The 112,097-nt window shown below is 39.9% G+C and overlaps 1 protein-coding gene across 7 annotated transcripts; it reads right to left on the bottom strand.

Annotated features, from left to right (window-relative positions):
• Positions 1-14,105: 14,105 nt before the first annotated feature.
• On the bottom strand, positions 14,106-91,883 carry LOC134226805 (mucin-5AC-like). Of its 7 annotated transcripts, XM_062707799.1 has the most exons (12): positions 91,852-91,883; positions 91,107-91,792; positions 36,576-37,140; positions 23,897-24,056; positions 23,604-23,808; positions 23,156-23,253; positions 22,734-23,097; positions 22,195-22,673; positions 22,012-22,132; positions 21,488-21,949; positions 17,154-17,350; positions 14,106-16,775 (listed from the first exon to the last, which is right to left on the bottom strand). In XM_062707799.1, exons 1-12 carry the CDS (start codon positions 91,866-91,868, stop codon positions 16,602-16,604), a joined length of 3,528 nt encoding a protein of 1,175 aa, XP_062563783.1. In that variant the 5' UTR covers positions 91,869-91,883; the 3' UTR covers positions 14,106-16,601. The 7 variants fall into 7 exon arrangements, with proteins under 7 accessions (XP_062563783.1, XP_062563780.1, XP_062563779.1 ...); XM_062707796.1 differs by lacking the exons at positions 91,107-91,792; positions 91,852-91,883 and adding an exon at positions 75,690-77,285 and having other exon boundaries at positions 23,897-24,053; XM_062707795.1 differs by lacking the exons at positions 91,107-91,792; positions 91,852-91,883 and adding an exon at positions 75,690-77,284.
• Between the last annotated feature and the right edge of the window lie 20,214 nt (positions 91,884-112,097).

Genomic DNA, 112,097 nt, shown 5'->3' with positions numbered 1-112,097 from the left:
ATATGGTATGCAAACGCAGTACTTTCCTTTCGAAAGCTCCCAATGCGTTGGTCCTTAACCAGCATCATCCAGGTCTCGTGTCCGTAGAGAACTACTGGTCTAATAAGCGTTTTTAGATAGTCAGTTTGGTACGGCGGTGAACTCTATTTTCGATCGAAGCGTTTTGCGGAGTCCAAAGTACGTACGATTTCCTGTCATGATGCGTCTTCGAATTCTTCAACCACCTCTCCAGCCTCCCCAGCCTCCTTGACTAGTCCAATCCGTTTAGCTTCGCTTTTCAGTCTGATGTAGGCTTCCTATATCCTCTTAAAGTTAGGTGTCATAATATCAATGTCGTAGGCGAAACCAAATACTGGACGAACTTCGTGAAAATCGTACCACTCTTGTCAATCCCTGCCCTGTACTACTCCCTCCAAAGCGATGTTGAATAGCAGGCACGAAAGACCATCACCTTGCCGTAACACTCTGCGCGTTTCGAAGGGACTCGAGAATGCCCCTGAAACTCGAACTACACACATCACCTGGTCCATCGTCGCCTTGATCAACCGTATCAGTTTTTCCGAAAATCCGTTTTCGTACATTAGCTACCATAGGTGGTTCCGATCATATGCGGCTTTGAAGTTGATGAATTAATAATGAGTGGGCATGTTGTATTCGCGGCATTTCTGTAATACCTGACGTACGGCGAACACCTGGTCTGTGATAGAGCGTTCACCCATTAATCCCGCCTGGTACTGCCCCACGAACTGTCTTGAGTTTGATGCTAGTCATCAGCATAAAATTTAGGAAAGTACCTTGTAGGCGGCGTTCAGCAATCTGATTGCGCGGTAGTTGCTACAATCTAACTTATCGCCCGTTTTGTAGATGGGCAAGGGACACACGACACGTTCCATCCACTCCTGCGGCAGGATCTCATCCTCCCAAACCTTGGTTATTACCCAGTTCAGCGCTCTAGGCAGTGCCTCATCACCGTATTTAAACAGCTCTCCTGGTAGTAGGTCAACTCCAGGGGCTTTGTTGTTTTTCAGCCGGCCGATCTCCTCCTGGATTTCCGGGAGATTCGGAGCCGGAAGTCTGACTCATGGGACGCATACCGTTGTCATCAAGCGTGCTAGTTTTAATCCGTGTTGCAGTTCGGGTGAGATCAAACCATATTTTAATTTTTTCCAATATATATATATTTATTATATTTATTACACATATTCATTATTTATGTCTGCCATTTTATCACCTCCTACGTCTGTGATCAAGAGTAGAATTAGAAATGTGTTTTATTTTTGTGTGAACTCATCTTCGGTGTTGCCTGCTAATCAAATAAACCGAAAGAATGAAGCAGCAGCACGGGAGTGACGGAATTGAAGTTTCTGTTGCTTGAAAAGTGAAACTCCGAAGATTTAAGTATTTAGTTATTATGTTTAAAGTACTTTAATATTAATATTAAATAAATGAAGCTTTATAGCATGACGCAATAAAATGTGTCTTAATTGCCGTGCTGGTTTTCCGGCGAAACTGATACGGCTGATTCGTATAACGTTGGACGGATCGAAATCAAGTGTGAGGATTGCGGATGAAATATCGACGTCATTTGTTACCTTAGATGGATTAAAGCAGGGTGATGCACTCTCGAACGTACTGTTCAATATAGCGCTCGAGGGAGCGATTAGGAGAGCTGGTGTGCAAGGAAGCGGTACCATTATCACAAAATCGCATATGCTCCTGGGATTTGCGGACGATATCGATATTATCGGAATTGATCGCCGTGCCGTGGAAGAGGCTTTTTAAGAGGGAGACAGCGAGGATTGGACTCACGATCAATACCAGCAAAAAGAAGTACATGGTCGCTGGCAATCAACGTGGGTTCATTAGTGGTGGTGGTAGCGAAATAGTGCTGGATGGTGAAAAATTTGAAGTGGTAGAAGAATTTGTGTATCTTGGAACATTAGTGACGTGCGATAATGATGTTACCCGCGAGGTGAAAAGGCGTATTGCAGCTACAAATAGGGCTTATTACGGACTTCGTAACCAGCTTAAGTCCCGTAGTCTGCAAACAAAAACAAACAAAAGCGCTGTATACTACTCTGATTCTTCCGGTGGCTTTATACGGCCATGAGACATGGACGTTAAAGGAGGCTGATCGGAGAGCTCTCGGAGTGTTTGAGCGTAAGGTGCTGCGGACAATACTCGGCGGTAAACAGGAGAACGGTATCTGGCGGCGTCGCATGAGTCACGAATTGTACCAGGTATATAAAGGGCTGGATATTATTAAGCTTATACAACACGGCAGACTACGGTGGGCTGGTCACGTTGTTCGTATGCCGGAAGAACGACAAGCGAAGATAATATTTAGTAGAGAACCCGGAAGAGGCCGCAGGCTTCGTGGAAGGCCGCGTACACGATGGCTTTTTGCAGTTGAAGAGGACCTGAGGGCGCTCAATGTTCAGGGCGACTGGAAGCGATTGGCCCAGGATCGAGTCCAGTGGAGAAGGATACTCCATTCGGCGTAGGTTCATCGAAGAGCTGTAGCCCATCAAGTATCAAGTAAGTAATTGCCGTGCTGAAAGATCGGTGACTTCCGTGCTGTCCGCAACACAGATTGCACTATGTCACTGAAGGCTGTGCGGGGCATTGCGACCTACCAGTCTATGGTGGTTCAAGGCTGTGCTGATAGGTTTCAGCACAAGTCCGATCCTGAACATCCAAAGGTAGACGTGTTGCCTTGTGTTAATACATCGCAGATTGGCCGAGGCCTGGAGATACGTTGATAATAACAGAATACCAGAATACAAAACAACTTTGATTTGAAAATACAGAGGGGAAAGGAATTTTAACGCTTTGTTGTTCTCGTCAACTGTAAAAAACATTTGACAAAAACATACTTCGCAGCGTAAATAGCATACTAATAGCATCAGAGGACAGCATGTGCAATGACTATTTATTTATTTATTATCAGACTAAGGCCGGAGTGGCCTGTGCTGCACATAAAAGTCTTCTCCATTCAGCTCGGTCCATGGCTGCACTTCGCCAACCACGCAGTCTGCGGAGGGTCCGCAAATCGTCCTCCACCTGATCGATCCACCTTGCCCGCTGTGCACCTCGCCTTCTTGTTCCCGTCGGATCGTTGTCGAGAATCATGGATGGTTCTCCCAACAGCTGATGCAACTCGTGGTTCATTCGCCTCCTCCATGTACCGTCCGCCATCTGCACCCCACCATAGATGGTACGCAACACTTTCCTTTCAAAAACTCCCAGTGCGCGTTGGTCCTCCACGAGCATCGTCCAGGTCTCGTGTCCGTAGAGAACTACCGGTCTTATAAGCGTTTTGTAGATAGTCAGTTTGGTACGGCGGCGAACTCTATTCGATCGTAGCGTCTTACGGAGTCCAAAGTACGTACGATTTCCAGCCACTATGCGCCTCCGAATTTCTCTGCTGGTGTCGTTATCGGCGGTCACCAGTGAGTCCAAGTACACAAATTCTTCTACCACCTCGATTTCGTCACCACCGATAGAAACTCGTGGTGGGTGGCTTACATTGACCTCTCTTGAGCCTCTTGGACCGCTCCTAGCTAACAACCACTTGGAACTGGTGGCGCTCCGCGCCTTCTATCGAGCGGAAGTGGAAAATACCGCCAGAAGTCTCTAATCTTCCTGAAATCAGCAGAAGAAGTCAATGTTTACGTTTGCGACTTTCGCCCTTTTGAAACAAAAATGTCGAGATTAGTTTTGCTTGTGTATTTCTTATTTCTCTCTGCAGCAGAAATGATTTCTGTTGCTTGGCTTGATGGTGCTTGAGGGGCAAATAATAAACGATCAGCACGTGCGCGGTACTGGACCGGAATGCTCATACAAGCTCGCTTGTGTTGTGTACCGCGAGCGTGGTATTTTCGTTTGTGCTGTACAAAATACAACAGCGCTCGTACTCGAGAACAGCTCCTGAGCGGAGCGCCCATCTCTAATGCAGACTATCCGGTCCGATGACCGGTCTATACATTTCCTCCCTTCCTACCTGAGCGTTCATGTCACCGATGACGATTTTGACGTCCCGCAGTGGGCATCCATCGTATGTCTGCTCCAGCTGCGCATAGAACGCTTCTTTCTCGTCGTCGGATCTCCCTTCGTGTGGGCAGTGCACGTTGATGATGCTATAGTTGAAGAAACGGCCTTTTATCCTCAGCTTGCACATCCTTGCGTTGATTGGCTGCCACCCAATCACGCTTTGGCGCATCTTTCCCAGCACTATGAAGCCGGTTCCCAGCTCGTTGGTGGTGCCACAGCTTTGGTAGAAGGTAGCCGCTCGATGCCCGCTTTTCCACACTTTCTGTCCTGTCCAGCAGATTTCCTGCAGCGCTACGACATCGAAGTTGCGGGGATGTAATTCATCGTAGATTATCCTGTCGCAACCTGTCGGGCAGCAGGGACTATGTCCAAGGGCTTGACGATCCCTCCCCAGGCCATCTGCGAGTTGTGGTGCTTGCCTAGGATGTGGTGGGGTTTGACAGTGGGCCCTGTTAAACCTCTATAAAAAGCTGCATGTATCCGCAAGTAGGCTCCACCAAAGCGACCGTGTGCCGCTCAAAGCGCACAAGCCCAAGTCCTGGTGTTAGGTGGGACGCTAAACAGCCCTGACACGACGGCCCTCCGACGAGACAGGAGGTTTGCGCAGGCCCAATAAGCCGCCTAGAAAACCAATCATTACAAACAATATAAGAAATAATGCGACTCGATATAACCGGCAAAGACCGGGGCGACGAATACAGGATCACGATTGGAAGCTTGGAACATGGAATTGCAAGTCGCTAGGTTTCGCAGGTTGCGACAGGATGATCTACGATGAATTACATCCCCGCAACTTCGACGTCGTGGCGCTGCAGGAGATTTGCTGGACAGGACAGAAAGTGTGGAAAAGCGGGCATCGAGCGGCTACCTTCTACCAAAGCTGTGGCACCACCAACGAGCTGGGAACCGGCTTCATAGTGCTGGGTAAGATGCGCCAACGCGTGATTGGGTGGCAGCCAATCAACGCAAGGATGTGCAAGCTGAGGATTAAAGGCCGTTTCTTCAACTATAGCATCATCAACGTGCACTGCCCACACGAAGGGAGACCCGACGACGAGAAAGAAGCGTTCTACGCACAGCTGGAGCAGACATACGATAGATGCCCACTGCGGGATGTTACATCGTCATCGGTGACATGAACGCACAGGTAGGAAGGGAGGAAATATATAGACCGGTCATCGGACCGGATAGTCTGCACACCGTATCGAATGACAACGGCCAACGATGCATAAACTTCGCAGCCTTCCGCGGAATGGTAGTCCGAAGCACCTTCTTTCCCGCCAAAATATCCACAAGGCCACATGGAGATCACCTAACCAAGAAACGGAAAACCAAATCGACCACGTTCTAATCGACGGTAAATTCTTCTCCGACATCACGAACGTCCGCACTTACCGCAGTGAGAATGTTGAATCCGACCACTACCTCGTTGCAGTATGCCTGCGCTCAAAACTCTCAACGGTGTACAACACGCGTCGAAGTCGGACGCCGCGGCTAAACATTGGGCGGCTACAAGATGGTAGACTAGCCCAAGAACACGCGCAGCAGCTGGAAGCGGTAGTCCCAACGGAAGAGCAGCTAGGCGCAGCGTCTCTTGAAGATGGCTGGAGAGATATTCGATCCGCCATTGGTAGCACCGCAACCGCTGCACTTGGCACCGGATCAGAGAAACGACTGGTATGACGGCGAATGTGAGCAGTTAGTGGAAGAGAAGAATGCAGCATGGGCGAGAATGCTGCAACACCGCACGAGGGCGAACGAGGCACGATATAAACAGGCGCGGAACAGACAAACTCGATTTTCCGGAGGAAAAAGCGCCAGCAGGAAGATCGAGACCGTGAAGAAACGGAGCAACTGTACCGCGCTAATAACACACGAAAGTTCTATGAGAAGTTAAACCGTTCACGTAAGGGCCACGTGCCACAGCCTGATATGTGTAAGGACATAAACGGGAACCTTCTTACGAACGAGCGTGAGGTGATCCAAAGGTGGCGGCAGCACTACGAAGAACACCTGAATGGCGATGTGGCAGACGAAGATGGCGGTATGGTGATGGACCTGGGAGAACGCGCGCAGGACATAATTCTACCGGCTCCGGATCTCCAGGAAATTCAGGAGGAGATTGGCCGGCTCAAGAACAACAAAGCCCCTGGGGTTGACCAACTACCAGGAGAGCTACTTAAACACGGTGGTGAGGCACTGGCTAGAGCGCTGCACTGGGTCATTACCAAGATTTGGGAGGAGGAAGTTTTGCCGCAGGAGTGGATAGAAGGTGTCGTGTGTCCCATTTACAAAAAGGGCGATAAGCTGGATTGTAGCAACTACCGCGCAATCACATTGCTGAACGCCGCCTACAAGGTACTCTCCCAAATTTTATGCCGTCGACTAGCACCAACTGCAAGGGAGTTCGTGGGGCAGTACCAGGCGGGTTTTATGGGTGAACGCTCCACCACGGACCAGGTGTTTGCCATTCGCCAAGTACTGCAGAAATGCCGCGAATACAACGTGCCCACACATCATCTATTCATCGACTTCAAAGCCGCATATGATACAATCGATCGGGACCAGCTATGGCAGCTAATGCACGAACACGGTTTTCCGGATAAACTGACACGGTTGATCAAAGCGACGATGGATCGGGTGATGTGCGTAGTTCGAGTTTCAGGGCATTCTCGAGTCCCTTCGAAACCCGCAGAGGGTTACGGCAAGGTGATGGTCTTTCGTGTTTGCTATTCAACATCGCTTTGGAAGGTGTAATACGAAGAGCAGGGATTAACACGAGTGGTACAATTTTCAATAAGTCCGTCCAGCTATTTGGTTTCGCCGACGACATAGATATTATGGCACGTAACTTTGAGAAGATGGAGGAAGCCTACATCAGACTGAAGAGGGAAGCTAAGCGGATCGGACTAGTCATCAACACGTCGAAGACGAAGTACATGATAGGAAAAGGTTCAAGAGAAGACAATGTGAGCCACCCACCGCGAGTTTGCATCGGTGGTGACGAAATCGAGGTGGTAGAAGAATTTGTGTACTTGGGCTCACTGGTGACTGCCGAAAATGACACCAGCAGAGAAATTCGGAGACGCATAGTGGCTGGAAACCGTACGTACTTTGGACTCCGCAAGACGCTCCGATCGAATAGAGTTCGCCGCCGTACCAAACTGACAATCTACAAAACGCTAATTAGACCGGTAGTCCTCTACGGACACGAGACCTGGACGATGCTCGTGGAGGACCAACGCGCACTTGGAGTTTTCGAAAGGAAAGTGCTGCGTACCATCTATGGTGGGGTGCAGATGGCGGACGGTACGTGGAGGAGGCGAATGAACCACGAATTGCATCAGCTGTTGGGAGAACCATCCATCGTTCACACCGCGAAAATCGGACGACTGCGATGGGCCGGGCACGTAGCCAGAATGTCGGACAGTAACCCGGTGAAAATGGTTCTCGACAACGATCCGACGGGCACAAGAAGGCGAGGTGCGCAGCGGGCAAGGTGGATCGATCAGGTGGAAGATGACTTGCGGACCCTCCGTAGACTGCGTGGTTGGCGACGTGTAGCCATGGACCGAGCCGAATGGAGAAGACTCTTATATACCGCACAGGCCACTTCGGCCTTAGTCTGAATAAATAATAATAATAACCTGCGAAGCCTAGCGACTTGCAGTTCCATGTTCCAAGCTTCCAATCGTGATCCTGTATTCGTCGCCTAGGTCGTTGCCGATTGTATCGAGTCGTATTATCTTCTATGTTGTTCGTAATAGTTGTTTTTAAAGGCGGCTTATTGGGCCTGCGCAAACCTCCTGTCTCGTCGGAGGGCCGTCGTGTCAGGGCTGTTTAGCGTCCCACCTAACACCAGGACTTGGGCTTGGTCGCTTTGGCGGAGCCTACTTGCGGATTCATGCAGCTTTTTATAGAGATTTAGCAGGGCCCACTGTCAAACCCCACCACATCCTAGGCAGGCGCCACAACTCGCAGATGTGCAATGACTAACATAACCAAAAAACGAGCAATGGGTAATGTTTTCAACATAACCGCGAGTAGACGCAAGACTTGTATAAACGTAACGTATTTACATTTAACTTCTGACTTTTGGATCTATGGAGTTTGATTATAGTATTGATATTGGAACTTCCATGCTGTGTAGAATTATTAGCAATTTGTCTATTCAAACCTTTTGGAAATAAAACTAATAATTAAATGCATAATTAGAATTGCTTTGTTTCTAACTTCTTCTTCTTCTTCATTGGCATTACATCCCCATACTGGGACAGAGCCGCCTCGCAGCATAGTGTTCATTAAGCAGTTCCACAGTCATTAACTGCGAGGTTTCTAAGCCAAGTTACCATTTCTGCATTCGTATATCATGAGGCTAACACGATGATACTTTTATGCCCAGAGAAGTCGAGACAACTTCCAATCCGAAAATTGCCTAGACCGGCACCGGGAATCGAACCCAGCCACCCTCAGCATGGTCTTGCTTTGTAGCCGCGCGTCTTACCGCACGGCTAAAGAGGGGTTTCTAACTATTAAGCTCTTATTTACTCAAGCAAATGTAGGGCTTTTATAGATTTCTTATTGATGATTGTATTTGAAGTTTAAAAATTCTATTTATAAAATTTCCAAACTTGGGCAAAATGTGCTATTCTAGGGGAACTATCCCGTTTTCCAAACATAGAAATACTGCACCGATTTCGTTGCTTCTTTTTGCTAACATGCGTGCTTACTGATGAAAAAAAATCATAACAATAAGAAGCAAGTCAAGGAGCAGTGACCCTACTAAAATAGAGAAGGTACTGCTAATACATCAACGATAAATTATTTAATGTTTTGATTCCAAACTCCGAGTCTACGTCAAGTTTAATAATACAATTTTTCAGAAAATGAAAAACAAAGAATAAGATAATTTATTTAAATATTGTTCTGGAAATTATTTTTTGTGGATTTTTTTAAAACATTTACATGTAATACAGCGAAATTTTCAAATCTAAAATGGAAATTAACACTATTGCTGATTGTGCATCTTTAATTGCTAATGCCTTCTGCAAATAAATGAAAGTAAATATTTTAATCAAATTTTTATTTTCATCAGTGTAGTTGATTTTTTTTTGCTGAGGAATCAGAACTGTTATAGTATAACCATGTTTTAATGTACGTGTCGACCACCGCTGCCCTCGCTGCCTCTAGCCGTGAACTCCGAGCGATGCGATGGGCGATTGCATCCATCGCAACAGACACCACTGCATCCGCCCATCATCAAGCACAGAACGACAAAAAACTGCGCCCACTTCTTTCATGCATATTCGCAGACCCACCGGCAGTTCTACCGCTGGTGACTGCATGCTGTCGCTGTGTAGGTAAACAGCGAACGGACGAACGAATCGAAAAATGCGCGAGCAAAAAGCACGTCAGTACGCGTTGCTGTCACAAATTGTAATGACTCGCACACGGCAGGCACTGCTTCGTTTAAATACAAAGAAAATCTTCCGGTAGACTCGAAGGCCCATGACATACCGCGTTCTGATGTCCGTGTTAGGAATACACGTGATTGGTTACATATGAAATGTTTACTGACTTTGACAAGAATTGAAATTTTCAATTCGCGAAGTCGAAGCAAATTCTGCTCTTCCCTCCTATGGGAAATCCCATTGCTATCTGTCAGAGTTTGAGTGAAACATGGCCGCCATCTCCTCCTCTCTGTTGCTCTACTGTAAAAACCCATAAAGAACTGTCAGTGTTTGTGAGAGGAATTTTGTTTCGACTTCGCGAATAGCTTATCGTCAATTAATCTTAAGTTTCAATGAAATAAGCAAAATGGTGGAGAGTGTCGAGTCGATTGATATATAAATCTTAAAAATTCATCGAAAGATAAAGGCGCGTTTAAAACGTTCAAAATCTTCCCTTCCAGCGTAACACTCTAGTTTTCCAAAAATCTAAATGTAACCCATAGTAAAGAAAGACGTAAGTCCTACGTCAAAACGACTAACATCTAAACTATGTTTGTCCCTTTTAGTTGCATTTCTTTATGTTTTTGTTTGGCTAGTTGCATTACATTTGTTTTATGTTTGAAGAAGATTTCCATAGTTTTTCCAGCATTAATGAAAAAACGGGACAAATTAGGGGTTTATTAGATAGCATAGCATAGCATATGTGATTGTACAAATCGTGGGTGGCTATACAATGCTCAATTGAGCAATTTACTGTATATTGTCGCAAATTGGTACTTGGGATTAGTACCTCTTCCTATACAGTAGCAGTTGTATACCTGGCCACGTCCTTACAATCACGGAAGGAATGAAAGGAATGTTAGTTCAACATCTACTAGTGAAGATGCAGGGAACCCATACTACCTTCATAGATGTCTCGGGAAGGAAAATTATTGTTAGTGGGAAGTGTTAGTGGGAAAGGTGAATAATAGGGAGCTCTATTCGACAATATAGAGCGTTTGTGAATAACAATATATGCTGAAAAATTATTAAAATATATTCATCAATTTACTTACGAACCGACCGAAAGAGGACAAGGTGACCTGGATCTTACAAATTTTTTGCATCATATACAAAAAACGTTCAAACGCACACTTATTCACCGAACATTAAAAACAGAACCAAAAACTCGAATTTTACGAATGTTCTAAATCCTTCTAAATTCTAAATATTTCGGCAAAACGCGCGATCGTTCTGCTGTCCGAAACAAGAGCCAACACGCACTGAACTGATTAACTTTATTACCGGCCGCGCAATGCAGAACACAAAATTTTGGCAAAACGCGCGATCGTTCTTCTGAAACAAGAGCCAACACGCACTCACAAATTAGGGGTTTATTAGATTACGACAAATTTTATTACTACCACATTGGCAATGCTTTAAGCAAGCGAACCTCTGCCATAGAAGCTAACCCCCAGATTCCAATAAAAATTTCGCACGAACTCGTGGCGACTGCAGGAGTGTTCTCGGCTTGCATTGGGCGAGTATAAGGCATTTTATGAGACAGATCGAAACAGCTGTTTTTCTCGTGTTTATCTACTTTGACAATTAGTGGGAGCCCGTTTGTTTGGTAATTTCGGGCATAACATTTCGATGGGTCCCATCATCAATTCTACCTATTTTACTTTTCGGCTACCAGGGCTTTAGAACAAAGTTTTTCATATGATTCTTGAAACGTGTCGTTAGTTTATTCATACCATTGCATTCTAAGCATGAAAAGCTGAAGAAAACACAAATAAAAAGTAAAACGTTTAAAACATTATTTTGTGTTCGGACCTAACGGAATGTTTACGCAGAATCATATCAAAACAAAACATCAAAAGTAAATAATCGGGCCACCGCGAAACGTCTCATAAAATACCTTATTGCATCATAAATTCCTTCTCATCCCCGATAGACTGTGAGGATGTACACGTAGACGTCATTTAAAATAATACTAGAGCTCTTGGACAGTGAACATTGAGGTTGGAGAGCAAATCCCATGCTTCCATCCATTGGTTCCTTGTGCAATTGTGATTGCTCTGGTCACGAAGTAGCAACTACGAAATGCACGGTCATCATGATAAAAAAATTGAGTGTGGTGATCACTTGAAAGTTCTTGTTGCCTTTTTTGTAGACGGGGCATACGACATCTTCCTTCCAGCTATCCCGAACAGAAGAAAATAACTCAATACACTCAGTTTTTTTTTTTACACGGTTGGAATTCATTAATTTCTCGGTTAACCTGAACTTTCATAGCTTTTCAAATACCCCTTGAATTTTCTTTGATTTTTTGTGAATTTTTTCGTGGGGATAACTCATTGCTTTATTGACGCTGAAGGTCTTAAACGACCAAAACCAAACCATGTAAAAAAAAACCTGGGTGTAATATGTACTTCATGCATAATGTACTCTGTTATTACAATATCAAACGCATAACAAATTATTATTCGTTTGGTATTAAAACACATGAACATGTTATGCCTAAAGTATTTTGTCTATTATTTTTTTCTTACTAATTATTGGAATTCCACCTCTTATGCACACCTAGTTGTGTGTGTGTGTGTACAAACTAACCCCCACTGTCTGGCAGTGATGTTATGGAAGAAAGCTGTCTGTTAAAACAGTCAGATTTAATCCGGGAGTTAGAAAGTGCTAGCTCTACTGCAGCTCCAGTGACCCATTTCAGAGTGCCTGGTATTTCATGTCCACTCCGAGGTCACTATCACTAACAGTAAGCCCCGCCTGATTATGCTACCGTTTATCAAATGGATAAAGATATCACAATCAAACTTCCGGATTCAAAAAATATATAAAATATATTTTGAATCCAGCGCGCATTTAGTTTAATTCATTATACATATATTTTTAAAATAGTTGTTGTATCTTACCATTTCTATGTTCCCACAGTGTGGCATTGAAAACGTGGGTTTTAAAATTAAATTCGGAACACTTGCTGCATATCATTGAAGAGGCAATCATCATCATAATTATTTATCCATTGCTAAAAAAAGAATAGTTCTATCTGGCTCTCAAATCTTTCTAGAATATGCGGAATGTTTCGTTTTAACAGTAATTTTAGTTCCTTTTAACGCGGCGAAACAGTGTTTCAACCCTATTGAATTTGAACACTACTGGTTTACCGAAATGGGAAAGGAAAGGAAAGGAGCTAATCCACCACATATCTCTCATACATTACATTGCAGTGTTCAACACAACAATTCGCAGACTGTATTCAAATGATTTTTATTGTAATGTTTCATGCTAAAATAGATTAAAATAATTGAACAACACCATATTATTGCGTTGTACAAACATATATGTTCTAAAATTTGGAAAGTTTACGTACCTTCCAAGGGGTTTCAGAAGAGTCTACGATAGTCTATTAGGGAGGGGTTGAAAATGTCAAAATTTGGATAACGTGGTTTATGGATTGCCTTTTCAATGGTGCTGGTTCTCGTGGATCCGCTATCAAATCCGTCAAATCGACGCACGAATCCCCGTCCAGAAAAGCAGACAAGTCGCTTCGAGGATTCGATACTGAAATAGTTGAGAAGTAGAGGAAATGGTTTGATCTCACCAATTTTCCGGAAGTTATTTTCTGGCAGCGTATTGAAAAGAAACCTCTAGCATGGAAGTCGGCCTTTTCTTGATTTTTTTCACGTCCTTGAGTCCATTCTTTGGCTGGTTTGATAGAATTCCAGCAGCTTCAATCCGGTACAGAAAAGGGAGCTAGCTTGCAAGGTAGCGACTGTATTCCAGCCAAAGATTTAAGAGGCAGCAACGCATTCCACGCTCCGGCGCTTATTTGCTAAGTATGAAACTGACACTGGCACATAATGGCGCACTTACATCATCACACTTTATCTTTCCACATCCATATCCGCCCAAACAGTAACTTGTAAAGTTCACAAAAATGTTAGTTTTCCTTCACTCTGTTCTTTTAAGGTTTTGAAAAAAAGGGTGACAGACGATTTTTTTTTTCGACCGTCTCCGAGCATAGTCAACTATCTCCACCTCTTATGCACACCTAGTTCATACCTAATTCTGTTATCGATGGCTCGAACCTCGGGTACGATGCCTAATTCACGGTCCTATGTATGTGTGTGCTCCCGATGAAGTTGAGAGATTTGCAGCTCCACGAACCGAGTTTCCAATCGCTGCTATTCGTTACTTGTTTTTTGAGCTGGCTTGGCTCGGACATGTCACCAACCCCCTTAATTTCCGGAGGACCATTCCGCCTAAAATTCTGGTGGACCATGGTGGGCAAATTTTGCTTAGAGTCCCTCGCTGGTACTCGGACGATGATCTGCCGCCCCTAACATGGTGAACAGACGCTCGATCAGATTTGCACGCAGTTCAGGAAGACTAGTGGACATCGCCCAAGACCGACGTTAGATCTTTACAAAATGTAGGAACCAGCAATTGCAGTTTGCATTAAAATTAATGATTTTCAGTTTTGTAGTTTACCAATTACCTATCTGAAATGTATGGGAGAGAGAGATCTGAATAATGGACATATTTCGAATGAAAACGGTATTTAGGTACTATGGAACTTTCTTTCAAAATTGAACAGAACTCAACTTTTTTTTTCTTTTCAAATACATTTTAATTTTGTTCTTTTTTTTCGATATTCCATTCATAGTTTTTTTTTCATCCTATTACTAATCATTCTCACTTGTTTTGTTTGTGTGTTTCGCTTTCGATCTCCAGCTATCCATTCCCTTATGCTGTCTGTTAGCTCTGCCCTGGACAGACAATCTAAAAAACTCCAAAGGAGTTTTGTGTGTTTCTTTCTTTCCTTGTTACCTTTATTTGTTTTTCTCATTCGCTCAGTGATCTAACACTCACTCTCTTTGATTAGTTTTTTTTTGTTTTGTTTGTTTGTACCTTGCACAAATGAGTTTCGCTTTATGCTTCCTAATGCTCTTTTTTACAGTTCACAGACACAATTAGTAAAGTGTAGTGTATTGTTTGTCTTATTCTTGTTTCGATTTTTAGTACTAAGTTCTTCACGTTCTCTCGATTAAATACTGTACATCACGTGTGAAAGTGTGTGTGTGTGCTTTTTTGTTTATTCTCCACCATGTCATATATGTATGTGTGTTTTTGTGTGAGGATGTGTTCATTGTTTTTGTCCAGTGCTTAGCTGTGGAAGAATCAAGATTGGTGGTCGGTCCTTCCATGACTATTGTCTGTATGTGTGTGTATGAGTATGATTTGATGTTTATTTTACAATTGCCTTTTGTAGCTTGAAATATTTACAATAAAATGAGTTTGTTGTTACTTCTACTCATCTTTTGAGTTTGATTTTTTTTTCTCATTTAGCTTAGTTTTATAAACTTTACCATTTTGTGGTCTACACATTTAGAAACATGTTATTTTTGTGGTTCCTTGTTTTGATTTGTATCGTTTTATTGTTAGAAAAACGTTTTTAATTAAAAACAAAAGATAAAATTGAGCTACAGTTTGTTCTAACGAAATTATGAATTAAATACAGAAGTGTTCGTGTATGGGTTTGTGTTTCTTGTAGTTTTAGGTTTATGATTTCTTTTATCGTTTACAATAATATAGAATAGCAATATTCCACGTTCTCTGCTTGCAATTTTGCCACTATTTATTTCCGATAGCTTAAAAAGGGCTCGGAACTATATTAGGGTCCACAAGATAGGAATTTCAATTGGTTTTTTGTTTAGAAAAATGTTCAGAAAAATCGGTTGTTGTAACTGTCTCGTACTTTTCTCTCTCGTTTTTTTTTCTGTTCCAGATAGTTGATGTTGTTCTAATTTTATAAACCAATAGAGCATAAAAGAGGTTAAAAATGAAATCTAAAATCGCCATTGGCCCTTTTACTTGCGGTTTTAACCATCCCATCCTAGTCCCTAAGTAAGGTAGAAGTAAGAGGGTCCTTTATAGTCATTCATTTGACAATAATGGAAAATTGACTCATATGAATAGAAATCTGGTTGGATGGATATAATCGGATCTTGTAATTATTCGTAAATCTCGATAAAAATTTTGAACAACATATTTTGAAATTTGAAACAGTTTTTGGACGAAACCATATCATTCAGCAGTTGTTACTCGCGTGTAGTCCAGAGGCAGTTGTGTTGCGACTGTATTCTTTTTGCTGTTTTTATCGGGAGATCAAAATGGTTTGATAACAGCGAGGGATCGCCGTTTTAAACTCAAGATCAAAATCATTATCAGCCTTTCAATTTAACCCATAGATTTTATGACTTAGAACACTGTATTCTAAACAAAATATAATCAAACTGAAATAAAAAAACGAACATGTTTTTTATTTCCGATTAAGCTTGTTTAGTGGAATGTCTGTCGACCTTACAATAAAAGTCGATGTTGTCTAGGTAAATATAAAGATGTAGAAATAAAAGGACTAGTACAAAATTGTTTTCAGGATCAGTAACAAACGTATAAGTATCATGGAAAAACAAGTTTGTATTATGTGCCACATTTATTTCCACCATTCTACGAACTAATCACTATCTCCCTGTGATGCAGATGCAAATGGTTAAAAAGGGATATGTATGTAAATAAACAAGCCTTTACTACACACAATTGACGTATTGATCGCAAGTTGAAACCGCATGTAATTTGAACCTAAAAGGGGCTAATGGCAATTCTTCTTCTAAAGGTGTATAGTATGGATTGTGTTTTGTATAATGTACATGAAATGGCAAATATTGCCAGATCACAAAGTTTTAAAACAAATTCTAAGTTTTCAATATTTGTTCCGAAATAAAAATTATAATCGTTTATTTTAGATATACCTAAAACTTTATACATTTTTGAATTATAAAAAATTTATATTGCTTTCCTCTGCTAATTTTCAAAATCTAATTTCACAGTACCATCCAAAACTACTCATAAGCACATTCATTAGTTTTTAACTCTTTTCCTCTAAACTGTTACTCAACTAGCCTTCTGTCTGCTGATATTCGAAACCGTTGATCACCCAGAGCCGTCCTGCTTTTCTAAAAACATTCTGAGACACCTGGATGGCGTTGGGTATGACGTCTTTACTCTCGTTGCAACTTCTACCGACGATGATGGCGCCATTCAATGGCTCTGGTTGCTGTCAAGCAGCACTAGACCGGGCGTCGGACCGGAACTGTGCCCACTATAATCACTGTTGCTGCTGCTGCTGCAGTTGGTGTTGAAATACCCAGCGTTCGGAGTGGTCGTAAGCAGCGGCAAACCACTCACAGCGGACTGTCCCGCCGCTTTGGCCATCTGCGTGAGCGCCGTGCAGCCAGGACGAGAAGTAACAAAAGAGAAACAACGAGACAAAGAACAACACGGTGACCGGGGTGTGGTCGTATTGGAAGAGAAAGGAGAGGGCAAGGTTAGTATCTTCTCAATCATGGTACCTAAAACATCTAGGTAGTCCCGGTTCTGTGTGACATCTGAACAAAATTGTAATCCCTGGTAAAATCACGTTCTGCATATGTAGCTCTTGTTCTGTAGTGTATGGTTTCTGGAGTTGGTGGTTGGTGAGGTGTAATTGGTTCTGTTTCAACGGTGAAGCCCGATGATTTATTGGTGGTTGTGGTGGGTGGTTGGTGTGGGCACTCATCGCTTGGTTCAGTTCCGTGAAACTAAGGCACCCACCTTTCCCAACTGGGTGGTTTGGGGAGGACCGGTGGCGGCCGCAGAGGTTGTAAATGGACCGATCATGTGGCTTGGAGCATCCTGGTCGTACCGAGAGACCACAACCGGCGTAAGGCCCGACAGCTGTGCTGAATTGGGGATGGGTGTCACTACATGGAGAGCGGTCGTGCGACCCGTTCCGGTGGAATTATCGGTACCTGGAATGAGAGGTAAGTCGCATTTTCAAAATTATTTGTTATTTAAAATTATTTTTAATTTTTTCGTTTGTCTTGTTGGTATTTGAATATTCCGACTAGGAAAGAAAAACTAGATTTTAATACAATTGCAACTGTTTTAGCTAGTTTTAACACAAGTAACAAGTACCTAACTGTTTTAACACAACCTGTGTTATAAATGATTGGATTTGAATTTGATCTAAATTGGATTTAGATTTGAATTGGCTTTGATTTGTATTGAATTTGGATTGGATTTGAATAAGATTTGGATTCGAATTTAATTTATATTTGATTGAAATTGGATTTTAATTTGATTTGGATTGGAATTGGATTTGAATTTAGTTTAGATTGAATTTTGATTCGATTTGGATTGGGTTTAGATTGAATTTGGATTGGATTTGAATTAGATTTGGATTGGATTTAGATTCGATTTGGATTAAATTTTAATCAGTTTTGGAGTGGGTTTAGATTGGATATAGATTGAATATGAATTGGATTTGAATTGTCTTTCATTTGGATCTGAATAAGATTCGAATTCGAATTGGATTTGAATTAGATTAGAATTTGTTTTGGATTGAATTTGATTTGGATTGAAATTGAATTCGAATTAGATTTTAATTTGATTTGGATTGGATTTAGATTGGATTTGAAAGAGATTTTGATAGGAATTGGATTTGAATTAGATTTTAATTTGATTTGGATTGAATTTGATTTGGATTGAATTTGTTTTGGATTGGATTTGGATTGGATTTGGATTGGATTTGGATTGGATTTGAAAGAGATTTGGATTGGAATTGAATTTGAATTAGATTTTAATTTGATTTGGATTGAATTTGAATTGGATTTGGATTCGAATTGGATTTGCTTAACATTTGGATTGGGTTTAGATTGGATTTGGATTAAATTTGAATCAGATTTGGATTGAGTGTAGATTGGATTTAGGTTGAATTTGGATTGGATTCGAATAGGATTTGAATTAGATTTTTTTTTATTGGAGTTGGATTTTAATTTGATATGGATTTAGTTTGGATTGCATTTGAATTGAATGTGTATTGGAATTGAATTTGAATAGATTTGATTTTGATTTGGATAGGATTTGGATTGGATTTGAATGAGATTTGGATTGTTTTTAGATTGTATTGGTATTGAATTTAAATCAGATTTGGATTAAGTTTAGATTGGATTTGGATTAGATTCGAATTGGATTAGGATTGGATTTGAAAGAGATTTGGTTTGGAATTGGAGGTGAATTTGATTTTTTTGGATTGGATTTGAATGAAATTTGGATTGGGTTTAGATTGGATTTGGGTTGAATTTGGATTTAAATTGGATTTGAATTAAATTTGAATTTGATTTGGATTGGTTTTGAAAGAGATTGGGATTCAAATTGGAATTTAATTAGATATGAATTTTATTTGGATTGGATTTGAATTGAATTTGAATTCAATTTGGATTGGATTTGAATGAGATTTGGATTGGGTTTAGATTGGATTTGGGTTGAATTTGAATGAGATTTGGATTGGGTTTAGATTGGATTTGGGGTGAATTTGGATTGGATTTGAATTTGAATTGTCTTTAATTTGGATATGAATAAGATTCGGATTCGAATTGGATTTGAATTAGACTCGAATTTGATTTGCATTGGATTGGAACTGGATTTGAATTAGATATGAATTTGGTTTGGCTTGGATTTAGATTGGATTTGAAAGAGATTTGGATTGAAATTTGATTTGAATTGAAATTGGATTTGAATTAGATTTGAATTTGATTTGGATCAAGATTGAATTTGGATCGGATTTGAAAGAGATTTGAATTGGAATTGAATTTGAATTAGATTTTAATTTGATTTGGATTGCATTTGAATTGGATTTGGATTGGAATTGGATTTGAATTTGGACTGAATTTGTTTGACATTTGGATTGGGTTTAGGTTGGATTTGGATTAAATTTGAATCAGATTAAGATTGGGTGTAGATTGGATGTGGGTTAATTGATTTGGTTTGAATTTGATTTGGATTGAATTTGAATTGGATTTGGATATGAATTTGATTGGATTTGATTAAGATTTGGATTTGATTTGGATTTGAATTTGATTTGTATGGGATTTGGAAGAGATTTGGATTGGAATTGGATTTAAATTAGATTTGAACTTGATTTGGATTGGATTTAAATTAATTTGAATTCAATTTGGATCGGATTTGAATGAGATTTGGATTGGATTTGGATTGAATTTTAATCAGATTTGGAGTGGGTTTAGATTGGATTTGGATTGAATTTGGATCGGATTTGAATTTAAATTGTCTTTGATTTGGATCTGAATAAGATTCAGATTCGAATTGGATTTGAATTAGATTCGAATTTGATTTGTATTGGATTGGAATTGGATTTGAATTTGATTTGGATTGGAATTGGATTTGAATTTGATTTGGATTGGATTTGAAAGAGATTTGGATTGGAATTGGTATTGAATTTTATTTGGATTGAAATTAGATTTGAATTTGATTTGGATTGGACTTAGATTGGATTTGAAAGAGATTTGGATTGGACATGGATTTGAATTAGATTTGAATTTGATTTGGATTGGATTTGAAAGAGATTTGGATTGGAATTGAATTTGATTTGGATTGGATTTAAATTTGATTTGAATTTGAATTTATTTTGGATTGGACTTGAATGAGATTTGGATTAGGTTTAGATTGGATTGGAATTGAATTTGATTTGGATTGGATTTAAATTTGAACTTATTTTGGATTGGATTTGAATGAGATTTGGATTAGGTTAAGATTGTATTTGGGTTGAATTTGAATTGGATTTGAATTGTCTTTGATTTGGATTTGAATAAGATTCGGATTCGAATTGGATTTGAATTAGATTCGAATTTGATTTGTATTGGATTGGAATTTGATTTGGATTTAAATTGGATTTGAATAAGATTCGAATTTGATTTGGATTGGATTTGAAAGACATTGGGATTGAAATTGGATTTGAATTAGATATGAATTTTATTTGGATTGGATTTGAATTTGATTTGGATTGGACTTAGATTGGATTTGAAAGAGATTTGGATTGGACATGGATTTGAATTAGATTTGGATTGAATTTGATTTGGATTGGATTTGAAAGAGATTTGGATTGGAATTGAATTTGATTTGGATTGGATTTAAATTTGAACTTATTTTGGATTGGATTTGAATGAGATTTGGATTAGGTTTAGATTGGATTGGATTTGAATTTGATTTGGATGGAATTTAAATTTGAATTTATTTTGGATTGGATTTGAATGAGATTTGGATTGGGTTTAGATTGGATTTGGGTTGAATTTGGATTGTCTTTAATTTGGATTTGAATAAGATTCGGATTAGAATTGGATTTGAATTAGATTCGAATTTAATTTGTATTGGATTGGAATTGGATTTGAATTTGATTTGGTTTGAAATTGGTTTTGAATTAGATTTGTTTTGGAATTGGATTTGAGTTTGATTTGGATTTAATTTAGATTTGGATTCAAATTGGTTGTGGATTGGAATTGGATTTGAATATTTGAATAATGAATTGTATTGAATTTGAATTGTATTTGAATGAGATTTGGATTAGATTTGGATTAAAATTTTGATTGGGTTTGTTTTGAATTTGGGTTTGATTTGAATCAGATTTGGATTGGGTTTAGATTGGTTTTGGATTAGCTTTAAATTAGATTTGGATTGAAATTGGATTTAAATTAGATTTGGATTGGATTGTAATTTGATTTGGATTGGATTTAGATAGAATTTGGATTAGATTTGAATTGAATTTGAATTGGATTTGATTTGGGTTGGATTTGGGTTTTGATTTGGATTGTATTGGACTTCATTCTATCTGCCCAACTATCGTATACTAAAAGAAGGCCATTGACCTCATAAAGTTCGTTTTTCTTTAATCCTCCAATTATTACTTAGCTTAGATCATAATCTAAGAGCTGGTTTGGGAACCTATGATCTAAATAATGCCCCTTGTTGGTTCGATTTAAGCACAATGTTTCAAACTGTCTTCTACTAGGTACCTCTGTCTCCCAAGGCGAACCTTTATTGAATTCGCGTCCAAAAAAAAGCCGAAAACGAAAAAAGTTTAAGCCATATCCTACCTTTTAGAGTCAGTCCGGTACCGCTGCCGGTGGAGATCGCATTCACGAACGTAAGCTTCCCTCCTTGCCCGGTGGTGGCCCTATACAGGGGCAGTGCCGTGGCACCGTTCGTACCGGCCGGCAATATGTTAAGCTCGGCGCCCCCGGGGAGCCGCGCCAGCTCGGAGGTGATGGTCGTCGTGGGCGAACTACCGTTGCTGTATCCCGCCAACGAGCCGGTGGACGATATCGTGGTGATGCCGTTATTGCTGGACCCGGTCGATGAACTCATGAGCAGTTTGTGCAGCTGCGCGTTGGTCATCGTGTGGATGTTGGTGGGTTGCGGGAGGTGGTTGTGATTACTGCTAATTGATTGATTCGATGGCTGACTGGTGGTGGAGGTTAAATGCGATAGGTTGTTGGTGGAACTGTGGAAACTACTACCACCGGTGGTACGTTGAACTTGGTTTGACTGCGGCTGCACTGCAAGAAGCATTGGAATTAGATTTGAATATTGAAGGTTCGTAGGACAGGTGGAGAACTACCATTAGCTGCAGTGCTGAGCTCGATGGTGGCCAATCCGTTGGGAGCTTGCTGAATTACACGAAGACCCGGGGAAGTTAACAACTGAATTGGACTAACCACGAGGCCACCTTGTGGGACGACCTGTGAAATGAGAGATGATTAGAAATGGGGCACTTCACGCACGTTTTCGTAATCCATTTTACTTGCGACAACATCATTTTGTCTTTATCAATTGAAGTCACTCCGACGAGCGTATTGCCGTTTACCAGCTTGATCACTTTCGTTGCTGGAGGTTCTAGTGCGGAACCAGCCGCTGATTGGGTAGCGATAATCTCAATCTTGTTGCTGTCGGTGCGGAAACCGTTTTTGGTCAGAGTGGTACCGTTAAGCAGTTCCTTGCCGGTGGTGGAACTGATCAAATTGGCCGGAATAGTCGTTCCATTAGCGGTGGTTCCAATGATTTGCAAACCAGAAGAGTTGGTCAATCCATTGGACGTGCTGATAATGGATGGCGAAGACGTTGACGATACCGACGCCGACAGGTGATGCCCGTTGGAAATGCTGGAAGCGACGTTCAGGTTCAGTGGCAGTGTCTGAATTGCAGTGCCATTACCGGTCGTCAGGATTGTCGCTGTAACCGGGGTAAACAGTTGGGATTGACTGAGACTGCTTAGGTTGTTGGCTAGAATTAGTGATGATAGAATTATTAAATGAACTTAAAAGGATGACGTATTCAACATACCATTAACAATCAACGGCAGTGATGCTGCATTGATACCGTTGGTAACGATTGCCCCACCGGTGGTACTGCTGGGAGTGCTGCAGTTGCTTCCACTGGAAGAGCTTCCTCCGTTGCTGAGTCCGTTGGTGGTGGTGCTGAGGTTCAGCCCATTTGGAAGGCTGGTGGTGCTGAACTTGAGCGACGAGGGGGTACTGTTGTGCGTTTCCGAGACTATCGCGGTAGTGCCCCTAGTCGTGAGAGACAGTGGCATTGGCATGCTTCCGCTGGCAGGTGAACTCGAATTCCGATTCGTCGACAAAGACGGAGGACTAGCACGGCTTGGCGATGAAGCCGCTATCAGCACCGGTGAGATGGTAGTCTGCAGCTGTAAGATTTTCAGAAGATTAGAAAACCGAAGCAGTACAATCCGACGGGATACTAACCGGTAGATTTCCGATGGAGGCAGTTGTGGCAACACTGGACAGAGAGCTGGACGAACTGTAGCGAATACCGTTCCGACCTGGGAGGTCGTTTAACAAATCTGCAAGAACATATGTCATTAAATTAGTGCAAAAGCTTCCTCGATACAGCTTATTAGACAAAATTTAATACCCAGAAGCACTCGTAATGTCGAAAATTGGAACCAAGCGTTGCTTCAATGCTAAGCATAAACACATGTGACAATTTTTTGAACGAACGACAATATTTTAGCAAATCTTCAAACAAGACATATTTGTTTAGTACGAATTATCAGAATATGTAAAATATCTCATGTCATACGTGATTTCTCAAATAAAGAATCAGTTGCACTTTCGACGGTTGTGGCAGAATTCATCTTCTCTGATTTACAAGTGGAGGTAAATTAGGTATTAGAAAAAACATTTCCCTTACCTCGATCTGATTGCACAATGCTGACGGTTCCCCCATTGCTGCTGTTGGGAATGGCATCGGTGTCAGGCGCGAGGGGGGAAGTATTAACGTCCCTCCATTGCGATAGTTCACGCTTGAGCACCAGTATCCTATTCTGGTAGGCGATTTTTTCCTTTGCCAGCCGTTCCATCTCATGCTCGGAATCGCGCTCTTTAACCTTCAACAGCTAAAGAAAAGCAACGAATATTACAAAAAAAAAACACAGATTAATTGATATTCGATCCGATTGAAACAATGATAAAATAAGGACATACCTTGATGTACCGTATGGCCGCATCCAGAATCGACAGGTTGGACGTTTTCTTCTCATCCGGCTGGAGCGTGAGCTGCTTCTTCAGCTGCTCGAAGCACTCCTTCAAATGAGCCCGTCGATTCTTTTCCAGCTTGTTGTGCACTTCTCTTGTACCAACGCTGCTGAAAAAGAGAATAAACACGAACGTCATTGTAATGATAAACCATAATACAGTCGACTATCTACATCTCGGTGTTCTATATCTCGATATCTCTCCCTATGTCGATGGTTTCCTCAGTCCCTTCAATCTACATACATTCGGGGTCTCTACTTCTCGATAATCTCCTTATCTCGTTATCTAGGATAGGATGTGCCAAGTAGTCATTAAAAATCGTACCGATTTTCTGTCATAATCGTACCGGTTGCTGATTGGTTGAAAATGACAATCGATTACTTCGATTGGCGGCGGCGCGTTTTTCGTAGGGGAGCATGTTGTTAGTTTGGCCGTGTTGCTGGCTTGTAAAGTTGATATTAAGCAATATACGTGAATGTTGGAATTAGAGTTTTATGGCACAACATTGATTTATATTTAACTGCAAACCCCATATAAATTATCCTCAAGGGTTGTAAAGGTTTAAAACTGTTGATTTGCAGCATTATCATTTACTTTTCTATCATTTTCGAACACAAAGTCATATTTTCATTAGCGAAAACTTCTCTCTATTGGGCTTTCACTTCTCTTACATCAATAATGGATGGAACGGAAGACAAAACATTAAGTTTCTATAAATGATATTTGGAAGATTTTGTACCAAATTAATTTGGTTGCACTGCCGACCACCTCGTCAGAGCAACCGACTAAAAAACAACAAGGCAGTCCCAATTGAATTGTCACATCCTATCCTAGCTCGTTATCTCTTTATCTCGATGTGTTCTGATCATATTTTTTCAGGATTCACTCTCCTCATGTCTATATGTTAAAATTTTTAGGCTACTAGACCATCTTTGGGCAATAACAAACACATCAACAACAGGAAACGACATTTGTTTTGTTGTCTTTTTGCCTTTCTCGTATACTAAGTATACGTAAAGGCTATAATTTCACTCCAAAACAAAACTTTTGATAGAAGACTCGGAGACCCATAGTGTTATATACCAATCGACTCAGCTCGACGAATTGAGGTGATGTCTGTTTGTGTGTATGTATGTATGTGTGTGTGTGTGTATGTGTGTATGTGTACAAAATTTGTAGACACACTTTTTGGAACTTAGCATTACCCGATTTACTCGCAACAAGTTGCATTCGACGGGGAATGCGGTCCCATTGTTTGCTATTGAAAATTGGCCTGATCGGACATTGCATTTCGGAATTATTGAAAATCATTGTTTTTTCCCAAGGAGGGCCCCTTGGAAAAAAAATTTCAAAATCGAAAATTTTTTTTCAAAAATGGTGGAAATGCATAGTAATTAATGCAAAAACATGCAAAATGATAGAAAATATGCGATCTATCCCCCTAAAGTGCTTTTTTGACCTTTCCTATGTGATTTTTTCAGTACATTTTACGATGCAAGAGAAAGGCATCATCGCCGCTAGGTGGATTAATCTGGGTTTTCATAGCAACTAGCTTTTTTGGATCTAGTACCCGTTGTAACATGAAATCACGTCCCATTAAAATTAATATTCTAAAAAAAATTTATACATGTATTTTGTTTTGCGTTAGGAGTTAGGAATTAGTTTTGTTAAAATTTGTTCATTTTTATCTGCCCACTTGAACGCCGTCTGCTACCAAAACTATCCAAGTTTCTGCTACCAAAGTCACACGATACGGTTGGTATGCGTGAGCGGACGGAAACAGAGAAAGAATGGGGAAAACGGTTGGGGTTCGGTGGAGACTCATCTCCATTGCACGTTCTCTTTTGGGCTTGAGCCAGCCATCGTTACGGTCGTGTGGGAAGAGTCCGGTCAAGTGAGTTTTTATTCGAGACGATCTGTACCGTGAATCCGAACCGAAAAGTTGTGCGACTGGCGAAAATAACGCCTCAGTACCGATAGTGACCCCAAGTGATAATCCGGAATCCGCCGGGAAACGAAAGTTATTTCGTGACGTTAGATTCCGCAATCAACCGGCCGTAGTGAATGAACAATAATTGTAAAGCCGACCGCGTGTGCCTAGAAAATATAGGGTAGTCGGTAAAGCGACAGTCCAGTGTGGTCCCAAACAGCCGGCCTTTAGAGCGGCCATCTCAGTGCCCCCGAAAAGTGAACTCCTAAACCAAACCCCGAAAAATCGTACCAGTCGTGGACACGAAAGTGAGCTTGTGGCTTGCAGTGTGTTAGCTAGTTTCGTAGCTATAAAGACGCGGGTACCCCGTCTCGGCGCGTGTGTTCAGTGAGTGCCGGACGTAATATCCCGGCGTCCGACCAACGACGCTCATACCTAGTCCCCAACCGCTGGCGTTGTTAAAGCAGTTAGCGACGGCGCGGGCCCAACCTAACCATCGACGACTCTCGAACGGCAGAGTAGGCAGCCCCTGAGGTTAAAGGTAAGTTGCATGCTTCCACCATATGTTATACCGTTTCACTTTTTTTTCCATTCCTCGATCTCTCCCTATCTCGATGGTCCCTTCAATATCGAGATGTGGAGAGGCGACTATATTTAAAATCCCGTCATTTTTAAGTATGTATCATTGTGAATCAAGAAGGTACGCCTGGCCGCTAATAATTGTAGCATATTCTGGTTCCCTAAACACTAATCACAGCAATATACTGATTTCTAAATATGCGTGGAAAGAGTAAAACTGTTTCTAGGCATTTTTACTTTTGTTGGATATTTCAATTACTGCGACCATTTATTAGATCTATACTGCCGTAAATCGCACGGCAATTGCTGGGTAAAGCGTACCATTGGTACTTCGCGTACCTGAAGGAATAAAATAGACCCCATCTCGCGGTCCTCAGCCTCTTACCCAGCAACTCCTATCCCTACCTCCCCGTGGTGCTGGCCGGGATACTAGCAACCTTAGGGAAGATCGGGTAACCAACCCCGGTGGGAACTATGGTCGTATGCTGACAGGGAAGGGGGGGTTTGCTCCTCTCCGGAGGTGCAAATCTTATTGAGCGTCTGTTCTCCATGTCAGGATCGGCTCACAACAGCGTCTGTTCCCCATGTTAGGGGCGGCTGATCATCGTCCGAGTGCCAGCGAGGGACTCTAAGTAAAACTGTGCACCATGGTCCACCGGAAATAAGGAGGAATGGTCCTCCGGAAATTTAGGGGGTTTGGTGTCAGGCCCTGCAAGCCAGCCTTTAAAAATCATAAGCAACGAACAATCAACAAGAGAGTACGGACCGGAACCATCGGCGAAGACCACTGCGACGAAAAGGGACTAGCGATTGGAAACTCGGTTCGTGGAACTGCAAATCTCTCAACTTCAGCGAGAGCACGCGCATACTCGCCGATGTGCTCAGGACCGTGGATTCGGCATCGTAGCGCTGCAGGAGGTTTGTTGGAAGGGATCAATGGTGCGAACGTTTAGAGGTAATCGCCTACCATCTACCAGAGCTGCGGCAACACACACGAGCTGGGAACAGCTTTCATAGTGATGGGCGACATGCAAAGGCGCGTGATCGGGTGGTGGCCGATCAACGAGAGAATGTGCAGGTTGAGGATCAAAGGCCGGTTCTTCAACTTCCAGCATAATCAACGTCCATAGCCCACACTCCGGAAGCACTGATGATGATAAGGACGCATTCTACGCGCAGCTGGAACGTGAGTACGACAGCTGCCCAAGCCACGACGTCAAAATCATCATAGGTGATTTGAACGCTCAGGTTGGCCAAGAGGAGGAGTTTAGACCGACTATTGGAAAGTTCAGCGCTCACCGGCTGACGAACGAAAACGGCCTACGACTAATTGATTTCGCCGCCTCCAAGAATATGGCCATTCGCAGCACCTACTTCCAACACAGCCTCCCGTATCGGTACACCTGGAGATCGCCACTGCAGACAGAATCACAAATCGACCACGTTCTGATTGATGGACGGCACTTCTCCGACATTATCGACGTCAGGACATATCGTGGCGCTAACATCGACTCTGACCACTATCTGGTGATGGTTAAACTGCGCCCAAAACTATCCGTCATCAACAATGTTCGGTACCGACGACCGCCGCGGTACGACCTAGAGCGACTGAAGCAACCTGATGTCGCCACTGCATACGCGCAGCATCTCGAGGCAGCGTTGCCGGAAGAGGGTGAGCTCGATGGGGCCCCTCTTGAGGACTGCTGGAATACAGTCAAAGCAGCCATTAACGACGCAGCGGAGAACAACGTCGGGTATATGGGTCGAAGTCGACGGAACGATTGGTTCGACGAAGAGTGCAGACAGATTCTGGAGGAGAAGGACGCAGCGCGGGCGGTCGCGCTGCAGCAAGGTACCCGGCAGAACGTGGAACGTTATAGACGGAAGCGGAGACAACAGACCCGCCTTTTTCAGGAGAAGAAACGCCGCCTGGAAGAAGCGGAGTGCGAGGAGATGGAACAGCTGTGCCGTTCTCAAGATACACGCAAGTTCTATCAGAAGCTCAACGCATCCCGCAAAGGCTTCGTGCCGCGAGCCGAAATGTGCCGGGATAAGGATGGGAGCATCTTGCCGGACGAACGTGTGGTGATCGAAAGGTGGAAGCAGCACTACGAGGAACATCTGAATGGCGCTGAGAGCATAGGCAATGAAAGTCAAGGCAGCGGAGGAGATGACTACGTCAGTTCAGCGGACGATGGAAGCCAACCAGCCCCCACCTTGAGGGAAGTTAAGGATGCCATTCAACAGCTAAAGACCAATAAAGCAGCTGGTAAGGATGGTATTGGAGCTGAGCTCATCAAGATGGGCCCGGAAAAGCTGGCCACTTGCCTGCACAAACTGATAGTCAGAATCTGGGAAACCGAACAGCTACCGGAGGAGTGGAAGGAAGGGGTTATATGCCCCATCTACAAGAAAGGCGACAAACTGGAGTGTGAGAACTTTCGAGCGATCACCATCCTTAATGCCGCCTACAAAGTGATATCCCAGATCATCTTCCGTCGTCTGTCACCATTAGTGAACGAGTTCGTGGGAAGTTATCAAGCCGGCTTCGTTGACGGCCGCTCGACAACGGACCAGATCTTTACTGTACGGCAAATCCTTCAAAAATGCCGTGAATACCAGGTCCCAACGCACCATCTGTTCGTTGATTTCAAGGCGGCATACGACAGTATAGACCGCGTAGAGCTATGGAAAATTATGGACGAGAACAGCTTCCCTGGGAAGCTTACCAGACTGATCAAAGCAACGGTGGATGGTGTGCAAAACTGTGTGAAGATCTCGGGCGAACACTCCAGTTCGTTCGAATCGCGCCGGGGACTAAGACAAGGTGATGGACTTTCGTGCCTGTTGTTCAACATTGCGCTAGAAGGTGTCATGCGGAGAGCCGGGTGTAACAGCCGGGGTACGATTTTCAACAGATCCTGTCAATTTTTTTGCTTCGCGGATGACATGGACATTGTCGGCCGAACATTTTGCAAAGGTGGCAGAACTGTACACCCGCCTGAAACGTGAAGCAACAAAAGTTGGACTGGTGGTGAATGCGTCAAAGAAAAGTACATGCTTGTGGGTGGAACCGAGCGCGACAGGGTCCGCCTGGGAAGCAGTGTTACGATAGACGGGGATACCTTCGAGGTGGTCGAGGAATTCGTCTACCTCGGATCCTTGCTAACGGCTGACAACAACGTTAGTCGTGAAATACGAAGGCGCATCATCTGTGGAAGTCGGGCCTATTACGGGCTCCAGAAGAAACTGCGGTCGAAAAGATTCGCCACCGCACCAAATGTGTCATGTACAAGACGTTAATAAGACCGGTAGTCCTCTACGGACATGAAACATGGACAATGCTCGAGGAGGACTTGCAAGCACTCGGAGTATTCGAGAGACGGGTGCTTAGGACCATCTTTGGCGGTGTACAAGAAGACGGTGTGTGGCGGCGAAGAATGAACCATGAGCTCGCCCAGCTCTACGGCGAACCCAGTATCCAGAAGGTAGCTAAAGCCGGAAGAGTACGATGGGCAGGGCATGTTGCAAGAATGCCGGACAGCAACCCTGCAAAGATGGTGTTCGCTTCCGATCCGGCAGGTACGAGACGACGTGGAGCGCAGCGAGCGAGATGGGCAGACCAGATGCAGAACGACTTGGCGAGCGTGGGGCGTATTCGAGGATGGAGAGATGCGGCCTCGAACCGTGTATTGTGGCGTCAAATTGTTGATTCAGTGTTATCTGTATAGATGTAGACTAAATAAATGAATGAATGCCGTAAATCGCAAGACATTTTCATATGTGTATGGATACCATGGGACTGACTTGCCATTCACGGCAGTATTTGTGATATATGCCCCGTTTGATGTAGCTCTGCTCTGTCTCTGGAAACACTTGTTGGAGAATTTCTGTGCGATCGTGGACGCCTGCGACTTGAACGAGTATCTCTACAATACGACTCTCCTTCACCAGCTTGTAAACAAGTTACCTCCAACAACTAAGCTAAACTGGGCGCTGTATAGAGTATCTTTGGCAGGAGTAAACAGGGATTTGGCTGGGTTCGATTGCCGGTGCCGGTCTAGGTAATTTTCGGATTGGAAATTGTCTCGACTTCCCTGGGCATAAAAGTATCATCGTGTTAGCCTCATGATATACGAAATGATAACCTGGCTTAGAAACCTCGCAGTTAATAACTGTGGAAGTGCTTAATGAACACTTAAGCTGCGAGGCGGCTCTGTCCCAGTATGGGGATGTAATGCCAATAGGAAGAAGAAGAAACAGGGACTATGTCCAAGGGCTTTATGACCCCTCCCCACCGCCTCGCGAGATAGGGGGCCTGCCTAGGACGTGGTGGGGTTTGGCAGTGGGTTATAAAACCTCTACAAAAAGCTGCATGGGTCCGCAAATAAGCCCTATGATCTTGGCATTCTGGACGCGTGTTAATGGACCTTGTCTTGGGTATCGTAATATTGTGAAATCGAGGGCTGGCAGTTTGACATTCTAGTCCCTTAGTAGAGGCAGGTGTCACTGACTCGAAACGATGAGTGGGCTACTGGCTAGACTCTCTACTGTCCCCTAAAGCCGTGGCGGGCCTTGTAGCACCCTGTCCAATCATGCCACCAAGTTTTGCCAGCTGAGTAGGAGTAGGCTCAGATGCCCTTTCTTGACTTGCTCTGAACTTACTCTTAACACATACGTGTCAACCAGGGCTTGCAACCCAACTGAAGATGAGCAAACCACGCATGCCTCCTTCTCTTGCTTGCTTCACAAGCAACCAGTGGTAGTAAGGAAACAAATTCGGCTAGCAACACGAAGCTTCGATGCTCTTGTCACACATAAGCTACTGAATCATACATGTTCGTTGTTTGATCGCCTACCGAGGGAAGCGATTGTAACGAACTCTTTTGTTGATGTCACTCCTGTGTTGTTTTACGGAAGAAGATGATACATACACGCTTAAAATCAATAACACAGAGATGTGTTTGCTTCACACAAAACGGACCTAATGCAGAACATCGTCTAGATGAGCGACAGTTACACAGGCACAAAAATGCCTCGTACGGTCGTGATAACGGTCGTTTTCAACATGTAAACGTTTGTACAGATTCCTTGTTTCATGAGGAACCAAATACTGTTGAAAATATTGAAATCCAAGCTTTATTAAAACAACACGAGCTATTTTTGTGGCTGTGTGACTGTCGCTCATCTAGGTGCTGTTCTGCATTAGGTCCGTTTTGTGTGAAGCAAACATATCTCTGTGTTATTGATTTTAAGCGCGTAACAAACCAAAACAATTATGAATTTTGCAGCTGTTCTCAGGCTGCAATATACGAGACAAATGTAGCGCTTCTCTCTGAATACATGTTTGTATGAAGCAGTTTGATCCACACGCGCATCAAAAAATGCGTTTATTTCTAAGGGTTAGAGCAAGATTTTTTCATGTACAGGTTATCCGACTTGTCAATATCCCCAACTCAGCCATCTTGGATTTTTGTTTGGAATTTATGCTCGTTTGTTTACGTTTTGCACTGAAAATGTATGTTTCCCCCGCGCTGGTTATTCCCATCTACTGACGAAGTCGGATAACCTGTACATAAAAAAAATCTTGGGTTAGAGACTAATTGGGTATAACATATCTAATATATCTTGGAAGCGGTCAGATTTAGAAAGTAGTCGTCTTTTACAAAGTTCTTCGGAAGGTCAAAACCATTTTGTTGAAGATTAATTTAGTTCGGAATTCATTGTTCATGAGACTTTCTGCAAGATAGGATATCTCAGAATCCATACAATTTAGCAAGCAGATGTACTCCTCAAATATTTTTGGAAGATGATGTAGGATATCTCGGAATCTATTCAATGGATGAATGAAAAAGCAAAAACTGCCGCTATGAAATGAATAGATAGCGCCACCGTGGACCAGTTCCTTCAAAACCTCTCGCATGTTAACCTACATATACAGTAGCGGCTTTGTTTTGATGCGGTGAGTGCAAAATGAGTTACCTAAAATAGTCCATTTAGAAAGGACCCGTCTTCTACAAAGTTGTTCAAAAGTTTAAAACCATTATGTTAAAGATAAGCTTAGTTCAGAATTCATCTACCCAACGGCGCTAGTGTACATGAGATCTTCGGCAAGGTAGGATATCTCGGAATCTATACAATTTAGCAAGCAGCTGTATTCCGCAAAATTGTTTGGATGATAAAAACCATTATGTTGAAGATTAGTTTAGTTCAAAATTGATCCACCGAGCGGCGCTAGTATATATGAGACCTTCGGCAAGATAGGATATCTCGGAATCTATTCAACTTAGAAAGTAGCCGTCTTCTACAAAGATGTTCGAAAAGTCAAAACAATTATTTTGGAGATTAGTTTAGTTCGAAATTCGCCCACCCAAAGGCACTAGTGTACATAAGACTTTCAGCAAAGTAGAATATCTTAGAATCCATACAATTTAGCAAGTAGCTGTATTCTACAAATTTGTTTGGATGGTAAAATTATGTTGAAGATTAGTTTATTTCAGAATTCATCCACCCAACGGCGCTAGTATCAAGAGACTTTCTGCAAGGTAGGATATTCGGAATCTATTCAATTTAGAAAGAAGCCGTCTTCTACAAAGTTGTTCAAAAGATCAAAACCATTATGTTGAAGATTAGATTAGTTCAGAATTGATCCACCGAACGGCGCTAGTGTACATGAGATCTTCGGCAAGGTAGGATATCTCGGAACCTATTCAACCTTGAAGGTAGCCGTCTTCTAAAAAGTTGTCCGGAAAGGCAAAACCATTCTTTTGAAGATTAGTTTAGTTCAGAATTCATCCACTCAATGGCGCTAGTGTACAAGAAACTTTCGGCAAGGTAGGATATCTCGGAATCTATACAATTTAGCAAGTAGCTGTATACTACATATTTATTTGGAAGGCAAAAACCATTATGTTGAAGATTAGTTTAGTTCAGAATTGATCCACCGAACGGCGCTAGAGTACATGATACCTTCGGCAACGTAGGATATCTCGGAATCTATTCAACTTAGAAGTAGCCGTCTTCTACAAAGTTGGCCGGAAGGTCAAAACCATTATGTTGAATATTAGATTAGTTCGGAATTCATCCACTCAATGGCGCTAGTGTACAAGAGACTTCGGCAAGGTAGGATATCTCAGAAGCTATTCAATTTAGAAAAAAGTTGTACAAAGTTGTTCGAAAGGTCAAAACCATCACGTGTGCGCTTCCGCCATCAAAAGGATCAATCCCGAGTTAAAGGGTTATTTCACCGTAAGGTTTTCTCTTGTTTCGGACAGCAGAACGATCGCGCGATCTGCCGAAATATTGTGTTCTGCTTTGCGCGGCCGGTAATAAAGTTAAGCAGTTCAGTGCGTGTTTTAATCGTCGCGAAGTAGTTAAGATATCGAATCCGTCTTCGGCAAAACAGGTAAGACACGCGTTGCTTTTCCGTTTATGTATCATAATGTATATGGCGTCGTTCAAAAGAAATAGTTAGTCGCTCACCAAGGCGATTTCCTATATATTTCCTTCCCAACTAACATACTATTCCTTTCCAGTGCGCTCATGGAGATGCAGAGGATTCCTCGGTCTCTTGTAACAATGAGTGTCAAACTAATTTCCCCCCTTATCCTAATTGACTGTGAGGACGTGGCCAGCATCGTTATTGGTCTTGAATTAAAGAAACTCCGAAGCATGTACAGTGAGAATAGCTTTCTAGTCCCACAACATCACAACTCTCAGAATTAAACAGATTCTGATATATCCAATTCTACTGGAAATTTCTTGCACCGTGGAGCGAATGAATTCCAGATAATGAGATTATTAAAAATATAATGTTTTTGATCTTACGAACAACTTGGTGTAATATCACAAATCTAAATTTTACAAATTCCGAGATATCTAATTCTCTAATATACGCTAGCTCCGCCAAGCAGATTAATTCCAAATTAATGAGACGTTCACCGTAATAGTTTTGATCTTTTTAACAACTTTGTAAAATATCGCAACTCTCTAAATTCGGATGAATTTAGAAAAAAATTATATGTTCATTGTAATGGTTTTGATCTTTCGAACAACTTTATGCAACATCATAACTCTCTAATTTTTTTAGATTCCAAGATATCTAATCCTGGTAGTCCCATATGCGCTAGTGTCGCCAAGGAGATGAATTCCTAATTAATTAGATGTTCTCCAAAGGGTTTGATCTTTCGAACAACATTGTAGAATATCACAATTCTTTTAATTTCACAGATTCTGAGATTGTCTCATAGACGCTAGTGCCACCATGCGGATGAAAAACGAATTATGAGATATTCTCCGGGTTTAATCTTTCGAACAACTTTGTTAGAATATCACAACTGCCTGAATTTCACAGATTCCGAGATATCTTATTCAACTGGCCAACTGGCGATGAAGCCAAGCGACAGAACAGGGTTATATATTACGGGTGAGAAGATGTGTATAGTGTGGGTATACCAATTGTTGCCATACATAAGAACAACTATTTCTTAAAAAATAAGTAAAGGCATGCGGGTGAACTTTAAATATCAAGGGAAAGTTTTTACTTCCTGATTCTTAGAACAGCTGTGAAAACCACAATGAAATTTGTTATTATCCTCAAAATTGATTAATCCATAACAGGAACGCATGCACCAGTTGTGGCACTATTCTTAATTTTGGTTCCTTATTTCGCAAATCCAATATAAATATCACATTTCGTACATTGCTTGATCTCGCAATATCGTTAAAATTTCTTCAAAATCAAATCAAACATAATATTCTCTCAACACAGAAACAATTTTCGAACAAATTAAGCAAACCGGTTTTCTTCTGGCCAAGGTGAATAAAATTGCTCTTGCCAATCTTCAATGAAAACGCGATGTTTACATCAACCTTTCGTTGCTTCGGAACTTTGTTATTTTTGCATTGTTAGTACGATGAAACTGTCCAGTCGAGACATAAAGTTTTCTCGACTGGAAAGTTTCATCGTGCTAACAATGCAAAAAACCAAACCGGGAATCGAACCCAGCCTTCTTTATCATGGTCTTGCATCAGAAGATAGTATAGCGATAGCTTCTATATCATTTGAAAGCAACTGCTCCTGGGTTCGCCGTGGTTGTGTCCAGTTGATAAGAGCATATCGTCATGCATGCACTGGGGCGATTTGACCAGTAAAACAAATATTCGAAAAACGTACAATTGAATTTGAAGCTGAAGATTATATCATAATAATTACTGAGGAAAGTTATTTTGTTGCCCAACTGAGTGTTCCAGTGCAAGTTTTGCGGACACGAAAAAACAGCTCGACTTGACAAGTTGAGTCGAGTATTAGATACTGAAGGCGATCTTACTTTTGAGGTCGAAATAGGGGAAATGTTCCGATCTCAATCTCACTGTACATATATCCATCTCATCGCTAAACAAAGAAATACGGCACCAAATTCGTCGCATCCTTTTGTCAACATGCGTGCTCACTGCTGAAAAAAATCACAAAAATAATAAACAAACCTAATTCCTTTCCATTGCTTTGTTTGTGGTGGGATGGAAATAGGAGCTATGAGATGAAGTGGCGAACCGTTCCCCTATGTGTCTGTAAAGTTACAATCGAATGGTGGAATTAATAAGATAGTACTAACTCGTCTTGTCTTATGACAAAGACATTCCACAAAAATGCTCTTAATAATGTTCTAATAAATGCGTTTAAAATCCTCACCATTTCACACGCAAAAAGTTCAAGATTTGATGTAACTTTCAATGTTGGGTTGCTCAACATGTTGTCAAGTCGAGCTGTTTTTTCGTGCATAGGAGTCAGCGCCTGGCTGCGTGCAGTAGTAAGTGGGAACTCATGGACTGCTTTCGATTAATTTGAATTTACATATTTCAAAAGAAAAATCAACACTATCTTTGCATAGCTGTCATTTACATGAACCTATTAGAACATATGCATTGATAATCCAACAGAGGCCCAACTAAAAAGTGATTCTAATTGAAGAACTGACCTTGTCAAAATTCACAGACGATTGGAAAAAAAAGTCCAATTTGTATTGAGATTAACGACTATCATCCCTGTTTGACAAGAACTAGACATAGCAAGTTTCAAACCCCTGTTGCACAAGCATTTTCAGATTTTTAACAACGTACCCATTGCTGTTCGAGCTGGTGGTCCTCCGCCGGCCGCCGGTCGGTATGTGATTCAGCAGGGTGCTCGTACTGGTCAGCCCGTGGTGCGTCTGGCCGGCAGCCGCCTGAACTAGATGGTTGATTTGCTGCTGTTGTACGATAACGAGATCATGCGGCAACGGCGATGAGTTGGACCCATGTGACGTCGCTATTACGCTACCGTTGACAGGCAACGGCGAGGACCCGCTCAGATTAAGCGAGCTGGAACTGTTGGCGCTGTGGCTGGTGATGTAACCGCTGGTGGAGCCACCGCTCAGGTTCAGCGAGGACTGCGAATCGTCCACCGGCGAGATGGTAAGCGTCGACGACGACGACGAACACCCGGACGAGGGGGGCGTACTGGACAACCGGTGCCCGATGATCCCGGTGCTACTGCTACTGCTGCTGCTGTTGCTGTTGCTTTTGGTCGAGAGATCAATCGTGAGGGAAGAGACGGCATGGTGCTTCTGAAGGGTGCTGCTGCTAGCATTGGTCGATATCACAACTAGCGGTGGGGCTGTGGAATGTCCGTTAACAAGGGGTTCGTCTGGAATGATCCGGGAAGAGATAGAGAAAAATGCACGTTAGTTTTGCTGATTGTGGGGATTGGTTGTATAAGCATCGGGATTGTGAAATTGTATTCGCCTACACAAGCCGCGGTACAGTGGCAGGATTATGAATAAAAGCCAAAAAAAACTTCAATATGCTCTAAAAACGCAGAAGCGATTTATAGTTATAAATGCACAATCTACCATGCGTTTCCATCGAACTTATTTGATGTGGTGATGCAAATCGGTACAGGGACGGATGCATCGCAACGCAATGTAATAGGATATCGCGAGTATTTTGCAAAAATCGAGTGACCACATGTTTGTTGCTTGCAATCGGAAGCGTCATCGTCGCAGAGAGAAGTGATTAAACCCCAGTTCCATTTTCACGAAAGCTATTTGCTAGGTATTTGAGATGTACCGTCAACTGGGGGGAAGATGATCATTTTTAAGACAAAACATGCAATAACAATGTGTGTTAACATTTTAAATCGAAACAAATATTTTCAAAACATGTACTGCTATACGTTGCAATAATCAACAACTTTAGTTTTCTGAAATGCATTCGCATTTATTAAAATAAATTAAATTATCACACATTTTTTGAATAATCTGGTTTGGGGCGAAGTTGATCAAGACAGCTCTACTAAAATCGTTATGACCTAGTAGTCAAAATACACTAGGTTATTTGAATAAATGTTGAATTTACTACGTAAAGAAGTCTACGAAGTCAATATTTGAAACGAAAAAAGCGTCATTTATGACTATCTCTCTCTTTCTTCCACAAAATACATTTTCATGATTATAATCGAAAAACTCGGATTTCTACCTAGCGGTAACATTACTTGAAAGGAGTATATTGTTGACTAGCGTTTCACAAAAAAATTTGGCACTTTTGACTGACACATCAAATGATCATCTTCACCTCAATGATCATCTTCCCCCCAGTTGACGGTAGTTGAGTTGCAACCCAACGCGAGCGGGATCTATCACACAACACAATCGTTTGTTTCGTACAGTGTGGTGTCGATGTTGCTTTTTATGTCGTATAGGAATAGATTTAATATGCAGCTGGTTATTGTGTTTTGTAATCTGAGATTGAATAACAGAAAATATTCCATCCTTCTGTGATCTAAGATTGTTGCGTGTTTACACAACTCGTGTAGCCCCGGTCAGTGAGAAAGATTATTATCGAAACAACGTGGTGGCTTCGCTCACCAGATGTTACTCAAATGTTGGAAAATTTGATGATATTTATGTTTCGTATAATTGCATTGCATATTTGAAATTTGATGTTCATATTTATCAATACACATATCATTCGCTGAAATATCATTGCAAAGACGTCAAGGATCAATCGAGGTGTAATTTTATATTTGACACTCGTCGTTTCCGGATTGGAAGTTTTGCTCTTGATTTAAAGATAATCACGGCAGAATCCAAAAATTACTGCACAATAATGGCTGCCCCAACTTCTCACATCCCAAAATTGTAGTTGATCAATAGATCTACATCTTGCACTTTGAGATTTGTGCCGCTTAATGCGTAAGGTACGTTTGAAATGGGATTCCAACTAATTGCCTTCAATATTATTTAGTTAGGTATTCTGAACAAATAAATAGTCTAATATTTATTGTATTGATGCTAGGCATCTGGCATATGAAATAGTATTTCAGATTTTAGATGTCAAGTTAATACTAATCACAAATTCATTTTATTACAGAGCTTTCTTATCTCTCGCGATGAATCAACTGTTCGGTTCGGTGGTCAGTATTGTAAACCCACAGATACAGCTTCCGATCTAATTCCCGTCCCCGTTAGCTAATCAAAGCATACTCTGGCCCCATGTTTACATAATGCCCATCAAAACTGTCTCTGTTTGTAACACATTCCCCTCCACTTATATGTGCCCCGATCTCCCGACCCCCACCGAAGCCGGTTTCAACAGGAACAAGTGGCGTGGTAAAATAGCCTCCCGCTTCATGTACATACACAGCCGTCGCCGTTTCCGTTGTCGTCGTCGTTGTTGTTTTTATTATTTTATTATATGATACGGTGTCGTGCGCCCAACGGAGGAAACGGTAGAAGGGCAACCGCAATCGCATTTGAGCCGGCCGCGTGCTCGGCAAAAACGTGTACTGCGACGCTCGATTCATCGGTACTTTGCATCCCATTTGGCTGCACAACCCACACCCCACCACGCGGTCGGTGGTACTGAACCCTTGCCGTGCTATGTAAAAGTGCGCGGTTAGTTACAATCAGATTATACTACCAGGGTAAGGGATAATGAGAGAGCTTTTTCGTGCAACTGCTTGGAAGAGCGTTCAGCCCCAGAATGAGCGAGAGTGCGAAAAGCTTGAGTAAGGCGGTGGGTGGCAACGTGCCGCTAGCAGCAGCAGTTTGTTCACATCTTCGCTCCGCTACCCGTTGGGATGGCCTTGGAGAGAATAGTCGAAGTAAGATACAAAGTAAATAGTAGCCACATGGAGCTTGTTTATTTACTTTTCTTTGCCGCACACGGTGGGGTTTGGGGTTTTATCCAAAAGGACAACACTCATGAGCGAGTCACGTGGAGTGGTTTCAACTGTTGATAGAGCAAAACGTAGACCGGGCGGCAGTAAGGCACCTTGCGCGAAGATTCCGGAGCGGTACCGGTGGGTGGATGTTTGCACTTCACTAACTTTGTCTTCGCATATCACGTCTGCCTAGTTGGTTAGGTATGTTTGACAACAGTTGCGCGCTGCCTTATACGGAGAAGTTCTTCGTGTTGCAGTGACGGGAGGGTCGATGTCTGCAGTGTAGGCGTTTAGTCTAATTGAGTGGATGACGCAGGAATGATTTCTTTCGAAATGGGATTAAAATATGATACCGAGGATATTGAGCATATTGCGACTTGACGAAGAAGTGAAAACGTCTTGAAAAGATCATTTCATATTGTAGTTGGATTAGATTACCTGTTTCTTGCATACGATGTATGTAATATGAAAAGTTTCTATATGATTACGAATTCGTATGGTGAACGCACTTTAGTTCTAGAATGATTTCATTTGTCCGATGAGCAGTTTTATAATATTATTCTTTGAGAATGATTTTGGTAACCATTATGTGTCCTGAAGACTAATATTTAACAATAATAGTTGAATCAAAAATGAGGGTTTAGGCGATCTTACAGTTGATACCAAGTTATTGGATATTGGAATATGCCAAAGTTCATTGTTAGGTAACGGTAGATTTATGCAGGCATAAGTCATAGCATAATCACTCTTTGTGAAGTAACATGTAGGGGAGCTCGGGGCTGGTTGGTCGAGTTTTGCTTTCGGAATGTCTGTACTAATTCTGGCTCGACTTTTCAAAAAACGGTTTTCACTGTCATAAATATACAAGTCTTGAGCACATTTGTGACATATTTTCATCGATGAACACAAATTGGAAAAAAAGTTATAACAAAACAAATGCGGCGGAAATATTTGGCAAACCAACCCCAGTGGTGGGGTAGGTTGGCCGAGTTTGTTAAAATAAGTGAAACACATCAAATCAATTAGTGGGCATTGTTTAAAGGTGGGGAAAATGTAGTGTTTATAGTTTTGTAATATTTGGGCAAGTAAAAAAATCTTAACTCTTTACTTTTTAGTCTTTTTAAAACATTTTTAGCAGGATTTGCAGGAATCGCTCTCGATAGATAACGAACAAGGTTTAGGGTCATTTGGCCGTATGACGAAAGAAAGAAGAAGAGATAAGGAAGAAGGAAAAATGAAGGAAGAAGAAGAAGAAGGGATAAGAAAGAAGGAAGAAGGAAGATGGAAGAAGGAAGAATGAAGAAGGAAGAAAAAAGGAAGAAGGAAGAAGAAAGAAGGACGAAGGAAGCAGGTAGAAGTAAGGAAGAAGAAGGAAGAAGGAAGAAGAAAAAGGGAGAAAAAATAAGGAAGAAAGAAGAAGGAAGAAGAAAGAAAAAAGAAGGACGAAGGAAGAGGGAAGAGGGAAGAAGAAGAAGGAAGATGAAAGAAAGAAGATGAATGAAGGAAGAAGGAAGGAGGAAGATGGAAGAAGGAAGAAGCAAGAAGGAAGAAGGAAGAAGGAGGAAGGAAAAAATAAAAAAGGAAGAAGGAAGAAGAAAGAAGGAAAAAAGAAGGAAGAAAGAAAAAGGAAGAAAAACGAAGGAAGAAGGAAGAGGGAAGAAGGAAGAAGAAAGAAGGAAGAAGAAAGAAGTAAGAGGTAAGAAGAATGAAGGAAGAAAGAAGAAGGAAGAAGAGAGTAAGTAAGAAGGAAGAAGGAAGGAGGAGAAAGGAAGAAAGAAGAAAGAAGAAAACAGGAATAGGGAGGAAGGAAGAAGGAAGAAAGAAGAAGGAAGTAGGATGAAGGACCACTCGTAAACTGAGGTCAATTTTTTTACTATTCGGCCAAACGGCATTCGGCCAAACGACCCGTTCGGCCAAACGGTATTCGGCCAAACGGCATTCGGCCAAATGGCGTTCGGCCAAACGACATTGTGCGCTGTATCCAAATTGAATTTTTGTCAGGAATTAGTTAAATTTAGAAAATCAAAACACTAATGAGGGAAACCAATTTTCATGTAAGCATTTGGTCAATTATACAAAATTGTATAAAATCAAAACTCCAGCTATGCTTGCTAGCTGATGATATTATGTTTGATTTCATGTTTTGAATTCGTCTTCGTATGATTGGGCGCCGTTTGTTTTACTACAGATGACCAATGAAACAATCGCATCGGCAGCTTATGGTTTGCATTTTTAATTTTAATTTTTGATACTGAAATTCGGCTGGTTGATTGATTTGTGAAATCCTGAACATAACTTTTGACAAAGTCAATTTTCCCAGGAAAAGATTTCATCGATTTTTTTCCTATTCTCTATTTCTCCGGAAAATTGATCCTAATGTCCCCGAAAATGTTTCTAAATTTCCCGGGATTTTCTTCTGAACTACAACAGAAAATTCTTTTGAATATCCCCGTGGTTTTATTTCACACGAAAAATCCTCTGAGTTTCCTCGGAAAATGCTTCTGAGTCCACGGGAAATTCTTTCGATGGATTCTTTACGAGGAAAGGTTCCCCCAAACCTAAGTGACGCCAAGCTGTGTGATTCCTATTCCACACTGATTTATACAAATTGGGAGAGAAAAGTGTATTAACCTTCTGTCTGTGCTAAAAAAAACTTACGTCGTCTGTGCTCTAGGGTCATATTGACTCCAAAATGAAATTGCTATAACTTTTTTATTGTTTGATAAATCTCGGATTTTTTGGGCAGTTTCGAAAGCCTTGTCCTGGTGTGGCAACCATCTAAGACCTTTTCGCCCTGTTGATTTATTGATGCAAAATGATGTTTTGATCATTGGAAAGGAACGCCGTCATTTGGTGCACTTTGTAGGATGCTGGGTCATTAGGCCGAAGGCCGTTAGGCCGAAGGTCATTAGGCCGAAGGCCATTAGGAAGAAATGAGAAGAAACAACAAGGAAGAAATGAGAACAAGGAACAAGGAAGAAATGAGAAGAAAGAAGGAACAAGGAACAAGGAAGAAAGAAGAAAGAAAAAAGAAGAAGGAAGAATGAAGAAGGAAGAAGGAAGAAAGAGGCAGGAAAAAAGTAGACAGGAAGAAGGAAGAAGGGAAAAGAAAAAAGAAAGAAGGAAGTAGGAAGCAGAAAAAAAGAAGAAGGAAGAAAGAAAAGGAAGCAGAAAGAAGAAAAAAAAGGGAAGAAGGAAGAAGAAAGAAGGAAGTAGGAAGAAGGAAAACATGAAGAGGGAAGAAGGAAGAAGGAAAAAGGAAGAAGGAAGAAGAAAAAAAGGAAAAGGGAAGAAGGAAGAAGGAAGAAGGGAGGAGGATGGAGGAAGAAGAAACAAAAAAGGAAGAAGTAAGAAATAAAGAAGGAAGAAGGAAGAATGAAGAAGTAAAAATAAAGAAGGATGAAGGAAGAAGGAAGAAATAAGAAGGATGAAGGAAAGGTAAGACGGAAGAAGGAAGTAGGAAAAATAAAGAAAGAGGAAGGAAGAAGTATGAAGAAAGAAAAAGTAAGAAGGATGAAAGAAGACAGAAGAAGAAAAAAGAGAAAGAGAATGAAGTGAGAAAAAAGAATAAAGGAGGAAGAAGGAAAAATTAAAAAAAGTAATAAGAAGGAAGAAAAAAAGTTGGGCGAAGAAGGAAGAAGAAATAAGTAAGATGAAAGAAGGAGGAAAGAAGAAGGAAAAACCTCATTTCTTTTTCTCATTCGGCCTAATGACCATTCGGCCTAATGGCCTTCGGCCTAATGACCTTCGGCCTAATGGCCTTTGTAGTTAGTGCAGAAACAGTTAGCGAAGAAAAAATCAAATATACCGGCGGATATCGAATGAAGTTTATCAGATTTCTTGAGAAATGATGTCAATGAGTATCGCTGCGAATTTGCATCCACTTTCTTGCTCGAAAATTGCTAATATTATTGCTGTTAATTAAACGAAAAGTAATTTTATACTAACGCTACCGGAAAACTGTAATTCTAGACGTCCATGCAACTTCCTCTGCTTTCACGCCATTTCTCAACGAATCTAATAAATTTCATCTTCGTTGACATTTTTTCCAATTAGGGAAGATACAGGCACGGAAAATCTCCGCCTACATGCATCTGAAATATGACTTACCTCCGCAAAGCCAAATTATGTTTAGGTTATGTGTCATTCATTCTTACGTGAATGCCAAGTCACTCTTACGTGAAAAGTATGGTGGATGAGAACTATATTAGTTTTCAGGTAAATCTGACATGAAGTTTGTTTTGATTTTTTAGAGTGTATAAAAATTTCCCGCATCTTCCATTAAATTACATAGAAAAAAACTATTTTTTGATTGGGCCTACGTGTTATTTTCAAAATATGTGTAGGTCCACCCTAAAAACGGCCAAGCCACTCGTTTTTTCTGTCAGGAATAAGCCTTCTCCAACTTCGGGGCCGAAAACGGGATTTTTTTTTCGAATCGTCGTCGGCCCGAACTCGGAGAGAAAAAATCTCTCTCACGAAAATCCTTATTCCATGTTTACGTTTGAAAAATGCCATAAACAAAGGGTCTATGAATGACAAGCAAACACAGTGACTTATCAAGAAGGTCTATTCTGGAGAAAAAATGAAAATAGACTTAAATTTTTCATTCATCGATTTCTTCACTTTTTTGGTTATTTTCGATGCAATTAAAGTTATGGATGAATAAACAGTGTTGATTATGTGCTTATAGAAGTTTTTGCTGCTCGAAATATCATAAACCTGCGAAAAGGGAATTGAAATTGTGATGCTGATTTTTTTTTTGGAACAGCATTTTCTCAATGTTTACGTTATGGATGTAGGCCCTTTTCACATGTTAGGTGAGAAATGCTGAATAATTTGTGATATTAATTTAACGCCACCGTATGGGCTACGGATCCGGCGACTGACGAGGGTTTGGTGTAGGGGCTGGGAATCGAACTCATGACCATTCTCTTACAAGGCGAACGTGTAGTCGAATCTATGACAAAAGGTCGAAGGGTCAAAAGGTCGAAAGGACAAAAGGTTGAAAAGACAAAACGTCGAAAGGGACAGAAGGTCGAAAGGGACAAAAGGTCGAAAGTGACAAAAGGTCGAAAGGGACAAAAGGTCTAAAAGGCAAAAGTTCGAAAAGTACAAAAGGTCGAAAGGAACAAAAGATCGATCAAGAACAAGTTGATAACAAGTTGAGTGTATTCCAAAGGAATTTGCGATGCATTTCAACTTCAAGCGGAAGTAATATACTTATCTTATCAATCAAAGTTGAAGAATGAGCAATTTTCAAAGAAGGAGTAATTACTATAAATATGAAGCAATATTATAAATATCTAGATGGTTTTGTTAGAGATAAAAAGATTATTGATTTAAGAAATAAATTAAAATTGTATTGTGATTGATTCTCTCTGTCTTAGTTTCTTGTCTATTTCGACCTTTTGTCCCTTTCGAACTTTTGTTCTTTTCGACCTTTTGTCTCTTTCGACCTTTTGTCACGTTCGACGTTTTGTCCTTTCGACCTTTTGTTCTTTTCGATCATTTGTCCCTTCGACCTTTTGTCCTTTGGGGCTGCACATAAACCACGTAGACTTTTGAGAGGGGAGAGGGGTTTCGAAAAAGTCTACGATAGTCTACGAAGGGGGACGGAGGGGTATACCAAAAGTCTACGTAGTCTTTTTTATGTTATTTATTTTTTTACTTTTTTGAAAACAATTCATACAGCAGCTCGTGCGAAGTTCACTAGTTTGATTTTTTTTAAGTTTCGGTATCATGGATTTCGTCGGGAAATTCTTCTGTGTTGAGCAGGAAAATTCTCCAAAGTATTCTATAAAAACCTTCGAAAAAATTTCACTTGGATTTTGCAGATTCTACTAGAATTTCTTTTGATTTTCGGCAGGAACTTCTTTGGAAACTATTGAAATTATGTAGTACTTCAATGGATTTTTTAAAATTTAATTGCAAAAGGAAATTTCCCCCGAAATTTCCGCGAGAAACGCTTCGAATATCCACTGGAGATTTTCTGGGAAGTCTCCGGGAAAATTTTCCTAATTTCGGAAATTCTTCGGAATTTTCGCGAGGATTTCTTTGGACATGAAATTCTTCGAAATGCACATGGAATTTTTTTTGAAAATTTTTTTTGGAACTTTTAAGGTTATCAATTGGGAAATTTTACGCAATTTCCACGCAAAACTTATTGGATTGTATACTTGACATTCTCGGAGTTTCAACTCGAAATTTTTCGAAATTCTGACAAATTTTCGGTTTTTACGAATTTCAACCGGTGTTGGGAATCATAGGTCAGATGCGTGACAGAATTTAAGCAGTGGCGCGCCGATGCAAAAATGTCGGCGGTTGTGACGCACACCTCTAGGAGCAATAGAATTAATCTATCTATCTATCTATCTATCTATATATATATAAAACTCAATGTTTGTATGTATGTTGGTATGTATTTTCCAGCATAACTTCTGAACCCATTGACCGATTTCAACCAAATTTGGAACACACATTCTTTATTTTAAGTAGACGACGATAGGAGGGTTAGGCATGCTCTTTGGAAAAGGGGGTTGGTGTGGGGGGAGGGGTATTGCTTAGTTATCGATCAACTCAGTGTAACTTCTGAACCCCTTGGCCGATTTCAACCAAATTTGGAACGCAAATACGTTATCTTAAGGAGACGACTATATGAAGATAAGGGATGCTCTTTGGTAAAGAGGAAGAGCGTGGGGGGAGGGGTATTGCTTAGTTATCTATCAACTCAGTGTAAGTCTTGAATCCCTTGCCCGATTTCAACCACATTTGGAGCAAACATTATTTATCTTAAGGAGACGACGATAGAGGTGTTAGGGATAATCTTCGGAAAAGGGGGAGGGGTATGGCTCAGTTATCAATCAACTCAGTGTAACTTCTGAACCCCTTGGCCGATTTCAACCAAATTTGGAACACAAATTCGTTATCTTAAGGAGACGACTATATGGGGGTTAGGGATGCTCTTTGGAGAAGGGGGAGGCGTATTGCTTAGTTATCGATCAATTCAGTGTAAGTCTTGAACCGTATGACCGATTTGAACCAAATTTGTATCAAATGTTTTCTGTCCTAAGAAAGCGGTTTTAGTGGATGTGGGTAGATCATTTTAAAAGAGGGAGGGTGTGAGAGAGGGGTATTGTTTAGTTATCGTCTAATTCAGCATAGCATCTGAACCCATATTTTTTGTCTAAAGAAGACTATATCAGACCGGGTAGGAGTGTCATAGCTGAATGAGAGAGAAGATATATTTATTAAACTAACAGTTTAGCATACCTTTTTATTGCATGGGTCAATTTAAACCAAATTTGTAAGCACGTAATCTCTACCCAAAGGAAGCTATTAAAGAGAGGCTAGGAGGAATGCAGGAGGTTATTGGGGTTTGGTATTGTTTAGAAAACGAATTTATTTTTAAATCCCTCTTATTTAGTTCATCCGATGTTCTTTGACATTGTACAATGCTCCGAAAACAAATTGCCCGAACTCCTTAAAATTGGAAAATCCTCGACAGTAACATTTCCCCAAAAATGACTTTAACGAAAATGATATTTCCCGAAAATAATACTTCCCGATATACATATCCCAGAATATGAGATTTCGCTGAAAATGACACATCCCTGAATGTAGCAGGTCATTAATATAACACTATTCGGCCAAAGGTCATTTTACATGAAGGGCATTTGGGATAATTATGATCATCATCAGAAAAATCATGCATAGAAAGCAAGCATTTGCTGGGTATAAAACAATGATTATTGTTACCCTTCATCGGAGTAATGGTTTGCCCAGTGAAAAGTAATGATTAATGTGTTTTCTTCTGGATAGTAGATGTGATTGCTTCTTCAAAAGTAGGAATTTGCCCGGGATAAGGCACTGGAGGGTGTGATCCCTTTTTTAAAAATATGCGTTCGCCCGGAATAAGGCATCGGTGGATGTTTTTCCTTCTTTAGAAATAGACGTTTGCCCGGAATAAGGCTATTCAAACTCACGATCCCTTCTTCAAAATCAGTCAATCAGCCTTCTTTTAATCAAATGATGAAGTATCAATAAGTAAACACAATTACCCTGTTGACCAATTGGTTTTATCATTTTCCGATTGTTAAAAAAAATCTGCGAACCAAACAGGCAATTCCGAGCAAGGCCGGGTACATAAAGCTAGTTAGAAATAAAACTAATTGGCCTAGAGATTTGATTTCAGGAGCTATGGATAGAGGATTAAATTTGATTTTTAAATCTTCCAATCACATTTGTAAAATTTGGAAAAGTCTGCGTAGTTTTCAAGGGGGTGGGGGAGGGGTTTCGGAAAAGTCTACGAAAGTCTACTAGGGGGGAGGGAGGGGTTTGGAAATGTGAAATTTTGGTCTACGCGATTTGTGGACAGCCCCTTTCGACATTTTGTCTTTCGGTCTGAATGGTCCTGCTCCCTATATGTATACTTTTAAAGAATTAGCCTCATTTTGCTTCCCTGTTCAGTGGTAAATTTATTATTCAAGATCGTACTCAACTAACTAAAACTTGATTCCAATGTTAACTACCAGAGCTTTGTACCATTTACTTGGAATATATCACATTTGGCCCAATGTCACCCCCATGTAATTCTATATTCGCTTCTTTTTCTCTGAAAAACAATACTACTACTATCAGAGTAAATATATCAAATACAAGCAGAACATGGGACAATTATGCGCAGAATATAAATACATAAAACCCCAAACGTGTACTGAAATGCAACTGCAAGGCGTAAAGCAGTACAAAGGCGCCCAATAAATGGTGTCCACTGAAAGGTCATTAAAAGCACACCGTACAAAGAAAACTGCTAACCGAGTCCCCAGCGATGGGGTGGGGGAAAATCTGCCAACATGTGTCCACTCGAGCACATGGCAAGCCCTAATGGAATTGAGTGTAAGTATGCAAATCCCCAACTCCCCGTTGCGTTTGCACGCAATCATGGAGAAACCATAGCAAGAACAAACGTAACTGGAAAACACGGCAGGCTTTCATCGAGGGGGACGGTGGCAGGCGAAGTTGCCTGCCAGTTTGCGGCATGCATTTCTGAACTGTCACGAACAGGATCAACGCCGCTGTCTTTCGCTCCTCATGCAAGACCAAGTGTGGGGTTGCGGAATATTGATGAATCCTATAGATTAAAATAAGTACCTATTGCCTCATACGTTCGCGGTGTCCTCGAAGAGAGAAAAATGCAAGGATGGGGACGCACGGTACGTTGTGATCGTATGTTTATTTATGAGGAACTTCGCCACATTGGCGATTGACTCAATAATCTGCTGGCATAGCAATTTGAGTGCACGGTGATTTGTGATTTTATGTGATGCAACACCGGCAAACGGATACACCTTTCATTGAGTTGCAATTGGAACAAGATGGAAACCCGATGTTCCCTTTGTTTGCCATCGCCTCGACTAAAAATAACCATCAGAACATATATCTTGTTGGGCTCCTTGCGTCATCAGCGGTAAGTATTCTATTACAAACGCAGCTGAAGCATGCGATGTTGACGTTTCTACGAGCAATTACCGACACAAATCCATAATCAAATTATCAGTGGCAAGGTGTAGACGAATGCCGACGGACGCTTCCCATGTGCTGTCCGCAGTGAAGTAAAGCGGACACCACACCGGAGGCCATACGAGCACATGCTCACACTAGGACCGCAACGTCGTTTGATGTGTCGCCTGTTGAAAGGGATTTATGATGAAGGTTGTGGTTTATATTTATTCTAAAGTGTTTTTGTGTTTTTTGTTGTTGTTTGATGCAACATGATAACACTACAAATGAATTCAATAAAGATAACGTATTTTTCTCCTTAAAAAACTGTAACTATAAACTATGAAGATAGTAAAAAACAATAAAATAAATAGATAATTTCTAGGATAACAAGACAAGTAATTCTTTTTTAAACGAACTTGACTGTGTTATCAAATTAACACAAGTCATTGCGCAATACTGTTTTAACAAAAGTATTTGCGTAAATCGCATCCGTTTTTTGTCGGAACAAAACAGTGCGACATTTCATTTCTGACGCTAAAACATCGTCAGCATTTGGTTTCATAGTTGGAAGTTGGACTGCGGTTGGAATAGAAGTTACTCTAAAGAGAAAATTCCTTTCACCAAAAGGTCAAGCTATTTCCCTTCTTATACGAAGAGCTGACCACCCACGCGGTATATTCGTGCGCAGTTCCAATCCCCGTACCTAATTCCCCACTTGTTGGTCTTCCTCTACCATTCCCACCACCATCGCCTGACAGTGTTTTAATGACGTCTCACTGACTACCTGTTTCAACAATTTCCTTTTTTTTGCTTCAAAAGTATAATCAGGATAAGAGGAGCGTGGGCGGCTGTGAAGGTGCGTACCATGATGGGAGGAAGGTGTTACTGGTAGGATTTTCCTCACCTCGCCAGCAGCCGCGGAAGCCATTCTATTCCGAGGCACACGACAATACGTGAAAGCCAGCGCACAGAGATCGGTTCCAGTCGAGGAAAACATTCAGAGAAGGAAGCCCCACAAAATGCGCTTTCGTAAGTGGTTATTGCGTAATTTGTTTGTTGCCCTGGCTATAAAAGCCACACGTGGCTCGCTCTTCATTCTAGTTACAGATTGCCAAAAGAATGAACTGGAATGTATAAGTTTAGCTTGTAAACAGTTATCCTTCCGCTATTGTTTGTTTTTCGTTTATGATGGAATAAGTAGATCTAAAATAGGGGTTCTGCCACGAGAAAGACATAATTTATCTGCCACTTCAAAGTATAAATTATATGAATGAATATTAGCAGACAGTGATGTTATAGCCGATTAAATAGTTTATAATTTAGTAAAAATACCTTAAATTGATGTCTGACACAGATTTTTTTTGTTTATCGTCATTCTTAGGAAAAAAAACCATGCAAGGCTCACTCTTGTCGGTTGCTGTATTTATCTTCACTTGCTCGTATTGAATGACTGAAAATATTATAGATTGGATCCTTTCCAATGCAATTTTTTTGTAATATTGGAAACAAAAATTTTAATGCCGATTTTTTCTAAGCAAACATTTGTTACTGAAAGAAGTCACTTGAATCAAAGATTAATTTTTAACGTACGACTTCAGAAAGCAACTTGCAGGGCTATAATAACCACGCGCAATACGAGGTCTGATGCGGATTAAGTTATATGTAGATATGAGTAGTGTCCTCCAAATTGCGAACGGTTCTGGAACTATTCCAGATTCCCTTTTCTGAAACATTACTTAAGGTGGTACTGTTCAGAATCCAAATAAATTTAGCTTCGCATTTTCAGGGGCACCAATCTTAACAAAGAATCAACGAATAACTGCCATCTTTTTTTTTTATTTATTTAAGCTTTGCTGCGTCGCAGGAAGCGTAGAATAAAAAGATGACACCTGCTCGTTGCTTTAATATTGAAAGTGGTGCCCTTGAAAACGCAAGATGATAATAATAATGATACAATAAACCTTGTTATATAAATAAAGCAAGTTATGTTTTTTTCTGCTCACAGTAAGCGTTTTCAATTACTATCGAATGAATGAGTTGATAGGGCAGTAGGCTGACATGTCATTCAAAATTTTAAATAATCATTTGTCAAAATCTGGCCGGATCTAGCTTAGTGCCACCAAATGTTGTCCAGGAGCAGTGTTGTAAAATGTCATTTGCATTTGTTTGTATAATTTTCCCAGAACTTTTTCCAGAAGGTAGATATCAATTCATGATGTATGACGAACTTATAGCGCTTAAATGTGCCCACAACTTTGTCTAACAAGACATTGCTGTAAATATGTAATCTGGGGCGTGGGAGGCAAAATGTCATTCAAATGACATTATGTCAAATGACACGTGACATTTTGGAGAGCTTTCACTCTCCAGCCTCAGATGTTATATTTAGAGCAATGTACCCTTGGACAAAAATATAGCCCTACTCAAGCGTTATGAGTACATCTAAAATTATGGAATAAATTTGGCTTCTGAAGAAAGTTATGAACAAATTAGTCAAATGACATGCAGATGACATTTTACAAGCCTGTCCAGGAGTGGTTCGAAGCTAATTAAGTAATTTTCGTACCAAGGAGATGACCCCCCCTTAAGCACCGGAACTAAAGCCCACCGAAACATACACAGCAAAAAATAATGAAAAGTAATCAGCGCGTAAATAATAAAGACGTGTAAAATTACACTATTCTGGGCGTACATGGATCTTTTCCATCAAGTTCGCCCTAAATGTATGCAATTCACAAAGCATTACGACACTTATTTGCATAAAAAGTGACATAATGCAATACAAATTGCATATATTCAGGTAATAATATCGTTTAAATCTACACTCTTTTTGGCATTCCCTTTATGTGCATTACTTTAGTGTAAATTTCAACAACTTTTTCTATCTGTGTACTGCGCCATTATTAAGCAAGCACAACGAAAGCATCCCAAGGAGGTTTAATCTGTTTGCCCCTGCCGGGATGTAGAGCAGCGCTTGTTCATAGATTTCACTCTTTCGTCAAGTGTGGCCGATCTACCTCCTGTTACTTTCCCGGATGTCAATTGATATCAATTTTTGATGGCAACGGCAACGGCGAGATTCAATTGTGAGGCCACCAGGCCCGAGTTATAAAACGTAAAAATCGGCTGATAAATACTTCTGAATGGTCTCTGCTGATTCACATTTTACGCAATGTTCGCAAGCTCTGAGGGACCAATGATTTATCTTTTCGTTAAAACATCATGCGAAAAGAGCATGATTCGTTTTTGGATGAAAACGAAAATGTCATTACCTGCAGTAGTTTGGGTTGAAATTGTTTTCTATTGAGTAGGGAAAGTGAGTATGAAGTATGAAGTGAAAAAATATATGTTTAAATTGAGTAGTGAGAAGTGGGAAGTGAGTACTGAGAAGTGAAAAGTGAGAAGGACTAAGGAAGAAGAAAGGAAGAACAAAAGAAGAATGAAGTTATAAGGATTAATTTGTCATTCATTTCACATTCCTCACTCATTCTCTTCTCCCGATTATTCACACCTCACTTCTTATTCTTCATTTCCCATTTTTCATTTATTAATTTTCAATTCTCATTGCTTAATTCTCTCTTTTTACTTCGCATTTTTTATTTCTTATTTTTCTCATTTTCTTATTTCTCCTTTTTGTTTCTAATTTTTCACTTATCATTTATTTCTCATTTCTTGATTCTCATTTCTCACTTCTAACTACTCACATCTCTCCTCATACTTTTCATTTCTCACTCCTAGCTTATTATTTCTTACCTTTCAATAGTCGCAATCTGAGGATTTTTTCAACCATTGTAAACGCTCGTTTTTTTTCTGCTAACTGATTAAAATTGTATTGTATTGTATCTTTTTTTCTCACGGAAATTTTACTTTTTTTTTACTTTTTCGTTTTTGAGTTCATTATGGAATGTGTCAAGAAAAGTTTATTAGGGAAGTCAAAACAGCACAAATACAAAGCAATTGAAGGCTTAGAGCTGAAAGTTTATATAGGGTACATTGTGTCGGGCACAAGTTTGTGAAATATAGACTTCCAAAACATTTGGAATGAATCTTCTACAGACTTCCAAAATTTGGACTTGTTAAAAATCTGGTCATCATTGTATCTTGTACATATTTGTTTATGGATGACAATGACATTGCAAAATCATTTTAAAAAAAATCAAGTATAAGTAAATTTTTGTAGCGTATTCTGCATACAAAAAGTTGTATTTTCCTCATAACTTCAGAGACCATAATTTGATCAGGCTCATTTTCGACAGTATACAATGAAAAATGATTCCCCATCCCCATCCATTGTAACTTTTTGATTAGTTCAGAATAAGTGCCCCACAAAATAGTGAGCTTTTAAAAAATTAAAAAAAAAAATTCGGCTGTATATTTTGAGTTTTAGTTTGAATCGCCGTTGAAGGCAACTTGAGGCGAGTAAATCGGATAAGTGCCGAAAAAAGTAAGTTTTTGAAATGAATTTTATGTATAATATTTTCTATTCTGGCCATAACTTCTAATCTGGCCAACTTTCAATAGGAAACAATGAGGCAGAATTCCCTGTCGAATGCAATCTGTTGCGAATAAATCGGTTGAGGATACGTGCCCAAAAAGTGAGCTAGACTTTTTTGCCCGTCTTTGGTTAAAAAAGGCCAAAATGTATTTTAGCCATAACTTCTTTATCCCATAGTCCGATCTGGCCAAATTTCAATAAGAAACAATGGGACAGGATTCTGCGCCAAATGCAACTTGTTGCGAGTAAACCGGTTAAGTGTAAGTGCCTGAAAAATGCGCGAAACTATTTTTACGCTTTTTGGCGTAAAAAAAAGTATTTTGGCCATAACTTCTGATCCCATAATCCGACCTGACTATTTTTCAATAGGAAACAATGGTACAGGATCCTGCGCCGAATACATTTTGCTGCAAGCAAATCGGTTGAGGGTAAGTGCCTGAAAAATTGGCAAGACTTTTTTACGCGTTTTTAACGAAAAAAAAATGTATTATGACCATAACTTCTGATCCCATAGTCCGACCTGGCTAATTTCCAATATGACAGGGACAGGATTCTGTGTCGAATGCAGCTTCTTGTGAGCAAATCGGTTAGATGTAAGTGCCTAAAAATGGGCGAGACTTTTTGCGCACATACATACATTCACACACACATACATACATACACACAAACATAAACATCTAAATTTTATTGGAGGAATTGTGCCTGCTATGGACTACGTGGAACGACGGGAGCACGCAAAATTGTGAGAGTCGAATCGATGCGAAAGTGGCAGCTGGATTGGGAGAACAGAAAACACGGAGAAGTCAACTTCTTCCTGACGCAGTTCCTGTCAGGCCATGGATGCTTCAGGAAGTATTTGCATAGATTCGGACACGCAGAGTCTCCACTTTATCCGGCCTGTCCGTAGCACGTAGTGCGTGATATTCGACTGCCCACGATTCAGGGCAGAACGGAGTTGGATCTCAACGGTCAGCACTCGTAGCATAAATCCCGACAACATCGTTCAGGTAATGTGCGAAGATGAGAATACGTGGAACGTGGTGAACAGAGCAGTAACGCAGATCATGCTGTAGCTAAAGCGAAAATGGCGTGCAGACCAGAGGGCACTGGACAGTGAGCGAAGGTGATGAGTAGGGCCGATCGTGGGAAAACAACCGGTGTGGAGTCATCGGAGCGCCAGTGAACCGTAAGCCATCCTTCAACCGGAATCACTGAACCGACATCGGCACTCAATCGGTACGCCTAATGATCGATGTAACTATATCGGAAGAGCCGTAATTAAGAAATGGGAGCAATTGTACGAGCGCCAAATGCAAAACGTGTAATCCCTTCATAAAATCCCTTCTATAAAAAAAGCGCGCGCACACACACACAGACATCACCTCAATTCGTCGAACTGAGTCTATTGGTATATAACACTACGGGTCTCCGGTCCTGCTTTAAAAGTCTGGTTTTGGAGCGAACATATAGCCTTTACGTATACTTTGTATACGAGAAAGGCAACATCTTTCAGGAAATGTGCGAAGATGAGAAAACGTGGAACGTGGTGAACAGAGCAGTAACGCAGATCATGCTGTAGCTAAAGCAAAAATGGCGAGCGAAGGTGATAAGTCGTAGCCGATCGTGGGAAAACAACCGGTGTGGAGTCATCGGGGCGCCAGTGAACCGGAAGCCATCCTTCAACCGGAATCACTGAACCGACATCGGCACTCAATCGGTACGCCTAATGATCGATGTAACTGTATCGGAAGAGCCGTGCCGTAATTAAGAAATGAGAGCAATTGTACAAGCGCCAAATGCAAAACGTGTCGTAGTGGAGATACGCAGTAATGATGAGGAGCATGCAGCGAACTAGCAATGCTTGTTAGAGGTTGGACAAGTGAAGTGCATGAGCACAGCCCCTCTCCGAAGTATTGACATCCAGTAAGTCCCGGAGGGATCAGGGCATTAGAAAAGAGGGTAACTCAAGTAACCTTCTGTTGTTTGGATGGGTTTAGTGGGTCCGGCGTTCCGTCAACCCCACTCCCTGAGTAATAATTTCATGTGTCTGTTTGCAAATTTGCCTTCATCCCTCTATAAAAAAAAAGAAGCGCACACACACACACAGACATCACCTCAATTCGTCAAACTGAGTCGATTGGTATATAACACTATGGATATCCGGTCCTCCTTTAAAAGTCTGGTTTTGGAGCGAACATATAGCCTTTACGTATACATTGTATACGAGAAAGGCAAAAATGAGTAAACTTCTCGTTATGAAAAATAAAAAACAGACGGCAATACAATATTACTCATTCACAGAGTAGAAAAACGGGCGTGTAATAAATAGTATAGCATACATAGTGAAAGCTGCGATTGATTTTCTTCAAGTCGAGTCAAGTACGAGACACTGAAGACGGTACTAAAGTCGTCTTATGACAACTGATTTATTATTAGGCATTATAATTCAAATAAATGGAGATTGTCATGATTGATATATTCATTTCTTAGTTAAATTTTTTTTGTTGATAATTGATTTTTTTGTCTTTATTATCGAGACTCTCAGCCCAAGGCTGGCTCGTCTAGAATATATAATTGAATTTCATTTCCAGAAGCTCAGATAATATATTCAATAAAAAAACAGGTTTCTGAAAAAAGTGATGGGTTAAAAAACATCGCCAATACAAAGTGTTCTCTTCATCAACTGAACAGTCCTTAGTCAACCTTAGAGATATTGGAAGACAAGCAAACATTTCAAATTGATATTAAAGCAGAAGAAATCGAAGAAAGTTAGGAAAGAGAGACCTAAGTACATATGTTGCGCTCATGAGTTTACGTTTTTCGTTACGCTCGTTTTTTTCATTGTGTCATATTTTCTAAGTTAGAAGTGCGCGGATTCGTGAGTAGAGTGTTCTGGTTATTATAACTCAAATCGCTGATGAGCGATGCAGAACTATGCAGTTCAAGTTTGCCGTGTTTCAGATGGGGCCTCTGACAGTTTGCAGCAGTCGGATCGGATCAAGATCAACTGGCGCGCTGCAACCAAATAGAGCAAGACACAGCTGTTGATGCCGCATGATGCATGATTTTGCATGATAATTGGTGAGGACGTTCCTTTTGCAATGTAGAGCCATTTTTATTTTTTTTTTCATATCTTTTTTTAATACGGACGAGTTTTTTAACGAATCCGATTCGTGTCTTGTTAGATTATGGCATTAACATTATCCACGTTTTAAAGACTTGTTTTCGAATGATGCATTAATGATATAGAGACCGGGTATAGAGACAGGGAAATCCGGGCTCAAATACGAGAGTTGATCCAAAGAAAGTATTTTTTCTTTTTTTTTTAATCTTTATTATCGAATAGACTTGTCAGTACACCGAGGACGGAAAATTGAATGAGTGTTTGGAACGACATTTTTCATCCAGTACTTTGTGCGAGGTGGGTGCTGAATACTCGAGTCGAGAAGATATGACCGTAAACAATTTTAAACCAGAGCAATGTAACTTCAAACAAGCACGTCGAAAAAGGTTCAATAACAGGGACTGTAGCAGCATAAAGGCTCCCCCAGACCTAAGCGATTCCATCGCCGCGACGGCGACAACCAGTCGCCGCGATTCTATCGTTGGGTCGCTGCAGGCAATATCCTATTTAGGCTTCCATACCTACGGCGACAGAATCGCTGTCGCCAAGCGATAGAATCGCGTCACGACTGTCGCGTCGCGTGTGTTTGGGGGAACCTTAATGGTTCCCCCCAATAAAAGCGACGCGATTCTATCGTTTGGCGACTGCGATTCCGTGACAGAAATCATACATTACTGCATCAGCAGGGGCAGCAAAACAGACACCAAACAAACTAATGGCGAAGTGTTTGAAGGGAAATTCGATCCTTTCGCGATTGACTGAAACACTCATATCCGAGAATCAGTGATTCTATAACGGTAATTGAAATAATTTAATAATTACTGACCGACTGAATGTCGCCGTAGCCACGCGACGACCATAGCTGGTATGTATGTTTATCATTCGACTGATGAGACAGATATTTGATCAACTGGAGTAGCCGCCCGCGCCAATGCGCATTGACGGTGCTCTTCTTGCTATTTTTAAAACATTTCGCCGCCGGCAGCACACTGCACTGCAAGCAAGCTGGAGCACCGGACAAACTCGCAAATGCATTCACCCAAGTCGATTGACGTCACGCAGGCACAATCATACAACAGCAACACTCCGATAAGAATCCGATCAGTCGGGCAATCATGGCATAGCATCTCGAAATGCACAGTATGTTTTTTTCTCGCGAAACGAGTATGAATGTATTATAGGGTGCAATCGTGATTCAATGAATGGAGTGTTTGTCACTTTCGTATGCACATTAGCATACAGTGGCAGGTTAACAAGCAAAACATTCAATTTGTTGGTAATACTTGTGTCTTCTTCCAACTACAAAAGTGTACATACTCTTCGTTTTTGTCATAATATAAAACAACAAAAACTGCAGTATCGATTAAATTTCATTATTATTGCTCGCCTTTTATCTTATATGAGAATATTAATAGCAAATGATCAAACAGTGTTTGTTCCTCCAATAGAAAATTATCCCTTTCGGAATCAAGCAAAAAAAACCTTATTTCAAATATCAGAAAAGATAACTTCGTCATACCGCGAATTTTAAATACACGTTACGTGTTATATTGTTGATGTTATGCATTAACTAAATAATATAATTTAGATAGCTATTTTGTTTGAATTTCGTCTACTGTGCGGCATTGTTCTATTAAACTAAATAAATACAATCCATATTGAAAACCGCTTACCATACGTCGTTCCTTGAAACAACCACGCGGTGAGAAGCAAACACACACAAATTCTCTCACACTTTACTCGCGCGCTGACTTTTTTCTACGATGAGTAAGATCGACGTCCACCCTCCTCACCTTAGTGCAGTTATGTACTAACCCTACTCAACTACCACCACCACTCCACAGCACGCCCTCCTCTGGTCCTGTCCTGTCATGAGCAAATTATTTGCCAGATTGCAACTGCCTGGGAGCTCATCATTATCATCATCGTTCCTTCCCGACTGCCACGTGTATCGCGAAAAGCCGAGCGTTGGAGCATTCTACAGTTTCTCGTGCGCCACCCACCAGCCAGATCCATTCATCGCGCCAACAACCACCCGCCGAGAGATTTGCTCCCACGCCGGATTTGAGATATTTACCTAGGGGAGAGTGGTACCGAACGTATCGTCCGCAAGATAGTTCAAATAAGGAAATCGAATGAAAGGTTGAAATCTATATCGGGTTTAGCGAGAAAGAAGTATCAGATTATAACAGTTTTTCCAGGTCGCCAACAAAAAAAGTCAACGATTTTTCATTTTTACTCGTAAATACGAAATCAAATAATTTCACAAATCAAAATTTAAATGGTCCGTATTTGACCCCACTCCTTTGGAAAGCGTACCCGCAGCTCGTGTAGATGAGCGATTGTCAAGTGCACTGGACTGGTAGGAAGAGAAATATTCAGACCGGGCGGCGATAAGGTGAGTATAATAGCGCGTTTGATTTGCGCCGTACGGTCTTGGTTGTCTTGTCGCTGCCGCACAGGACCGGGAACGGAGCGGTCCCCAGTCCCAGCGTACTGGGGCGGTAATCCCACAGGAACTGCATTAGGTGTTTGAAGTGTTAAAGCAGTTATGGGGCGTCCGGTTTATAGAGTGTTGTTGATATTATGCAACGTGCAGCTGAAGTGCACGCGTCGTAAAAAGACACTTTTTCTTCAGAATGATAGTGGAATGGAAATGGGATTTTGATTCAAGAAAATGGAGAATATAAGTTCAAGAGAATTGCCATCTTTTGAGTGTGCGAAGTGACGTAAGTCGTAGATAGAGGAAAATATATGCAAGGGGCTCAGGCCTGTGCAGTAAATAAAAATTTTCGCCATTCATCTCCGCCCATGCCTGAACGTTGCCAGCCCCCGTCTGCGGGGGGTCCGGAACTCGTCTTCCGCCTGCGTAGGCCCAATAAGCCGCCTTTAAAACCACAAATTCCGAGCAACATAAGAGAAAATACACAATATAACATAAGGGCTTGGGATAAGAGTACTGTCTTTTTTTTACGCTCTATAAAAAATCCAATATTTTGAAAACAAAAACATACTAGAGAAGAAATCAGAAGGAGTTGGGATTCACAGTCATCTTATTCTTCTTTTTTGATAGCTATACAGTTACTTAAACAAAGCCCGCTGTCTAACTCAGTGCTCTATTAACATTTTCTGAACCTATTTATCATTATTTTATGAAAGGTCTGAAGGCTCGATTCTCAGATGTTGTCATAAAAGAAACAACAAATTTTAGCACTGAATTAATTCGGAAGGCCTTGCCCGGAATTTCCAGTTTGATTCACAATTTTGGTTAGAATCGAAAAAATAATTTAAAAAAAAACAGTTGGTCAACAGAGTAATTTATCATTTCTCGCGCTAATAATATGAATTGTTAGGTTTCTAAACAATAATCAACCCCAATAACATTCCGCATTTCAAGTGACCTTTCCACTTCCTCTATATTCGTTTCCTTAGGATAGTGAAAACGTGTACCGAATTTGGTTGAAATCATTCAAGGGGTTTACTGCCTATGCTCGCATATTAGTCCCATATAAAAAAAAGTACAAGCAGAGAAAAAAGGCGATTAAGCTGAAATTTGATTTCGCGTCATATAATGTTTTTATGCTTTATAGTGGATTTGATCGACAAAATATTATTATTGTGATGCTATTTCACTAAATGGAAACAGTGAAAAAGTAACAGAAACTGATAAATATATAACAACAATGGGACTGATATGCGATCATTTTGCATGTTGATTATCAAAAGGACCAAAAATCAGTCCCACAACTAGTATTTTTTTATTTTCGCAAAAAAATCGTTTCATATTTGGTTTTAACTATAGAATACATTGGATCAGTTTTGCATATCCTTTATAATTTTGTGCATCACCGCATGAGTAACTAAAAAATAAACCGTTGGCTACGCCTCCAATCGCTTATTTTGTGCTTGTGAAATATTCTACGACAGTGTGTATGTGGAGAGCCATTTGCCGGACAAGCCTTTAACTATCCAGGCTATGTTTTGTTTATTGATACTAATATGGGTTGGACAAAAAGATTGAGAAGTTTGAAGTTTTTTAGTTTTTTATTTGTTCTTATCTTTTGGCTTTTTCAGTCTGAAAATTATTCAAACGGGTTTACATTTGCCAGGGTTTGCAGAAATCGCTCTCAATAGATAACGAACAACCGTAAAAGAGAGGCAAAAACTGTTCCGAATCATAACAAGCCATGATAACAAATTTATCAAACTTGTATTCAAGTGCGAAAAACAGAATCGGATAGACAGCCCCCACAGAAAAATTCTCGCTTTGTTTCTGCTCATTTTGTGTTGGTTCAGGTATCAGAACGTCGGCTCCAGGCTGTGTAGAACAAGTTGAAATGCATCATCAGAGCAAGTGCTCCCCGCATTTGGAGCTTTCTAAAAGAAATTTATCATGGGGTATAGCCTCCCGAATCGGTTCTCTATCATGACAGCTTGGGAAAAAAGTCTCTCGCGGTATACATAGATGATAAGTGAGAGACTTGTTCATTCTCTTTAGGATTCAATTCCTGACATTTGCATTGCCCGACGTTTCGACCCGTTTATTGGGTCTTTTTCAAGGGAAAAGCTGTCTGCCGTTTTTCGTACACTTAACATCTATGAACATATGGGCTGAAACGTCGGGCAATGCAAATGTAAACACGTTTGAATAATTTTCAGACTGAAAAAGCCAGAAGATAAGATTCAAAAGATCATAACTTTGCTTAACATAATCCAATTTTGAAATTCTCCTAGTTTTCTGTCTTTGTCTTATATTTCGGATCGGTCCTGTTCTGGTATTTCCAAGGATTAGATTGGGTATGATTGTGAAGTGAACTTTCATCATTTATTAAAACTAGAACAAATTTTTCGATCAATGCTGGCTGCAGAATGAGAGCCCACCAAAAATACGCAGATATATGTCCATTTCCGAGAAAATGGTCCCGGAAATTTGATTATACACGTTGAGCCGAATTCACAGGACACCAGGGAGCTGTTAATTATTGACCGAGAGTCTTACACTACAAAACTTTCAATGTTTCTGTAATCATGTAAAAAAATGATAATTGTTTCCCATATTTGCATAATACCGATCTGTTATCACTGATCATATTTCCGGAACTGTTTTAACGGAAATGGCCATATATCTGTTCTAACTGAAATGGTCATATCTCATACTTCTAATAGATTTTCGATCTTAAACCACTATCGGTCTTCAAATTAATTCCAGTTTCTGGGGAGAGCATAGAAATAATGAAAGTTTACACCGACAGGCAGAATGTTTTTCTAGACCAACATGTGAAAAGGGCGTAACAGCCAAAATTTATTCTTTCTGGTTCCTCGTCTACATACATAGCTTTATACATAGACATAGAATCAGGAAGAATAAATTTTGGATGTTACCCTCTTTTCAAATGTTGCCCCCTAAAATAAATTCTGCGTCCGATGCATCCAGTTTTATTTAAATCGGATTATCTTAAATGAAATTTATGCCAATTCTGATTTCGACCAAATTTTCCTGTCTCAACCTTTTTATCTATTAGCCAATAGTTAACCGTTTGCTGAAATGGATCAGATGCCAAAAATGTCTTTAGGTGGGACAATAGTGAATGAGAATAGTGTGAAGTGATTTGATAATTGAGAAGTGGGAAGTAAAAATTGAGAATTGAGAAATAAGCAACGAGAAGTGAGACGTCTAACCTCTAACGTCTCACATTATTTTTACTTATCATTTCTAATTTTCATTTCCCATTTGTCACTTATCACAGCTAGAAGCGAGAGAGATTTGTGAAGTCGGTGCACTTCTTGCTTCTTATTTTTCATATTTCACTGTGGAAGCGATAAGTGAGAAGTGAGAAATCATCAATGAGAAGTTAAAATGGAATGATATCACTTCTTAATTCGCACTTCCCACTTTCCACAATGAAAAAATAAGAAGTCAGAAATGGGACATCTCACTTCCCACTTCTCGCTGAGAAGCGAAAAATAAGCAGAGAGTGAAGAAACGTCTCACTTCTCATTTCTCAATTCTCCCTTCTCATTTGTTACTTATCATTGAGCACTCCACACTTTCACCTTCGCTTTTGTTCGGCCGAACGAGTTTTTGGCCCTATGATCTATTCAGCAAACTACATTCACGGTTGTATGATATTTTCGGCTAAATAACATTTTGACCAAATGGTCCTTCTAGACGACTTTTCGCACAATGACCTATTGACCAAAACGACCGATTCGGTCTTCTCCTATATGTATGTACGAGATAGACTATGATGATAGACGATAAACTATGATGATAGACAAACCAAACATTCCATTTCACGCAGATGGAACATATCTTCTTCTTAAATAGCTCTATGCATCTAATGAAACTTGGCCTATTTTTCAGCTTATTGTTCTGTTAACATTTCCACAGGTAAAAATTAAAGCTATATGTATTCAAGACAAAAATTTTAAAACGACCTTCACCTACCTATTAATTGTGTTGGTTTGCGTGGGAGAGCTATCAGATTCGTCAAATCGTCGTTTGAATCTTTGTTTACAAAAGCAGATAAGTCGTTTTGAAAATTTTGTCTTGTATCCATGTAAAGCAGCGGTTCTCAACCTGGGGTACATGTACCCCTAGGGGTACCTTCGCTGGCTCCAGGGGGTACCTCGAACAAAAATGGGTAATGGCGGACGTAGTACAATTCCAAGCAAAATATATTGATAATAAAAATAAAATAAAAATGTTGAAGAATATGTTAAAAATATGCTTCTGAACTAAAATCTAGAATTTAATGGTTCGGAAGCCTCCGTTTGAGAGGTATGAAAGTTTTTATTCCTAAAAGCTCAGTTGTTTCGTTGCAAGAAAATTAGAAGCATCCTTCTTTGTTTCCCGGAAGCCTACTTCCAAGCAGCTCGAAGGCCTTTTTTCACGAGGCTTGGTAGTCTCATTTCAAGAGGCTCGGACTTCTTTTCAAAAGCCTGAAAGTCTCGTTTTAAGAGGCCCTGAATCCTCCTTTTAAGAGGCTCGGAAGGCTCGTTTTAAGACGCTCGTTAGCCTATATCTAAGAGCCTTCTTTCAAGAGGCCCGGAAGCCTCCTTTCAAGAGGCCCGGAAGCCTTCTTTCAAGAGGCCCGGAAGCCTCCTTTCAATAGGCCCGGAAGCCTCCTTTCAAGAGGCCCGGAAGCCTCCTTTCAAGAGGCCCGGAAGCCTCCTTTCAAGAGGCCCGGAAGCCTCCTTTCAAGAGGCCCGGAGGCCTCCTTTCAAGAGGCCGGGAGGCCTCCTTTCAAGAGGCCGGGAGGCCGCCTTTCAAGAGGCCGGGAGGCCTCCTTTCAAGAGGCCGGGAGGCCTCCTTTCAAGAGGCCCGGAAGCCTCCTTTCAAGAGGCCCGGAGGCCTCCTTTCAAGAGGCCCGGAGGCCTCCTTTCAAGAGGCCCGGAGGCCTCCTTTCAAGAGGCCCGGAGGCCTCCTTTCAAGAGGCCCGGAGGCCTCCTTTCAAGAGGCCCGGAGGCCTCCTTTCAAGAGGCCCGGAGGCCTCCTTTCAAGAGGCCCGGAGGCCTCCTTTCAAGAGGCCTCCTTTCAAGAGGCCCGGAGGCCTCCTTTCAAGAGGCCCGGAGGCCTCCTCTCAAGAGGCCTGAGGCCTCCTTTCAAGAGGCCAGGCCTCCTCGCAAGAGGCCCGGAGGCCTCCTTTCAAGAGGACCGGAGGCCTCCTTTCAAGAGGCCCGGAGGCCTCCTTTCAAGAGGCCCAGGCCTCCTTTCAAGAGGCCCGAAGCCTCCTTTCAAGAGGCCCGAAGCCTCCTTTCAAGAGGCCCGGAAGCCTTCTTTCAAGAGGCCCGGAAGCCTTCTTTCAAGAGGCCCAGGAAGCCTCCTTTCAAGAGGCCCAAGCCTCCTTTCAAGAGGCCTGGAAGCCTCCTTTCAAGAGGCCCAAGCCTCCTTTCAAGAGGCCCGAAGCCTCCTTTCAAGAGGCTCGGAAGCCTCCTTTCAAGTGGCCCGGAAACTCCCTTTCAAGAGGCCCGGAAGCCTCCTTTCAAGAGGCCCGGAAGCCTCCTTTCAAGAGGCCCGGATGCCTCCTTTCAAGAGGCCCGGAGGCCTCCTTTCAAGAGGCCCGGAGGCCTCCTTTCAAGAGGCCCCGGAGGCCTCCTTTCAAGAGGCCCCGGAGGCCTCCTTTCAAGAGGCCCCGGAGGCCTCCTTTCAAGAGGCCCCGGAGGCCTCCTTTCAAGAGGCCCGGAAGCCTCCTTTCAAGAGGCCCGGAAGCCTCCTTTCAAGAGGCCCGAGGCCTCCTTTCAAGAGGCCCGAGGCCTCCTTTCAAGAGGCCCGGAGGCCTCCTTTCAAGAGGCCCGAGGCCTCCTTTCAAGAGGCCCAGGCCTCCTTTCAAGAGGCCCGGAGGCCTCCTTTCAAGAGGCCCAGGCCTCCTTTCAAGAGGCCCGGAGGCCTCCTTTCAAGAGGCCCAGGCCTCCTTTCAAGAGGCCCGGAGGCCTCCTTTCAAGAGGCCCGGAGGCCTCCTTTCAAGAGGCCCGGAGGCCTCCTTTCAAGAGGCCCAGGCCTTCTTTCAAGAGGCCCGGCAGCCTCCTTTCAAGAGGCTCGGAAGCCTCCTTTCAAGAGGCTCGGAAGCCTCCTTTCAAGAGGCTCGGAAGCCTCCTTTCAAGAGGCCTGGAATCCTCCTTTCAAGAGGACCGGAAGCCTCCTTTTAAGAAGCCCGGAAGCCACCTTTCAAGAGGCCCGGAAGCCTCCTTTCAAGAGGCCCGGAAGCCTCCTTTCAAGAGGCCCGGAAGCCTCCTTTCAAGAGGCCCGGAAGCCTCCTTTCAAGAGGCCCGGAAGCCTCCTTTCAAGAGGCCCGGAAGCCTCCTTTCAAGAGGCCCGGAGCCTCCTTTCAAGAGGCCCGGACGCCTCCTTACAAGAGGCCCGGAAGCCTCCTTTCAAGAGGCCCGGAAGCCTCCTTTCAAGAGGCCCGGAAGCCTCCTTTCAAGAGGTCCGGAAGCCTCCTTTCAAGTGAAAGTTCTGTAGGAAGCTTGAAATGTTTGAATAGTACGATTACTAAGGGTTTTGAGTTTTTATTACACCCAGGTTTTGTACGCGGTTGGATATCATCAATTTCTCGGTTAAGCCGAACTTTCACAGCTTTAATCTTAAACGACTAAAACAAACCGTGTAAAAAAAACCTGAGTGTATTAACAATTAAACGAATTGGGAAATACGTCCTGCAAAGTTAAAATCATATCTTGCATGTTATAGCACTCCCTTGGCCGAATATACAATATATTCTATTCAGTTTGATTGAATATTTACCTTTCCAGAATACATTAAACAATCCGTGTCATACCTGCAATGGGAAGAAAAAGAAAAATGATTAGTTAATTTGCAAATGTGTTCAAATCTAGCATATTCGCAACAATTATTGTAGCCCAGCCATGTCAACGCGGGGGATCACGCAAAACCACAATCATTCCAAACTCCATCGGGGAAGCTTCTAGCTATATGGCTTCATAAAAAACGGTCAAGCGCGTGTCCCGCTCTGGGTAGCGGTTTGCTATCGCCATCGTCTAGTTCGACATTATCATTAGTATCTATAGCATTGTTGTTGAGCATGCACTTCAAACTGTAACAGCCCGATGTTTGTTTGATCTGTCTCCCGCTCGATATCTACCACCTCATTCGTATATGCGAATTGCCGCCGTCTAGTCTGTCGGATGACACGATTGCCCTTACTTAACTATGGTCGCTAAATGTGTACTACAGAACCGGCATGGCTCCCCGAACAATACGATGCCAGTACTGCCGATAAGGTTATGTTATGATGATATAGTAAGAGACAAAAAACTTTAAAAGTTGATCAGTCGAATAAGACGTTTTTCCGGAGAAGCAATTTTGCTGAACGTTTGGACGAAATGGTCGTTTAGCAAATAGGGCCATTTGGCCGAAAATGTTATTTAACTAAACGGGTAATACGGCGAAAAATGTCGTCTGGACTTCGAAAAAGTGTGAAGCGATTAATGATAATTGGGAACTCATATGGAAAAGTAAGAAATGCGAAGTGGGAAGTAAAATGTCTTACTTCTCATACCTCATTTCTCACTTCTTACTTCTCGCTTGGTACTTCTTACTTTTCAAAAAGCACGCAGAACCCACCAAGCATACATTTTTAGGAGTTTGCATTGCATCGTTTTATCGCTCATCCAGCGATTGATTTGAAATATGATTTTCGTAATTGTGTCTTTGAAAATGCTTCAAAGCAAATGAAATATTTCGTTGCTTACCAAGGCGACCTCTCATAGATCACCTTCCCAACTAAAAACTTATTTCTTTCCCGTGATACACACGGAGATGCAGAGGATTTCTCGGTAACTTGTAGCAAACTAATTTTCTCGTTATCGGTTATGGAACTAATTTTCTCGTGGTCCGCATCGTTATTCGTTTTAAATTGAAGAAACTTCAGAGCATGTACCTTGAGAATGGTTTTCTAATCGCAAGACTACTATTGAATAAGTGTGCTTTTTGTTGTTTCTCGGCTAATAACAACTAGCAACTGCGAATTGTACAATCAATCATACCATGCTAAGCAGAGAATTAAAACAGAAATGATATCGTGAATAAGTCCCAGATAATTGCTTTCTTCTCATAAGACGGAAAGACCTTTAACGTATTCTTTGTCTGGTGCTTAAAGAGTATCAAAAGATTCAAACAAATTTTATACAAACATTTCAATCAAAAGTACTAACTAATTACTGAATGAGATAAAAACCAAATAAAATAGACGGCTGAATAAAAAATTCAGAATTGATATAAAAATATTATGATCATCGGCAACTATAGAATAAAAAATCTCCATAGTATAGCGTTACACTAGTTGCATCCCACTCCCCAATAGTTGCCGCCTGGAGAAGGGGATTTACGTCAATGCTGGCGTTGCTGCTGGGTGCACGTTGGGATTTCTCTTATGCAACGTTCCAGCTCTTATTCCTGCGGTCGATCCCACCCCACTTGCACAACAGTCGTGCTATTGCGAGACCGGTAATATGGCAGAGTGGCTAGTGAGCGAGGGAGCCACACGTCCGCGCGTGGTGTTACTGCGCGACGGGATAAAGCCGGGAAAATTGACTCTCGCATTAGGCCGGCGTCGCCGCCGCCACCACTATATTGTCGGCCACTTGGGTGGGTTATGTAAAGACCGGAGATATACGCTGGATAAATAGATAAACTTCCCGGAGGAGCAACACCTTGCGATGTTAGAGCAGAGTGGTTGGATAATTGTTTTGCCTTAGTTGGCACATTGTTGTTTGATAATGGGTAATTGCGACTGGCCGGGAACTCGTAACGGCGAGAAGCGTGAGGATGGAAAATTTTTGCACATGGATGAGCGATTAGTGGTCGATGTAAAATGTCAAACGGTGATTGCACCGGTTTTGGGATGCTGAATACCAACACCATAAGGATGAACGTAATGGAGGAAAGAATTACTTACTATTCATAATTAATTACGTATCAATCACTTATCAAATGGTCACACATTCTGTGTACTATAGGAAAAACAAGCTTTGCGAAAAACCAGATTAGATAAGCAATTAGTTACGTACGTGAGGAAAGCTTACCGTTGTTGATCACAAAGGGGTTAATCAGCGATGTGACACTGAGCAGCAATTATTGCTAAATTATTGGTTCATCAAAATAGGCAATTGAAAATATCCGATCTTATTATAAAAAAAGAAACGTATTGGTAGAGCGTATACTCCATAATTGAAATTAGGTACCCGACTAGAGTAAAGTAACAGATTTATAATAGATTGTGTTATTTAGGTAGGAATATGCTTTTTTTTGTAACGAATTCTGTTTTAAATTGTGTTACATTAGTTTGTAGTTTTCTCGTACCTGTTACTTCCATTTGCAATTTATATTACCTATGAAATTTATTAGGAGATACTACTGCCGTCCCAAGCATAATTGTCCCATGTCATTTTAAAGGAATGATTTTTTACTACGCTGACAGTCACCTGAAGTAACCATCAATGGATTCAAGAGCAAGAATGGATTATTGGCAAGTCTAGATATGATGTGTGTTGAAGAAATAACTTGTTTAGGCAAATACGCCACCGCCAGCACAATAGGAATGGCACCGTCAAAAATTAACATGGGACAACTATGCTTAGCACGGCAACACAGTTATTAACTTGCTGCCTTTAATTGTTAATTGTTAGTTCAGCTTCTTATTTGAACTAGAAGTGTACATGGTATGTAGTTCAATAATTGTATTCCTTGGAAGCAAATTGCTGTGCTGTCGCGCGAGCATTATATGTTACTAGTATTAATCAAAATTACTACAAAATGGAATCGCTTTCCAATCACCTTACCAATGGAAGCAGGAATAAACATATGCAAAGCTCATTTGTCCAGAATTCACTCTACCTGCCACTGTATGTTTAATTTGAAGTCAGGTTAACGTAATTGAAACACATTCTGTTTGAAGTATTTAATAATTAATCCAGTAGTTAGAAGGTTGGTGATCAATTTTTTGTTTCGATAACATTTTCCAATAATGGTGGGGAAACCACAACTTAGGGGCAAGCCAGAGTAAACGCGTTGAGCGATGCAACGCGACTCACGTAAAAGAATAACAATCATTATCAACAGGCTGTCAAATTGCATTGTCGCGTCGCGCCGAATCGCACGTCGCGTTTTCTCTGGCTTGCCCTTTACTCTTGAAGACCTGCTTCTTTTATGCATTACAAATCATGCCATTTCCAGAGATAAAAGTTGAACACTTTTCGTCCCTGCTTCATAATCCTCAATTGCGTTAAAAGCCTTTTCAGTAACCCTAGAAATATTAGATATTGTTAAATGTATTTATTTAGGTCTTGAAGTTATAAGAAAATCTATTCTAGAAATTTGAGGCCTAGAAGTAGCATAGAATATTTTTGACATCTCTTTATTTACGATTAAAATTTAATTTTGTCAAAGCTGACTAGATGAGTTCCAATTTTTTCTACTTCTCTAATGTCAAATCGAGAGGCACTCAAGCCGCCATTATCGAACGCAAAATACTGGAACGGATAACCATTACTTAATTATAACAACATTTGTTATCAAAATTATTACATATGCAGTTTCTTAAACAAACGGTGCAAATGTAAACAACAGTGTTAATTCTTTACCACCTTTTTGTTATGGCGAAGCAATCTTTATGAACAGTTTCCATTTCGATATTTTGTTTGATCGATTTTGATCGCCGTGCCGTGGAAGAGGCTTTTGTGCCTTTTAAGAGGGAGACAGCGAGGATTGGACTCATGATCAATTCCAGCTAAAGGAAGTATATGGAAGTATATGGAACGGTATCTGGCGGCGCCGCATGAATCACGAATTGTACCACGTGTATAAAGGGCTGGATATTATTAAGCTTATTCAACACGGCAGACTACGGTGGGCTGGTCACGTTGTTCGTATGCCGAAAGAACATCAAGCGAAGATAATATTTAGTAGAGAACCCGGAAGAGGCTTCGTGGAAGGCCGCGTACACGATGGCTTTTTGCAGTTGAAGAGGACCTGAGGGCGCTCAATGTTTCAGGGCGACTGGAAGCGATTGGCCCACGATCGAGTCCAGTGGAGAAGGATAGTCCATTCGGCGTAGGTTCATCGAAGAGCTGTAGCCCATCAAGTATCAAGTAAGTATTTTGTCAAAACAAAATACTCAATCATGCAACACAACAATGTAACGATGTGGTTCGCTTGAGACAGCCGTATGGAGCTCTTGGGACCTGCTTGGGTCCAGCTTGATCGTTTGTTTAGTTTTTTTTTCGATATAACTGTCAATTGAGTTGATTGAAGCGCCGCACTCTAGATGGATTCCAATGCAAGCTAGATGACACTTTAAAATGTGTGAACGCTGTATAGGATGTTTATTGATTTCGAGATTATTTTTGAATCCTAAAATATTTCAAAACCATGTGAATTAAAAAGAAATACCAGATTATACAAGTAATCTTATAGAAGTAGAAAGCTTCTTCCTCGAAATCCAATAAATGTTACTTTGTTTAGTTTGTTCTGAAGAAAATGTGTATAGGTTTTCCTGCTAAAGTTAATTCATATTATACAACAATGACCTACAGCATTTTCTGCGTTTTCCTTCTTGAATAAATTGCGTTTCATATAATAAAGATAAACTATTCTTTTACAAAAATGCAGTTGAACGAAAGCAGTGTCGTAGCCAAACGATTTGTCTTCCTTCTCCGTGGAAAACAGGCTTTGCACACCGATAAAGAATCAGCGTCCTTCCGCCTAAAGAAACAAACACTGAATGATCTTCATTTATATTCTGTCACCCTTCGAACAATCTTGAATTTCCTGTCAGCCTACTGCGATTGAATTTCAAATTTCTTTTCATTAGCTTCTTAGTAAGCTGGCATTTCAAATACCTACTACGATTGAATTTCAAATTTGTTATCTTTTTTTCATTACTGTCATTTGAAAATATTTTAGTGTATTTATTTATTTTTATTATGAAATAAGAAATACATTTTACTTTATCAAAAAATGCGAATGATTTATTCAGGCTCACTTTATTCCCCACAAGCAGTATCTGCGAGCTAGAATAAATACAATTCATATTATTCGAAATTACAATAAGTAGGAAGCCAATTTCGCTTTGATCACATAGTATGGACTGGTTTTGAGATTATAAAGACAATGTTTGTCGGATGGTTTGACTTACTGACTTCAAAGTCAGTCAGAACCAATTAGCTTTTGTTATTTTGTTAAAAGCAATTTAATGAGAAAAAACAGTTTAATCCACCTAGCGGCGATGATGCCTGTCTCGTACATCATATAAAAAATGCATTTAAAAAAATCATATTAGAATGGTCAAAAAAGCACTTTAAAAGAATAGATCGCATGTTTCTATAATTTTTTATGTTTTCGCATCAATTAATATGCATTGCCACCATTCCTAAAACTTTTTATTTTCGATTTTGAAATTTTTTTGGGTTGGTGGGCTCCCAATACAAATAGAACACTATTTTCTATTAAATATCTTGGCTGTGCATTAGGAAATTTTTGAGCTATATTCTTTTGAAAAAATCAGTAGAAAAAAGTTTAACTCTTTCCGAATAATTTAAATAATAATTTTAACTCTTCCAGAACAATTTTGAGAAAACTAAGTATGCAATGTGGGTTTTTGTTATAAAGTCTACATGTCCATAAAGTTTCATTTCTAATAAAATATGTGTGTTCTGAGGCTAATATATTTGTATATCTGGGATTCGTGAAAACAGTTTTTTGTTTATGATTGTAATTCTGGAAATACAGAAATTCCGAAATAAATCAAACGCTTTGAAAGAAATTTATAAATTTCTGAAAAAATAATTCTTGTCGAGGAATTTTTGAGGAGTTACTGTGTTTTTATGCTGAAAGTAAAGAAATCATTTCAACCTTTACGTCCCTGATGTCTGTTTTTAAGGGCTTCAAAAAATTCCTTCGAAAAAGCTCGGATGAATCCCTATTTTTGATTCATACTAGATTTGGGTCAATCCTCAGTGAGGTTCCAGAATTATTCCAGAATCCATTGGCCATTTACAAATTTAAGTCAAAACCGGTAGCGTGGCACCTCACACATCATGATTTCACAAAACAATGATGAGAATATAGTTTTAGGGTTCCTGGGCCACTCGAGCTCAGTCCGGCCACATCAATCATAATCCGGTGGACCTCCGGAATGGCCAATTCATAAATTGAGCCACAATAGGTCGCGCGACACCTCAAACATCATGATTTCGCAAAACGATGTGATCCTTGTTGGGAATGAAACGATGTTGGGGCCCTCCTTAGCCGTGCGGTAAGACGCGCGGCATACAAAGCAAGACCATGCTGAGGGTGGCTGGGTTCAATTCCCGGTGCCGGTCTAGGCAATTTTCGGATTTAAAATTTTCTCAACTTCCCTGGGCATAACAAAATCATCGTGTTAGCCTCATGATATACGAATGCAAAAATTGTAACTCGGCTTAGAATCCTCGCAGTTAATAACTGTGGAAGTGCTTAATGAACACTAAGCTGCGAGGACACTCTGTCCCAGTGTGGGAATGTAATGCCTATAAGAAGATAAGAAGAAGGGAATATAATGACCTATATCCAGACAAAATTTCGTTTAAATCAAAAAAGTTTTTTTTACAAATCGACTTTTAATTTTTAATTTTTTTTTTCTTTGTGGGTCGCAATTTGGAATTTTTTAAATATTTTTATTCGAAAATTTGACTGATTTTGCGATATTCACCCATACAACACCTTTTTATGACATTTTTGAGCTATATTCTTTTGATATATCAGTAAAAAAAAGTTTTACTCTTTTCGAATAATTTAAATAATATTTTTAACTCTTCCAGAATAATTTTGGGAAAACTAGGTAGATGAACAGACGGCTTTGGCAGGTTTTGTTCTATTATTGGCAGGGGGATTTTTGTCGACCGAATTTTATGAAATTTGGCCACAATATTCTTTGATATGCAAAGAATGTTTGGGCCAAATTTGAGCATAATCAGTCATAAAAACCCCCCTGCCAATAATAGAACAAAACCTGCCAAAGCCGTCATTAACCCTATGCAATGTGGGTTTTTATTACAAAGTCTACAGGTCCAGAAAGTTTCATTTCTTATATTTGTTTCAGAGCTAATATATTTGTATTTCTGGGATTCGTGAAAATAGTTTTTTTTAAATTTCAACATTTATCTTTATGATTGTAATTCTGGAATTTCAGAAATTCTGAAATAAATCAAACGCTTGAAAGAAATTGATAAATTTCTGAAAAAAATAATTCTTGTCCAGGAATTTTTGAGGAGTTTCTCTGTTTTTATGCTGAAAATGAAGAAATTGTTTCAACTTAACCTTTCCGTCCCTGACGTAAGGGCTTCCAAAAATTCATTCGAAAAAGTCCGGATGAATTCCAATTTTTGATTCATACTAGATTTGGGTCAATCTTCAGTGAGGTTCCAGATTTATTCCATTTACCATTAACCATTTACAAACTTAAGCCAAAACCGGTAGTGTGACCCCTCACACATCATGATTTCACAAAACAAATGATGGGAATGGTAGTTTAAGGGTTCCTAAGCCGCTCGAGCTCAGTCCAGCCACATCGATCATAATCCGGTGGACCTTCGGAATGGCCAATTCATAAATTGAGCCACAATAGGTCGTGCGACACCTCAAACATCATGATTTCGCAAAACGATGTTGGGAATGATATTTCTAGGGTTCCAAGGCCATTCGGATTCAATCCGGCTGCAATCCGGGGGACTTCCGGAATGGACATTTCCTAAATTGAGCCAAAATAGGTCGCCTCAAACTTCATGTTTCACAGAGTAATGGTGTGAATGATATTTTCAGGGTTCCTTCGCCACCTCAAAATTAGACGAAGTCCCCCGGATTATGAGCGATGTGACCCTAAAATTATCATTCCCATAATTGTTTTGTGAAATGCTGAAGTTTGAGGTGTCACACTTACTTTTGACTTAAATTTTTAAATGATCACTTTTTTTCCGGGGACAACTGACCCCGAAGGATTCTGGAACCTCACTAAGGATTGACCCAAAATCGAATGCAACTTGTGGCGAAGGAATCGGTTAAGAAATGTGGTTATTACAGCAGTTTTAATTTTTGGAAGCCCTCAAAAACAGACATCAGGGACGGAAAGGTTAATCTGGCTACTCAGTCTTTAAAGATTGAGACAATTTTTTTTACTTGTCCAACGTTTCGGTACGGGGTTGTTGTCTTCTTCAGCGGAAACTATAATTAATTTGGTAATGAGTTTCGTGTTATAAATGGGTGTTTAAATTCGGCCTACAATAATATGTTTGTTCCTTGTCTGATGTTTGTCCTAATAATAACTGTCTACTATGGATATTTGTGGTACGTTCATTGAAATTTAGAAGAAATTGTTTAACTGTTTAGATAAAACGGAACATTAGGAATTTCTGAGCTTATAAAAATTCCTTATAACAAGAAAAAAAACTATAAAAATGTTAAAACTCATTCAAACGGCATTTCATAAATCCTTTTTGCCTTTCTCGTACAACAAAGTTGTACCGAAAGGCTATCATTTCACTCCGAAAACGAACTTTTGATAAGAGCTCCGGAGACCCACAGTGTTATATACCAATCGATTCAGCTCGTCGAGCTGAACAAATGTCTGTCTGTCCGTGTGTGCGTATGTGTGTGTATGTGTGTGTGTGCACAAAATGCCATAAAAAACATTAGCCAATTTTTCTCATAGAAACTCTTAACCGATTTTCTTGCAACAAGTTGCATCCGACAGAGACTAAAACGCTGTTGATCACTATTGAATTTCATAATAATTGCGAATTGCAAAAAATAGAAAATATTAAAATAGTGATGAGACATAGTCACATAGAACAATAATGTGTTATAAAAATTGCCCTGCATCTATGAATATTTATCCGTGGCTTGCTCCCATTAAGAGTTTCATCGTACTATCAAGATGCTCGTGTTGCACGCATTTAGGCGTAAGTATGCTCTTCGTTCAGTTTCATAGTAATATGAAACTGTCCGAAAGTCAAAATTCGAACATAGGAAATTCGAGAAACTTTTGGCAGCGCCATCTGTCGTCTACTAGTGTAAATTTTCTATCATAAAATTAGACGGTGTAACTGTTTTGCCTTTCTTGTACATCATCGAGGTGTAAGCGTAAAGGCTACATTTATTACCTTTTTGCGCGAGAAAGGCACCATCACCGCTAGGTGGATTAATCTGGGTTTTTTTATTTAAAAAAACAGAAAGATTGTTTAAAAAAGACAAGATGTTAGTTAGCGTGGTTTTAACAACACCGAAAAATTTATTGACCGTTTGCAAGAATAAATACTAAATACATCACTTGTCATAAGACGAGTTCGTACCATCCCATTTAATTCCACCACTTGATTGTACCTTGACAGATACGTATTTCGTATCTAAATACATACCCTTCATATGTTGCCGGATCCATTTCTTCTTAGGTGGAGGTGCCGATGTCCTTTGGTAGCATTCCTCCAAGGTCTCATCCGCCGGCCGTGCGGTAAGTGTTTTGAAGCTAAAATCCTGAGGCTCGTTTACCGTTGCCTCGTCAACGTCATCGTCATCGTCCGGAAGCGGGGGCACACAAGCCATCTCATATTCTTCACTTTCTTCCGCGGGAACGTCCGGTTCATCTCCGTCTACGTCTATGGGACTTTCAGATTGCGCTGGACTGGCAACTTGTTGGTCAGATTGCGCCAATGTAGGCGGCGTATACGAGGCTAAACCCTTGTTACAGTTACTCAGGCAGATGTCGTAGTACTGGTTGTTCATCAACGTTTTGGAAGCATTTTTGCGGAGTTTTGTGTTCGCTATGCAGCTTTTGGACAACGGTTTACATTCGGTAGGCACGGGAACGGCTGGGTAGTAGTTGTTGAGCTGCTGCCCGTAGGCTGCGGCTGCCGAGGCGGACGAGGCCGAATTGGTTGGAATCGGAAGATACGGTGCGGCGCGGTTGTTGTAGATCTTGATGGGGATCTTGGGATGGGCAAAATAGTAAGGAGAGTAAGGTATGCTGTATGGAGAAGTTGATGGTGGCGTGTGGGGCGAACACTTGGAAACACCGTTGGGGGGTGTAACGATTCGAGCCTTGTAGCTGGAGGATGTCGGACGGAATTTAGATATGGAAGGTGGGGCACAGTTGACTGTTTGAGCAGGATCGTTATAACCTTTACCGAGAATGGACAACGAAGGATGTCCTACATAGGGAGGGTAATCACTGTTCAGATTCACGTTGCTCATGCTGAAGCAAATTCCGACGTCGGTTACCATCGTGTTTGTGTAGAAGGGTGCTCCTCCCTGAACGGATAGTGGTGAATGAGTAACAGGTGGCGTAACCGAACGTTGATAGTTCCGAAATCCCTGGGTCACAACAGGATGAAGCTGCTGCGTCGGATAGTATCGGTGTTGTCTTATCTGGAGTGGCTGCTTTTGCTTCGTAATAATGGAGTAGGGAAAGCATTTGTCCTTATCTCCACCACTTTCATAACTGAAGGCACTACGCCTTGGTTCGCTGTACATCGCAAATCGCGAATCTTTTGTATATTTGCACTGACCTTATCACGCTAGGACGTAGATGTTACACCTTCAAAATAGTTCCTGTGGACGCAGCTGAGCAACACGATCGTGGACTTGAGGACGTTTGTATCACAGACGCTTACTGATATCTATTGGCATTCTTCTTCCTTAATAATATCACTTGATTGCACACACTAATAACAAAACGCTGAGATAGATTAAAATTCCGAAAATCTTTTGATATCTCTCTCCTTTCTGAATTCGGTCACCAATAAACACTAACTACCGGGTTTCGAAATGCTTTGATACGCGAATTGAACTACTGTCCGAAAACGATTAGACTAGAATATCGCAATGTTTGGAGTCACTTGCAGATTCTCGACGACGACGACGTTGTGATCCTCATGCTCTAAGCGGAACGAAAGAAAAATGTTAAATTTTCCTCAAAGTGGTAGCGATTGTAAAGAGCAAAGCGAGAGGACAAAAGTCCATCCGAACGCGTCGAAGAACAGCAGTAGACTGCCGGGCAAAGCCAACCAGGGCCCCCCGAGTACAACTCGCCTCAGTATTTCTTCGTGGGACGGAGAGCGCGAGAGCTGAGCCGGCGACGTGCAATTCAATCAAAAGCTAATAAACCTACGATTCCGAACGCTGTTGATTCCGACGTCGCTTCGTCGTCTAGAGGTTCAGTATGTCGAGAATGGAAACGCATGGTGGTTCACCAGGGCAATGTTGTTATCAGTCGGAAAATGGTGCGAGAATATGCAGCAGTAGTGAATGGTGCTGAGTAGGTAAAGCTCTCTTGAAATACATAATTTTGCAACAACCCCGCTGAGAATGCAAAGAAGCTTCGTGTTTCACAAGCATCGTGTGGTTTATGTGTTTTACGGGGGTTGAAATCCGTTTTCCGTCTCTATCAATCACCTCGTGCTCGTCCGTTGGGGGCAGTTCGCAATTGCAGAGGTGCTCATCCTCTCGTTGGGAAAATAAGAGAAGCTACTACAGTACGACATTGATACGCAATTCAAATCAGATCATATACAGGGTTACGTCAACGTCAACGTCAAATCGTATTTTGCAATGCAACGAGGTAAGTAAATTGAAGGAGTGCTACCAATAGCAAAACATAGCAACATTATCATACTTATAACACAGATAAACAGACACAACACATGAAACATTTACCGATCAAAATTATCGCCATGAAAACACTAAACACTAACTAATATGTTGTTGACTTAAACTGGGGAAAACGACGAACCTGATGACGATAGTGGGAAAACGTCAAATATGTATAAAGGTTCCCCCAAACACACGCGACGCGATTCTATCGCTTGGCGACAGCGATTATGTCGCCGTTGGTATGGAAGCGTAAATGAAACATTGCCTGCTGCGACCCAAAGATAGAATCGCAGCGACTAGTTGTCGCCGTCGCGGCGATGGAATCGCTTAGGTCTGGGGGACCCTTAACACTGAGACGTACGAAATACCGCTTGGCCAATCAATGAACATTCAAAATGACCGAAAAATCTGTGTACGATGTAGTTACATTTTTTTTTAAAGAATTACTTCTGTTTGTCAGTGTTTGTAGTGTATATGTTGGTCCGGAACAGAAAAAAAATAATTATTTAAAATTTGTGAACAAATTTACATAAAAAGCTTAAAATCTATGTTCAGGCATATCTGTCTGTACTGTATGTACAAAAATATGCATTTTTTTTCAATCAATATAACTTACGAACGGGCTAACGGATTTGCAACGCTGTCTTGGGATTCTCAGTGTTTGCATTTACGAAGATTTAATCAGTTTGACGTGAAAATTGAAAAAAATGTTAAAATACAATGTTTTCATGAGTTTTGAATCCATAACGCCATAAAGCTCAAACTGAAATCGATCTAGCGTGAAACGCCGCAACAACTGAAAGATTGACAGTTGAATCGAATAAAATTCGAACGAGACAATAATACGCTCTACGCTACGGTTAAGTGTGTGAATCGGAATGTTGACCAAATAAATTCGAATTTCAAATGTAGCTTTCATCCCAGTTCAAGTGGCCCTGCGCGTGCAACCATTTACTGTGTTTGGCATACCCAACTGGATGCATATTGTTTGCCTTGCCCAGTCGAAGCGGAATCAATTGTTTTGCAATGAACTACTTTGCAAGAACATTTGAGCTCCGCCCGAAGCATTGTCTTGGACATCGATTAATTTGCCTCTAATCAAGCTATGGACATAGTGAAATTGCATAAAATAATACCTAAAAATCGAATAACTTATCTAATATACCTCCGAAATATTCATATTTTTATTAAAACGTGTTATTAATGGACGAATTTTTTAGTCACCCTGATGATTCAAAAGGTAGCTAATTTTTTGGTAAAATTTTCTTCCTAAGACACAACGCATGTAATATTCACATGCAAATTAAAGAACGCGCGTTTTTAGATTGCTGCGCCCACTGTGCACCCCAAAGAAAATACTACGGTTGCTTTTTTATGGATCGAGTGTTGGGTTGCTCGAGCAACCGTTTCACAGTTGACGGTTTTGTCGAAAAAAAAAAACAAAAAACAAAGTGGTTTGATTTTGGTTTGCGCTGTTGGGGGCGGAGTCAAGGTTGGCCAAACATGCTTGAACGTTTGTAGCGAAGTTGTACAAAACCTCATATATTTTTTAATGGTCGGTACTGTTGGTGTTCCAGTTGGCGCTTCAGTCGTTCGGGTGTGATCCTATTGGTCGGAAAAATTGAGAGTTCGTGCCGCTGTTGGTGGAACATGGTGGATGCTTGAGTAAACGAATTGTGGAGTCAATGTTGGTCAAACTGCTTGATCGTGTGTGTATAGCCGTTTTATGCACCGGGATGATCAACTCGCGTTTTCAAGGCCACACCACTTAATACGGAAGCAACGCACAAATGTCATTTTTATTACTTCAGCTTTGCTGCATTGCAGCATGCGTATAATAATAAAAACGACTGTTCTGCGTTACTTCCATATCGAGTGCCCTTGAAAACGCGAGTACTTTTAAATTTGAATTCCGTTACGAGTGTCCTTGAGCTGTTTGGCTTAAAAAAAAACATTCTTTTACCTATTCAGACTGTCAGAAGGTCGGTCTGTAATTCTAATATAGAAGAAGAAGAAGAAAAGAAAAAGACGAAAAAAAGGAAAAGAAGATAACGATAAAAGCAATCAGTAAATTGTTCGCGAAAGGATTTTGATAACCCACATGTAAAATCCTGGGTTTCCTTGCGCCTTGCGAAAACTGTTGAATATTGTACATCATTCGACCATCTCAAAGGTCCTTTGAAGGTTCCAGTAACAGATGACAGTGCATCACATCAGGAGCTGACAGGAAACCGGAAAAAAATAATAATGAGATAACGCTGATTCTATTTATTTTGGACGGAATCCGAAAAGCGGAAAGAATGATGTTTCGAAAAGTTAAGTCCGGAATGCCCAGAAACGATCCGGTTTGAAAACGTACAATGTGCAGAACTTCCCAGATTATGACGAATCAAAACTCACGCTTACATGAAGCTGCTAATCAAATACTGATACTGTGTCATTGATTATAGAACCTTTGCCAAAGCGGACTGGGAGTTTCCGGTGCAGAAAAATTTCACAGGTAAAGATAAGTTTGCTGTGGATAATCGATTCAAATAGCAGAAGCATTTGAAATTTACTTCAGTGTTAGATTCATTTAGAAAATTGTGTGCCATTGTGGTAAACGAAATGAACCATTTGAAAAGCACCATGAACGAAGAGATTTGCAAAACTGCATAACAGTATTACTGTTCTGGTTTTCAAAGACAATTATTCAAATCTGAGTACTAATAGATTCTCTGCGAAAGGTTTAAATAAGTCTGCCATCATCCAATGCTGAACTGGAAGTGTCAACTAACAACGCCCAGGTAGGACGCCTTCCTCGCGTTTATTATCATAACGGCGGAACTGCTTTTATCGATTTCACTTCGTTGATGTACTTTAACTTTTCTTAAGAATGTAGCAACATGTGTCAGTTGGTGTTTTCTATGGTTTGGTGTGTTCAAGGATGATCGCATATTGACCCAGAAGCTATATTTGGGAAATATTTGGCTGCGCAGACTTGGAGGGAATTGAAAACTGTTTTTAATTTTTCCCGACGTTTCGGTCCACTTAGGGCCTTTTTCAAGGGGTCAAATTGTTAACGTTTCTTCGTCAAATATGTTTCTGTGTAACGTGCAATGTCATGTGAATCAAATGGTTCAAATTTGGTCCGAATGAATTCTTCATCGGACAATTTGGACGATTTCTTGCTATCCGAAATTCGGTGTCTGGACTTGCTAATTTCCACCATCACATTTCATTTTCGTTTTTTCTATAAACATGGTTGTAACTCTTGTCTCAATTAGAGTTATTGATGAAGAAGTAAATCAATAGAAATCGATCAATGTGGTTAAGTCCTTATGATACTAAGCTTCGCTGGGTATGGAGTATCATTCTGTTATCCTCGTGATATGCAAATGTAAAAAATGGTCTTTTAGCATCTGGAGCTGGAGCACGATGGGACACGTGATCCAAATTGAACATTTCCTTCACTCTTCCTTGTAATTGCTAGAATTGTTTTGAAAAAAAAATGGTTTAGATTTTTTTCGATAAGAATTTCTGGAGGATTTTTTTAAGGAATCTCTGGAGAAAATTCGTAAGATATTCTTGGAGGAATGTCCAAATAAATTATTTAAGACATTTAAGAATGTCGGTAATTCCTTTAGGAGATTCTTTGGAAATTGTTCTAGGAATTCGTACGGAGATATCTGAAAATTCGTCCTAGATTTTTTGAAAGAATTGGCGTAGGAAATTCCAAAGGAATTAATAGATTAATTTCCGAGGGAATGGAATGTCTTATGGAATACCAAGAAAAACTCCAATGGAATTGTTAAAATAGTTTCCGAAGGTATTTTGTAGAAATTTAAAAAAAGTCTGTTTGTATGTACATATGTAGTTATCCATCACCCTAGCTTAAGTTTTGCTCTGCATGCGGCTGCTGCTGCAGTACAATCGAATTTATTTACCATTCTGCTTTCAATGCACTCCTGTGTGAAGGGCAAAAAAACGGAGGTGGCGGACCCCTAAGCGAGACACTTACGCGTAGCCCGCGGGATAGCGAGAATCTCCTTTCAACAATGTAATCCAACAGACTAATAAATAGATTCACAATCTTTTTGAGCTTTCCGAGGGATGGCTTCTTTGAGGAAGGGCGCGTCCAATCCATTACAACTGTGGAAACGTTTTAGATGGGTATGAGTAGAAATTATTAAAAGTATTCCAAAAAAGAATTTCTGAAAGAATTCCTGATGGAATGGTCAGAATTAATCTTATAAGAAGTAATGAAGGAATTTTCAAAAAAAATCCTTAAGGCCCTAAGAAAATCCGAAGCAATTCCTGAAGGGAATTTCAAAGAAAAACCTGGTTTCATTTGTGCGCTAATATTCATCTTTAGAGAACTGCAGTGTATAATATAAATGCACATACGGGTGGGCGTGGTAGTTCTGAGCTCATTTATTCTGTAGTCGCTGCATCTACGGCTAGCATAAATTGTAAATAATGCGGGTGCTCCACCGTCAGTTGGCCAATACTGGTCTCCAGTTAGTCAGGTTAAAAGTGTGAAGTGCTGCAACATTTCATAAAGTTCATAACATTATAATATGCATTAGATTTTATTTCGATATTCAAAAGAATTCACTAGCTCAAATCAACTTTCACGTCGAACCTGTATCAAGGTTTATACATTTCAGTCGAAACTGTAACTGCAAAGTGGGCAGTACATGTGCTCACGCTTCTGAAAATCCAGAGAAGCTTCGTCATCTTTTAAAGATGATGAAAGATTCCATGAGTCACATGCCAATGGGCGTGATCCCTCTGAAATTCAGTTCAACGGACATAAGTGGGTCGCATAGTGCATACTGTGCAAAATAGTAATGTTTCTCACGTATTGTCCCATACGCGAGAAATTTAACAAGATTCTTATTCTTCATTAGTATTTATTTCCCTCACGGGTACATTGCCACCTCGCAGCTTGTGTTCTTTCAGAACTTTCACATTTATCAACTGCGAGGTTTCTAGACCAAGTTACCATTTTTGAACTCGTATATCTATGAGGCTAACATGATGATACCTACTTTTATGCCCAGGGAAGTCGAGAAAATTTCCAACCCGAAAAGCGCACCGGGAATCGAACCCAACTACCTTCAATATACCAAAAAAAACCATCAGGGCACCCGATTGAAGCGATTTGGATAGGAAGAGTGGAATTGCCAACTTTCTATTGTTAACATCTCGTGGATAAAGGGCGGGCTCTTCTCCCCATCTATTGGGTCAATCTGGGAAACGAGGGCTAGATTATAATATGTACGAACTTTCTTCTGGAAGGAGATTCTCTATTCATCCCGTGGATTCGCATAAGTGTCTCTGCTTATGGAACCACCCCACCCATTTTTGTCCCTTCATACAGGAGTCTGATGAAATACAAACAGTAGTATGATCATGACCAAATCGTTTGTCAGATATGGCCAGTGTTATCGGCAGGTGCCTTGCTTTGCTACAATAGATGGTGTATCCGGTGTATCATCATCATCATCATCATAGAAATTTGATTTACTTTCAGATTAGTAACATGATACTCAAAAGTTGTATTATTTTGATTTGAACATACGAAGCCTAACATGTAGTTTTTCAACATTCTAACCTCACGTATTTAAAAGTTTTGAATATAACATTTTTAATAACATTTTAGAAGCATTGTCAAAAATACTTCCTATACGTCATCATGTTGAAATACCAGCAGTGCAGCTGTGTCAAGGCGTCAAGGCGTATGTAGCTGCTATCCATTCGTTTGATTAGTTTTGAGTGTTTCGCTCCAACAACCCGAACGCGTTGCAGCGTTCGGTTGGCAGTTTGGCGCGTAGTTAATCTTATTAGACTTAAATTTGAATGTTTGTGCGCACGTCCCCAACAATTTGCATATTGTTTCCGTACTAAGAGTCACTTATAAAAGGCGGCTCTGAATTAAATGTCTTTTACAGTGTTCGCAATAGTAACCTCCAAGTAAGCACGCTGCCTCTCGGAGGCAATAAAATCATAGTCCAGTTAACATCAGTAGTTTTCCTCAATTGCCACCCGGAAGCCATAAAAACAACACAGCGTAGGGTCGTCCCACCCTGGACGAAACATTGGTGCCGTGACCAGGATGGTGCGTGGAATGGATTTCTGGACGTCGAAGAGAGAGAAGCTGCTAGCATCAGTTGGACACTGGATCGATACTTTTCTTCGGCTAATCGATTTGGACAGCGTCCCAGCAAACCCGTGCTACCTAGTCGGATCCCCAGCATCCCAATCGGTCAGCCTACCGTTCCAGCCGGACTGCTACAAATCACCGAAGAAGAAGAAGTCACTAAACCGAGCCACAGGGCTGTTAAGGGAGCGGAGCGTACCATCCGTCCCCAGGGATCGTCATCCCTCCCGACCGTTGCGCTGTTTTGGACCCAGCGTTCACATTCGGACCCAAGCGGTCACATCCCAAAAAACACTCAACGTAGGGTCGTCCCACCCTGCACGAAACACAATATTATATTGATTATGTTTCGTAGACCGTGTACCTCAATTGGTTCTGATTAATGCAATAGTTTTACCATACATATGAAGCAATACACTTATAACTTATTGTTAATAGGTAACGTTATCAACAATGTACACTTTTGTAGGCCAACGATTTGTTAAGAATGTTCCCCATTTGAAAAAGTGATTTTCAACATAAATTTTAATTTAATAGGAAGAATTCTATCATAAGATTGATTGTGGTAAAGTAGACCGTTAATAGTAAGTGAACATCATTTAGTAATGTCAATGTAATAGCTTAGCATTTATTCTTCGAAGAACTTAGTGTTAATGGGTGACGATATCAAATTCATGAATTCGGACGACATGTCTAAGTAAAAGTCCAAAAAATCACAAATCTCGTTGTGCTGTACTTCTAAATTTTCATGAAACTAGGCAAAAATTGGCCTGAAGATTTCTTTTAATATGCCCACTGAAATGGAGGGACTGCTTTGTCTATGCAGCCGGCGTTAGACTGGTGCAGATACATCAATGTAGTTTTTGTTTGAAAATACGTCAACCCAACGAGCTAGCCGGAACCTCACGTGATTAACGAGTTTTTGGTCATCATGAAGGCCAGGTAGAGGTCGTGGGTTCAATTCCAGACTCGTCCCTTTCCTACTTTGTATTCCTTCCTCAGCATTCGCAAGGACGTGGCCAGGACAGATCTCGACTATTGGAGAGTGCATTGCTTCCATCTAAGAGTTAGTGATTAATCCCAAATCAATATCTGTGGTAACGGATGAAAGTGATACTACTCTCATACAATAGGCTTGGCTTGTACCACCTACGAATTTGTGCGAACTGCTAAATGCTAATGCTAATTATGAAGGCTAGGTAGTTCGGGAAGTCTGAGTAGGCAGTGCGCAAGATGCCAGCAATTAAATTTTGTTGTCACGAATTTTTCGGTGACTATGAAGAAAATAATTTGTGAGCCGAAATTCAATTTATCGATGTTTAGACGATGACCCTTGTTAATTAAAAGTGGAGTAGTGGAGTGATGTGCTAAAGACTGGGATCTAAAAACTCCTTCATTTCAAGAGTAGCAAGTCAGTGATATTCATCGTGCATGGGAAAGAATTTGGTGAGGTTAATCCAATTACTTTATTTATGGATCAACATCTATTCACTGATGGTCAAATACTGAACGAACTGACGGCAATGAAAAAGTTTACTACCGCTTGCACACAGTTATAAAATTGCTTCATACTAAAGACTAACCTTTCCTTTTCTTCAATTTCAAGCCCGTTTTTTTCTCACCTTTTTTTCAATCTAAATCTTAGTTACCTATAATAGTAACAACAACAATGGTAGACAGAAGAAAGTGCCCATCAACCGAATATGTACTGAATATGTCTCCGGTCTACAACCCTTGAAAAACTAGGAAATTTGAATTTTTGCTGCTATTTATTTTGGTTTCACCGAGGTATTTTTTGCCTTGCTTTTGTAGAATTTAGCATATGACTGAGCTTCGATCGGATTTCCGGCGGAATCGAGCCGCGAACGTATGAAATCTGAATCTATGGATTTAACTATTTTGTATAAAAAGCGGCTGTTGAGCGCGTTTATTTTTCTGCCAATGAGTGTATTCAACCAATGAATAGTTATATAAAGGATTTATTTTTCTCTTCGTTATAAATGATTAAACATTACAAATTAAAAGTGGCTCCTTGGGCCAAAAGACACCTAGCACTGAATATTGTGAGCTTGAGTATCTCGATGAATAGCTATTCATAATTCGAAGACAATCAATCATATTTATAGATCGAATTACATAGTTTCTATCGTTTCGATTGCGTTATTTTTGAAGGTATAGTATAAACTGTATTCATTGTTTTGCTTGCAAGGCTAGAAATCTAGATGTCACGTCATGATCCTTCAGTTTATAACATGTTTGTTTTATTGTAGTATTATTTATAAAACAAATAAATTGCCAAGCTTTACGCTATTCAAGTCGTAAAAATATCGTAATATGTGGGTTTTCTTATTTGGTTTTTGTGATCCGCATATATGGCCGGGGATCTATTAAATTGCACCCAGTGTCAATAAAAATTACCCAATTTTTCGACCAAGATTTCATGTAGCAGACCCAAAGGATACCTTTATCTGAACAAAATATTACAAAGTCAATCAAAAAGGCGTAGGTAGTGCACTAATTAATGATTTTGTGTGTGTTACTTCTACGTGAAGTTAAACGATTTACAATGATATGGAAATGCTAATATCATCTTCCAAACTTAGATGTACATGTTCATGATAGAAATAGAGGCGAAAGTATAGAATTGATAGTTCCGTTAGGATACGGCAGGCATGAAGAATGTTTTTATAGAAGTCGATTTGAAAGCGAGCGGAGGGCAATATTTGTGATGGCACACATCACACGACCTTCCTTCTGCCAAGCTCCCGTATGAAGGGGGAGGGAAGAATATCAGTGTGGAAGCTGATATATCTCCACTGGCAAAAGGAAGGTGGTACGTCCAAGTTTGGAAGATAATATTAGCATTTCCATATCATTATCAATTATTATTGAACTCATCATTTATATGAAGTAACTTACAAACTATTTTTAACCTTATAACCTTGATATGGAAATGCTAATATCATCTTCCAAACTTGGACGTACATGTTCGTGATAGCATTAGAGGCGAAAGTATAGAATTGATAGTTCCATTAGGATACGGCAGGCATGAAGAATGTTTTTATAGAAGTCGATTTGAAAGCGAGCGGAGGGCAATATTTGTGATGGCACATATCACACGACCTTCCTTCTGCCAAGCTCCCGTATGAACGGGGAGGGAAGAATATCAGTGTGGAAGCTGATATATCTCCACTGGCAAAAGGAAGGTGGTTTGATTTGCTCATATGCCATCGCGTGCGGAAGGATTTTCTATCGACGAGTACTATCTCCAAATTTCTAATATGACATCAGCATCTAGTTGAATAGGATTTTTATTGCACAGTTCTGTTTTCTGATTGCGATTACGAAAGTAAGACAAAAGTCAATAGCTTAAAACTTAATCTTTTTATCATAATTTTTGAATGCTACAATCGATTTTAAACAAATTTCATTGTGATCATCTGAATGATTCCCGCTTAAAAATTGATAAGGGCCTACAACCATAACGTAAACATTGAGAAAATGTCGTTCGGAAAAAATGCATCTTAATTTCAATTCCCATTTCGCAGGTTTAGCAGCAGCAAAAACTTTTAAAAAGACCATAATAAACACTTTTTATTCATCCAAAACCTTATTTGCATCGAAAATAACCAAAAAAGTGTAGAAATCTATAAAAGAAAATTTTAAGTCTATTTTCATTTTTTTTCTCGGGAATAAGGCATTTTATAAGACGTTTCGCGGTGGCCCGATTATTTACTTCTAGTGTTTTGTTTTGGTACGATTCTGCGTGAACATTCTGTTAGGTCCGAACACAAAATAAAGTTTGTAACGTTTTACTTTTAATTCATGTTTTCTTCAGCTTCTAATGCTTAGAATGCAATGGTATGAATAATCTAACGACACGTTTTAAGAATCATATGAAAAACTTTGTTCTAAAACCCTGGTAGACGAAAAGTAAAACAAGCAAAATTGATGACGGGACTCATCGGAATGTTCAGCGCTAAATTACCAAACAAACGGGGTCCCACAAATTGTCAAAGTAGATAGAGAAAAACAGCTGTTTCGATCTGTCTCATAAAATGCCTTATAGGCCTTGTTGATAAGTCATTCTGTATTTGCTTGTCATTCATCGACCTTTTGCTTATGGCATTTTGCAAACGTAAACAAAGAATAAGGTTTGTGGGAGAGTTTCTTTCCGAGCTCAGGCCGATGACGGTTCGGAAAAAAATCCCGTTATCGTCCCGAAGTTGGAGAAGGCTTATTCTTGACAGAAAAAAACGAGTGGCTTGACCGTTTTTTAGGGTAGACCTACACATCTTCTTCTTCTTCTTATTGACATTACATCCCCACACTGGGACAGAACCGCCTCGCAGCTTAGTGTTCATTAAGCACTTAAGTTATTAACTGCGATATTTCTAAGCAAGTTTACCATTTTTGCATTCTTATATCATGAGGCTAGCACGATGATACTTTTATGCCCAGGGAAGTCGAGACAATTTCCAATCCGCAAATTGCCTAGATCGGCACCGGGAATCGAACCCAGACACCCTCAGCATGGTCTTGCTTTGTACACTCACAAAAAACTTCGCATTATATTCATGAGTTTACACATGGATTTTTGCAATGGGGGTAGCGAAATGGATTCCATATTTTCGACACATATATTTCATGCGCCCACATGCATTCTATGGGTGTTCACACATACTATCCATGTGGGTCATAGTATCCATGTGTGAATTTGTATGCAAATAAGTATGTGCCGACGCATGATATGCATATTTCAAAATACATGGATTTTTGCCATAAAGTATGTGTCGATTTTCCTGAGTGTAGCCGCGCGTCTTACCCCACGGCTAAGGAGGGCCCTATTTTGAAAATAACATTTTGTAGGCCTAACCAAAAAAATAGTTTTTTCTAAGTAATTTAATAGAAGATGCGGAACATTATTATACGATATATATTAGAAGATGTTATCAAAGGGCAATAGAATTTGTTTACTTTTTGTTGTAGGCCCTTATCATTTGTTAAGCGAGAATTATTCCACAGACAAACAGACATAACACATTGAACATTCACTTGTAAAATTCGTCGTCGTTCAAACAATAACGACATCAGTTAGTTGGGCAAATCACGAACCAGATGGCGGTAGTGAGCAAACGTCAAACTAGAGCAAATCCAATGCGCGCGCCACGAGTGATCGATTGGCCAACTAATGATTATTTGAATTGATCAGTAAATCAGTGAGCGATGGAAATTTGACAAGTGTTATGTCTGTTTGTCTGTGATTATTCTATCTAGCTAAACATGAATGGAACTTACTTTTGTTGAAAAATATAACTTTTTATTTAGGCAACCTCAATTCGTTTTGCTAGTGAGAAGATAGCCTTTCGGTAAAACTGAGTTGTATTAAAAAGGCAACATAGAATAATAACATAAAATGCGTTCTGAGTGTGTTGTATTGGTTATATGCACACAACTACCATGTGCTAGCAGTGCGGCATATGGGTGTGAATGGTGTGATAGCACGTGCTTATTGAAGCCGGACGACTAAACGGTTATTGTTTTCATCCGCTCGCAAAGTGTGATGGCTTTCTCATTTCGAATTTTATTACAAAATTTCTCTCTCACACGAGAGAGTAGCTTTACCTGTTTGTGTAAACACCAACAAGGTTCCATAGAAGAACTTTGATATTCTACACTCACACTTTTTATTTTAATTAATTTAATGAGTGAGAGAAGAAATGAGAGAATGCTCACGTGTCTGTGTGTTATTCCTGATATGTGGGAAGTATTGTAATCGGAAAAGTACTGTGCATTGCTGCGTAGCTTTGCACAAAGCATCCATGGCTGCTTTTTGTGATGCAAATGTTGGATTGGATTTATCTCATGCATGTATAGTTTTAGCTGACTAAGGCTAGCTCTACTCGATCGTAAAGTGCGAGAAAACTTTGAGGACCAAACATTAGGTCGTTGTAGTCTCTTGCAAATTATTAAATCCATATTGATAAAAACTATAATTTAATACTTTTGTGTTTAATCGTTTTCCCTTCTATGTTTGACCATTGCAGCCATCTTAAATGGTATGTTTTTCGATTTATTTGAATTCAAATTGGATTTCATTCTGAAGCAGACTTCAAACAACATTCAAACATTTGAAAGTTAAATTCAAACATTTTTAGTAATATGGCTAAAGTATCATCATATGTAAAGTAGATGATGTTGTATTGACTTTTTCAAATAAATAAATTGATCAAAAATAAGACATTTTAACATGAACCTGCAAATGAGACAAGATGGGTAAGCACACATACACATACATTCATTTTAAGGTTAGCTTCCAACATAATGATGGTAATTTGTTTATTAAAATGTATATTTTTACCGTTAAAAAATTATGAGATGAACCGGTCTTGGGCCGAAAATCTCTTTAATGAAGATTTAAAAAAAATGAGAAAGCAATACATAGATGGTTTGTTTTCTTCAAAAATTGCAGCCATTTTTTATGAAAAGCCTATTTTTTATTTAATAAAATCATTGACAACAAACCCATCTACATGTGTGTAATTTATTATCGTGAATAAAGCCAATATTAACTGTAGAACTCAAAGGTGATCCATTTTGCCCCTATTACCCCGGCATTTTTTGATTGACAGTAAAATAGACTTTTTTTTAATGACTCAAAGTGAATTAAAAAGTGTAATTTTCGTTGTTTTAAATCCCTGACATACAGATTATGAGCTATTTTTGAACATCCATTTTGAAAAGTTATTTTTTTTATTTGTTTTTATGCATTGAGGGTTCGCCTTAGGCGACCCATCTTTCCCAATCCTACCCTATGTTACGAAATTATATCTACTTGCCAGCTTCGTACTGCTCAAGGAATTTCATCAGCGAAAACATTTCCTGGACCATTCCCTGTTCTAACTATTTGCATAGTTATACTTTTAAAGGCCGTACTACCCTCTACAAACGTTCTGCGTCGCATAACTTGCTCAGGGAATCGAATCACCATTGGACGATATTTCCAAATAAGAATAATGATTCCATCTAACATTCCACTTACCTTTTGAGTGTCCTCCCGAACTGTGACTGCTCGCATTGCTGATGGTACGTTTTCGCGATCCACTGAGGAGTGGAATGATGGCCGTCCCGGTACCATAGCCTGCGCTCTGATGTCGCGGGGAAGAAGTTGTCGAAGAGACTACTGCAGCGATCGACGATGGCGTTGCCAGATTCGAGTTGGCGTTGCTGCTGGTCGTGAGATACGCGGTCGTACCCTGTGGCACAAGACCCGTTACTACGGCCGTTGTCGTCGAAGTGGCACTACCTCCATTCATCGGCGACACAATCCTTGCCGGCGAGGACACTACAGCCGACCCATTGCTGAGCAGACCGTTCGGAACGCTGGTTCCGCTGGCCGTCAAGATTACCGTACCATTGCTGATCTTTCCGATCGGCGGTATGAAACGATTCTCACTTACACTATTTGTCACACTGCTACCGGTACTACTCGGTATAAAACTAATTGCATTACTATTGCTACTGCTGTTAGTATGTACACTATTGGTGCTGCTGTTGGTGCCATTCTGTTGTTGCTGTGTGGTGTTGGACGTCGGAATAATCGAGACTTCACTGCTCAATCTGTGCGACGTTGGTCGATGATGCTGCTCTTGTTGCTCGAGAAACTGAGCTGCTTGAAGTAATGCATCTAACCCGGAAAACATTTTCAACGGGTCCCCGTTAAGATCGCTGAAACGTGGAGAAAATATAAAAAAAAAACTGAATTAGTACTCGCGAAGCTAGCATACGTTCTCAAACTTTGCATCTAATTACATATTATAACGGTGGGTAGATAAACAATCTCGCGCCCCCCGTTTTGCGAGCCCGAACCAAGCATGCAAACGACTGATGAACGGACGTTCAAACTACTCGGATGCACGGATTACGATATACGACTGACTGGAGAAGTTTTGTGTGAATTCCTTGAAACCAGCTGTAATCGGAGGAAGATGGAAATGGTGGCGGTGCATTGCAAAAGATATTTATAAAAACCACAAATAAGCATTCTGTAATAAATATATGTATGGAGGCATATACACAGATATGTTTTGGGAATATGGACTTGTTGGGAACGAATGAGAATGGGGAACAAGTTTGAGCAACGTCGGTACGCGTTGAAATCGAACACTCAGACTCAGTGATCATCAAAACAGAGAACAAAGTTGCGTGGAAGAGTAAACAAACCTTCAACGAAGTGGTATACGAAGAATGAGTAAGAAAACAAGATCGAGGCAGATTGTTCGATCACATGCACATAATTTTTAATGCCAAGAGTTTTCCAATGAGAAAATGTGTTATGTGATTGTGAGCAAGTTTCCGTCATTTGCTATATCAGTAGCTACAATGTGTGGTTGTGAACTCTTTTCATGTACAACAGCTTCTTTATAAACACAAAGCTGACAAACTGTGTGATCAAAAATTTAAAATACAGGATTACTGTTTCTGGACCCAAAAAGTCCTTATCCTAATTTCAATCCAAAGTAAAGTAGGGTGAACAACTTTCATTTGAGAAAATTTTCCTTGAGAGTACTGATAATCATTCTTAATTTTTCTTTAATCAATCGCCTTTTGTTGTGAAATCACTATTCAGTCTCCGAAGGACTGACTGGTCACTCGAAAATACCGGATCAATACTTCTCCATATCCAGATGTTGCAAAACTCCATATCCAGAACGTTGCAAACTTTTTAATATGATGGCGAAAAAAAAACTGCCTTTATTTCTGTTTAACTAGACTTGGAGAAACCTGAGTATCAGAAACAGTTAAAAACGTTAAGAAAATTATTTTGAGCTTTTAGTGGAATGTCTTCACTTGTCATAAGACGAGTTTGTACAATCCCATTGAATTCCACCACTTAATTGTATCTTGACAGATACGTATTTCGACCTCAACAGTAAGGCCGTCTTCAGTGTCTCGTACTTGACTCGACTTCAAGTACGAGACACTGAAGACCGCCTTACTGTTGAGGTCGAAATACGTATCTGTCAAGATACAATTAAGTGGTGGAATTCAATGGGATTGTACAAACTCGTCTTATGACAAGTGGTTTTAGTAAAACAGTTCTCGAATACCTTATCCTAATACCTTATAACTCCGTTACCTCGTGCTTCTTTTCACAAATCGGGTTTTCTTTGAGGACATTTTAAAACACATATAATTCGGGTAAAACTTTTTGTGAAATATCCATATTTGCCACTTGGGTGTCTTGCACTGGCGGATTGAAATGGGGGCAAGATGGGAACGTGATTCACCTTCGCTTAAATTAGAAGAAATAGGGGAACTGTTCAGTTTTCTATCTTTCTTTTTTTTCCATCTCATCGCGAAACATGCGTGCTCACAACTGTAAAAAAAACAAAGATAGGAAACAAATCAAATTGCAAACATAAAAAAAGAATTTTGCATAAAGTAATCAAAGTTTTCCATTGAAAAAATATAAATATCCCATAAATTAATCAATATTAGTAATAAACAATTATAAATTTTTCTACAAAAATTTCCAAAAATTAAAAACTTTCCACAAAAAAAATCAATTATTTATTCAGACTAAGGCCGAAGTGGCCTGTGCGGTATATAAGAGTCTTCTCCATTCGGCTCGGTCCATGGCTACACGTCGCCAACCATACAGTCTACGGAGGGTCCGCAAGTCCGCTGCGCACCTCGCCTTCTTGTACCCGTCGGATCGTTGTCGAGAACCATTTTCACCGGGTTACTGTCCGACATTCTGGCTACATGTCCGGCCCACCACAGTCGTCCGATTTTCGCGGTGTGAACGATGGATGGTTCTCCCAGCAGCTCATGCAACTCGTGGTTCATTCGCCTCCTCCACGTACCGTCCGCCATCTGCACCCCACCATAGATGGTACGCAGCACTTTCTCAATAACAAAAAATAAATACAGAGTATTAAAAAAATACGAAAAATTTCATGAAGAAATATATAAAAGCAATGAGATTGATTAAATTTTTCATGCATAATAAACGCTTTTATAGAAGGGGTCATCTATGGAAAAAATGCTTAGTTTACCATATGGAAATTTTCATATTTAAGTGTTGTTCATTGATTTTTTGTAGAAAGTGTTTAATTATTTGTGGCAAAAAAAAATTGTGGAAAATTTTGTAATTGTAATGGCTAATATTGATTTGTTTATGGAAATTTTGATTTTTTATTTAAATGGGAAATTTTGATTGCTGTATAGAAGACTTAAATTGCATTTTTTGCTTTTAAAAATGCCGCTTTAGTGACCAACGTTGATGAAAAAAGACACCAAATAGTGACTTTCAGTTGCAGGAAAAGTGACCAAATAGTGACTATCAGTTAGGGTTGAGAAAAATTGAAATTCTCAAATCTCAGTACGATTTGAATCAAGCGCGAAATATTGCGTCATTCGTATCATCCAATTGACTCACCGTAAGACACGGTTAACGAGTGAAACTAGGTGCCTTCGCATAAAAAACCCAAGCGCGAGGCTTTCCTTCAAATCAATTTGCTCGAGCGTGTGGATTCGATTACAGTCAAACCTCCATGAGTCGATGTTCTATGACTCGATATCGACTCATGGAAGCAAATTATTACATATTAAAAAATATTTTCTGGGTTACTGTGATGGTCCCTTCAGACAGCTTCACAAGGACTTTAAATTCCATATCTGGATATTTCCATGAGTCGATGGTCCCTTCAATATCGACTCATGGAGGTTTGACTGTAATTAGATTCGAAATGATTTTACTATTTACATTGCTTTCAGTTGTAGAAAAGCAAAAAAAAATGATTTTTAATTAAAAATTAATAACAACTATTTTGAACCAAGTTCAACAGCATTAAGGGGAGGTAATGTCAGTTCGAGTTCAATTTTTTTCTTACAGCTTTGTATATGAAAATTCCACGATTCACAAGGCCTAATATATCTATAGAAGCTTTCTCTGTTGGTTGGAAAACTTGAAAAACTATTCAGAGTTTCGTATAATAAGATTATTTTCAGCCAATTTTGAATACCGCTTCCCGCTAAAAATTATCTGTGAAAGAAAGTTTTCAACTACCCTGGTTTTTTGTATGCTTTTTCTCATAATGCGCACGTTTTCTACGAATCTCGCCAGATTTGGGGTTTACGCAAGTTACATTCCACATTAGTTTCATAAAAGTTTTATACTGGCTACATCAACCACCTGCAAAAAAACACGTAAAAGCCGCGATATTTGCATCAGAATTTATTTGTTATAATTATAATTTGTCCAGGTTGTCAAAGCTTCTTCGGAATACCAAACGGTAACTTATATTTTCTTTTGACTGGAATCTTTAAAGTTTAAGCAATTGTAAATCATGTGAATATATTAAAAAAATGTCAAGTACTAATCGAAGCGGATTTCACAAGGAGAGTAAGCTTTATATTTTAGACTCCATATACAAAAAACTATGAAAATGAAAATGTCGGATCGGAGATATTTGTTACTTAAAAATGGCAAAAAACAGAAAACAATTTTTTCTGGAAACGTACCATTGAATATTTCAGCAAATCCTCGCTCACTCTTGATTAAGGTCACTCCTGACGGAATCCAAGTTCCATAGTGCTCGCGTTTTCGGGGGCACACCACTCGATTCAGAGGCGGCTCACAACTGTCATTTTTGTTGATTTAGCCTTGCTGCGTCGCAGCATGTGTGAAATAATAAAAATGACAGTTGTGCGCTGCTTCCGTATCGAGTGGTGTGCCCCCGAAAACGCGAGCACTTTCAAACTTGGATTCCATCAGAAGTGACCTTAACACCAAGAAGTTCATTTAGAACTGAAAAGATCCAATCTAATAAGTTCAATTCACGCAAAATTTTCGATCTGCAGTTAGCCTTATGAACTTGCGAATTTATTTGGACTTTAGAGTCTCTGGGTTCATTCTGCTTCCGGGTCCTAGATCACTCATTCAGTCTTGCCCCTCTTGGGAACAACAAACGAGCTACTTTCGAAGGTGTTGTACTTTTCACAGCGGTGCGAGTCCCGGAATGATAGGCGTTCATTTTTTATATATTCACCATTCCACTATTATGCAAAATATCATCCGACTAGTACATAAAGCAAAGAGATTTCTACGAAATCTGGATTTTGATCAATCCTGGGTCTAGGACCCTAAAATAGTTGAAAATAGTGACTTTTTGCTAGAAAAAGTGACTTAACTGACTTGAGCTTGAAAAAAAGATAGTTTTTAATGACTAACCCGAAAAAAGTGACCAAGTCACTAAAAAGTGACCCGATACCAGGCCTGTTAGAGGCTACCCAAAGAATCCATATTCTATAAATCGAAAACAAAAACTGAAAAAGTCCTGCACATGTGAACCTGTTTGAAAAATTGGCCTGATGTTGGTTCAATACTGGTGAATGTAAGGCCAAACAAAATCCAGCCCTTCCTCAATGTTTTGTTTTGAATCAACTATGTACATATTTAAGCCGTCAGAAAATGTGGGTTCTCTAAGAACGTGATTTTCCATGAAGTCTCAATTTCTGCAACGATTGATAATTTGGAACTCGAAATGAGGGAAACATTTGGACCCGAAAAGTAGCTAACCAACCTATGATGGGAGCATAGCAACAACACAAACGATTAGATAGCGCATGGTTGGGGAACACGCCCCTAGGAAACACTCGGAAATGTTAAAATTGTAACAAAGTTGGACACCTGGCACGTGATTCGGCTTGCCATGTCTGCGGAGTCGTAGGACATTTCGTTGTTTGTTGCAGAAAACGGAAATACGATTCGGCAGGACCTTCAAGAATTCCGGATAAAAAGCAAAGAATTCATGCCGTGGAACCATTACAGGATAAACGAGATGTATTTTTGTGCGCACACAAGATGAGCTAGAAGAAACACTGTAACTTGATCTAGGTGGTGTTAAAGCAACAATGTTGGATGACTCCGGATCACCGGCAAACATAATCAATCCAAAGACTTTTGCCACCCTGAAAGCACGAGGCGCAGTAATGATGAACGAAAGAACACCTCATCAGGAAGAGCTTAAGCTAAAACCATTCGCGTCTAATGAGGAAATTATGTTCAGCAGAGTTTTTGAAATCGAAATTAAAACGCCCGGTGAGGACAACGGAATTTGGGCTCATGTGCTAGTAGCTCCAGAAGGCCAAGTCAATCTCTTGAGCAAAGGAACTGCGTTTGCGTTGGGAGTTCTGAAAATCGGATATAACGTAAACCAAGTATCGAACTTATCAACAATCTCTGACGACGAGTTTCCTAAGATTCCGAAACTGCAGTTAAAAATCCGGGTAGACGAGACGGTTCGCCCAATAGCTCAACCGGTTCGGAGATTTCCAATAGCCATGGAAGCGGATGTGGAAGACGCTATTTCCGATTTGCTTAAAAAGGGAATTATAGAGAGAGCAGAAGGACCTTTGACTTGGGTCTCTCCTAAAGTTCCTTTTAGAAAAACTGATGGCAGAATTCGACTTTGCGTGAACATGCGTGCAGCAAACCGTGCAATCATGAGGGAAAACTATCCTATGCCGAATATAGATAGCGTAATGGCAAACCATCGCCAAAGTAAGTAGATGATTATTTTCAATTTATATGGCTCAGAATTAATTATTTTTTATCAGGCTGCAAAGATGTTTTCTTTTCTGCATATTATCACTTATGTTGCTAACTTATGTTTGGGATTTATTCAGTCCCGGAGTTGTTCCATCGTGAGATGGAGAACTTATTTCGCGGCTTTGAAGGGCGGATTGTATAAATTGACGACGTACTGGTTCATGGTGAGACAGAAGAAGCTCATGATTAATATGATGATGGATTGACTGTAATTTAGATATTTCGGGATTTTCTTGGCATGCAGTCTTAATTCCAGAGTCAAAACAGGGTTTTACTACTGTCCGACGTTTCGGCAATTGTATTTTTCCTTCTTCAATTGCCGAAACGTCGGACAGTAGTAAAACCCTGTTTTGACTCTGGAATTAAGACTGCATGCTCATGATCAAGTTTTAGAAGAGGTGATGAAACGAATTGATGAGATGAATATGAAAATAAACGACCAGAAGTCGGTATTCGGAGTGAACGAGCTTGCCTTCTTAGGTTATCATATTTCCAAAGATGGTATCCGACCGACAGATGATAAAATCGAAGCGATACGTAGTTTGAAACCACCTACATCAGTTACTGACTTAAGATCACTTCTAGGGTTGATCAATTTTCTGGGCAGATTTGTACCTGATTTGGCAGATCTTACTTTCCACATGCGACAGTTACTTGTTAAAGGTACCTCCTTTGAATGGAAAGAGCAACATGATTCGGAACTAAACAAGCTAAAACACCTCCTAGGTAGAGTGGAATCTCTATGAAGAGGGTATAGCCTTCTTTGACCAACGAGCAGACTGAAGAATTTTAAGAAGTAAAAGAGGCTATTCATTCAGGAGGTTGGGACCAAGTACTATCGGAATATAGATATATAAATAGATATTAAACATTTGGGACACCAAGGCAGCACAGCAATGAAAGCTCAACTACGATGCAAGGTTTGGTTCCCTCAGATGGACAAGGCAGTGGATGCGGTAGTTCGAAATTGTAAGCCGTGTATTATGACATCTATTCCAGACAAACCCAATCCGCTATCCCGACGAATTCCAATAGAACTGTGGCAAGATCTTGGCGATTGGTTTTAAAAGGACTGCCCGATAATCTATCACTATTAGTAGTGGTATGTTACGCCAGTTTATACGTTCATGTCGAACCAATGAAACCCACAAGTACACAAAGCGTAATCGGCGCATTCCTATGGATGTTCAGAAGTATCATAATTCCAAGGTCTATCACGTCGTATAATGGACCTCAATTTAGATCTGCAGAGTTTTCTAAATTTTGCAGCAGTTACGGCATACATTTAAATTTATCGACTCCTTACTGGCCGGAGAAAATGGTGCAGTTGAGCGCCAAATGAGGAATATTGGAAAACGTTTGAAGATCAGCGCTATACAAGAAACAAACTGGAAGGTGGACTTGTACGAATACCTTTCTCCTGGACAGATGATGTTTGGTAGAGAAATACGCAACCGTATTCCTTCGATTCATCAACCGCCTAAATTCAAATGGGAAGCGGCTAAGGAGAAGGACATGATGATGAAGGAATATCACCAAAGACACGCTAACCAAGGACGTCACGCGAGAGAACATAATCTGAAGAGGGGAGATGTAGTTTTGATGCGTGATCTGAGGAGTCTTGGGGCGTCCGTGTAGGCGATCAAGAAAGTTCAACACACATGCTCCGACACCAAGCGAGGATACCGTGGAAAATCAAATTTCGGACACACTCAAACTTCGGACGCTTCAATTCGTATGGGAAATTTTCTGAAATATTTCATTGAAATGTTTCGTCAAGCTGCATTTGGATGACTAATAGTTTTAGCTTGTTTTAGTATAGTTACATTCTAATAAGGCATGTTAAAACAATGCGACAACATGATTAAAAGACCGTCTGAGCTGAGCAGTGCGAATTATTTCCAATTATTCTTCCTGGTATTGTGTAATCAGGTGTCTGAAGTTTGAATCTTTGTGTCCGAAATATGAACCCAACCCCGCCAGTGTCCGAGGTTTGAATCAAACAGAAGCCGGACATTTTCATAAATTACAAACATTCTTCGTAATATCTTGCATATATTAAATACGTAGCTCAAAGATGAATACTATACTTAGTGATTGCAATGGTGATTTAAACAGTGTGACTTAAAATGTCAGTAAACAGGATGATTTTATACCAGAAAGTGCTTAAGTGTCCGAAGTTTGAGTTTGCACGGTACCCAGATGTAGCGGAAGATGATAAAGCAGATCTCAAGCATCAAACGAAACGCATAAGCAGACTACCAAAAAGTTTCATGATTATGTCATGCAAATTGACGAGCAGGTTTAGGTTAAACAATAACTTGTTTTGGACTGATGTATTAAAATAATCATGTGTGGACTATATTGTTATGCTCTGTTGCATCCTGGAGCAGATCAACGAATTCCAAGAGTTCCTATATTTGGTACTCATTGACAACGAAAAAGCTTTCGATCGTATAAACCACGAAAATCTGTGGAGTGCCTTTAGACGCAAGGGAGCTCTGGACAAAATCATCTGCCTTATGGTGCTACGCTTTAACGGACAAAGGAGCTTTGTCTTCCCCCATCAGGATAGTCGCTGGAGTGAGGCAAGGATGTATTATTTCTCCGCTACTGTTCCTAATCGTAATCAGCAAGACCATGGTAGGTGCGATTGGCCGACCAAACCGACTGGTGCGAACCTGAACGACTTTGATTCGACAGATGATACTCTATTACTGCAGCGGCGCTCTGAGAAATTAATCTATTAAACCGGAAAATCGTTCGATTGTAAAATTTCAGGTCATCATTGGGAGCAAAAACTGATGAATATTTAATACTTTCGAAAGAAGAAGGTGTCGTGTCATACCATTTGTGGTGGAGTGCATTCGAGCATACATTGAAGAGCTAGACAGGTCTACCGATAGAATATCGTTTGACAAAAAATCGATGAAAATAATTCTCAATAGTAATCGGACTGGTACAAGAATAGGTGCGCAACGCATCCATTGAGATGAATCATCGAAAATCATACTTCATCTTCAGGAAGCATCAATTCGTCAAACGATCGTCATAAAGGACATTGTGTCCAGTATAAATTTCAAACGAATATAAAGGAAATACTTTGACGTTTTACATTCATTGAAAGCCAGTTTCCAACACATTTCTGCAATGCATTCCAAAAGTAACGCCTGCGACTACAACGCTGACATCTTACCTAGCAGTGTTGGTGATTGTCAGTGTCAGCGCATGAGAATTTCTTTGCCAGAGAATAAGTCTGTCGGTCTCTCTGAGAGAACGCGCGCCGGCCTGAAACAGGGATACAAAAGAGAACAGAAAACAAAACAACACACTCACTTCAATAGGAATCAACACATGACCGTCTTCCGTCGCACACGCGTCTTCGTGTTCGTCACCTCCACTACATCAACCCCCGGTTTCCGCTGATTCACCCGCGAATAGATTTTCCTTTCTTTCGTGCTTATGTCTTATGTCTGTTTATTTTTCTTTACGCAGAGAACGTCAGACGCTGATTTTAGCTATATATAAAACTCCTGATTGGACATGACTGCGGGCCGCTGCAAAAGCAAATGAAAAAAAAAACTGTTTTCGTGCGATTTTCTGTGAAAAATACGTATTTTTAGAACCGTAATAGAGTATACTAAAACATTTTTCGACTATTTTCGTTTTAATTGGACAATTTATAAGAGCGGGAACGCTGAAGTTTGGGAAAGTCGTTAGATGTAGAACTGGTGAAATTGTCACCTTCTGTTGCCAACTCATTAAGAATAAGTAGAACACATATTAATGGACTTTTAATGTTTTGGAATTTGACGAATCACCATATGTATTGGAACTGCGAGTTACACCTATCAGCGTGTTATGCATTTGTATTATATTAAGCAAAGATTGTATTTCATGAAACAAAAAAAAAAGTTCGTAGCAAACCATCCAGTAAGGATACATGTTTTGTGTTTTGGTAGATGCATGTCTAGACCTCAACGTAAGTTCGTTTTTCTCTAGTATTTATTTCGAGTTAAGCATCCACAATACATCCAGATTAGAACGAACTCGTCTACTAGACTAGTTAATTTATTTCATTTCTTAAAACTAGTCTGTAACAATTCTGTTTGAATGTTCATGAATTTGGAATCCATATTCAATGAAATTTTCTTGATATCTTCGCGTTCAAGATAGGCTTGTTCAGTTGTTTACCATAGTATATGAATTCACAGAACGGATTTCAATTCGTATATACCGTTGTATATTTGTTGACCGAAAATGCGTAGTGTGCGTAGAAAAAGGCCTACGCGTGGCAAAATGTGAAACTTGAAGACCGCTCGACCGTCAATCCAATGTTCACCGAATGAATCGAATCGTTCCCCAAGAAAAGACAGCCACAGATGAAGAAAACTAAGATAATTAGATATTTATTTACGCATGTTGCTTTATTGTTCGTGTACAGCGTACATACGAACATCCGTTTGGATTCTGCTGGATAGCCCCATGTACTTCACAGTCTGCGATGGTTTTTTTTTTAAATTTCCATCATATTTATGCGCCGGGGCACCGACGCACTTTTTCAGAATAAGTACTTTTCATAGTTGACTGAGAAGCGTTGAAAATTTCATTTGAATGAAAATCGCATAAAATTCATGATCACTATCGCATGACACTTTGTGGAGCGTGATAAATCGGTACATAGTTTCATCAAGCGTGTGACTCTACGCAATACTCATGCACAAGAAAACCAGTGCACAGTGGTGCGTTTGGCTAAAATCGTGAACTTTTTATTTTACCACTTCAGGGTGTTATTTTTCGACATTGGTGTCTTTGGGAATAAATTTTAGAAAAATATTGCGCATCGAATGACGAAAAGTTGTAGTTCCAATTTTTGCCACAGGTGGCGCTGCAAAATGTAACTTCTTTAATAAACGATTTTTAAATATGGTGTCTTTGGCAAAGTTGTAGTGTAATTTATTATGAATTTTATTGCTGAAGACACCGAGTGTCCATCTATCATCGTTTTTGAAATACAGGCATTTTTTATGGACAGACCCTAAAAAAACAGTATTTAAAGATATTTCCGAAACTAACAGTTTCAGGTCAATACAATGTTCTACAAAAATGTATATGTAATCATAATAGACCACTTTCTGGAAGAAACCAGGGATGTTTTTTGCAAACATGACTTGTTATCGGCGATTTAGGGTCGAAAATAGTGATATTTGAAGACTTCATATGCAACAGAGGGGCAAATTGGGGCAAGGAAATCCCCACAGGATTTAAAATATCTGGTCTGTAGTTTCATATGCATATAATTATGTCTGTCGCCACGTGTATCCAAACAAGTATTTCTAAATTTCATAAATCGACATTTTCAACTGATATTTATATAATAATTGAGATTTCACCACACTGCATACCACGCTGTTGAATGTTAATGTCAAAAGAAGTGCAGCGTGAAGCTATTTTTTTGTTCTCTTCATCCAATCATTTTACACAATGCAATTCTGACGTCATACGCTACTAGGGATGTCGTAAAATCCCAAATAATCGATAAGTAACTAATCGATTACTCTTTATTCTTATTGAATCGATTCATTGCTGGGTAATAATCGATTTAAAATTAATCGATTATCACAACGATGAATCGATTAATCGAAGTAATCGAATAATTTGCGACATCTCTATAACGCTAAGCGAGAGAATGAATGAGTTGACACCTTAACATTATACACTTAACAATGAATCCCAAACAGTAGGCAGTAGCTGGTTTCCTACCCACCAGCATTCAGGTGCTATCATATACATACATTTCAATTAATCGATTAATCGTTGAGATAATCGAATTATTTTGAATCGATTACTTACCAACGGTTAATCGATTCAATAATCGACAAGAATCGAGAATAATTGATGAGTTACTAATAGATTAATTGGGAATTAACGACATCTCTAAGAAGTCGCAAATTAATCGATTAATCGATTCATCGTTGTGATAATCGATTAATTTTAAATCGATTACTATCCAACGATGGATCGATTCAATAATCGACAAGAATAAAGAGTAATCGATTAGTTACTAATCGATTATTCGGGATTTTTCGACATCTCTAGGAGCGTATGACGTCAGATTTGCATTTTGTGAAATCAAAGAGATCAAAAACCAGCTTCACGCTGCACTTCTTTTTACATTAACATTCAACAGTGTGGTATGCAGTGTGGTGAAATCTCAATTATTATATAAATATCAGTTGAAAATGTCGATTTATGAAATTTAGAAATACTTGTTTGGATACACGTGGCGACAGACATAATTATATGCATATGAAACTACAGACCGGATATTTTAAATCCTGTGGGGATTTCCTTGCCCCAATTTGCCCCTCTGTTGCATATGAAGTCTTCAAATATCACTATTTTCGACCCTAAATCACCGATAACAAGTCATGTTTGCAAAAAACATCCCTGGTTTCTTCCAGAAAGTGGTCTATTTCGATTATATATACATTTTTGTAGAACATTATATTGACCTAAAACTGTTAGTTTCGAAAATATCTTTAAATACTGTTTTTTTAGGGTCTGTCCATAAAAAACGCCCGTATTTCCAAAACGATGATAGATGGACACTCGATGTCTTCAGCAATAAAATTCATAATAAATTACACTACAACTTTGCCAAAGACACCATATTTAAAAATCGTTTATTAAAGAAGTTACATTTTGCAGCGCCACCTGTGGCAAAAATTGGAACTACAACTTTTCGTCATTCGATGCGCAATATTTTTCTAAAATTTATTCCCAAAGACACCAATGTCGAAAAATAACACCCTGAAGTGGTAAAATAAAAAGTTCACGATTTTAGCCAAACGCACCACTGTGCAGTGTTGGCGTTTGTCCATGTTTGGTAAAATGTGAGTAATGCATATGTGCGCACGTTCTCTCATTTCCTCTCTCTATTTTTCGCTGACCATCAGCGTATAACTGTCCCTTGTATCAGCGCGTGGGAGAGCACACCTTTTCTGAGTGACGCTTACTCATCAATATGCAAAAATAATCTTATTTCTCACGCTTTCCATTGGGAGCACGTAAGAGAGCTCTACCACTGAGCACGCGTGTGTTTTCCATGCGAAAAAACCGGTTTTGCTTCGTTCCGACACCTTGTTTTTGCTGCTTGTTTATGCGTACTAAGTGCGTAATTTGGATGTGAGAGTGAGCATTTGGACGCATCTTTAGCAGTTGGGGAATAGATTTTCGCGTCGTTAAAAAAATCTCTAAAAACGAAAACAAATGTAAATAAAATAAAAATCATGGTCGTCGTATGGTTTGTAGAAACAAATAAGTTACTTGCTAACAAATCTGAACCTTTTAGTTTGCGTTTCAGATGTGCATGAAAGGGTTAAACATGGGATTGGATGGTTTATTAAATGAATATTGCACCCATGTATTCCATTTAATCACACACAAAACAAGAGTTTCAACTAATACGTGCATTTGTTGGAAACAAAACAAACAATGCTTTATTAGAGTGTGTGTGTGTCCTGTTTTTGTGGTTATACACACGTCACTTCAATGAATTTACTCAGTGGAGTTAAGAGAGGGAGAGAGAGAATGCACGCCGGAGCGGAAACAGAACCGAAAGAGAAATGAAAAGCAACTATTTCAAAAAGAGTTTTGAATGGCAAGGTCACAAGTGGAGTGTTCTAGTGTATGTGTCTACTTTTCTTCCAGATCGTGCGCTGTACTCAAAATTGCGCTTGGTGGCAGCATGTGCTGCACCGCATGCGTCTCTCTTTTTTACACTCTCTGCACTGCACATGTGCATACTTATTCTAGTTGACATGGTTGTTTACTTCTCTCTTCTTTGTTGACGGTTGATGGCAAACGAGTGTCTATTTTCGTGGGATTGTAATGTGAATTACAACCTAAAGTGCACTGTACTCTGATCGGTCGTTTATTTAATGAATGTATGCCTCGTTGTTGCATGTGTTAGTGCACGAAAATAAAAGTACGTGAACGATGCAAAAATTGCACACGGTGCTTCATATCAAGATTGTTTTTATGATAAAAAGTTTATTGTCTGAGGCCTAGGTAATTTTAATTACAATTATAATTGCACTAGAAGGTCAAAGATTTGAGACTTCTGTCCCTAGTCCAAATTTCCTGGTGTGGATATTAAAACTAACTACTAAAATGAAGATTTAGCAGACCTTTTAACTCTGTAATTCTTGACTAAAGGAGGATACGGAATATCTAGATTTGTGAGTCTGGCTGCGTTGATAGGGCGGTAATAATTGATGCATGGAAAAGGCATCTCTTTGTTCTTGCACACATATGTGATGGTCGAACGTGACACATGCGCGTGCATTACGTAGCGCGTGGTTCGCTTCAGCTCGACAGGGTCGATGGTGCTATTTTCAGCTGCGAGGACGCAGGTCGCCAGGAAGTTGTAAACACTTGTAAGGTGTCCACTTAGATTAACTGACGCCGCCCATTGCCATGCGTTCGAATAAGAACATAGGAGCGTCAGGGACGCTCCATACCATAGTACATATGGACTGGCCTCTCCCTTGCCCACGTTGCATCTTTGTTTTTACAGACTCAGGAGAGTCTCTTTGTCAACCGCGAAGTGAATGTGCATACAGGTTCAACCTTCACATCTGCTGATGAACTTGTGCATCCACTGCCCTACTGGCTACTACTGGCTGTTTCAGGTTTCTACCACTACTACGGAACTCTCTTTTTATCTGTGATTTCTTTCGTCGTGTGATAACGACGCCGACGACGAAGAGCGAGTTGGCATGGACTAGAGAGATTATCAAGCAACCACACCATTGCACTGGGAGTGTGTTTATGATGGAGCTGTTGGGTGACGGAGTGTCAATACAAGGATTTTATAAAAAAAATCTGATTATAATTTATATTATCTTTTTTATTAACGGAAATTACGCGAATTAGTTTTACCAGATTATGGTCAAAAGAGCTTTGTTTATAAAAATTTATGAAACTTTGACTAAAACTAACTAAGGGTGTAATGTTTACATTAGCTGAATCTTATGGCAATCTGTCAAGTGATTATTGAAAGGGCATCGTAGCAAGAGCAGATCCGCAAAAAAAGTGCGTCGCCGTGGAAAACGCGACTGCGTTCCTCAGATGAATCGGGAAACATCTGGGAATTCATCATTCGACGGTGTCACGAGTGGTGAAATCATTCAACACGTAAAAAAAATTAATGTTGTTTATTATTAATATTTCTAATACTTTTTTGCCAAAGCAGGCGTTTAATGACATGTATAAGAAAAAACTTATACATCGCATTAGTCACATACATTCGGAAACTTATACTTTTCATTAACTTATGAATGTTATTAGCTTTTTGATATGGGATCATTCATTAGGTGGCATAATGAAGAGTATAAGTATTTTCGAATGGTTTTTTGCCATAACATATAAGGTTATTTTTTTACGTGAAGGAGACCCAAACTACCCAGCGGCGGCCAGGCAGCGGCAAAAAACCAAAGACAACTGTACCGAGAGTGGATATCGAAACCGAGGTGTACCGTGATGGACGACGAGACTTACATCAAGGCGGACACAGAGTAGTTGTCAGGGCAGGAGTCTTACGTTGCCACATCACGGAATATTTTCCGAGAAAATTCCGAACAATTCTTCGAGCAAATTCTGAACTTCCCGATAAATTACCAAAGAATTTCCACAAAAAATACCAAAAGCAATTCCCATGGAAAATTTAAAAAAATCCAAGGAAATAAAGAACAAAAAATCAAAGATTTTCCTAAAGAAATCTTAAAGCAAAAAAGTTCCATTTTAAAAGAATTTTCCAAGAAAATTCCAGAGATTTTTTCACGAAATTTTCAAAGTATTTCCCAAAAAAATTCCAAAGTATTTTCTAAGGAAATTCCAAAGAATTTTCCGACGAAAAAATTCGAGGAAATTCCAAAAAATTTCCCGTAGAAATTCCAAAGAATTTCCCGAGGAAATTCCAAAGAATTTCCCGAGGAAATTCCAAAGAATTTTTCGAGGAAATTTCAAAGAATTTTTCGAGGAAATTCCAAAAACTTTCCCGTAGAAATTCCAAAGAATTTCGAGGAAATTCCAAAGAATTTCGAGGAAATTCAAAGAATTTCGAGGAAATTCAAAGAATTTCCCAAGGAAATTCCAAAGAATTTTCCCAGGAAATTCATAAGAATTTCCCAAGGAAATTCAAAAGAATTCCCCAAGGAAATTCAAAAGAATTTTCCAAGGAAATTCAAAAGAATTTTCCAAGGAAATTCAAAAGAATTTCTAAAGGAAATTCTAAAGAATTTCACAAGGAAATTCCAAAGAATTTCACAAGGAAATTTCAAAGAATTTCCCATGGAAATTCAAAGAATTTCAAGGAAATTCTAAAGAATTTCCCATGAAATTCCAAAGAATTTCCCAAGGAAATTATTTAGAATTTCCCAAGGAATTCCAAAGAATTTCCCAAGGAAATTCCAAAGAATTTCCCAAGGAAATTCCAAAGAATTTCCCAAGGAAATTCCAAAGAATTTCCCAAGGAAATTCCAAAGAATTTCTCAAGGAAACTCCAAAGAATTTTCCGAGGAAATTCCAAAGAATTTCAAGGAAATTCAAAAATTTCCCAAGGAAATTCAAAATTTCCAAAATTCAAAATTTCCCAAGGCAATTCCAAAGAATTTCCCAAGGAAATTCCAAAGAATTTCCCAAGGAAATTCAAAGAATTTCAAGGAAATTCCAAAGAATTTCCCAAGGAAATTCCAAAGAATTTCAAGGAAATTCCAAAGAATTTCGAGGAAATTCCAAAGAATTTCCTGAGGAAATTCCAAAGAATTTCGAGGAAATTCCAAAGAATTCCCCCAAGCAAATTCCAAAGGATTCCCCGAGGAAATTCAAACAATTTCGAGGAAATTCAAAGAATTTCGAGGAAATTCCAAAGAATTTCGAGGAAATTCCAAAGAATTTCCCGAGGAAATTCCAAAGAATTCCCCGAGGAAATTCCAAAGAATTTCCCGAGGAAATTCCAAACAATTTCCCGAGGAAATTCCAAAAAATTTCCCGAGGAAATTCCAAAGAATTTCCCGAGGAAATTCCAAAGAATTTCCAGAGGAAATTCCAAAGAATTTCCCGAGGAAATTCCAAAGAGTTTCCCGAGGAAATTCCAAAGAAAATTCCCAAGGAAACTCCTGAGAATTTCCCAAGAAAATTCCAAAGAATTTCCCAAGAAAATTCCAAAGAATTTCCCAAGAAAATTCCAAAGAATTTCCCAAGAAAATTCCAAAGAATTTCCCAAGAAAATTCCAAAGAATTTCCCAAGGAAATTCCAAAGAATTTCCCAAGGAAAATCCAAAGAATTTCCCAAGAAAATTCCAGAGAATTTCTCAAGGAAATTTCAAAAAATTTCCCAAGGAAATTCCAAAAAATTTCCCAAGGAAATTCCAAAGAATTTCCCAAGGAAATTTCAAAGAATTTCCCAAGGAAATTCCAAAGAATTTTCCAAGAAAATTCAAAAAAATTTCCCAAGGAAATTCCAAAGAATTTCCCAAGGAAATTCCAAAGAATTTCCCAAGAAAATTCCAAAGAATTTCCCAAGAAAATTCCAAAGAATTTCCCAAGGAAATTCCAAAGAATTTCCCAAGGAAATTCCAAAGAGTTTCCCAAGGAAACTCCTGAGAATTTCCCAAGGAAACTCCTGAGAACTTCCCAAGGAAATTTCTACGAATTTCCCAAGGAAATTCTTACGAATTTCTCAAGGAAATTCCTACGAACTTTCCAAAGATATTCCAAAGAATTTCGGAAGGAAATTCCAAAGAATTTCCCAAGAAAATTCCGAAGAATTTCCCAAGGAAATTCCAGAGAAATTCCCAAGGAAATTTCAAAAAAATTTCCAAGGAAATTCCAAAAAATTTCCCAAGGAAATTCCAAAGAATTTCCCAAGGTAATTTCAAAGAATTCCTCAATGAAATTCCAAAGAATTTCCCAAGGAAATTCCAAAGAGTTTCCCATGGAAATTCCAAAGAATTTCCCAAGGAAATTCCAAAGAATTTCCCAAGGAAATTCCAAAGAATTTCCCAAGGAAATTCCAAAGAATTTTCCAAGGAAATTCCAAAGAATTTCCCAAGGAAATTTCAAAGAATATCCCGAGGAAATTTCAAAGAATTTCCCGAGGAAACTCCAAAGAATTTTCCGAGGAAATTCAAAGAATTCTCCTGAGGAAATTCCAGAGAATTTTCCTAAGAAATGCCAAAGAATTTCCCGAGAAAATACCAAAGAATTTCCTGATGAAATTCCAAAAAAAATCCCAAGGAAATTCCAAATCATTTTCCGAGGAAATTTCAAAGAATTTCCCAAAAAAAATCCCAAAGAATTTCTCGAGGAAATTCTAAAGAACTTCCCGAAGAATGTCTAAAGATTTTCCCGAGGAAATTTTAAAGAATTTCTCGAGGAAATTCCAAAGAATTTCGCGAAGAAATTCCAAATAATTACCCAGGGATATTCCAATAATTTTCCGAGGAAATTCCAAATAATTTCCCAATTATATTCCAAATAACTTCCCGAGGAAATTCTAAATAATTTCCCGATGAAAACCAAAGAATTTCCCCGAGAATTTCCAAAGAATTTCGCGAAGAAATTCCAAATAATTTCGAGGAAATTTCAAAGAATTTGCCGAGGAAATCCCGAAGAATTTGCCGAGGAAATTCCAAAGAATTTCACGAGGAAATTCCAAAAAATTTCCCGACGAAATTCTAAAGAATTTCCAGAGGAAATTCCAAAGAATTTTCCGACGAAATTTCAAAGAATTTCCTGAGGAAATTCCAAAGAATTTCCCGAGGAAATTTCAAAGAATTTCCCGAGGAAATTTCAAAAAATTTCCCGAGGAAATTCCGAAAAAAATCCCGAGGAAGTTCCAAAGAATTTTGCGACGAAATTCCAAAGAATTGCCCGAGGAAATTCCAAAGAATTTCCCAAGGAAATTCTAAAGAATTTCCCAAGGAAATTCTAAAGAATTTCGAAAATTCAAAGAATTTCGAGGAAATTCAAGAATTTCCTGAGGAAATTCCAAAGAATTTCGAGGAAATTCCAAAGAATTTCCTGAGGAAATTCCAAAGAATTTCCTAGGAAGTTCTAAAGAATTTCCCTGAAGAAATTTGAAAGGATTTCCCGAGAAAATTCCGAAGAATTTCCCGAGGAAATTCCGAAGAAATTCCCAAGGAAATTCCACAGAATTTTCCGAAGAAATTCCACAGAATTTTCCGAGGAAATTCCAAAGAATTGCCCGAGGAAATTCCAAAGAATTTCCAGAGGAAATTCCAAAGAATTTCCCGAAGAAATTTCAAAGAATTTCCCGAGGAAATTCCTGAGAATTTCTCGAGGAAATTCCAAAGAATTTCCCGAGGAAATTCCAAAGAATTTCCCGAGGAAATTCCAAAGAATTTCCCGAGGAAATTCCAAAGAATTTCCCGAGGAAATTCAAAAGAATTTCCCGAGGAAATTCCAAAGAATTTCCCGAGGAAATTCCAAAGAATTTCCCGAGGAAATTCCAAAGAATTTCCCGAGGAAATTCCAAAGAATTTCCAAGGAAATTTCAAAGAATTTCCTGAGGAAATTCCAAAGATTTTTCCAAGGAAATTCCAAAGAATTTCCCAAGGAAATTCGAGAATTTCGAAATTCAAAGAATTTCCTGAGGAAATTCCAAAGAATTTCAAGGAAATTCCAAAGAATTTCAAGAATTCCAAAGAATATCGAGGAAATTCCAAAGAATTTCCGAAATTCCAAAGAATTTCCTGAGGAATTCACAGAATTTCCCGAGGAAATTCCACAGAATTTCCCGAGGAAATTCCACAGAATTTCCCGAGGAAATTCCAAAGAATTTCCCGAGGAAATTCCAAAGAATTTCCCGAGGAAATTCCAAAGAATTTCTTGAGGAAATTCCAAAGAAAATTCCTAAGGAAACTCCTGAGAATTTCCCAAGGAAATTCTTACGAATTTCCCAAGGAAATTCCTACGAATTTCCCAAAGAAATTCCAAAGAATTTCCCAAGGAAATTCCAAAGAATTTCCCAAGAAAATTCCAAAGAATTTCCCAAGGAAATTCCAGAGAATTTCTCAAGGAAATTTCAAAAAATTTCCCAAGAAAATTCCAAAAAAATTCTCAAGGAAATTCCAAAGAATTTCCCAAGGAAATTACAAAGAATTTCCCAAGGAAATTCCAAAGAATTTCCCAAGGAAATTAAAAAGAATTTCCCAAGAAAATTCCAGAGAATTTCCCAAGGAAATTCCAAAGAATTTCCCAAGGAAATTCCAAAGAATTTCCCAAGGAAATTCCAAAGAATTTCCCAAGGAAATTCCAAGGAATTTTCCAAGGAAATTCCGAAGAATTTCCCAAGGTAATTCCAAAGAATTTCCCAAGGAAATTCAA

Source organism: Armigeres subalbatus, chromosome 3 (genome assembly GCF_024139115.2).
Source record: "Armigeres subalbatus isolate Guangzhou_Male chromosome 3, GZ_Asu_2, whole genome shotgun sequence".
In the NCBI taxonomy this organism is placed as follows: domain Eukaryota; kingdom Metazoa; phylum Arthropoda; class Insecta; order Diptera; family Culicidae; genus Armigeres; species Armigeres subalbatus.
The sequence above is the reverse complement of the archived record's forward strand: the minus strand, read 5'-3'. Positions and strand labels throughout refer to the sequence as shown.

Coding starts and splice junctions, on each gene's coding strand:
- LOC134226805 (XM_062707795.1), bottom strand. CDS start 76,800: ATGTACAGCGAACCAAGGCGTAGTGCCTTCAGTTATGAAAGTGGTGGA. Junction 37,141..75,689: donor GATCCGGCAACATATGAAGG/GTATGTATTTAG, acceptor GGATCATTCCAG/ACGAACCCCTTGTTAACGGA. Junction 22,674..22,733: donor ACTGCCGTTGATTGTTAATG/GTATGTTGAATA, acceptor CACTAATTCTAG/CCAACAACCTAAGCAGTCTC.